This window comes from Amphiura filiformis, chromosome 4, assembly GCF_039555335.1.
Source record: "Amphiura filiformis chromosome 4, Afil_fr2py, whole genome shotgun sequence".
NCBI classification, from domain to species: Eukaryota; Metazoa; Echinodermata; class Ophiuroidea; order Amphilepidida; family Amphiuridae; genus Amphiura; species Amphiura filiformis.
In genome coordinates, this window is record NC_092631.1 from 70,280,361 (window position 1) to 70,424,539 (window position 144,179).

General features: G+C 36.3%; 4 protein-coding genes and 1 pseudogene across 9 annotated transcripts; 2 read left to right on the plus strand and 3 right to left on the minus strand.

Annotated features, from left to right (window-relative positions):
• The first annotated feature begins 4,694 nt into the window (after positions 1–4,694).
• On the plus strand, positions 4,695–17,153 carry LOC140151326 (uncharacterized). Of its 3 annotated transcripts, XR_011858927.1 has the most exons (8): positions 4,695–4,899; positions 6,047–6,411; positions 11,108–11,245; positions 11,979–12,125; positions 14,109–14,339; positions 15,595–15,657; positions 16,427–16,644; positions 16,762–17,153. XR_011858927.1 is itself a non-coding variant. In XM_072173630.1 (7 exons), exons 2-7 carry the CDS (start codon positions 6,285–6,287, stop codon positions 16,459–16,461), a joined length of 741 nt encoding a protein of 246 aa, XP_072029731.1. In that variant the 5' UTR covers positions 4,695–4,899; positions 6,047–6,284; the 3' UTR covers positions 16,462–16,748. The 3 variants fall into 3 exon arrangements, 2 of the variants coding, with proteins under 2 accessions (XP_072029731.1, XP_072029732.1); XM_072173630.1 differs by lacking the exon at positions 16,762–17,153 and having other exon boundaries at positions 16,427–16,748; XM_072173631.1 differs by lacking the exons at positions 4,695–4,899; positions 6,047–6,411; positions 16,762–17,153 and adding an exon at positions 8,294–8,724 and having other exon boundaries at positions 16,427–16,748.
• Positions 17,154–20,554: 3,401 nt separating this feature from the next.
• LOC140151328 (telomere length regulation protein TEL2 homolog) lies at positions 20,555–52,943 on the minus strand. 2 transcript variants are annotated; one of them, XM_072173632.1, is made up of 22 exons: positions 52,792–52,943; positions 42,625–43,172; positions 41,730–41,954; positions 41,156–41,241; positions 40,672–40,740; positions 39,074–39,221; positions 37,797–37,899; positions 37,065–37,133; positions 35,143–35,284; positions 34,048–34,264; positions 32,985–33,095; positions 32,366–32,454; positions 31,897–31,988; positions 30,801–30,917; positions 29,688–29,759; positions 28,433–28,609; positions 26,597–26,688; positions 25,779–25,878; positions 25,070–25,134; positions 24,256–24,371; positions 23,139–23,221; positions 20,555–21,420 (listed from the first exon to the last, which is right to left on the minus strand). In XM_072173632.1, exons 2-22 carry the CDS (start codon positions 43,158–43,160, stop codon positions 21,385–21,387), a joined length of 2,745 nt encoding a protein of 914 aa, XP_072029733.1. In that variant the 5' UTR covers positions 43,161–43,172; positions 52,792–52,943; the 3' UTR covers positions 20,555–21,384. The 2 variants fall into 2 exon arrangements, with proteins under 2 accessions (XP_072029733.1, XP_072029734.1); XM_072173633.1 differs by having other exon boundaries at positions 29,688–29,755; positions 30,797–30,917.
• A 395-nt stretch (positions 52,944–53,338) lies between these two features.
• LOC140151338 (toll-like receptor 3) lies at positions 53,339–69,082 on the plus strand. Its single transcript, XM_072173647.1, has 3 exons — positions 53,339–53,580; positions 62,230–64,548; positions 66,235–69,082. The coding sequence occupies exons 2-3, from the start codon at positions 62,435–62,437 to the stop codon at positions 66,485–66,487; spliced, it is 2,367 nt and encodes a 788-aa protein (XP_072029748.1). The 5' UTR covers positions 53,339–53,580; positions 62,230–62,434; the 3' UTR covers positions 66,488–69,082.
• Positions 69,083–83,492: 14,410 nt separating this feature from the next.
• Positions 83,493–104,344, minus strand: LOC140149584 (GTPase IMAP family member 9-like; annotated as a pseudogene).
• A 5,668-nt stretch (positions 104,345–110,012) lies between these two features.
• LOC140151329 (uncharacterized) lies at positions 110,013–139,267 on the minus strand. Of its 3 annotated transcripts, XM_072173634.1 has the most exons (4): positions 138,610–139,267; positions 130,024–130,134; positions 117,305–117,514; positions 110,015–111,262 (listed from the first exon to the last, which is right to left on the minus strand). In XM_072173634.1, the coding sequence occupies exons 1-4, from the start codon at positions 138,952–138,954 to the stop codon at positions 111,029–111,031; spliced, it is 900 nt and encodes a 299-aa protein (XP_072029735.1). In that variant the 5' UTR covers positions 138,955–139,267; the 3' UTR covers positions 110,015–111,028. The 3 variants fall into 3 exon arrangements, with proteins under 3 accessions (XP_072029738.1, XP_072029735.1, XP_072029737.1); XM_072173637.1 differs by lacking the exons at positions 130,024–130,134; positions 138,610–139,267 and adding an exon at positions 117,673–118,241 and having other exon boundaries at positions 110,013–111,262; XM_072173636.1 differs by lacking the exon at positions 130,024–130,134 and having other exon boundaries at positions 110,019–111,262; positions 138,610–139,230.
• Between the last annotated feature and the right edge of the window lie 4,912 nt (positions 139,268–144,179).

Consider the following 144,179-nt stretch of genomic DNA (forward strand, 5'->3'; position numbering starts at 1 on the left):
TCATTCTGGGACACCCTGTATCTTGAAATGCCACGAAGGTATAACCACCGAGTGGTGTCAAATGAAAGAGGAAGAAGTAAATATAATAAAAATAATTTCCCAACCGGGGTAGTCCGACGAGTAGGACCCTTTTTTCTAAGTTACCAGACTATACACATTTCACACTATGATCACTATCTCACATGGCGCAAGAAAGACGAATCGCGAAAGTCCAGTGGCCGCCCCGCCCAGAGGAGCGGTTGGTGGATTTTTGTGGTTAATCTTTCTTGAGCGATCAGAGTTTGAGTATAGTTGGTAAACTATGAAGAAAAAAAACAGGTCCTACTCGTCGGACTAAACCGGGGTGGCATCGTCCACGCCAGGTAAATAATTATTTTGTACAAGCATCAAAGCACGTATAAACTGCCCGCCGGCTGCTGAGAGCCCGGGGGCACTCCAACTTTGGAGGTGATGCGTATGTATAGGGCTGTTAAGACCCCCCTTTTCAGCATCACTGTCACCCAAAGACCCCATATTTTTTTTACGAACACATGCTCTGTCACCCGAAGACCCCCTATTTTTCCATTTGATCTGTCACCCAAAGTCCCTTGCAAGTTCAATTTGAACAGCAAATTTCATTTATCACTGATTTTGTTACTTTTATTTTGAAAAAAAAAACACAAAGAAATTTGAAGCCATTCAGAACTAGAAATTCGATTTTCGAGGTTTCTGTGGCGCTGTTTCTGTTCTCACCCAAAGATTCCATTAAAAAAGGTCATGTTCTCACCCAATGACCTCATATTTTTTACATTTTGCTCTCACCGAATGCCAAAACTCATGCTCTCACCCAATGACCCCATAATTTTTACATTTTGCTCTCACCGAATGCCCCTTAGTGCGGGGGGGGGGGGTGAGAGTAGCTTCTATTATAAAATAAACTATACTTTAGCCGCGCTTAAAACCCAATCATTGGCTAAAAACGAATCGCTAATAGCTCAGCGATGTAATTAATTTAGCAGAGTATTCTGTCAAAATCGCCAGGCTAATAATTATTGTCGATGTTTACGGTATTTATCGTTTTCAGCAATGTGATAAAAATCATCATAATTATGATGTCACAAATCACGACTATTAATATTCTAATTATTAGTAACCCCCAAAACATGACAAATGACGTTGGCGCCAAAGTACACCCCCAACACACACAAACCCCTACTATTATACTATAAAATGGGCTATTTTTCAAGGATATTTTTTGTGCATGTACTGCGAATGAGGCGTATTAGCAGGCACTCAAGTTTGTGAACTCAGTAAGTTTTCCACTTCCCGGATTACCGTGTACGGTTAAAAAAAATCAGGGTATGTCCAACTGTCGGAGAGGGGGTGGGGTGCGTGAACTGATACTCGACTCAAGCCTTGAAAAGTCAACACGTTTAGCCCTTCACCTCCCACCCGAGGGCTACTAGCTGCTACTATCGTCCAGTCTCCTTTGTGAATTATTTACCATAGATCAGATAAGTATAGTGCCCTCTTTTGAACATGATGCAGTGCTGTTATATTTATATCTTGAAGGCGCTTCCAATCCCTCTGCTCCATAATATCATGCGCGTTTTTTGGGGGGGGCCTTTGGGGGCGCCAGCCCCCCGGGGTAAAAGCAGGGGACGACCAAAATGAAGGGGCGGCGGAAGAAGAAGGGGCGGCAAAAACAGGGGCAGCAAAAACGAAGGGGCGGCAAAAAGAATTAGTATATAAAAAAGGGCGGAAAAATTTGATAAAGCATAAAAAATTTGGGAAAAAAGGTACTATACATCAAAATATGCTGCTTTACTTAGTGCGCTTGCGCCTGAAACCTTTTTTTTTCACTTTTTTCACTTTTTCAAACGACCGAGAAAAAAATTGGGTCAACCTTTTCGGGCTGTTGAGGAAGGGCGGCAAAATTGAATTTTCTTCAGCCCCGGGGGTTGGGGCGGCCATTAGCCCGGGCCATTAGCTCGAGATACTCTAGCTAAAATACAGGTTTACATTTACTATCTTACATTATCTTGCTATATACGTCTAGCCCTCTTCTTTTGTTCCATTATCTATTGTATTTCTTTTGTTCAAAGTCTGGTCAACTGTCGATTATATCAAGTAATGTGGACAGGTCAAGATAATCTGGACAGGTCAAGATAATCTTGGTCAGGTCAAGATAATCTTGGTCAGGTCAAGATAATCTTGGTCAGGTCAAGATAATCTTGGTCAGGTCAAGATAATCTTGGTCAGGTCAAGATAATCTTGGTCAGGTCAAGATAATCTTGGTCAGGTCAATAAATTTTGAACAAGAGAAGTACATGTTCATATTTAGAAACACTGGCCACATTATTTGACTTTTCAACAAACTTAAAATGCATCAAAGTTTAATATATTTTACACGATCAGCATAAATTATTATGCAAGTTTATGCATATTAGATTTAAATGAAGATGGTAAACAATACTTGTGTGTATTGAATGACACCAAGAACACCTTTATTGAATAATGCAAATTAGTTTGTATTATGTCTTAAAGCCTGTATAATTAGGACGAGGATGTCAATCTACCTTTGTCCCCTCTCCCAACTAACGCAGATTCCGACAAAGTAGGTAACAAAACAAGAGCCATGAGGTCTTACAAATTAAGTTCAACCAAGGATATTTTGCACCTAAAATGCAGTACATTACAGGCAACAAGACTAGATGTAGAACAACTACAACAATCTGCGGCCTAACCCCAACCAATAAAGGTCGAGGAAGGTACCCAGGAATATGCGTTGATTTGGTTCAGGACATTTGTTCTATAAGTATATTAAAGATAAATATAAATTCTATGGTGTTAAATGAGTTACCGATATGTCTAGGTAAAATACATGACCTTTGAACTATTTACATATTCATTATTAATATTACGAATATGTATAATCGAGTGGGACATGACCACAAGTGAATTGAATAGAATCTCCGGTTAAAATCAATGCTGTATTGATTTGATTAAATCACTTTCAATTGACACTAGATAAGACTCGTAGACTCAAACGCACACGGGAAGAATATTACACTGTCTCGGTGTGTTTTTATTTTTGGAAAACCCTAAACTTACACAAGATAATCATATCAGCTTTTCCAGTTTGTCTTTTGGAAAATGAATAAACCATAACAATAAATTCGTTTATTTTGGCTCACCGTATATGTAAGATAAACGGTTCAAAACAGACCATTACCATAGATAATCGGTGTCTTGTTGAGGTATGGTTCGCATGTTAGTCGCTCGGAACATGGAAGAAAGAGATAAGAAGGAACCACAACGAACGCATTCACTTTGTCCACTCCCTTTACCGACATTTAATTGACATTGTTATTCATGAGGATTTACTTTGATCAATACCCCGCGTTAAATAGGTGATTGGTATTGTACTCCATGTATTTGCATGTCTTCTGGAGCGTGTCTGAAGGATGATTTGAACTAATGACCTTCCGTGCAAGCACTCTATAGGATTTTCTCTGGTGACGTGATCATCGGTCACTGATGGCTTACATTTTTTTCTTCAATTTCGCCCAATTTTCCCGAACTTTGATGACTTTTTTTCTCAGAGTTGGCAGTCTTTGGCACTGAAACGAGTTAGCTAGTTACGATTATGCACATATAAACTATTAAATTAAACAGGTTTCATGTACCGGACTCAACCGGAACATTGTGCATTATTTAAGAACATTTTGCATCTATTTTTCATCGAAAAAGTCACCAAAATTTTACCTTATTTGCTAAAGATGAAACTCAGCAAAAAAAACGGCCGATTTTGATGACCTTTTCGATGTGTTAAAGGACATTTTCTACACAACACGATCAAGAAAACAGTTTGACTGTAGATCCCAAAACAAAGCTACTATACATGTTCAGAGCATCAGTGAAATTCCATAATCTTACTTCTGGGTAGCGTTTGTTTGTTCTTGGATGGGTTTGTTATAGTTTTTTCCAGTAATGATTTCGCCAAGCATCGATCGCGGTAAATGGATCATACATGAAAGTAAGTACCATTGATAGCTTTTCTTTTCATGCGTCAATGGATAAGCGGATTAAAACTTGGCCGATCGAAGTCGTTGTGGTTCCTTCTCATCTCTTTCTTCCATGCTCGGAAGGCTCGACACCCCTTCGGGGTCTCGCCTTCCGAGCGACTAACATGCTCACCATACCTCAACAAGACACCGATTATCTATGGTAATGGTCTGTTTCTCACCCTTTATCTACTACGTATCTTGCCATGGTATATATATTGCATGAACATAGAGATACTATTTCCACGATTATTGCCCTTTTGTAAGTCTTGACTAAGAGAGTGGCACCGTATTTGCCGGAATCCTTAGGATGTGGTCCTTTCATATATATAGGATTATACCATGGTAGGTAATATATACCTACCATGATTATACCATAATATGTTGTGTGGCTTAGGCCTTGTATCCCCGAGGTTTCATAAAAAGAATCAAAATCAAGCCAGCTTTTGCCCTTCTGCTCTATTTGTTTATAAAAAGTTGTAAAAAGGTGAACTAACACCTGAGACTATACCTGAATACTAGTCTCAGACTAAAACAAATCTTCAACAAAATTTTTTTTTTTTTAAATCCACCGGGTATTTTACTCTCCGTAGCTCGGCCTGTCCAAAAAGTACCGGGCCAGTCAATTCATTGGGTTGATTGGGCGTTGCTATGGTAGCACTCAAACAATGGTGGAGGACACTCACAGGTCGGTTTGTTATTGTGTTCCATGATCACCCATGATCACTTCATCGATCCATCGTAATGATGTGCACGTGTGAGATTGACAACCAGCTGATTGATAATGTATAATGTCTACTTTTATGGATAAATATAATATACTCCTGAACATATTACATGAACTGAATAAAAGGTAAGTTCATCTTCTCTGGTTTTTCGAAATTCGTAAAATGGAGTATATTTCATCTAGCGCAATAAAATGTGAGCCGCAAACCTGGGAGGTAGTTTATGCATACATGCACGAACCATAAATATTGACTTACGAGGTACGATACGGTCTTTATTGCCATACAGTTGTGTAGGTTATTCAAAACTTACAAGTATACTCAATATACAAAAAACCAATTACCTACTAATTTTACTTCATCTGCGACCCAGTTAATCACGTGAATCATAATAATAACATGATAATGATGACCTGCCTCAAAATTATTATACAATCCGTGTTATATTATCCCATAAATATAAATTTATATAGGTTTAAGCATCGAGATAAATGGTTCAAGGTTTAGTTTACCATTCATTATTTAAAGGAGTATTTCGTGATCCTAGCATCCTCTTTTTATGACATTTTTCAGTACATATCCACGAAAAAAGCATATTCCCAAAATTTCAGTTGATTCCGATATTGCGTTTGCGAGTTATGCATGATTTACAGCTCCATAGACAATACGTTGTAATTTCGTTCTGGTGCACCAGAACGAAATTCAAATTACACGATATCTTGGCTAAACGAATTAATCTGCAAGAAATATTTTGTACATAAACATTATGTAGCCAGAGGTTTCCAGTGATATAAAAATCTCAACTTTTTTTGAGAAAAGTGGGGGGATGAGGCTGGGGATCACGAAATGCCCCTTTAAGAAAATATTTTGACATACTTTTTTTCTTATAAACTTATGTTTCAAGCAAGGAATGTCTTTTGGTGTTTTTGGTCATCTATCAATACTAAAAATATAATTTTTATATGTTATTCATCATATTTAACCAAGTTTGGTGAAATATCTCAATGATCATCATTTAATATAAACATCTTGTGCTTTCGTAATACATTGTAAAACAATAGGCCTATATCAGGGAGTATACACTTTACAGGGACCGATTACAGGACTAAGTCAAACTGTATTTATCATGCCAATGTCGTTACGTCCGGGTTAACTAAAATCGCTCCATCATTTCCAGAAATGATTTATAAGTCATACAACTACTATGATGTGTTGAATACATAAAAGTGATCAACCACGCTGTCACTAACATTATCATCTTGTATCATTTTGCAGATAATTCGCAGATAACATGATGGACAAATACTCATCACCACGACCACCTTTCCTGTTGACTGATCAACTTTATTTTGATTGATAATAATTCTTGACAACGAAAATGTTGGCAAAACCTAGCACATAAATAAATCACGTTATACATGCATTTTTTGAGCTCAGAAGTTGTGAAAATAGCCGGGAGAATATAGTCATAGTTAGTGATACGTAAAAAGCAAGAACAATCAAGCTAAAAACAATGCCAAAAGGCAAAAAGAAGAATAAGATCCAGCCGGCACCGCTGCCCAAAATATTTACGCCGCCTCCACCAGTGGACGCAAATGACAAGCCAGAGACGACTGGGATTCAACTGATGGAAAGAAAAAGTAAGTCCATGTTCTTAAAATTGCCGTCATCAAAAATACGGTTGAGTCATGAAGATGTTGTAAGGATTTAAAGCCGAGTTCAGCGAGCTACCGAGTCAAAAACTTGAAATCAAGCTATCATGTATTAGAATAACAAACAACGTTTTTAAACATGTTAAAACGTTATACAAACGTGTTTTGATTTTGGTCAAAACGTTTAAATAACATTTTATAAATAAGGGGATTATAGAAAGGTAGGGCCTAATGAACACGTTTTTAAACATGTGAAAAAAACACCACAACCACGTTTAAAACGTGTTTAGTAGTGTTTAGTCGAACATACCCTATACAAACAACGTTCTTCTTTTTTTTTTATCACCGTGCACGGGGACCCGGGAAGTGGAAAACTTACTGTTTAGTTGACGAATCATAGTGCCGGCGATACATTCGCAGTACGCACAAAAAGTATCTTCTGGATATTCTTGGGTATTATTTCCTCCTTAAAAGTGGACTTAAAATTTTTGAATGTTATTAAAACGTTTATATTCCGATGTAACCCGACATTTAAACGATTTCTGTAACGTTTTGTCCTGTGCTGATAATTCTATTCTGCAGATAAACGTATCGCATGGTATTTGAAAGAGCTGTGATAGCAGTTATAGAACGCCAACAGAGTGAAAGAATCCCTATTTTTATCCTGTTACTTGACGACCCCATGTTACCTCTTCCCACCAAAAGAACCTATTTGCCAGCCCCTTTTCCTGATATATCATATATAATGTATAATAGAACTTATCATCTATGACCCCCATGGTCCCATGGACATTTTGACACTTGAAACCTTCACTGAGAGACCACGTTTTACCCGGGGGGGGGGGGCACCCCAACTTTGGGGGTGACGCGTATGTAGGGCTGTTAAGACCCCCCTTTTCAGCATCGCTGTCACCCAAAGACCCCATATTTTTTACGAACACATGCTCTGTCACCCGAAGACCCCTATTTTTCCATTTGATCTGTCATCCAAAGGCCTATACAAGTTCAATTTGAACAGCATGCAACTTTCATTTATTGTTACTTATTTTGAAAAAAAAAGAAGAAATTTGAAGCCATTTAGAACTAGAAATTCGATTTTCGAGGTTTCTGTGACGCTGTCTTGGTTCTCACCCAAAGATTCCATTTAAAAAAAGGTCATGTTCTCACCCAATGACCCCCATATTTTTTACATTTTGATCTCACCATGGAAATAGTAGATAAGACTATAGTACTATTTCCATGATCTCACCGAATGCCAAAAATCATGCTCTCACCCAATGACCGGCATGACCCCATATTTTTTACATTTTGCTCTCACCGAAATGCCATCTAAACACGTAATCATATGAAATGTGTTCAGGATCTAAACATTAAAGTGTTTAAATGCTAGAGATGTAACTCTCTAAAACGGTTTCTAAACACCAATCTGTCCTCGATTTCTAAACACTGTTTTTGCAGTGGTATACGTGTCAAGAACAATACCCAGCAAACATGAAACGTTTTTAAAACATTTTAAATGGTTGTATTTTAGGGTTTTGGTTTAGATAAAACGTATACATTGTCAGGTCATACATAATGGTTATGAAAAACGTTTAGTAAGAAAACATAATCACAATGTTATTGTAAAATATTTTTACACTTTTGCCAAATATTCTGTCAACACTTTTAAGTGCTAAATATTCAAAATGTTATTTCAAAATCATTTTAGAAATGTTCAAAATGTTTTTGAATGTTATGAAAACGTTTGATGCCATAGTCTCAGAGCTTAGCCATTTCCAGTTAGTTAAGTGATGCAAATCATAAACAAACTTACGTCCTTGGGGTATACTACTATAATATTTCTCATCGATTACCAATAGTTTCCTCGTCTGTATCAATATTGAAAATAATTGAGTGAATATTTGAATACCCATTACCAATACAAAAACTGGTTGGTTGCTTAGTTGCTTCATCACCCCCGCGGCGGGTTTGTGCTATTAAGGCAAAACGGGCATAGGGATAGCCCTCATGGAGACGACGACCGGTAGGCCTACATGGAAATATTCTGCAAAAAAAACCTCGTCTAGGGCCTACACCAAAATTTTACTGCAACACTAAATGTCATCATTGGTTGGAGGATGGTTTTGTATAAATGATAAGTGTGTCGAGAAAGACATAGCTACAGGCTGTTTTTAAGGATCGATACATATATTACAATGCCAGAGATAAAAGTTAATGATCTGGCCAATTCTCTACCAGATGAAGGGACGCCGGAGCCGGCAAACAGCCCACCGCCGCAACAAAACGATCCTCAGCAAAAAGGTAGGCATGAGCTGAGCATCAATTAAAATATAATGCCGAAACACATCTGAAATACCGGAAATACATCTGAAAAAATTATTTTCATCCATTAACTTCTTCATAATAAACACTATAGTGTTTATGTTGAATCACAAATAAAGGTACACTAAAGGCGAAAAGGTACTGAGATGTTTAGTGTTTATTGATGAACACAATCTTCTAATCTAAACGTCTATAGTTAACACTGATAAATGTCTAAATGCTGGATTTCAAGTTATATCATAGACCATTTAAAACAAATGGTCTATGGTTATATACACACAGTCTTCAGCATAGGATTCTGATTCCGTCGAATTACTTAAAATTACAACGGAACAGAACAGAACAGAACTATCAAATCCAATGCACTATAAAAACATCGTATTACGCTGTTGATAGCAATGTGTTTGTGTTATCTACCCGTTTGCATGTTTTGAAATAATTACTTCCGATTCACATCACAACCATTATCAAGCTATTCTGTTACAATCTTGGTTTAACATTCGGAAATTTAAGACGTTGTAGTGTTAATTAAAATTCGACCTATAGCCCAGTCAGTAGGCCTATCGTCCAAACTTTTATGCACAGCAGCATTAATAATATGCGTCACTGAAAACTATGACAACGTTACACATCACGGGTGTAGCCGGCTCTGGTAAAATTGTTTGCTAACGTTGCGCCAATTTTAAACAACTAAATCGTTGGGCATATTTTAGAAGAAAAAAGTCTTTAGACACGGCCCACGGGTCTCATGGGTCCGTATTTTTTTAAATAAAATCCTATGGGTCCCTATCTTCGGCAAAATTACCGCTATATGGGTAAGGATTCGGCAGATCGAGCCGCACATTCCCATAAATTCAAGTCTCAGTTCACTCTCAGAACAAAGGAGTTCTTGTCTGTCCTGCACGTAGAACTCTCAATAAAAATTCTTGAAAATTGAAAGAATCCCATATGGAAGAACTGAGGAATTCTTAAATGTCCCTCTGAATATGGCCCACAAAAGCAAATGGGTTCTTTCCAGGTGTAAAATGGCCCTTTTCAGTTTTTCGTAGAACCATGCAAGCTAAGTTGGCCACGTGTTTTGAACTCGCCACCCTTAGCGTTACATCACAAATATTATGAATTTTTTACACCAATCAAGTTTCAAATTAGAATATCTCCACAACTATCAACCCTAAACTAGCAAAAGTATACATTTTTGGAAAGCTGAAGGCAAAAGCAATTTAAATATACACATTTCAACTCACTGTACAGGGTGACCTTGAAGTTATACAGGGTGGAATAAAAAAATCCAAATAAAAATGGGTCATTTAATGCATTGCTTATTACTAACTTGCAGTTATAAACTGAAAGTAAACAACATTGATTTGGTTAGAGGTTAGGGGGAGCCTACTGACTCTGGAAGAAAAAAAATCACAGCTGTTTGGTAATCTCGGAATACAGGGTGTCCCAAAATATGTTCAAATTTTTTTACAATTCGACATATTTTGAACTGAAACATTTTACCCCTAACCCATACAAAAAAAGTAAGTCCATATTTAGATTCCTCATCAAATTTCCTCTCAGAAAATGTAAACTTTGACTATGATAGGATAAGTAATTAAAATTTACAGCAACTTTTAGATTTTGAAGACATCCGCATTGCTTACTACAGTGTTTAATATGAAAACGGGTAGTTTTGTACATAAAAGTTTGCATTTTATAGACTAAACCAATCATAAAGAGTTAAAAATGATTAAAACAATTAGCAGAATTAATAATCTTTCAAAAGAGCTCTTAACCATGTCTGTAGCCCATATGGATGCAAAGATATGATCAGTTGATTCAACGCACACACACAAAATCTTTATTTCCCAGACTTTGCACATACCGCCACCGCCTCATCCGCCACCGCCTCATCCACCACCTCGGTCATTCTGAACTCAAACAACTCTAACTCCACTATCTTAGCTGATAAACAATTCTCCTTTGGAGGTCTGTTAGGGCACTTATATAGCTACAAAATGACACCAAACACACTTCAATACCTTTTGTTTAAGCAGAGATATAACAATTTGAACGAGTCTCGATTTGGAAAAGCGTAACAACACCACCATTTTTGGGTGGCGAGTTCAAAACGCGTGGCCAGTTCTAAATACAGGAGAGATCAAAAACTTATTTAAGTTCTACTTGGCACTTTTTTTCTAAGTGTTATACTACTTCGAACTTCTATGACTGTTTCTGGTCATGCGCTTGTTTTGGGTGCCCCGTCTGTACACATGTCTTCTGAAATAAATACATACAGAAAACTGGTATCAACCTCTGACTGCAAAAGTTTGTCAACCTGTGCAAATAAATAATCAATTTTTCTTGTTTTTTGTTTCAGCTGTGGAAGAATGTCGTCAGATGTTAGATAATTTCCGTGTACCTTTGTGCAATAATGTAGTAGCTATTGAAATGTTAAAACATCTTCAACTTAATATGGTGTTTGACGCTGAAAGAGCAAAACAAATTAGGAGAACAGGTAAGGATGCTATAGTAATAGTAGTATTGAATGAAATGGATTTGGTAATTCGCTAGTATATATACTAATTTTCCATCCACAAAACAACATAACATAACAATAACATACAGTAAGATAATATAACATATATAACATACGGTAAGATAACATAACATACTGTAACATAACATACGGTAAGATAACATAACATACGGTAAGATAACATAACATACGGTACAATAACATAACATACCATACGGTAAGATAACATAACATACAGTAACATAACATTAAATACGGTACAATAACATAACATACAGTAACATAACATACGGTAAGATAACATAACATAACATACGGTAAGATAACATAACATACCGTAACATAACATAACATACATAACATAACATAACATAACATAACATAACATAACATAACATAACATATTAAACATAACAACTTTAAAGGTATGATTTTTCATCAAAGGGTTTAGTGCAATTTTGAATTAATAGGCAAATTTCTCACCCACCATATACATAAGTAAAACATACATATTATAACATAACATAACATAACATAACATAACATAACATTAAGGGTATTTTTAATGTTGTGTTATGTTATTTTTAATGTTGTGTTAATAGGCAAATTTCTCATCCACCATAGTCGACATCACCAATAATTCTGACACGTATTAATAAATACTGTATAAGTTACTTATTGATCCGAGTTGCTTTACTTTCTAATTCCACAGGTAAAGGCTCCAATATTGAAACAAATCAGGCGTTATTAAATGAACTCTTAACACGTGGAATGCGTGAATTTGATGTATATCAGCATGGACTACGCAAATTTAACCTACCCTTACTGGCTGATCTACTAGAACAAAAACACTTCTCAAGTAAGTACAATCATATACCTTCAATGATTCTGTGAAGAACCTACTCCCTATTCCAGAAAAATACAGAACTAATTTTTTGGGATTAAAAAAATATAATCAAGTTCTGCTAAATGAAACATAGCTCAGTCCTAATCATTTATTTAGTCCTAACTGGAGATAAAAGAAAAAGTTCACTATTTTAGCCTACTAATTTCTTGAAAAAGAGCCAAAAACATGCATTTTCGGCACGCCGCACGTTTACTGACAATCGAGTCACAAAAATCACAGACTTGGAGAAAGTCTAAGCATTCAAAATCTTGAGTATATGCCATAATTTTGCTCTAATTTTCAATTTTTGGTGTTACTTTAATTAGATGGTTGGTTATAAGAATGACACGTGTCTTTTCCAAAATTTAGAATGCATAAACTGAAATTAGTCTTAGTACAAGTCTTTAGGCTTGATTGTCACTATATAGGAAAAACACCCTAAAAATGCATGTTTCTGGCCCTTATTTCCAAAAATTGGCTAGATATTAAAATTTGACCTTTATTGCTAGTTAGGATTAACTAAAGGATTAGGATTTAGCTATGTTTCATTTGGCAAAACAGGATAATATTTTTTTTATTCACAAAAATTAGTTCTGTATTTTTCTGGAATTAGGAGTTCTATAAAGAGTAAAGAAAGACCAACACTGTTCTGTAAAGAGTTAAATCTTTAAAAACCCAGATTAACCAACCTCCTGTATACTCGCATTCTTTCACATCTGGCTTCTGCAGAAGTAAAAATTGAAGTCAAAGTCTCTTGAGAATTCCATGACCACATACGTACGTGACAAAAAAGGATTTGTTAAGGGCTGGGGTATGAACGTTTGGACAGTATTTATTTTGGGACATTAGAGCACATCAGACATATCGAATTGCATTCTGAATACGAAGAATGTCATTCTGATATCAAATAATTTTGATTTTTTGAAATTCGCAATTTAATACACATTTTATGGCAAATCATTAAAATTGATATTTTTGATATTTAACAGTACTTGAAGTAAACTTTATAAATCTGATGATTTATACTTAAGGTGTATGTAGGTGGGATGAAAAGCCGACGATCAATTGAAAATTTCGACCTTTCGTATTGAAGATATGGATTTTTTTCCCAAAAAAAACAAAAAAAAATTAGGTCTTTTTGGGAAAAAAATCCATATCTTCAATATGAAATGTCAAAATTTTCAATTGACCGTCGGCTTTTCCTCTCTGCTACATACACTTTAAGAATATATCATTAGATTTATATAATTTACTTCGAGGACTGTTATATATCAAAAATTTGAAAAATATCAAATTTTTATAATTTGTCATAAAATTTGTATTATATTGTGATTTAAAAAAATGAAAATTATTTGATATCAGAAAGACATGCTTCGTATTCAGAATGAAATTCGATAGGTCTGAGGTGCTCTCATGTCCCACAAAAAATACTGTCGAAACGCAATAAACGCTCATTTTGGATCCCTTAAGACATTTTAGAACCTTCATTTCTGAGAGTGCAGAGTTTGTGCAAAGTGTTGGCATGTTTAGCCAATAGGTTCTCCAAAGTTTCAGATCGTAATGTAAAATGGGAAACTTTGGCATTAATGAGTAAATTTGATAGTCACTTTTTACAAGTTCAAATCTATATAACTCGATCAAAAATTAATTTCTTTCAATAAAAATTTCTTCTTTTCAAAGAAACTCAATATTCTGATAATAGAGTTGAACTTGTAAAACGTGACCTGTCAAAGGTACCCTGCATTGAAAATTATATATTTAGTTCTCTGGGTTGATTGAACAAATTTTACTCTTTACCCAGAGCAGCCAGCGCACATAAACATTGAAAAAAAAAACCCAGTGCATCTGGCCGGATTCGAACCGGCGACCTTCGTATTGTACCACCGTATAGCAGTTACCATAATTGTATAATAAAATCTTCATTTTTGTAATCTTTTTTTCTTTATTTCCATGCAGAATTAATGCCAATTTTAGAACCAATATCTCAAAAGCTGGGACATCACTGGAAGAGACTCGCCCTGGAAATGGGCATGGGCGGTGAAGTACCTAAAGTTGAATCTAAATATGTACGATTAAGAGAGCAGGCGTTATATTTCTTATTATTATGGGAAGATACGTCGGGTGTGGCAGCAACAGAGAAAAGACTAATGGATGCACTAGACGCTTGTGGCATGAAAAAAACAATAGGTTAGTATATAGATTTGGCTCTTACTATGAAATCTTAAATGGAATGAGAGGCAAACCAACATTTTTTTCTTGCCTTTGTTTTCAAAATTTTAAAATTCTTGATCAGTCGTACACCTTTGTTTCCAATGGACATTTTATTGTGAAATGTCATTGTACAAGGAATACATTTAAAAAAATTTCACATAGCCCCCGAATGAAAAGTATTTAATTCTCTTTGTAATCACTTAAAAAGCATTTTGTGTGAATTTTACATCCGAACTAAGTGCTATTAAATTGTTATGAGCCTTTCTATTTTACATGTAAAGTCTATGGGGTGACGATTAGAAATGGATATTGAAAAACCCTCAATTTGGGCCATTTTAGACACTAAAATGCCCATAAAAAAGAATAGCACTTAGTTCGGATGTAAAATTCACACACAATGCTACTTGAGTGAGTACAAACATAATTAAATACATTTCATGCGGGGGCTATAGCAAAAACAAAAAATGTCCTATACCTTAATGGTTATGGAACAAAGGTGCGTAGTGCATAGAAAGACACATTTATTGAAATTCTGATATCAACTCCTATCTAAAGGACTTTGAAACCATACAGAAGGAATAACTAAGGGCCAACTACTGATCTTGTGGAAACCCAGGATATCTTATTCCATTAATATAAGTTGTTGAAACAAAATGATTCTGATATATTACTCAATGACAGCGGAATTAATTGTTGTATGTGTGCTGGTACCTGACCAGGGTGAAGTGTACTTTGTTTAAATCACAAACATTTATACAAAAATGAATTGGTAAATCTTTTCAAAGTAAGAAAATTGAAGGTGGTATATCTTGATGACTATTTTGTCATGTAAGATTGGATAAACTCAGTAACCCATAACTCTTTGAAAATATAGTGTGTCTTGAGTTCAGAGTAATGCCATGTTGGATTTCTCAGTGTGATTATGTCATTGCATCGCCAGCGTATGGACAAACCGCCCTACTCCGCATGTTTACACACCCTACGGGATTAGGTTATAGTAGCACCTGAGATTTGAATCTGCCACTGCAAAATCCAACATGTTACTCATGTTACTCTCAACTAACTTAAAACAAGACGGACTACAGTATCCCAATGCACAGAAAGTAAGTTTTCACTTGCTTTCAAGTCAAGAAATTTATAATTTAATACTTGCTTGCTTGACTGATGTTTGTTTGATAATTGATTGATTAGAGACTTACCATAAAAATCCATTATTCAACATTAATTACAGCATACATGAAAAAGTTATCTGGAAAGAAGGGAAAGAAGAAAAAAGGAGGAAAGAAAAAGAAAGGTATGTGTATCTTGGTTACTATGTAGGCTTCTAAATTGCATCACAATATCACTTGTCTATTATCTTAACCTTTAACATCATTATGGGTTGCTGAGCAAGTTTTTAGTCTAGAGCATGTCACAGATATTCACCATCAAGCTAGATTTTTTCATATTTGCATTTTACTGAACATCTTCATCTGGACTGGTATAGAAGGTTATTAAACACAATTTCACAATATATTCTAGTCCAAAAAACAAAAACAAAAACAAAACAAAAAAACAGTACTCACTGTGTGCATTTCAGCATGTCTGATGCCTTTTTCTAAATGATTAATGTTGTGACGATCTTCTATTTACCACAAAGCTGGTTGCTGGTTGCTCAGCGACATAATTGCCTGTTGTTTTCTCAGGAGACTGTCAAAAATGTGACTTAAATTATATTACCCCTCATCTCTGTTCACTGCAGTACCCTGATCCTGATTTCAATTCCCAATTACATAAACTACTTAATTTTATAAATTAACAAAAAAAGAACAAGAACTAAAAGATAAAAGAACTATCCATAATTTCACCTCATAAGAATTCCACTTGTAAATAAGGTGACTTAATTTCCACTCCCAGGTGTATAAACTACATGACAGACATTGGCGCCAATCCGGCTTGAAATGTGGTGGGGGACAATCGGCTTGGATTGTCAAAAGGTGGCTGAAAAGAACAATAAATGGGTCATTTTTCCCCCGGGATTGACCCCCATGATGACAGATATTGTTTTTGTTTTGATTATACAGGTTCTGGCAAACCAGGGACAGCAAGGAAGAAATGAATGTAATACAATGCCTGATTTTTATCTGGTGCTGAGAGGATCTAGGAGTAAGAACAATTTCTTACACCAAAGACTCACACAAACTACCTATGAGATCTTGATGATCTGTTGTACTGTATTCATACAATCTTAGATAGCGAGAACCAATCGGAGGCACTCTTAGATAGCGAGAACCAATCAGAGGCACTCTTAGATAGCGAGAACCAATCGGAGGCACTCTTAGATAGCGAGAACCAATCGGAGGCACTCTTAGATAGGGAGAACCAATCGGAGGCACTCTTTAGCGAGAACCAATCAGAGCAATATAATGTTAGAAAAATAATCAAGCATTAATTGTGTATAATGCACAGGGTCACACTCCACGTACTACACAGAGTGCTATCGGATGTGTTCATTTGTCTTGTGGGTCGATGCACTTCTATTTGCTTGTATTTCCAACATTTTAGTGACAATCTTGTTATAAAAATAGCAACAATCATGGAATTTTTTCTTGTTTTTGAAATAGGTCAATAAATGTGTATCACTTGTTGCTCAAGAAATAGTACAAAATAATGCACTTGTACTGAGATATTGATGCATCTAATGCACTTCCCCTGCAGTGCTTGTGTATTAGACGCATCAACAACTCAGGATGTGTGTATTATTTTGTATAATTTCACTCCCAACAAGTGACACACATATATTAACCTATAAGCATGATAAGTGTGTGATAAGTGTGTGAAATGAAGGTTTTTATTTTTTGCAGTTCGTTTCAAAACTACAAATTTAAAAGCCAGTAAAAATATTTTTTAGGTGTTTGAAAATGCAAATACAAGAAACTATAATACTGATCAAAACAGTTTAAAATCGCCCAAAATAAGTAACCACTACAAAATCCTGTTATATACGCCTACATGTAGTACCAAGTTTCAGCTAGGTTGTTCCCTTTGATAACACACTGGGCAGATTCCATTCACTGGCAGGGGAGGTTAGTGAATATGAATACAATGAAGCAATAACTTTCAACTCAATACAGCTTAGATTTGCCAAGAATTAAACTGGCCACCTGTCTCATTATCCTGACTGAAACAGATAATACGTTGGCAAAGTGACGTAATAATCGGACTAACTACCATAGCAATAGGTGAAAACAATTTTTGAATATGCCGCACTGTACTGGTACGTTCATGCAGTACCTCTGCATTGAACCATATCATGCTGATCACTCGCACCTGTAAGATTAGTACTTTGTACAGACCGGTATAGTATCAATCTATATGATTACAGACATACACAGGTGATGAGTGCAACCTGCTTGTAGTGCAGTGCGATGTATTCAAAAATTGTTTTCACCTATTGCTATTGTAGTTAATCCGATTATTACATCACTTTGCCAGTGTATAAATGTGTATATCATATTATCTTTGGCAAATGGCTCTTTTCCAGCTGTAATGAACTCCAGGACAGCTTAAAATATACAGAGTATAATATTTGTACATGTAGCTTCAAAGCTCATATGTGATGCGATCAAGCAAAATCAATCGGAACTCAAAAATATTGATTTTGAGATATAGCCAAACAAAGGCAATATTTCCTTTTGTTTCCTGTTGTTTTGGAAACTCTTTAATTGCTCATATCTTTGAAACTGGTTGTTCAAATTCAATGGGTTTTTTTGCAAATGATTTTTACAATCCTAAAAAAAATTCAATATTTCCGAGTTCCGACTGATTTTGCTTGATCGCGTCACATATTATGATTGTCTGTAGGCAAAAAGTATGTTAAGATTGTCTGCAGACAAAAGTGTGTTTCATGAAAAGAACATAAAATGCATGAACATAAAGAGAAATACTATCGAATACCATGAAAGAGGAGGTTTGGTACAATTTCTGATAAGGGAACTGATTAACCTTGCCACATTCTGAAAAGTATCGAGTAGAAGAAGATTGCTTTAAAATGTAAGCATTTAAAACATTTATAAAGACCATGTACTATTATGTTAGCATGGAAGTTGGTATGTTACCCAAAGTGCTTGCAGTTTTAAATTCAAAGCCCTGTTGAACTTCATCAATCAGCCAGACGACCTTATCTGATGTTCAGTGTATAACTTGACTTGCTTTGATTATGCACGCATAAAAGTTTAATCCATTTACTCATTCACAAGAATGCCAGAATTTTAAATTCCTGACCCGCTTTGGGCAATAACTTGTTTAATTTAATGGAAACGTTTTTTGGCTGCTTGCTTGTGATCATCCTTTCCAATGATTGTGGCTGTTGATGTGTGCGTTTATTTTGCTAGTTGAAACAAACCAAGTTTGTACATACAAAGTGTGCTGTATCAAGTTATAATCATTTTTGTCGCATACATTTTGATTGATTTTCACAAATGAAAATTGTTCAGTGTCTTGGTTTTTTAGTTTTGTGCCATCTGGGCACACAAATTTGTCTAAAATTCCTGAAGTATCTGTTTTTATTTTTATCCATTGTTTTACTCAGATATGGCAATTAGAGCAAGTTGCATGAACTGTTTTATATGCACACATAAAAGTAAAATAGACCTCTCAAACTGATGTTGATATTAACAGTAAGGTTGCTAAAAAATCCCAAATAATTAATTTTTATGGAGTATCTTTTTAAGTAGTGGAACCAGGACATAAGTCCTAAGCTTCACCACGCATGCCACCTACATTCAGCCATTCCATTTAAAATCCACACTACCCCTGTGGAAGATTTTGGAAATATCTTCCACGGGGGGAGTGTGAATTTTAAATGAAATGAACACATTAGACAACTCCATTTGAATTTCATACACTCTCTGAGAAAGATTCAACCCGAATCTTCCACTGAGGGAGGGCAACTTTCAAATGGAACTGCTAATGTGTTCATTCCCTTTGAAATTCATACTCCCCCCCGTGGAAGATATTTCCACAATCTTCCACAGGGGAAGTGTGGATTTTAAATGAAATAACCCATTATGATTGTCACATATCAGTTTTTGAAAGACTACCCTTTCCAAAAGCAACATTTGATCCATTATTGATGAGATTCATCAGGATCGTTCAAAGTCAGATCTGGTAACAGATCCAAGAAAATGAAGTACTCACTCACTATATTTCAGTTCCGATCAGGAACCTTGTTCACTCTGCAATGACTGTAAAAAGTGTTTCTAGATGTCAGCAGACCCAAGTGGCTGTGATGACGTCGCCACTTTTGTTGGTTGCTGTTGTGAGATGATCTGGTCATAGATACTTGGGTCACTTGGGTCTGCTGACATCTAGAAACACTTTTACAGTCATTGCAGAGTGAACAAGGTTCCTGATTGGAACTGAAATATATATCGAGTGAGTACTTCATTTTCTTGGATCTGTTACCAGAATCTCAATAATTTAAATTTTGTTCCACTTGCAGTAGCCATTATTTACTGGTTAAGACTTTCATTTTTTAAGCTTCAAAATATGCCAAAAAAAGTAGACATAATGTTGCACTTGGAAGGGGTAGTCTATATAACTGGAAACTGACAGGCACTAAACTAAACCACAACATTCCTTTTCACACCTTTGCGTACTACTAAGCGTCCAGCACATATTCTTTTAAACAAGTTCAGATGGCACATTTTTTGATGCTATGAGCACACTAGAGGACTATGCCCAAAAGGAATATTGTGTTTTAGTCTAGTTTTGTTACAAGTTGTATGAAACTACTCCATTATATAAACCTCATGAAATTGTAGACTCAAGAATGAATAATCAATTTTGTGATACACTTGTTTAATTCATTTTAATTATGTAATTTTATTGTTATTTTGTACCAATAAAACATTTTATACTAGAATGCTACAGCCATGTTTTTCTGTGCTTTCATGAAGGAGTCTGGTAAAATTGATGTTTGCTTAAGTTTTTTTAAATTGTAAAAAAAAATGGATTCATGCTAAGAATATCTCTAAAATCTGTCGAAAAGGTGTTTCTTAAAAGTGTGCAGGAAACAGCAGTGCTGAAAAAATATGGTGCCCCATGAAACACAATAAACAGTGTGTTGTATGCTGTATTGGGCTATTCCATTTAAAATCCACACTACCCCTGTGGATGATTTTGGAAATATCTACCACGGGGGGGGGGGGGGTATGAATTTCAAACAGAATGAGCACATTAGGCAGCTCCATTTGAAACTCACTCTCCCTCTGTGGAAGATTCAGGTTGAAACTTTCTTAGAGGGTGTATGAAATTCAAATGGAACAACGGCCTAATGTGTTCATTCTATTTGAAATTCATGCTCCCCCTGTGGAAGATATTTCCAAAATCTTCCACAGGGGTAGTGTGGATTTTAAATGGAATAGCCCATTGTGTGCCTGTATGGACAAACACCCAACATTTACAACATGTATTGGAATGTCAAATTTTATTATTATAATGTTACTTGTGGTAAAGCAATTCCTTGAATTTAATGTGTTTTTTAGCTTTCTCCTTTTTAGTGTAAGAGGGACCACATAAACTCCTTCCTTTCTGTCCATGTTTGTTTCAAGACAATTTCTTGATGATTGTTTTCTTTTTTCTGAACATGAAGAAAACATTGAAAACAGTAAGTCTAAGAACAAATTTTATGAACAAAGTCATTTCTTCATGCATTATTTGTTGTGTGTCAGCCAAAGTCAGCTGAACAACAAATGCCTTTTCTGCCCAATTGGGTGAATCATGGTATCTTTCTGCTGAAATACACCCACATTATGGGTACAAAGTGTATTAAGTGCATCATTTTGGGCTACCTGAGAGTTCTTGCTGCTGCAAATCACAGCACATTAGCACCAACCACTTTTGCAGCACTGGTGGCAATCACTAAATGTACCTCAGTGGGAATAGATGCATCCAGTAGGTCAGTCCTTATTATGACAACATGTCCTGAATGGCAGATCTCAGGGTGATCATTTCATCTGATTTCATCGTCTTACCAAGCTCAAGTTGTGTTATCTGTTGATGCCATATTCAGCTCCTGTATAGAATGACTGCAATGAAAAAATTACACATCATATTTATCATTACAACAGCATATGTGACACAATCTGGTCCATGGAGGCTAAAGGCGGCAAATTTGAAACTGAGATAAAGGCAAAAATATGGAGTAAAAAAACAATCAAATACATAAGAAAATAGGCATCAAAAAACTTCATAACTTTGAGCCAAGTATGCTAGACCTTTGACTTTTTAGTAAATGATAGCCTATTGTATGTATAATGTAATAATTACAGTAACTTAATTTTCAAAAATGGACCATGGACCAGATGTGTCACATATAAAGTGTGAATAGAGGCCGTCAGTGTGACGTCATATGCCGCCATCTTGTGGGTACACGCTGTGATGGTTGTTCAATCTCCATGCGTGAACAGCAAAATCACTGCGTTGATGCGTGATAACAGCTGCGTGGCAAGCTGCGCCCTGCGCGTAGTGTCCAACGCATGAACACGCAGATCAATTGTTCCCACAAGATGGCGAAAGGCTGACGGCCTCTATTGCTTGAATTGTCATAAGTTTTGTATGTATTATGTTGAACAAGCATATTAATCTTGAGACAAAATCAATTATTGAGTTATTTAAAATATCTTGACACCATGATTAGATGTGTACAAATTCCATACTCTTAATAATAATAGGAATCCTGATTGTCACAATACACATATCACTTTCACAGCATGTGTGTATTATTTATAAAATACAAATATTTGAAATTGTTAGTATTGACTGCCTTTGTGTGACTTGCCCCTGAGAAACTTGATGTAAGACACATAAAAAGGTTTAAAATATAATGCGATTTGGACAATTACAAACTCGAATGGAAGTGCATACCTGCTGGTAACAAGCTTTCTTGAAAGTTGAATGAACAATTACATAGAGAGTGCTACATGCCACAATCTACCCAATACTGGCTATAATTTGTTTTGGCCAAAGCTGAAAGCAAAAGACATTTAGGTCCTATGTGGGTCAATCCAATATGGCAGATTTCGGTGTTTACTTCATGTAAGACACACAGAGTTAGACTAGGGTAAAGACTCAATTGAGGAATTATACGGAATAAAGCTTACAATCCCTCAATGAAGTTTTCACACTAGACTATGTGATTTCTTACATGAAGGAGTACCTTAGATTTCCCATAGGCTTCCCATGATGATATAATGTAATGCAATTATTAAATGTCTTCGTTAGTGTCATAAAGGGTCCACAACTTATAAGTTCCCCCTAAATACTTTTTCAAATAAATCAAAAAATATTTGATGAAATGTACACATGCAAAAAGGAATGGGTAGCCTTATTTGATTTACACAAATGGACCAAATCATTGTGTTCAGTCACAATGGTTCATTATGTAAAGAAAGAGACCATTTAAACAGTGTTAAAAAGTTGCATCTGACCTAGGAGTAAACTATCAAACAATACAGCAGGCCAGGTCTATTGATGTGTTTGTTAAAGAAAACCTGACTGCTATGGACTCAGGTGCAACTTTTAAAACAGCCTCTTTTCTTACACAATTAACCGTGAATTGTGACTGAATGCAATGATGTGTGACGCTATCAATTGGTCCACATGTGTAAAACCAATAGGGCTATATTTACCATTTTACATTTCGTAAAATATTTTTTGACTTATTCTAAAAAGTATTTGGGGGGGGGCTTTATAAGTTGTGGACACTATATAATATTTCATCGTATTCTATACCTTCTTGACACTGCTTTGCATTAAGACCAGGGTCTGTGCTGCTAGTCTCTTGCATTCATTGTCAGGATCGCTCTCAACAATATCTGTAAAATAGTAATAACACATCTAGTATAATCATTGCAAGAATTATAAATCTATAAGTCATAAGAACTTTGAACTCTGATTGACCTTCATCAGGGCCTACAGAGAGAAGTCTTTAAATGTATATATACATGACATGTTACTGCTAAATGCTATTATATGGTCTATACCTCACTTTTATCACCAACCAATCATGTTCGATACTATGACATCTACTTTCAAAGCTTATGAGTGATCCACAAGGAAGTTTATTTGTCAAGATTTAGTTCAGATTCTGACATTTATTAGGATTTTTAAACTAACAAGTCAACATGTGTCAATGTCCTTTCTTGCACACCAGAGTATAATAAAGCTCATTATCAATTGCTAGAGTTAGCAAAAATCATTGCATGTAAGCAAGTAGTGAATCCTATTCAGATAGTGAACCTTCCAAATTAGGAACCTTGTTATAATCAATGATAACAAAACTTCGGATTAGCAGACCATTTATTCATAAGCAAACCCTTTTCCGTATCAGAGTTGGCAAATATTGTAGCCTCATAGAATTTCATGTTAGGTTCAGGAAACCCAAGAGTTAAGATCATATAGAGGAATACCCATGTGATTGCACCCTCCTGGTCTACATTATTTATAACATAGGCTAGGAACATAATGCAGATATGCTATATTTGCTTTCCTAGAAATACATCCTCATTTAATCTGTCAAAATAGTAATAATTTTTCCATTGTGACAAGCGTTGCATTTACAGTACATGGTTGTGATATTAGATTCTCTGCTGCCATTTTCACTCAAATGATTGTCTTTGTTTGCTTCTTCATTTTCGGCAGCTAAATTTAGTGTGGCAAAATTGCTGCTGCATTTTGTTGCAACAGAAAAATAAAAGCAAAATGTCAATTATATTGTTGCCTTTTAAGCCCTGCCCAGTTTGTAAAGGTTGATTCTAAATATACAACAAAGAAAGCAATGGGGTTTTTTTTATCAAAAAGCCCATTTTACTTTATATATTTTTTGAGTATAAACCACATTATATCCTACCTTCAATCCACAGTTTGCATTCCAGCAATTCATCTTGAAGATCAGATACCAACATGTGAGAGGGCACACTTAATATCACCATGGAAACAGCAAACAGTAATGCCTGTCTTACAAATCTGGAAAAACAAGCATTTCAAGTCTTACTTATTATAATTAGATTTTATTATTTCATTTTGGCCTTCGCTTGCTTGTATAAAGTAGGCCTATCTAACTTGGTTTTCAGCTGCAGTAGCAATTCAAGGAAAAAGGTAGATGGTCCTATTAAATTGCATGATATTGAGCATTCACCTTGAGTGAATGGGGCCTTGACCTTTCTCCCTACCTGAGACGCTGTTGCTGATTGTAATGACTTATGGAAATGTGCTTTAAGTAATAAATGAGTAAGGAAGTCATGCATTTAGATGAATATGATAATTAGTTCTAACATTTTACATGGTTATCAGAAAGTACAGTTCCCACTGTGCTCATGAAAGGGGCTGTCCATTGGAACAATTTTCCTCTAAGTTGATTTCAGTTAAAAAAATTGTGACACGATCAAGTGAAATGAGTCGCATGTCGCTAATATTGATTTTCAGATATTGGCAAAGAAAGTGTTCAAATTCTTTTGCTTTACATTGTTTTCAGCGATTGATAAATTGATGTAACTTCGCAAAGGAAAGTTGTATCAACATGGGGTTTTCAGTTTCTGAAAGCTCTAAATGTCCTCTTTAGGAACCTATGTAAAACCTATTTTTGACCACGGTCGACATGTGACTCATTCCCCTTGATCATGTCACAATTATGGCTTTTCAATGTGAAGAAACAGTATGCTTACGGTTCAGTATGGTATCTCAACACCCAAATGAATTCTAGTAAACTGCTGGCCATTTGACGACATGCCTGGTATAAAAAATAACACCAAAAGTACGTATGAAGACTATCACTTAAGAGAAATACATATATGCTTATGTCAATTTGCATTTGAAATCTAACTTTACAATGTTGGATTTTCAAACATTCACTTCACTCATCTAACTGTAAATCAGATTTCCTGATTTAAAAACAAATATTTACACTGAAATGCAGCACATACACATAGCAGATTTACTTTCCGTAATTTTTCAAGAATGCATGAGTAACGCCAAACTACCATTTATGAGTGCATTCTACTAGCTACTGCCCTCGTTACGAAGAGACTGGAACGACTTGCCTCATGGCATATTGGATTCAACTAAACTCACAAGCTTCAAGACAGAACTTGTCAAACTCCTGGACTCAAATTTCATAGCCCTCGACAAACCCAGTCACTCCAACAATTAGGTCATTCATAGGTCAAACCCTCTGATGTGATGTAGGCTTGTCCTGCTTAATCGGAGTACAGCATCCAGATCCAGAGACTGGTCATTCAGATCTGTATCTTTTATATACAAACTTTGAATGAAACATTTTGGAGTGTGGCTTTAGGAGGTAAAACAAAATCTTTCAAATTCAACTCAAGCAACATCAGTTTTGTATACACTGAAGTTTGAGAGATTTTAACTTACTGTAGTGTTTTGTGCAGCATGTATGACTACTCCCAGTGTATAGAGCATCCTTCCCAAGAGCAGAAAGTCTTCTCCTAACATGTCCATTGTATTCAATTTACTGCAATAAATAGAACAGAATCCACCTTTAGAGAGTTCATTATGAATTAATCTCTCAGGCAGAGATTTCTATTTATTTATAACATTTGGCCGAAGCCAGACAAAGCCCTATAGTGCTCAGAGAATACTAAATTCAAGGGATGCCAACCAAATATGAAAGGACAGGGATATGGGAAAGGGTTCGAGGAAAAGTGGAGCCCCCGGAGAAAAATGTGCCAGGAGAAGCATGGACTGGTAACCAAACTCACATGTGGCAACAGGGGGAATTGAACCGGGCTGGAGTGTTGAGAAATGAGTGAGAAGACCAATACCCAGTCCAAAATTTGCATGATCATGTATCCCCCCAAAATAATTATGTCTTAAAGCTGTCGAGCGCATTCATTTTTTTTGCTTAGTGCGTCCATGTCAGCTGAAACAACAAATTCAATTTTTATTTTCATTTTTTTAAAGTTTTTTTGCCGTAAAATCATGAAATTCTGAGACAAATTGGAAAGAAAAGTTACTTGATTCGATACTCGCATAGTTTATAGGTATAAAACAATTGATATTTGTACTTCAATTGTGTAAATCAACCACAATTTTATGCTGTGTACTTTTGAACACTCAAAATTTTTTATAAAATGCATTTCGCATTTGTTTGTGAAACTGCCATGGGTTTTGAGACATAAGATTTTTTTGTTTAGCCTAAACACTGACTTATCATGACAAAATGTACTCACCTATCATATCGATTCATGAGAGGGAAAAAGAAGTAACCTGCTACTGAGGCAAATCTATTAGCAACTGGCTTGGGTAGAGGTTTACTGGAGCCCTGTATTGTATAAACAAAGTAGAAGAAAGAAAACATACTAAATAAACACATCACAAGAAATAAGTCCCCCTCTGAAAATTTCGTCATAACATCGTAAAGTAAAACTTTGTACCAATAAAACTAACTTAGAAATAATTATATGATTCTTTACTAAGTGTTGTGTGAAAATAAAAGATGTCCATGACTTCATGGCTGAATGAACCCAAATTTAAGACAAAAACTGCCCTTTCCAAAAGTCACAAAGGCATATGTGACACGATCAAGGGGAATGAGTCTGATGTCGCAACTATTGATTTTGAGATATTGGCAAAGAAAGTGTTAAAATTCTTTTGTTTTATATTGTTTTCAGCGATTGATAAATTGATGTAACTTCGCAATGAAAAGTTGTATCAACATGGGGTTTTCAGTTTCTGAAAGTTTTAAATGTCCCCTTTAGAAACGTATGTAAAACTCATTTTTGACCAGGGTCGACATGTGACTCATTCCCCTTGATCATGTCACATATTGGGACAAGGAATGGAACTGGCCATCTTACAACTCACTGTGCTGAACTCTGCACCAAGGGGATTTGCATGGCTGAATGATCAAGAATCGATACACATTACAGTAAATGTTCACTTGGTGAAGGTTTTAAACTGCACTCAACCACATGGTTTTTCCATTAGTATCAGACATATCGAATTGCATTCTGAATACGAAGAATGTCCTTCTGATATCAAATAATTTTTGATTTTTTGAAATTTGCAATGTAATACACATTTTATGGCAAATGATTAAAAATTGATATTTTTGATATTTAACAGTACTCGAAGTAAACTTTGTAAATCTAATGATTTATACTTAAAGTGTATGTAGGTGGGATGAAAAGCCGATGATCAGTTGAGAAATTTGACCTTTCGTATTGAAGATATGAATTTTTTCCCCAAAACACCAACAAAAATTTGGTCTTTTTGGGAAAAATATCTATATCTTCAATATGAAAGGTCAAAATTTTCAATTGATCGTCGGCTTTTCCTCCCAGCTACATACACTTTAAGAATATATCATTAGATTTATAAAATTTACTTCGAGGACTGTTATATATCAAAAATGTGAAAAATATCAAATTTTAATTATATCGTGAATTTCAAAAAATTAAAATTATTTGATATCAGAAAGACATTCTTCGGATTCAGAATGCAATTCGATATGTCTGATGTGCTCTCATGTCCCACAAAAAATCCCTTAAGTCATGGAAATCTCTCATTTTCACACAACACTTAGTAAACAATCATATAATTATTTCAAGGTTAGTTTTATTGGTACAAAACAAAACCTTACAATGTTATGACAAAATGTTGAGAGGGGGACTTATTTCTTGTGCTGTGTTTATTTTGTGTGGTATGTATCTCTTAAAGACCTTCATCTCAAATTAGGTCTGCTGATATATTCTGAGATATTGTGGAAGCTGGTCTAAATGTTGATAGATGCTGCAATGCAACAAGTGATAGCAGCAAATATACTGTAAGATGACAAAAAAAACCCCATTTCTACATGTCCGATCAACCCAGATTTGCATTTTTTTTGGAGATATACATATATTATTTTGTTTGGCTGCATGCATGGAAAATGTATTGATTTTTATTTTAAATCAAGGTGAACAAAAGCAAGATTTAAATAATTGCAAAAATAAAAACCTTTAAAAAGTCTGCCCACCTGTAGATCCGGGTTTCTGTCTTTTCTTCGCCTAATGTCATATGCTCACCTTTGCAAATCTCCTTGTCTTACTCTCAATCCTCTTCTGTACAATATCCCTCCATGTCTCACTACCAGGTAGATCTACTGGTAGTGGTGATAATTCCTTAGGTCGTCTACTTGTGGCACTTGATGATGAAGAGTTGTCAGTTGGTTGCGAAAGCTCTTGGGCTGCAGATGCTAAAACCTGGTAATCAAACAAAAGAGAAATATGGAATTAAATAAGAGAACACACACACTGCAATGTTTGCATCTCTCATTGAGGCAGTGCACCCTAAATTGTTTTGCAATGTATTTCACAACATGCACCTGAAACTTCAGACCAACCTGGTAGATTTATAATGTTTCCAACCATGTACAATAACATTTCTTAATCACACAACTATGTACAATAGCATTTCTTAATCACATTTTGGTGCAATTGGAATTTGGAAATTTTGGTGTAATTGCACTTTGGAAATCACAAAGTTTTTTTAGTAGGGTGTGATTTATAATATCAATATTTTCAAATAGATTTAATGAAGTAAGTCATATGGTGTAAGCCATGTTGGCAAATGAAATATTAGTATATGTATATTGTATCTTGCCTCAATCTATGTTAGATTTTGTTGTGGCAGATTTGAATCAGTGCATTTATGCGGTTGCGTCACCAGTATATGGACAAATCACCATTCTATGTGTGTGTATACAACCCGCGGGATTGGGCAAGTGCATTCGATTCAAATACGCCATTGCAAAATCCCATATGGCATTACTCTCAACTTGAGACAAGACACACTATAGTTCCTAATGCAACTAAGGAAGAAATGGTGATTATTATAGACTTCTCAAATCTCATACTTAATATTATGATTGCAAATTATTCTTTACCTTAAAGTATGGCCAAGGAAATAATCAGCTTCATGTCCTGGTCAAAGATTATGACTTTCTTTGACCAAACTCAAGGTAAAGGATAATATTTATATAATATGCATGAAACACAAATTGGACTATTCCAGTTGATATCCATACAACCCCTATGGAAGACAGAACCTTAATCTTCCACACAGGGAGTTTGAAGTTTAAATGGAGTCAGTCAATCAGTTAACCTGAATTTGAAATTCACACTCCCTGTGTGGAAGATTAAGGCTGTGTCTTCCATTTGAAGTGTATGGATTTCAATTGGAATAACCCATTAAGAAATTCCTCAATACATTTGTTATATAATTCTACAACTTCTTTGGTTACTAGCAGCTTAGAAAGGATCACAAGCAATGATGCCATACCTCTAAAACGTCCAGCCTATGCCTGATGCTGTAGTTTCTATCATAAAACTCTGTTGTTAGATATTGGGCTACCTGCAAGAAATAACACAGATGATAGTGGTATGAAATTATCAATTTCTAGCACAGATTATAATTGATCCCATATTACATTGGAGTGTGGACCTCGACCATTGTCCAAAATATGGAATGGAAGTATTGTTGATATCTTCCTAACTGCATATAGTGTAGAGTCATCAGTGAGCCCATCAATTGAAATAATAATAACTGCACAAAAATAAAGGTTACTCCAAACGAATATGGAACGTATTATAGCAATGATCTGTAATTATATCTGATAGTGGACTGACTAATTATTGAGCGATAATCGAACATGAACAAAATTTTAGGGTAAAACCAGAACGCAAGTACCAATGTGTTTCTATTGTTCAAACAAACATCAAAACTAAAATCACTTCCTCTTTTGCACCTAAAATATTTCCATGCCAATGGTGCGGAAATAAACTGGATTAACAATGTTGCTTATATTGCAGATGTGGTCTAAAATGTTTGGCTGAATATATTAGTTTTCCATTTTGGGGAGTGAGAGAACAATCAGAAGACCACAGACTGAATGTATTGGAGGAACTTTAGAGTGCACACCAGTAAATAGGAATCTCCTATATCCTTTTTGAAAAGTCACAGTGTTTCAAACGAGGAAACATGCAATACGACTGAATATAATACATTAGGAAAGGCTTAAAAACAAACAATTAGGCCCTGATTCATATTTAATCCTCATTTAGGCATGGGAAATACATTGTCTGTGAAAAATGAGCAGGATCCGACTTTTTATGAAGATTTGGCTAAGCTTTCAAAATGTCTTCAGCTGACCTTCAACTTGCAGAAAGTGTTAGTTTTTAAGAGCTGAGTCGCTCTGAAGTCAAGAAAATGATGTTTTCCCGGACCCTGTTTGTACAGAAAGTCAATGGAGGCTATTTACTGGTGTGCATCCATAAACTGTTTTCTCAGTATCTCAGTAACATTGAGCAATGTCAAGTCATGATACCCTTGAAAACCAAAACACTAAAACATTGTCTTCACTGAGTTTATTTCACAATGAATGTACACACATACCTGTACTGGGCATAACACAGCCAGAGAAATCATAGCGTTGTGTCTGAGTGCAGTAAAGTTGTCAGTGTCATAGTTGTTATCAAGGTGTAGTAGAATCTTGGTCACTTCAACACAAACCTGAAATGAAAGAAAACCACTGTATATCTGCTTAACTCCCAGGGGGTATTCAAGTTTGGTTTGAGAGCAGTGCCACTGAGATTTTGAAAGGGGAACCATCAATATACCAATTTTTCAAGAAATTTGGACCCATCAATATACCAAAATTCAAAATTTTTGGCCAAATTTAACACAAATTGTCTTAATTTTTACCAATTGTCCTCCATATTTTGGATAAATTTCAAAACTGTTGGCTACAGTGAGGTAAAATTGGGCTATTTTCCAAAAGAATTGAAAAATATTGAAAAAAGAACCCATCTATATGCTAAAATTGGCCTAGAAAAGGGGTCGTTGATATACCAAAAGGCTGAAAATGCTACCCATGTTTGCAGCACGTCCCCATATGGTCATTTGTACTGGGTACCCCTGGGGTTTAACTGTGGAGTTCTATGGAATTGGTGAATAAAACTGGTATTCCCAGTTTTAATTAAGAAATTTTACTACATAATTAAAGCACTACAGGTTTATAGTCTTTCACAGGAAATTCAAAAAAATTGAGGGCATCTTTATGAGTAAATCAGGGTATGGCTCCAGGGTTCGATTTACTTTGAAAATTTGCATAACAAGTTTTGGCGAAATTATTATTTAGGTGATGTTTGTATGATATTAACATATACCGTATGTTTACATTGTAAAAAATTGCTATACAAGCTGAAATGTGTGTAGCAGGTTATCCAAAAGGGAAGTATTTTGCTCTGCTACACCAGGTAAATCAAACGCTGTATGGCACAATGGATGACCTAGAAGAAACCGAGACCCTAAATGGCAGACTACATCCAAGTGCCAGACTACATCCAAGGTGAATCTTACTACTACTCATATTACTAGCCCTCCATTTCCATGGGAAATGAAATTTTTTACTGTCTATGGTACACATTGTTTTTGGTGCAGTTGACTATTTTGGTTGAATACATTTAATATCCTACAAAGATATACTCACATCTTGCAAATCATCTGGCTCAGCTCGTATCAGTTGTTCACACACTTTAAGGCTAGACTCAAACAGGTCTGGATTATCTCTGCTCAGCAAACCTGAAAATGTTCAGAAAAGAACAACAAAATTTTACTGCCACCATGAAAATTCAGAGGATGCAATTTTGAACTGACTAATTTCAGTAGAGGACACCCTTGTGTGGTTATCTTCACATGCAGAAACCCGAATTCCAACAGGTATGACTACAAAATTAATCAGTTTTACAGAATAGTTCAGTACATGGTTTATGCATACAGCAGTAATGAAAAATGATAGTATTTTGCAAAAACAGCAGAAATAGCAGAAACGATGAACATTCAAAATGTGGAGCCACATTAAACAAACAAAGAAACATTATTATGAGTTTCAAATGACACCGTAAGGGTTATTTATATGAAGTAATATACTATGACAAAAATATGAGAAGTTTGCTTACCTTCCATGCAATCTCTGATATACATAGGAGTTTTGACCTGTGTCACTTTGGGGTCATAGGTCATGTCATATGGTTCAAGATCATCATCACTACACAAGTAAAAATACATGTAGGAAATTATAAGAACAAAATCTAAACTCTATCTACATATTTTGCTTAATGCTTATATAATACTCTAGCAAATCATATACATCTAGCAGTAGACTTGGAAAAGTTGAGTAGAATTATTCAATCCATATCTTTCAAAGTGTCATCTTCAGGGCTAACTACATTGTAAAAAGCCAAAATATTATGTCTTATCATAAAGGCTGTATCAATATGATTGGTACCATCAGCTTTCAGTGATTATGGACAAAGCTGCCACATCAAAATGCACCATATTACATATAGTCATAAAACTATATCCTGGGCATTTCAAGAAGATCTAACATTGCATATTGAAGAAACAGGTTTGACAAAAAACACCAAAAACTGATGGGTATAAATCATTTGATACAGCTTGTACAACCAATTAGTATGTCAAACTGCCAAATTAGTATGTCAAGTAAGAAAACTTGTAATTATTTATGATACTGTCTGAATACAATGACCTATGAACAAAATGGCAGTCACTACACACCTGTCCAATTCTTCACCTTGCTGGCTACATTTCCCATTATCACTTGTATTTGATGTATCCATGGTAACAGACCCAGTGTCTGCCATATCCACTGAAATTTCTTCCATATTTCTGTCAAAGATTAAAATGTTAATTAAGTTAAAGAATTCTTATTGTTATTAATTACCTATCACTTTTAAAATGCATATGCACAAAGACTGAAACAAAACAAACAATAAATACAATGGCAATTAAACATATATTAAAACAAAAACTTCAATATCATTTTCATTAAGGGATGCAACTCTATACAAGTGCAGTATGCAGTAAACACTAATCAGCCAATTAACCATCACAGACAGGATCAACTCCCCCAAGTTTTACATGGTTACACTTTGACAGTAAGCAGTCAATTCCTTGTCCAAGAGAATTTCAAGCTATAGCTTATTTTGTCATAATAACATATTAATGACACTCGAGTCTAGCGCCTTACCAAATGAGCTAAATTGACTGCTGATTAAACTTAAATGCATCATTCCTTTTCAATAATGTTCATACTACAGTTTTTGGCAGAGAAAAACGACATTGTTTATGCTGTCAAAATGTTGGTCTGCGCAGATTGGCGCCCTTGAAGGAAATGCAAAGCTCCATGTATGTTGATCATTAACAGGGTGCTCACATCAATCTGAGCAAGGAACTGCCATTCTTCTCTGAAACCTAGTATAGTAAGTGTCCAGTCAGTACTACTAGTTTGTGTGAGGTCAGATGGCACACTCTTGACATCATAAGCATACTACATAAGGATTACACCTTTTAAAAGAAATCTTGCTATTTAAGTTTTGACACAATAATTCTAAAGGAAATTATTTGTAGTTGTTCCTTGTTCTTTGCTACAGTTACAGTTTGTCCGCTCTGAAGTACAAAGTGACAACGCGCGCGTACACAGCGCATAAACAGTTCACAGTGCTGCGTCTCTGCTGCAGGTTTGCGTGCCTTCAAAGTCGGCACAATGTGTGCCTCCGCGTCGGTACTTTGTACTTCAGACTAGACAGACTGTATTATTTACTGACAATAAGATGCATACTTAGTTAGGCTTTGTATCCCAGGATCTTCTGCAGGTACAAGCAAGCCCATCAGCTTCTCACTCTCTGCATCCTTCTCATATTCAAAGGCTAGTTTAGGTCCATCTGCTTGAACAGTCTTGGTTAGAGCCTCTGCTACTATCATTCCAAGCCTACGTACCTTGATGATAGGACTGTTAATATGGCTTTGTACTCCAGGCATTAGTTTCAACATGAGATCTGTTTGGTAGTTATTATAAAAGACAGAGTATAACAGTACTTTTGGTATAGGAGGAAATCATTGTTTTTGGTCACTCTTAAAAAATATCCCAGTGCCAGTGCTCTAGGTCTCCGGTTTTAAGAAATATTGGCTATTTAGTGCCAAAACCTCTGGCTTGACTATTTAATACCCAATAACGTATTTTTATTTGTTCATATATCAGTTCTCCATTTAACCAAGCCTTATTGTACGCGCAATTATTGTTTGTATTTTCCTAATGTTTTTACATGTATTATGACTAATGTTTATATGAGTGTCTTTTAATATGTTTAATATTGTTTTAAGTTTGTATTTTGCAGGGCCCCGGTTAGAACAGCTTTAAGCTGATTCGGGCATACCCTGGGTAAAGATAATTAATAATATAATTATTATAAACCTGATGTAACAAAATATATCTTCTAAGATCTTCATTAGGCTTCCTGTCTCATTCCAAGGCAGTTCTGAACAGGCCTTAAAATAAACTTTCAAACTTGCATGAGGTACAATAAAATGCTTATCGTTTAAAATGTTGTATCACAATTTGCATCCCACTTTGAAAGTTGCAAGCTCAGCAAAATGGCATAAAATAAATTGAGAGAGTGAAAACATCAGAATCGGTCACGATGAAACACTCAGGATTATCCAATGCACCACAAGGAACTGTATGATTAGTCTTAACTAGTCACAATTATTTTCTATCTAATGCGTCTCAGTGGCCAAATCCGATCTACATTAAATTAACGGCCTAAACGCTTCACCCTGTTAGTTCTTATGCCTTGCTTTTGGCAAGTCTTCTTAACATATGTGTAAGAATTTTCAGTATTAATGTTGATCTTTCAAATATGATGTATAAGCTTACCATTTTTATTGTCTTTCCTTTCCCTGTCTGTAAGATGTCCAATAGATATAAGTATCACCTTAGTGAGGTAGAGTTGTTGATCATAGGAAGTATGCTTTACTGCACTGCCATCTCCCCACACCTCTAACACTGTTTTCAGAGTCTGGAACATAAACGTAGCAATGAAAATCACACATGACAAAGTGAGGCTTACATTGTTCCTAAATAAACTCAAGTAGTATGTATGTGGTACACCCCCTCCCAGACATACATACACATGGTCTGTTGTGAAGAACAGGAACAACTATGTGTGGTTTGAAGAATTCAGGTTCACCGAGGATGGCAATGTTTGACAGTGGCATAAGTTTGCATTACCATAACCTAGAGTCCGAAGTTTACAGTTTTCTAAAATCCATTTTCCATGTTGTAATCTGTGTTGTAAAATTTGTAAATCTGTGTCATGAATAAAGCTTAAAATGTATAAACAATGATATTAATGTCACAATAAAGTGTTCAATATCACGATCAATATGTTCTGATTGGAATATTCTTACGATAATAGGCCGACTATTACGATGTTTGGAGGGATATACAAAATGTAGGGGGTTCATGCCTTGGTAATATACCTTTATTTTGGTATTTATATTAAACAGTATTTTTATCATAAAAATTGACATACACAACTCATGAATCATGATTGTTTTTAACATTTATTTCTCTTATCTTTTAACAATTTTTGTCACATCATACAAAACTGTCATTTTCAGTGTTGTACCTCCGATTCCGTGATTTTCTTCCATTTTCCGTAAAACGGAAAACTTCGGACTCTACCATAACCAAGCCAATCTTTCCATCTTTTAAATATCCCAGACCACTCAGTAAAGTACAAAATGCTTAAATCTATTTGAAAAAAAAAACCCAACAACATTGGATCACATGATGTATAATTTGAGCAGTTATCCAAGTTATTTTGCAGGTTACTATATAGCAAAAAGTGTAAAAATGTAACAATCATTTCATACAATTTGCCTTTGGTGCTGCTATATTACATTTGTCACAAAATAGGAGTCAACTTGTTGACCATGGAAGTCATCATAATATGGAAGTATTTTGTCTGTATTGCCTCAAGTGCAACATTCCAGGAAATCCATTATGGACTGGATTGTCATGCATGAGTACAAAAATATCATATTTCCTGCTTCGGTTTCAGGACAGCGTGAAATTTAGCACTGTGGCATTTGAACAAAATGCTTGTTTTTAGAAACAATAACTGTCACAAAGAAATATATTATTGTCAAACTACATGTGATTCACAAATCATATGATTTTCAAGTTTAATTTTTTTTTATTACTGCGTTACCATATTGTAGTTTTACATATTTTGCCTCAACACCATTTATGTTTGTTACCGGCAAAATTACACCATTAGATTGATTTAGAAGTCAGTTTTGTAAAGGTGATGTTGCTTTTTGAGTTGAACAAACATCAACTCTCATGACAATTAAATCATCTACAATTAAAGCAATCAATCCATTCCACATAGGACTAGTAAAAATTATTATATGATTTCATGTTTTACCCTAGCAATTTCAATTGTTGCAAAAGTCACACTATTATAGAGTAATGAAATAAACATGGGATGCTGTTTTAACCCCATGGGCACTACCTGCCAATCTAACATTGCCTCTGATTGGTCAATTACATGATATCTTCATTTTAATCACCAATCAGAATGGAGCTTTGCAAATAATTCGCCCCAATTAGATTGTGTGGGGAAATTATTCTAACAATGTTGCTGATTGGTCCAATTGATAATGAAAACTTCTTTTTGACCAATAGGCAGGTAGTTCTCATGGGGTTCAGTTGTAGATTGTGGACAGAAGGCAGTACATCAACCTCAAGTTATAGGCACAAAAATGAAAATGTCACTGAACCTTTCTTACCTTAACAAGTAAGTGATGTCTGTTTGGAGAATCTGCTAAGTAACCTATGATATTCTGCGGTACTATGTCCTGTAAAATATTAGAAAAAAACAATCAATAATTATTGAAAAGATAAACCAAGAAGAAGACATTATCGGACCAATTATATTACATTCCCTGTCGGGGAAAACCCGCAAGGGTCAGTATCCAGAATCTTATATTGGTGAGACAGAAAGATCATTGAAAATCTGGTTCTTAAAACACTGTTGTCTGAGTACAACCTCCCAGTCTCCCAGCACATCCACACATTCAAAATCCTTGACTGGGACACTAGATACTTTGAAAAGAGTGTGAAGGAGTCAATTTATATCAGAGTCAACCAACCATCACTCAACAGTGACGGGGGTCGATACAAGTTACCAAGATTGTATGATCAAGTTTTGGGGTCAAGTGTCCGAAGGTCACTGATCCCGAACTTGGGTTGCCAGTCTCCAGTTGAAGGTCAAAGTTGTGACCGAAAATGTGAGGTACATCTTAATTTTGTGTCAAGATCATAGGTTTAAACAATTATGAAGTCTACTAGCTTCTACTCACACAGATGAACTTTCATGCTCCTCATAATAATTGAAATTTTATTTTTTGAGGGACTGCAGGATTTATGTTTTATACATAATTTTTTACAAGAATTTATATTCACTACAAAATAATCGTTGTTAAACACCCCACACACATACACATTTTATGCATACTTACTTGTTGATAATACCTATGTAACAGGAATTTATTAGTCAGCAGATAGTCAAGCTGTCTATTGGCAAGCACAGCATCACCTAATAGTCTAGACATAACCCCATACCTGGAACACAGAAAAGGGTGACTCATGAAAAGATGATCGCATATGCATTTTATAGTAATACTAATTTATTTGAATTTATAATTGCCAAAAATACAAACAAAGTTAAGATAAGTAATTTCGGAAAGCACAGAACCTTTTAAATTTCTTTTAAATTTCTGTTAGACATTTCATATAAAGAGTTTCTATAGCAACATTTCATTGCAATGTAATAAACAAAATACAGTCAGTCTGGATTCTCAACTAAAATCAAGATAAGAAAATCTCAAAAATTAAAGATTTGATGACGGAGTGGACTATTAAATAGTAACTGGTTTTACCGAATGACCTCTATATCAGTTCGGGGGCACTGCAAGTTCACAGACTCCTCTGAAATCAGAGACACGGTTTGTGAAATCACATACCCGGTTCTGTGATTTCACATACTTTTCACTTGTTTCAATTTTGGCAGCAAATAAAACACTTAATAGGCAGCCTGTTTGGTACATTAGATAGTTAATGAGCTTTTTTTGCTTCAAATTCATCTGTGCAAATTAAAATTCTATCTGTGCAATTTTTTTAAGGGGAGCAAAATGACACAATAAGGCAGGAATATCCAGAAAACTTACAATATAACTTTGTTCACTGTTTTCTTAAAGATATTATGTTGTTGAAGGATGTAGGAAATGTTTAAACCACAACAATATAAGCAACATCATGTAAGCACCTTGAAACAAAACTAGCTAAAACTGAAGTAAAAGGTTAGCAAGAGTATTTGAATTCACAGAAGGTCTGTGAATTCAGAGGAGTCTTTGAATTCTCAGCGCCCCCAAACTGATATGATTGGTATTTGAAACTTCCAAAAAATGTAATCTCTCTGCACAGAATAATTAAAGTGCTATTAGTGATCGCAGTAAAAGCATCAAAATAATTGAAATTTGCACAAATAAAGGGAACAATAAGTTCATAAAATTCTATATTAAAAATAAAGGGATTTTGACAAAAAGGAAGAAAACAGCAGTGCTAAACATGTGAAGTCCTATTCAATATGTATAATTTTGCAAAAACTGTGATTTTTGATGATATATTAGATTTTCTGATTCTGAGAATCACTATGCTTAAAAATATCAACTGTCATTTATGTATGTGGAGACTTGTGTTAAAAATCTTACTTATATCAAATTGTCAAAGTTCTTACCATGGTATTTGTTGAACCATACAATGCATAACACTCTCTAAGCTTCTTTCAGGGGTTCCTGCTATCAGACGAGTGCAAATACGACTCCATATAAAGTCATCTTTGGTCAACTTGGCAAAATGGGGAAGAAGGACTGCAAATAATATATCTGCAACATCAAATATATACATTATTTGATTGGAGACTCTGTTGAATTCAATATCATTATTCCGACTACCATGGTAAAATAGCTACATGCATCACATTGTAATTAGTACAAGTTAACATTGTTATTTAAGTAGTAGGCGGAAGTCATATAGATGTACATGTATACATTTTATTCCATTATTTTGAACACTGTATCCCTAAGCATCTAATTTGATATAAAGCATAATACGGGTAACACATAGTCATACTCATGGGCATGGTTACATGCTCAATTTTACTAATATACTGTGGATATGAGTGTGCAATCTACCTTGAGGTAAACAATTTCAGATATGTGGGCAAAAATGTTGGTCAGTTTTAAAGAAAGTAATAGATATAAATGGTTCATAGTAACCTTTATGAGTGAATAATGCATCCCCCTTACATATATAGATGTACTCAAGCAGGACACTGGACTGGAAGAACCTGACCTGGGAATGGTGATGCAGGACAGGAGGATATGGAAAGCTGTTGTGGTTCAGGAAAACCACCCGAAGTAAGCAATGTATACTTGAACACAGATATATTTAAAATATGGGACCTCTAACACTCTGCTCATTATCATATTTGTCCAGCAGGGACAAATTATATCATCTAAAAGAACACTCTATCAACCTGTATGTAAAATATATCAAAATGTTCCCCCGAATTTATGTACCCTGATTGCGTATGGAACATCATAGAGTGTGCACAATCTACGCAGAGCAAGATGCGATATTACACATACAATTTTGCCATGATACATGCTGTCACTTGCCCTGTGGATACACATATGCATTACCTTGATGTAAACAACTTATTTGGACAAAATAATATTTGGGCAAAAAAGTGACATTACCTTTTAAATTGCAATATAATTGTGGTAAAATAATGGAAATAAGGTTGCTGCCTTATCTTTTACACCCAAATAATGTGTCATCGGCAGCAGAAACATCTAAATAATGGGTTAACATGTTTACTCATTGATTTTTCACATTATTTGGGTGTAATTTCTTAAATGCACACTATACTGTGACATGGTGACAGTGTTGATGTTCTACCAATGAAAGAACTATTTATTCCTCAATGACACTTTTCATAGCTCTACACTAGTCCTGCCTGCTACCTTACATCACCCTGGGTCGACCGTTGCAACGGTGTGGCACTTGCTAGTGTAACTTAAGCCCTGTTATTCATAGTATAAGCTGAATTTGTTTGTTTGTAAGTAAGCAAAGATAAGAAACACAGTTCAAGGAACTATTCCCAAGCCACCTTCACAAGAGGAAACTACAATGGAGTGCTCATCATAAAAAGGGTGAAATAAGGCTCCGAAGGTGACAGTGCTGGTGTTCTACCAATGAATAATTCTCTGTACTATAGCTTAGTTGAATGTGGTATGCTGTAACAGTTCTTTAATACTTTACAAAACTAACCTGCATGACCGGATACACAGATACGTCCAATTAGCTGACTCGCAAACACCAGCGAACAATCTTTGGTAGCTGGAAAAAGATGATGAGACTTTAACTTCTGTTACATGGATAAATATACAAATGAACAACCACGGAAACAAACTTAAAGCCATAATAACTCTCAGGCCAAAAGCTGTAAAAGAGCACTTTTAATTGGTTAAAAAGACTGGTTCAACTCATGAGTTTCTGATTGAACATGTATACAAAAAATAATAAGTATAGTTTACAAAGAGAGAGAAAAAGTGCCAATATCAAATATTAGAATAATGTCAAAAACAATGCAGATGAATGTTTTGATAGCATTTACAGCATTTTGTCTTCAATCAATTCAAGAATGTTTAATGGAAAAACAAATCATAATTAATTTTGGGTCAGAAACAATGTGCTACATTGCATCACACAATTTGAACATCACATCAACAAACTTGCATCTTTATTTCCTTACCTTTCAACTGAAGGTGGACTTTGTACAGCACATGTAGTATTTCTTTACCTAGCACTGTGAAATATTGCTTTGGGTAGAAGATGTCTCTGTAAAGGAAGAAAACAAAACAGAAAGAAATCATAATTACCTAAATCTTGACTTTGCTATCAAAATCAAATATAACTATGTAACATTTTTCTGTAAAATGTTCACATAAGCTTTATTGATCAGATACAAAACTGGAATTCCATTCTAATGAATTGATAATAATAGTCAGAAGAACAGGTATCCACTCCAGAGAACATTTTTGAGGTGGCTACTGAAATATTTGGCGTGTATAAACGTAACTTTCTGTTGGGTTTAACCATTCATTTTTGTTTACTGATTCTGAATAATCTGAACATACATTTTAAAATTGGTATATTTCTCACTCAATCTGAAATGAAAAAGTAACTGAAAACCAGAGGTACTGAAGCTCAAATTCTGACTATAATCCGATTGATTGGTTATCAACATACTTAAGGTTCTAGTTTTTTACATGTGATCATTATCATGTCCACGTATGAAAAACTAATCTTGTCTACTATCAACATACCTGCATTTGTCCTTCATCTTACTGGCTATCCTATCTGGTAATGTCACCATCATATTGATAAGCTGATTCCATTCCATCTTCTGCCTAGCAACAGAGGAGGAGGAGCAGGCACCCTTCTCATCTGATGAGGTGATGCAGCACTGACTCCATACCATAGAAACCATGCAATGAGTAAGAAGAAAGTCTTCTAGCAGAGATACACATTTGTTCTGCTTAAAACTTGGGCTGCATGTGAAGGTGATCAAATAACAAAAGACAATGATAACAATTATATGTGAATATCTGTCCAGAAGCAAATGGTAAACCCTTTGTATTTGCAATATATCCATATCAGAAAGAGTGTCTGACACGATTGTCCTATTTTTAAACAAAAGACATTAAAAAAAGTCTTTTGGTTCTTGTTTCACAATTTAAAATGTGTAATTCTTGGTTAATACATACTAAACTCTTTGATAACTCTTTATATTAAAAAAAAAAGAAAACTTGTACTACTACTAGGCTTCTACTTTATTAATTTCCAGAAACATATAAATACATCAAAACACATCCAAAGCAAACAAAAAAGTTATGGAGGAGATTGCCGGAAGGCCACTAAGGCTAGATATGGCCATCCCCTAAATTATGCATGGTATACAGCAATGTCCCCGTTTTTTCTGTTTATTTTATCAACTTTTTGTAAATTTAATCAAAATTAGGTTAAGATTATAAGTATTCACATTATTATTTTGTTTCTTTTTATGTTTTGTATTCTTTTCATTGGGGACTACTCTTCCTAAATTGTAGTCACTATATTCTCATCAACAACAAAAAACCTATTGAAAAACAACATTAGTGTCTCATCTTATATTCTCATTCTAGATGTTACTTAAAAAGCATTACATTGACTAATACTTACCTGCTTTGTATGACTGCTGATAAGAGGACCAAGAATGCATCTTGGGGTACACCCCTGAGGAAAAACACATCTAGATAATCCCTTCTCTGGATTACATCAAATCTTCCACACCACTCCAGATTCATTAAATCTACCAAACATTCCAAGAAACGAATGTAGTGATGGTTACAGAATTCTTCCTGAGCTTTTGAAAGCTCACTTTCTGAGAAGTCATTGGAAGATGGTGGCAATCCAGTTCTATCTGGTTTTAACTTGGTTACATCAAATAACTTGGCTGTGTCTGATGTTAATCCTGGTAGATCTTCATTTGAATTTGATTGGTTACTGTCATTTTCAGTACTTAGTACTATCTTGGTATTAAGATCTGTTCCTTTCACAGACCTTTCATCGGGTGTTTGTTGTGCACTGGGAAGGAGGCATTTTAGTCTTTGTAGTTGTTGGCATAATTCATGAGGATCTTTGGAAGTTGATAGTCTGTTCTTTACCTCATTAACCACTTGTCTGACACGGAGTTTGAAATCGCTATCAGACATCATGTTTTCATGTACCTGTAATTAATAAATATATCCCAAAATAGATATTGGCAAATTAAACATGCACACATAAAAAATCATAACAAGTGTCTTAGATTTTTTTCTTCTTTCCAAATTTTAACATCCGGAAGTTTCTTTGTAAAAATATGATGAAGTAATACAGTAAAGATATATCACAATTCACATCCTTTTTATAACAGCTAATTTCATGTCTCTATTATGTTTTGGCCAGGGATGGCATTAACTCAAGTTTGGGGGTGAATCACTCACCACAATTACATTTTCAAGCTTTTTCACTCATAAATTTTGTAACTTCAGTAGTTCGGGAGTGAAAATTCACTCCCGAAATATGAGCAACATTGTGGGTGAATGATTGATTGGGAAAATCTGTTCATTCGCATAGTAGCAGAACTAAAAAATGATTAAATATTTTTCACCTCCAAAATTTCATTTTCACCCACCATATTTGGTTTTCATGCGAGTTCCGGAGTGAAAAATTACCCCCAACTTTCAATCCTTAATGCTAACCCTGGTTTTGGCTATGTGTTGGGACAAGCTGACCGGCAAGCCAGCTAGGCAAGCCAGGGGAGGGGTTCTTATTGGAAACGAGGGTACGGGATATGCGGAAGATTCGGGCGCAATTTCAGCCATTTATTTTTGACTTAGGGTACATTTTCCAGTCATTCTGGTTTATTGATGGCCCTCAATTTCATGAAAATTTGCTTTAAGAATGGGTATTATTCAAAAGTTTCTGGAAAAATGTAAATTTCCGTTATTTTTTAGCAAAATTTACAAAAAATTTCATTAATTTATTCATGCAGGTGTAAAATTGTGTGTTTTCCTTATCGGAATATAATAACAACAAAAGATCATTTATTAGCATAATGCTTGTGCTGATGGCATGAGACCTCTACAGTTTGTCCACTCTGCTTGTACAAAATGACAACGAGCGCGTATAAAGCGCGTAAACAGTGCGCTGTGCTGCGTCTCTGCTGCAGGTATGCGTGCCTTCAAAGTCGGCACAATGTGTACGTCCGCGTTGGTACTTTGTACTTCAGAGTGGACTGTCTGTATCCATTTTGGGTTTGACCGATATAGAGAAAACACAGAGTAGTGTTTAGTTTTGAACTTCGATATGCCGATCTCCTTTATTCACACGAGCTACAAGAATGGTCGTAGACCAATTCCAGTCTTAATTCTAAGATCGAATCTCCATCTACCCCTTCTTTGTCCCACTGCAACCATTTCCTATATATATATATACTGCTAGTAAGGAAAAGAGAAACCAGTCTATCTTGCTTGCTAGTCAACGACCCACTCACTGACCATGAAACTAGTCTTGTCTCTAACTCTCTACTAACTTCATAGCACTCTGACTGGCTAGATTGGGCAGCGCACTCTAGAAGTTCTGGTGGAGACACATGGTTTCTCATATTTCAATCCAAGGTAGCCCTGAAGCTACACATGGTTTGAAATAAAGCAACCGTAAGGTATTTTTACAATGCATTTTAAATACATATCTAGTAGCCAATCCAGAATGCTTACACAGGCTATCAAGTATCACAAACTATAATATTTTGCAGAATTCCTTTACAAATTGAAGCCATATTGTAACATTTCCATAAAAAATAGATTAGTGTTTCTTTTCCATAAAATGTTAGCTTTCCCTTTTAATGTTGAGCCCAACAACTGAGGTAAAGCAAAGAAAATTGGAATTTACTACCAGCGCCAATGTTGCCAACACGTGTCACTCCATCGGTCATGCTATGGCACGGTCCTTTGATGTGTGTATGACCATCCCGCACACCATGTACGTAGTGTATTATGAACATCACGTATGTGTTTGACTTATATTTTCATCATAATAATTAAGCATACTGATAACCATCTCAGCGCATATTATTTTCCACAAGGATTTGCACACGCTTGACATCCCACGCATATACATGATGGTTAAACAAATTTTTAATCTTTCCCCAGAGTAGGGCAGTGCACATACATGTAAACGTTAAAAAAAAAAATTTTAAAAAAAACCCAGTGCATCCGGCCGGATTCGAACTGGCGACCTTCGTATTACTAGCACGACGCTCTAACCAACTGAGCTATAGAGGCACTTTGGAGAATAGCGGAAGATATAAATCTATAGGTATTATATATATTTTTTTTTTCAACGTTTATGTGCACTGGCCTACTCTGGGGAAAGATTAAAAATTTGTTTATCCTATTAACTCAGAGAACTAAGTATAATAATTTTCATACATGATGGTTAACACATAAGGCCCTTCGCACTTGATTACTAGTTTCCTGTTTACCGCCCGCGTCCAAAATTGAAAATCTCAAAATAATTAATTATTTTATTTTTATTTCTAATTTTCTCCTTTAAAATAACTTTCAACTACTTCTAGTTTGCCATTTTCTGACTTTAATAATATCAACAATAATGATGAATGAACAAAGAGTACAACTCCACCTTCACTTATTTATAATATCAAATATATTGTTGTGAAATAATTAAATGCCCATTCTAGTCAAAACGAGTCAATACATGTAGTTGCTTGTAATAGTTCAACTAAATACAGAAAATAAAAGATAATTAATAATTAATAATTAAAAGTCACTTCGTCCCTTTTTTAAAAATCTTTAACAGGAAACTAAATCAAGTGCGAAGGGCCTAAAAGGAACCTTGCAACAGATTATCAGCCACTACTTTATAAAATAGTAGTATTTTATGATCCTAGTATCCTCATTTTATGACATTTTTCAGCAAATATCCACGAAAAAGGCTTAATCCCGAAATTTCAGTTGATTCCGATTTTGCGTTTGCGAGTATGCATGATTTATATATTAGGCCCTTCGCACTTGATTATTAGTTTCCTGTTTACCGCCCGCGTCCAAAATTGAAAATCTCAAAACAATTAATTATTTTAATTTTATTTCTAATTTTCTCCTTTAAAATAACTTTCAACTACTTCTACTTGCCATTTTCTGACTTTAATAATATCAACAATAATGATGAATGAACAAAGAGTACGTACAACTCCACCTTCACTTATTTATAAAATCAAATATTGTTGTGAAATAATTAAATGCCCGCTATAGTCAAAACGAGTCAATAGTTGCTTGTAATAGTTCAAACTAAATAAAGAAAATAAAAGATAATTAATATGTCACCTCGTCCCTTTTTCAAAATCTTTAAAGGTGAACCTCATTGAAAATAAAGTTATTTATCAATGGAAAGCTTATGATGTCAGGATACTAAAAACTATTTTTTCCGATTTTTTTGATGGCCAATAAAGCTGAAAAATTAAAAAAACGAATGATTTTTTGGTCTTTTTTAAGGCGCCCAAAAAGCACCCAAATCAATCGTCTATGACCTTGGGAATGCTCGTGACGTAAGCTCAGGGTTCGCAGTCACATGATCCTGCTCGGAAACATGTAAACAAGACTTGCTTCCTGTACTTTGCAAGCTGCCCGGCAAGTCTGATTTTCACAATAAAGCTTGAAATTAGAGGAATCTTCAAGTTGCTGGTTCCTTCTATATTAGAAATAATAGAATTATTGTCAACACGTAAATTTTCCGTAAATTTTTGACAAAATCAGTCATAACTAGCTGGGTATAATTGGGTAATTGAGTTTGAATTTCGCGCTGGGATCAACTCCATGCGCAAATGCTTGCTGCTGCCGGTGCCGTTCATGTCATGGACTGAATAAACATGATCGAACAACAAATTAAATACTTTCATGAAAGTTCATCTGTGTTGGTATAAATCATGATTTTGATTTAAACTTTTGATCCAAACACAAAGAATTAATTCCTACTCGAATTTTCAGATGGTACTCATCTTTCATCAGCGCAGTGTCACTCGCTGATGAAAGATGGAGTACCATCTGAAAATTCGAGGTAGGAATTAATTCCTTGTGTTTGGATCAAAAGTTTAAATCAAAATCAAAATTAAATACTTGTTTGTGACATTCCCTATTCTTGATTCATTTTAAAAATATCTGATTAAAAAAAATATCGTTTTGCAGTAATCAAAAATTAATAAAAAAAAAGCCGCGGTTTCATCAAATCCAGCCCATATAAACTTGGTTTTCATATTTAGCGCATTGCGGTAATACATTCTTTCCACACAATCACGATTGAAAGAAACAGATATTTTATTATAAAATAAATACAATTTGGGCTTGATACAATGTAGACCATTATTTGATGGAATTCTGAAATCTGAATAAAATTAAAATATTGTCACTTGTGTCACGAATTCTTTAATGATAGTACAATCAGTATACGGTACTGAAAAGTGAAACATTCATGTTTTATGGATTACCGCACATGATGCGTAAATTGCTGCTGAAGAAAGGACCCGACAGGTGGTTCCAGGGTTTATGCACAAACACAGCGACTCGCCGTCCTGCTGCGTGTGTTTCAGCAGATTCGATCAATCGTTCTCTTATATTTGGAACATTTACAGGAATAAATTTTGCTGATGAAGTAGCAATAAGTTGGAAATATCAGAATGTGAATATAAAATCGGTCATTTTGTCTGCAAGTACAGTACAGTCGCGGATACTGAACACTCGGCGCCGGACTCGGCGACTGAGTCTCGGTCAGTCACGCACTGAGTTCATCCCGTATGTATCTCACGAGTTCGCCTATCATACATGACCGGTTGTAAAGCTAAGAAATAATTAAAAATCCTGTACATGTACCTTATTCTATTCCTTCATTTTCTCATTGTGATAAGTTCATCTCAACTTGGTGTGACGATCTGAACTGGTAGCACTAGCAGTTATTTTTGCAATCTGTTTTCATTCCGGTTCTTGGCCGAATCTTTGCTCTTAGGTGCTTTACTGTAATATTCCCTATGCATATCAGTGATATCGTGGATGGCTTGGCCTATCCCAAATCACCCCGGACAGCACTTTACCCATTTTTAAATCCACACACTTTATTCAGGAACTTCATTCTTGATTTGATCATGATGTTTCATTCATGTTATTCTTATTTCATTGAAGATATTTTTCATGTAAAGTAAGTTGACAATGACTGAATTCGTGCATTGGCCCGATGCATGCCACAGTAATGCATGGACATTGTGTTTACAATCAAACTCGGAAGTAACTGTGTGTCCCCGGGCTGACGTCATCAACGAAAGCGCCCAATTTGAACGATTTCGTTTTGTAATTTAGGGGGGGTGCCAATATCCAAACTTTGCATGGAGATTATGTCTAGCCTGGTACGTTAGGCAAATAAAAAATATTCTTTTCTGCTTCCTGACATCATAAGCTTTCCATTGATATATAACTTTATTTTCAATGAGGTTCACCTTTAACAGGAAACTAATAATCAAGTGCGAAGGACCTTAGCAAGGCTATAGAAAGCATCTCAACTTCCTAGACATATTTTTTGTAAAGTTATAACCAAATTTCAAAAAATGAATTAACCTCAAAAAAAGGAAGCGGGAGGTTTTCTATTTGGCGTTATGTATACACTGCTCATACAAATGTAGGCCATTGATGTAAGTTCATTTTGGTACACCAGAACATAATTCAAATTTTGCATGTTTGACGATCTTTTTGTTAAAAAATTAATCCGAAAGAAATTTTTGGACATGAACATTACCAAAGATTTCCAGTGGTATACATGTAAAATATCTCAACTTTTTTTGAGAAATGTGGGGGGAAGAGGCACAGTGTCGACAACCTGTATTATAAAATACTTTATTCCATGCAATGAATCATGTCTGGTATTTCACCGAATGCAAGAAAAGGAGTCCTATCTGATTGGCTAGAAATCTATCGCTAGATCGCTCAGTGCTGAAGTTCAAATTGAAAATGTAGAGATGTACTGATGTATTCAGTTCTAAAAATCAATATTCTGATGCATTCTATAAAGAAAGTTGCATAGCGTCTCGATATGGTGCATTGTATTATAGACTTGTGATTTAATATTCTATACAGCACATGGATCTTAGCTGAATGGGCTATGCTTGTTCCTTTCATATGATTATAATTCTCAAACTGTTGAATATATCACATTATTATTGTACAATTTAAAAACGTTTCAGTGACATGCAGTTAAATATATCTGTTGAAAGAACACGATAATCTTATCTTAGTTAAATTCCAGTGAGTTAATTAACAAAACCTGGGTTTTACCTGACAACAAATCGAATTTTCTTGTAATGGCAACATCATACTGAGCATGCGCAGATCGTAAAATGTGTATGAATGGAAACTCTGTGGTATCTCATATCGTGTAAATGATATGCTTAGCCCGAGTCGCTCGGCCTATCTCGAACGAAATTGCCATGCGTAGCTGTTGAAAAACGAGTGGATTCGCCGTACATGTACTAGGCCTACTAGTAGTATGTAGGTAACCCAGGCAAACCTTAGTTAACACATTTGCTAGTCAGTCAAATTCGCCGACAATGTCAATGCATTTTTACATAGAAATTTAAAACAAGTGCCCGAAGAAAGAAACCTACATAAATATGTTTTCTATACTTCACTTGACCCAAATATATGATTTTTTATGGTGATAAGTCACCCGCATGGAATTTTAGAGGATTTGGATAGCATTTCCATTAAAAAAAAGCTGCTATCATAATGAGACTAAGATCTAGAAATACCCCGAAATGCCGTTTTGGGGAATTTTGCTAGCTGAAACTTTTGATGAAAGTCAATCTTTGACAAGATGTAACTTTGCTATGGAAAGTGCTATGAAAAAATGGTTTTCAGTTTTGGCTTTGTTTACGCAAGGGCTTTAATTTGATATATAAAATGATGCAGTTTGATGGCAAATTTAAATTCACCTAGCATACCTATACCCTGTGTAAAGATAGTCACTTGTGCTGAGCATGAAATTGGTCACTTACCCTTACCAAAGGTCGAGGCCTTATCTAAGCCTCAACTTAACCTCAGAAAATAAGCCTCGTGATAGCCTTAATATCCTTAGCCTCGTCTTAGCCTTATCTTAGCCTCACCTTAGCCTGAAAATTAGCCTAATTATTTAAATTAGATAAGCCTCAAATAATTAGCATAATTAGCCTCAAATAATTAGCCTCGTATCATTAGCCTCACATTATTAGCCTCAAAATATTAGCCTCGGAATATTAGCCTCATAATAATTAGCCTTGTCTTAGCCTCATCTTAGCCTCGCCTTAGCCTGAAAATTAGCCTAATTATTTAAATTAGTTAAGCCTCGCAATATTTAGAGGCTAAGCTAAGACAAGGCTAATCATGTGAGGCTATTTTACGAGGCTAAACATTACATGCATGCAGGGACGGTTGGGCTATTTATTGATCCAGCTAGGTGATAAGTGTTGCTGATATTTTTTGGGTGTTATGAAGTGGGGGTAGGGTTATTTGGTGAGTTGCATTTGGAGAGTTCCAATATGGTGAGTTGTCAATTGGAAAATCCAACTATGGTGAGTTGTCATTTGGTAAGAGTTCCAATATGGTGCAAGTTGTCACCTTGAGCATACTAGTATTGGAAAGTTTTGTTTGTAAAGTTGGGATATGGTGTGCTGTCAATGTTATGGGACAGTTGTATTTTGAAGTGGGGAGGGGGTAATTTGGAGAGTTCAAATATGTAGAGTTGTCACCTTTAGCGTATTGGAATTAGAGTTTATCTTTATGACACACCATATCCCAATGTCACCAAACAACTCTTTTAATATGCTGAAGGTGACAACTCACCATAAGAACTCTCAAAATGACCATCCCCCACTTAAAAGTACAAACATCCCCATGCCACATGTCCACATCTCAACTTTTACCAAATAGAACTCCCGCATATAACTCTTTCAAATCGGGTGTAGGTGAAAACTCACCACACTTGAACTCTCCAGATGACCCCCCCCACTTCAAAGTAGAAACATCTCCAATACATTGACATATATTGCATGCACACCACTTCATCCCAACTTAACCAAACATAACACTTAATTCCAATATGACAACCTATCATATTTCATTATTTGAACTTTCCCAACAACATTAACTCACCATATTTGAACTCTCTAAATAACCCACCCCCAATTTAAAGTACAAACATCCCCAAACATCAATTAACATATAACACCCTAACAACATCAGTGCAGTTACACGTTTTCACCAGGGTCAGCCAGCATCAAACTGCAGTATACATGTCTGCAGACTATAATACATGCATGTCTGCTGAATTCAACAACCTCAAAAAGGCCATATTTCCTGATGAAAAAGAAGCAATAAAATACAGACTTTGAAACTTACGAAAAGCTGATTTTTCTTCCAGAGACATGGTTGCTATGCTCCCCATGAACTAGGCACCAGTAAAAAAGCCTAAAATACCCTTTAAACTGTTAATTTTTCAAAATTATTGGCAATTCTGAGCAGCATACAGTAGTCTGCTCCCTGACAGTTGGTGACCTCTGACCTATCATGTGACCATATTTTTGAGGCTAATAATAGCCTCAAAAAAGTCGAGGTTAATTTTAGCCTCAAAATTAAAGCAGGCCAAGACGAGGTTAATTTTTTAGCCTCAAAAACATTTCAGGCTAAGACGAGGTTAATTTCTTAGCCTTGTCACCGATAAGGTTAATTTCTTAGCCTCGATGGCTAAGTTGAGGTTAATTTTTAGCCTCAAAAGATATCGAGGCCAAGTTGAGGCTAAGGTAAGGCTTATTTAGCCTCGACTTATGGTAAGGGTATCGCTCACTGTTCAAAATGTGACATCTACACCAATTACAGTCCCCGAAACTGTCTACTTTTTAGCCGACCTCAATTCCGAAACATTTAGTGGTAGTTAAAAATGCGATCCCCAACCCTTTGGTTACCTTTGGACGAATTTTTCGAAATCTCCGCGGAGTCTCCGTGTCTGAAATTCCCCGGTACAAACATCGAAAATGTCGCAATTCTCAGTTCTCGGTGATGATACTATATCCGCATCGCTGTTTTCATACATGAATATGCATATCTCTGACCCCTGTAAGGTCAAAAACGTGGCGTTGATTTCAACCAATCCGATCCACCGTTTAATAAGCAGCTTGATACTGACGTCATATCTGAGGTGACCAGGAGGCAGGAGCTACCATTTTGGTAAACTGAACTCGACTCGTATGCGTTCTTTTGGTTCACATAAATCGAACAAAATTTTCAATAACGGGTAATAGTATGATTTCAATTTTTTATTAATGAAGTTACTTGTAGTTTTGAGGAATGACAAAGTTGTTTTTGGAAACTTAGATGTTTGTTTCAACTGATGATGTAGGATCGCAAGGTGAGTGAATTCGTGAAGAGATTTGCTTGTTTGAGTGATAGTAGGATACGGGATGTAGGCTAGTCCTCTGTGTTTGACCGGCTCCGACGTCTCAACTCACACCGTCTCAATTCGTACCTGCTTACCAGACAGCAATACTGCGTATTGCTGTATGGAACCAGATATAGCATACCTATAGTATGACTGCAATTTTTGACACGACGAAGATATATTATAGGGATGATGACACTGTGCAAGGCTGTGGATCACGAAATGCCCTTCATGATTTATACCCATTGTGGGCACGTCATATGTCGGTATGACGATTCATAACCATCATGCCATAAAAGTTAATATTATAAATATAAATAATTTACCGGTAAGCTTACTTACTCCACTGCAACTGTCACTGAGCAACTCTTGAAGACTTAGACTGAAGTTGAAGACTTGAAGTGTTTCATAACACCTGATATCTAGCTCTGCATGGCTACATGTTTTGTAATTGGACACTGAAGTTCACACGCCTCTTATGAACTAAATTTATACACAGGGCGCTGACATTGAATACATTTCCTTTTTAGTGTGGTGCACCACCACTACGGCTGCTTTGGCGAGCTAAAAATAAACAGGGGCTTTCCCTGAGCTCGCAATATTTAGTTCGTCTCACTTTCCAATAGGGGTGATCCGAAAATAAAAATAAACAGTCCGGGATGATTCAACCTTACAAGAGTTAAGCAAATCTAGAATACATAAATATAATAAAGCCCATTAGTGAATAGAGGCGATGTCAAATAGATTGTTTCAGGAGGCTAGCTTTCATTTTTCTTTAAAACGTTCACATCCCCCACTCATACAGTGAAACAACTATTAAACGTGAACTTGACCTTTTACAGCCATTTTATGATCTATACGCGATAACCAGCCATGCAGCACTAAATATGACACCACTGTACATGCTGCAAGAGCGTGTGAAATCCATGTAAATTCCGATTTGATATCATTTTGGTAGACATTTTTGTATAATTTTTACTATAAATATGAATTTCTACTCTGGCCTACATGCATGCACAACTTAGCTAAGCCTAACTCATGCTCATGTGCTATCACAGCATTCTCACATGATCAGTAGTCAGTAGCTGAACAACTGAACCTTCTCCACTCCCGCTTGAACTACATAATCAGGTAAGCAACAACTTGACTAAAGCATTCACAGTAGGCCTATCATGATAGTTTTAATAGTCAGCTACAGTAGGTAGTAGGCCTATTAAGCTTAAGGCTGGAGGACTGTCCGCAATATGAGCCCGGCAGGGTAATTGGAGGGCCGGGTTGGGGGGGGGGGTACATTTATTTAGCAAGCCAAGGAGATATAAAAAGGGGTGGGGAACAATGATATTTGGCACGCCCGCCCCAGAATTGCCCCCCCCCCCATTGCAGATAGGCGACGTCTGCTTGTTTTCTGTAGACAAGGGGCCCAGTCTTCAGTGAACAGCTCTTTTCAGAGCCACCAAACCTTTAAATTAGCAGATAGGCGAGATCTACTTATTCTCTGTTGACAAGGGGCAGTCTTCAGGGAGTGAACGGCTCTTTTCAGAGCCATCAGTATACATGTCTCATTCTTTGTCCTGAAGAAGTCAGAGCTACTCCTAACGAAAGCTTGTCAGTTCCAAACTTGTCCGACGGCAAACCCGATAAAAACTCACTAATTGTTATGAATTCCCGTTGTAAAAGCCTATCCCACAAAAAATGTATATCTGCAATACTAAAGGTCAAAATATCTAAATGATCGTCGGCTTTTCCTCCCAGCTACATACACTTTAAGTTCATATCATTAGGTTTATAAAGTTTAGTTCGAGGACTGCAAAAATATCAATTTTTAATAATTTACCATAAAATTTGCATTAGGCCTATATCATGAATAAAAATCAAAATTATTTGATATCAGAAGGACACCCCTCGTATTCAAAATGCAATTCGATATGTCTGGTGTGCTCTCATGTCCCAGAAAATATATTGTGCAAACGTTGCTATCCGAGCCATTAAGGATTTGATGAGCATGATGAGACAAAAAAAAGTGTTAAACATGTTAAATAATATGTGTGTTTACTGTTAATTTTATGAGCTTTCTTTTTAACATTTGACTGACTACCCAGCAAAACAAAACGTTTTATAGAAAACATTGTCGGGTTATAAAATCTGGCATTTAGGTGTTATTAAAACGTTTTGAATAAAACCAAAATGTGGTTATAACACGTTTATAAAGTTTTAAGAACATTTTGTGTTTTCTGGGTATATGTACGAGGGGGTATCAAAAAGTTTTAGAAATCGCCAAGAAGTGAAAGAGCTATATCAATGAAATTTTGTCAGTGCAATCACTGGTCCTTATGTACATTATGGTCCAAAAATGGTCTCATAGGTATGTTTACTTTTTTTACAGGTGGCGCTAGATGCCAATAACCTGCTGCCCCAGTTACTGCGCATAAACTGCAAGATTGAGAAAATTGAGGCAAGCAGCATTATTAAGATCCTGCTTTTGAAGGGTTGCAGTTCCTAGAAAATTGATGATGAAATGAAAGTTATCTTCGGTGGTGATTGTGATATGTCACTGTCGCTTTTTGGAAAAGAAATTTTTATTTCATCACAGATTTTCTGGGCACTGTAACCCTTAAAATGGAACTTAATCATGCTGCATGCCTCAATGTTCTCCATTTTGCTGGTTATGCGGTTACATAGGCAGGTAGTGACATCTAGCTCCTGTAAAAAAGTAAACATACTTATGAGACCATTTTGCACCATAGTGTACATAAGGACCAGTGATTGCACTGACAAAATTTCATTGATATAGCTCTTTCACTTCTGGGCGATTTCTAAAACTTTTTGATACCCCCTCGTATTTGCCATTTTGCCTTTTTAAACCAGGCAAGAACTGGCATTGAACAAGTTAAACTGTTGCCACTTTGCCGCTTAAACAGTACCCTGGTTATAATACAAAGCACACTATTAGACAAACATGCATACAAGTACAATATTATTATAATATACATGATAATAATAAATATAATACCGTAAACGTTCGCTTAATGGCGCTGATTGGGCTCCCTTGACAAAACTGGAATTTTAGACACAAACTAAAAGTGCCCTCCCATAAAATTCCCACCAGCAAATAAGGGCACATGTACCCTTAATTCTTGTTGGGATTTTTAGAGGAGGGAGCTCTCTATTGGTACATGAAATTTACTCCACGGCAAAGGAGCCCAGGTGCGCCATTAGGCGAACGTTTACGGTATACCAAACTAAAGTAACTTAAAGTATAGTATTCAGGTTTAACAATAGAGCATCGCCATGAAATGGCTGCTCAGTATAATAATAGATCTCTCATCAAGTCATGATAGCACATCAACATTTCCCGAGCTGAGAATGGTGGAGAGACAGCAGGAGATAATGGAAATCTTTTCAGTCTCCAGACGATGACCCTCGCCTCAGTTACAACATAGCTAGCTATGAGTAGTTACACCTACATCTATAGCTATGAAAACTGCATATGCGGATTTGCACAAAGCCAAGATGCAGCAAATCCAGGAAAGCTGCATATTTGCACAAAACCAAGATGACAAGTTAATGTCCTAATGTTGGCAATTGCGAAAATCAGACTGCTCCACATAATTATATCATCTTCAGTGAAAGATATAGGCCTACCACACACATGCTGAAAACTGCAAGTCATCACAGATGTTCCAGGAGGCACTTCAAACTGAAAAAATGTTGTGTTCTGGCCAAAGACCCGGCCAAAGAAGGTGAAGCTGGATATCAACAAGCATTGTGGTCATGGTATATCCCAGCCATATAGAAATGGTTTAGGCATCGCAGACAATTAGTGGACTGGATAAAGGCTTATTTCTTGGATCAATTCTTGAAAGTTATCCTCAATGAGAAGGCATCCAACAAACGTGAAGCGAATAACTCCAGGTGTTCCAGAGGGATCCATCCTTGGTCCTCTCCTGTTCATCATCTTTATAGATGACATTATACTCAGACGTAGGAACCCACCCTTCCTTTATATGCTGGCGATATAACGTTATTATGTCTTTATTAAATCCAATGAAGTAAACAGCTGTATAATCTCCAGGAGATCAATCATCTCATGGAACCGTGCTATTTGGTGCTGCAATTATGCAAGACAACCACAACCGGAAATCGTCAAATCGAAGAGATTACTCTGCTCTCCCTTTTAACAATGATAGAAGACCTAATTACAATAATTCAAATCACCAACTTGAAACACTGGACTGTCCAAAATGGTGACAAAAAGCAAGTCAGCGTGTTAGATTCCAAGGTTAGATTGCTTCGCCGAGCTTCCCCTATCTCGAACCAACTCAAAGTGCAATGATGTGCAAGTTCATAGTACGCTCCAATATCATGGGAATATCATGGAGAGCGTGGCCTAGCGGTTAAGGTGTTGGACTGTGAATCCAAGGGTCAAGGGTTCGAATCCCGGGTCCGTTGTGTCCTTGAGCAAGGCAGTTCACTCTACTTGCTTAGTGCTTTGGAGGACACTTTAAGCTGTCGGTCCCGTGTACATGTATATTTTCTCACATTAATGTAGTGTGCAAGTTAAAGAACGTCACAGGCTATTCGAAAAGAGCAGGGGATCATCCCGGTACTGTTGACTGTACTTCAAAAATACACTCATAAACTCTAGGTTCCAGAGTAAAAAATAAGTACAGCTTGTCTGTACGCAGTGTATACTCATACATATGAGGGAGGCACTTATAAGGAAGAAGAAGAAGAATATGCCAGCTCTGTATGGAGAGGCTTTACATGGAGAGGCTTATTATACGCATAGAGAGGCTCTGCATGGTGAGGCTTACGGCAGGGCTGCGTATCCCCAAACCTATGTATGTACCCTGAAGATATCATGAGAACTGTATGGAGGGGTTTGAAGGTGGGGTGAAGTTTGGGCGGTACATCACTAACCTGAGGTACGCGGATGATACCATTCTTATTTGTATAGCAGCAGAGTAGAGCTAGAGCTGATGGATTTTGTGAAGCACATCAAAGATGCCAGTGAAGAACGGATGCAAGTCTTAGGCTATGGCCAAGAATTCCAGGATCGAAAATTATTATAGTTAGTTATCTGGGTTGATAGGATGAACAAATTTTAATCTTTCCCCAAAGAAGACCAGTGCACAAAAACCCAGTGCATCTGGCCGGATTCGAACCGACGACCTTTGTAATACTAGCACGACGTTCTAACCAACTGAGCTAAAGAGGCACGCTGGGGAAGAGCGGAAGATATAAATCTATAGGTATTAGGTTCGAATGATGTTCGTCGCATTCCTACCGGAAGGCATCAGAGCTGCATATTTATAATAAACTAGTGCACCTGCAGCTGTGAGAGCCCTGATGCTGTGAGAGCACTGGCATGATAGCGATACTGTTTGACCCCAGATGACCTTTGACCTCGGTGTAATCTTTTTCATGCTCCCCTCATACGTCGGATTCCACCTATCAAGTTTAAGCCCAATAGGGCAAAGTTTAAATTTAGCCCCTACATGACCTTTGACCTCGTTTGACCTCAATTTTGTTTTGCCCATATATTCCCCTCGTATCAAGGATTCCACCCACCAAGTTTGAGCCTGATAGGACAAAGTTTGAAATCCATGACCTTTGACCTTTGACCTCAGATGACCTCCATATAATGTTTTTCATGCTCCCCTCATACGAAGGTTTCGACCCACCAAGTTTGAGCCCGATCGGGCAAAGTTTGAAATTTGACCCCTCCGTAATGACCTTTGACCTCAGTTGACCTCGATTTTATTTCGCGCCTTATATTCCCCTCCTATCAAGGATTCCACCCACCAAGTTTGGGCCCGATCGGACAAAGTTTGAAATTTTGACCTTTGACCTTGACCTCCGATGACCTTCAAAACCACATGGCCAACATGCTTTTCCCAAGACCTATCTATATCCCAAATTTCAGCACGATGCGTCGAAGCGCGGCGAAACGCATAGCCGGACAGACAGATAGATAGATAGATAGATAGATACACAGATAGACAGACAGATAGACAGAGACCGCTTATTATTTTATTAGTACTAGTGCACCTGCGGCTGTGAGAGCCCTGATGCTGTGAGAGCACTTATTGGGGTATGGGCGCTTATTGGGGTATGGGCGCTTATTGGGGTGTGGGCACTTATTGGGGTGTGGGCACTTATTGGCGTATGGGCGCTTATAGAATTCATTGGCAGCAAGTTTGGGCCCGATCGGACAAAGTTTGAAATGTACATATCATTTGCAGCAATGCATTCTGGGTAGACATTACAGTGCATTTCAAATTGGGCGATAGCCAAAAGCTGAATGAAACCCGCTTGGGTAGCTTGAAACTTGTTGTAGATTGTCTACTGGATTCTTTTTATCCACTTGCTGCTTTGTATCCACGTGGGGTATTTTCCCCCATTTGACCTTTGACCTTGACCTCCGATGACCTTGAAAACCACATGGCCAACATGCTTTTCCCGATACCTATCTATATGTGAAATTTCAGCGCGATGCGTTGAAGCACGGCGAAACGCATAGCCGGACAGACAGATAGATAGACAGATAGACAGACAGATACAGCCCGCACAGATAGACAGACAGATAGACAGAGACCGCTTATTATTTTATTAGTACTAGTGCACCTGCGGCTGTGAGAGCCCTGATGCTGTGAGAGCACTTATTGGGGTATGGGCGCTTATTGGGGTATGGGCGCTTCTTGGGGTATGGGCACTTATGGGCGTGTGGGCACTTATTGGCGTATGGGCGCTTATAGAATTCATTGGCAGCAAGTTTGGGCCCGATCGGACAAAGTTTGAAATGTACATATCATTTGCAGCAATGCATTCTGGGTAGACATTACAGTGCATTTCAAATTGGGCCGATAGCCAAAAGCTGAATGAAACCCGCTTGGGTAGCTTGAAACTTGTTGTAGATTGTCTACTGGATTCTTTTTATCCACTTGCTGCTTTGTATCCACGTGGGGTATTTTCCCCCATTTGACCTTTGACCTTGACCTCCGATGACCTTGAAAACCACATGGCCAACATGCTTTTCCCGATACCTATCTATATGTGAAATTTCAGCGCGATGCGTTGAAGCACGGCGAAACGCATAGCCGGACAGACAGATAGATAGACAGATAGACAGACAGATACAGCCCGCTTATTATTTTATTAGTATAGATAGATATTATAGATACTAGTGCACCTGCGGCTGTGAGAGCACAGATGCTGTGAGAGCACTGGCATGATAGCGATACTGTTTGACTGCAGATGACCTTTCAACTCGGATGACCTTGGTGCAATTTTTTTCATGCTCCCCTCAGTCATACGAAGGATTCCACCTATCAAGTTTAAGCCCAATAGGGTAAAGTTTAAATTTAGCCCCTACATGACCTTTGACCTTGGTTGACCTCAATTTTATTTTGCGCATATATTCCCCTCGTATCAAGGATTGCACCCACCAAGTTTGAACCCGATAGGACAAAGTTTGAAATCCATGACCTTTGACCTTTGACCTCGGATGACCTCCATATAATGTTTTTCATGCTCCCCTCATACGAAGGTTTCGACCCACCAAGTTTGAGCCCGATCGGATAAAGTTTGAAATCCATGACCTTTGACCTTTGACCTCGGATGACCTCCATATAATGTTTTTCATGCTCTCCTCATACGAAGGATTCCACCCACCAAGTTTGAGCCTGATCGGACAAAGTTTGAAATTTGACCCTCCGTAATGACCTTTGACCTCGGTTGACCTCGATTTAATTTCGGGCGTATAATCCCCTCGTATCAAGGATTCCAGCCACCAAGTTTGGGCCCGATCGGCCAAAGTTCGGCCATCGGTCAAAATTTTGACCTTTGACCTTGACCTCCAATGACCTCCGATGACCTTCAAAACCACACGGTCAACATGCTTTTCCTGGCACCTACCCATGTCCCAAATATCGCATTGATGCGGCGAAGCGCGACGAAACGCATAGCCGGACACACAGACAGAGCTCATGATTATTATAGTATAGATACAAAGTCACACTTTGGGGGAAGATTAAAATTTGTTCAAATTCCTGGATCCTAGATAAGATATGCACAAGTTTAACAGAGTAGAGCTAGAGCTGATGGATTTTGTGAAACGCATCAAAGAGGCCAGTGAAGAACGGATGTAAGTCTTAGGCTCATGACCAAGAATTACAGGAAAAGAGTTGATGCTTTTGAGATGTGATGTTTAATAATACAGGAGACTGCAGCAAGTGACATGGAAAGACAGGAAAACAAATTCCTGGATCCTAGATAAGATAAGTACAAGTTTAAACATCAGAAATGGGGGATAATTGAGGGAAAGCCGAAGTACTTTGGCCATATTGTCAGGAAACATGAAGGTGTAGAAAAACAACTTTTGCAAGGGGCTATGGAAGGCCAACAAGGAGGTGAATGTTCACCAACATCTAGGACTAATGACGCGAAGCTGGTTTCTAACACAGCGAAAGAGACCGTGGATTGGTATGGTGCAACGCACATTTCACTTTCACAACTTGATGTAATTCAGAGGAATAGGTATCCATAAGGATGACCTCAGTTCTAACCACATTAACCCTGGGCCACCATGGCCATTGCAGAGCAGTAAGAGCATCTCCATCGGATGTTCTAGAGAGAAGTACCGGTAGGTGTTATCCCAGCTTCTGTACTGCCACGGCTTTTTATACAGGTTCTGTTTATGCATGCCATTGGCGTTCTGTTTAGACCACATAACCTTGCTGTGAAGTTCCCAGATCCAATTTGGTCATCCACAAGAGTTCGTTTCTTGCAGTCTCTGCCTTTCCTGAACATCTTGTTTCCACCAGGCTTTGTAAAGCTTCAAGGGTATAGAAATCCCGTTATCTTGGCGCCAAACAACCTTATAGATTGCGTTTGCATGTAGTCAATTTAAACAAAATATTAAGAAAAAATATCTGGATGAGTAGGCCCATGAACATGAGGGTAAGTGGCAGTGGTGTAGCCAGAACTTCCCCGGGTGGGCTACCTGCCTCCCCGGAACAAGACAACTGATGAGAAAACCTGAGGATAGCAGGAAGAAAATATGGCGGAGGAAAATGGAAAAGAGAAGCGGGGGAAAAAGATCATAAAAATTAGGTAAAATGGAAAAAGAATCGGGAGGAAAATATCAACAGGAAAAGGGGAAGAAAATAGGGAAAAGAGGGTGACGAAGAAAAAAATCTGCTTTGAGGACATTGACATGATCTGGCTGGCTACGTCCATGTAAAGCGGTTTCTTTATCTATACAACAGTAGCGGATACGCGATTTATTTATGTTCAATGAACTTGTTCTTTCTAAAAGCACAAGACACGATCCATCTTGTAGCCTTTGTTGGCCATGTCTCCAATGCTCATTGGTAGCGACTCCGTGTTGAAACATGAACTTCTTTTGTGTTATGGTGATTGCAGTTAAACGTTTATAATAGGTCTAGGAATTTAGCATAATAAATGGTAAAAACAGTTGCCTATCAATAGAGTAGGGCGTGGTTCACCAGTGAAGACCCTTTCGCAATGATACTCCGAGCGCTCTATGCTCTAGTAATGTAGAATGTAGAATTAATATCAAGTGGTGTCCACGGAGGCAATTCAGATTTTGTCTTCTTTGACACAATATTCACCTTCTCTGTCTTTGCCTCACACAGAACCAATACTCGTGACACTGGAATATTAACCATGCCCATCTACACACAATCTGAATGAACAAATAATTGTATGTTATATTACTCATTATATAATTATGTTCTCATTATTATATTCATGCAGGCACAATGGATTTACCAGTTAGTCTTATCTTGTGGTCAGTTATTCTGATGATACCATTTGTCACCGGGACAACTCAACACTTCCCATGTCATATTAACAACACAGTAGTAGATTGTAGTTATCTGATGCTTGAATCAGTACCATCAGGGATACCAGTGACTACAACGCTCCTCATACTCTCCCATAACAGGTTAATTAGCAAAAGATGACAGCGGATTCCTTCAAGGGTCTTGTGAATTTAGACACTCTCGATTTGACTTATAATTCAATCTCCAAAGTCAATCCTGATGTGTTTGTTGATCAAGGGAATCTCAAGACCCTTCTTCTGCATCACAATCAGATTAATAAACTTGAAACAACTTCGTTTGATCATACAAAAGAATTAAAGAAGCTTGATTTGTCTTATCAAAACAACGGTATGGGTAACACAAACTGGTATGCACTGAATGTGCTAACTAAGCTGGAAGAACTCTATCTGGAACAAGTTAAACTGACGTCGGTTGACTTTGCACAAGGAGAACCTATCGTACTAAAATCCCTCAAAGTTTTGAATCTTACATTCAATTTGATTTCGACCATCAGTGATGGAGATTTTGCGATTCTGCAAGGTACCAATTTGCAATTCTTGACATTTTCAAACAACCCGTTGACCAGCATCGGTGACAACATTTTTGGAGGCATATCATCCATTCAAACCTTGGACGCGTCGTCAGCAATTACACCGGAAATGTTGCCAAGTTTAAGTCAGGCACTTTCAAACATGGACGTCAACAAACTGGTGTTGCAAAATATTGGGTTGGATGATTTGAAATCTAACTATTTTCAAGGCTTAGGAAACTCATCCCTGCAAGAACTTGATTGTGCATTTAATAACATTACAAAATTGGACAGTGGTTCTTTCGGTCTTGAACTCAAGAACGTCACTCAACTCAATTTCTATATGAATACTATCGCTCAAATAGACATGGCAACGTTTAAAAATTTGACATCTCTTAGAGTTCTTGATCTAAGTAACAACTCTTTGACTGAAGTCACCCCTGCGATGTTCAACAGCCTCAATGGATCACATATTGAAGAGCTTTATCTCCACAATAACCTTATCCATACAATTTCTCCGCAGTACCCCTTCCGAGGCCTGAAAAACCTCAAGTATTTGAAGTTATCAAAAAACAAAATTAAACACACCTTCACTGGGTCTGAATTCGAAGGTCTAAAGAGCCTGCAAGTTCTTGATCTTGGACTTAATTCTGAAGTAACTCTATACCCAAATACTTTCTCGAATCTTACTACCTTGAAGATATTGTATATTAACGCAGCGCATCTAAGGAAGGCCGATGCTGTGCCATCGCCATTTTCTAAACTGATATCTTTGGTGACCCTTGACCTGAGCAACAACAGTTTACCCAGTATTGATACCAGTTCGTTCGACAACCTTAATTCGCTAGAGACACTTTACTTGCAGCATAATAACCTCTACTCTACGTGGGATCCTAGTAAAGGAGACCCAAGACTCTTTCTTAGGAATCTAACCAAATTGAAGCTTCTTGATCTTTCCTGGAATGGATTCAAGGTCATTCCTGACAAGGTATTCTTTAATCTCACAAATCTCATTGATCTTAGACTCGGTCGTAACAAGATCTCTCATATCGCTGAATCGGTTTTTGTGAACGTGAAGAGACTCAGTTATCTGGAGCTGAACAATAATGAAATCAATGTTGTCAACAAAACGATACTGAAGCCAATTTTAGACTCTCTTGTGTCGCTGACTGTGGGATATAATCCCTTTTCGTGTAGTTGTGCCCTTTTGTGGTTTCGTCAATGGATTGACACGACCAGTGTAAGAATTGAGGATCTAGATGATTGCCTGTGTTCGTCTCCCCCTGATATGGCTGGTATGAAAGTCGAACAATATCACCCAGATGCCAGAGAGTGCGAAGACAAACTATCAGTGTATGCCATCATTGCAATGGGCGTTGGTTCTGTCGTAGTTCTTGGTTTCATAACGATTGTATTTATGTTTCGCTCGTATTGCATATATGGTTATTATTACGTTCGGGCGCGACGTCGTGGATATGAACACTTACACGGCGATAACAATGAGTATGACTATGACGCCTTCGTGTCTTTTAGCGGTGAAGACACAACTTGGGTAAGAGAGTATCTTGAAACGGAACTGGAGCAGAAAGATGATTTTCGCTTATGTCTTCATTACCGTGATTTCAGGGCTGGAGGACAGATTGTGGATAACATTACAGAAAGTGTGGAAAAAAGTCGCCGAACACTGTGTGTGATTTCACAGAACTATCTGGAATCTCAATGGTATGTTATCTATTTCATTATTCATTATACATCTTGGTCATGTTAGTGTAAATCAACCAATTGTGTAGCGTGAGTTATCCGATGGAGGGAAGGGACACGGGACTGATTGAGGGCATTGGGTCTGATCGATTGAGGGGGCATCGGTCGTTGTTGTTATTTTTTTTTGGGGGGGGGGTAATTTTTCTTTGTAATTTCAGTGTCAAATGTTGACTCTGGTTGGGGAGAAATGTGTCCCGTGTGTTTTAAGCAAAAGTAAATTGCATACGAGCAATATCAAACATCATCACCACGGTCTCTTTACATATTAAAATGAACCTCGTGTTTAAAAATCAGGTTTTCATGATAGCTTTATTAGGGTAGACTACAATGTAGGTATTATTGGTCGAAGCGGCCAAGTGTGGAAAAAAGTCGCCGAACACTGTGTGTGATTTCACAGAACTACCTGGAATCTCAATGGTATGTTATCTATTTCATTATTTATTATACATCTTGGTCATGTTAGTGTAAATCAACCAATTGTGTAGCGTGAGTTATCCGATGGAGGGAAGGGACACGGGACTGATTGAGGGCATTGGGTCTGATCGATTGAGGGGACATCGGTCGTTGTTTTTTTTTGGGGGGGGGGGTAATTTTTCTTTGTAATTTCAGTGTCAAATGTTGACTCTGGTTGGGGAGAAATGTGTCCCGTGTGTTTTAAAGTAAATTGCATACGGGTAATATCCAAACATCATCACCACGGTCTCTTTACATATTAAAATGAACATTGTGTTTAAAGATCAGGTTTTCATGATAGCTTTATTAGGGTAGACTACAATGTAGGTATTATTGGTCGAAGCGGCCAAAAATATAACACTTTGATGTTTTGCAAAAGTTCATTTTACAAAGCATATATACTTTGAAATCTTGCGTGATTTATTATTGTTAATGAGTTTAATATGTACGTTTAACGTTTTACAAAAGTGTTGTTGTTTCAGCCCTCTTTACAAAACATCTGTGCTATTTGAATTCTTCTACACGCTCGCTATGAAATGATCAATGCAATTTTTGCCAAAGTTCACTACCATTCGCAAGATGCTTTGAACTACCAAATCGCAACAGTTTAGAATAGTTGCTAACCTTAACTATACAACAACCTACTTCTTATCACATACAGGGCAGGCAAATAGGTCAGAGAAATTTCTTTGATGTGACTGGTTGTTATAATTTATGCAATGTATGTATAGCAACATAAATGATATTGTTTGATCACTTCTTGCAAACGCCTACGATGCGTTATCTATCACGCCCGTTAGCTCAATCGTTGAGGAATTAGACTGTGGTTGGTGACAGTGCAAGTTCGAGGCTCCGCAGTGCCAATGAAAAAATTAAGTCAGCTTGAACAAGTCTTGGACAAAGAACTTACTCGGGGAGCTGATCCTGGCTGCGAATGTTTATATAGGTCAATAATGGCTTGCGCTAATATCTCTACATCCCTGTACGGTCTTACGGGTTTGGCAGCGCACTATTAGAATGAGGCTGGGTCACTATAAATAAATCATTGTATTTATTATCTTCACGCCTTTCTCGATGCCAGTAAAAAATGAACTTAATGTACTCGTAAAACACCTTTAAAATAAAGTAGTCTACTACGATGAATGTATATTTTTCAGTTGATACTGAAATTCACTTTCTAATTGCCCATTGCAGGTGTAAATTTGAACGTAAATTGGTTGTCTACAAGCTGTTCGCTGAGTTCAAGGATTCGTTGATTATAATTCTTCTAGAAGACATTCCAGATGAAAAACTCTCAAAATATGACAAGATACATCGCACTCTGAAGAAGCAAACCTACCTTCAGTGGCCACCAAAGGCCGGGATAGACAGACATAACTTTTGGTTTCGTTTGAAGGCAGCACTTAGAGGCAACAGAAGACAAGAGGATAATACTATTAATGTTTGAAATCAATATCACCTGAATAGGGCATGAATGACGTGTGTCACATGCAGAGACTGCAAGACTTTTGGTAGGGTCGCCACATATTGCCTACCAGTACCAACTGACCATGGATTTGAATTTGATGTTAAGATTAAGTTTAGGTTTATGATTGGAATTATGAAATATGCAAAAATGGTAAGGGTTTAAGTTAGGGGCTTAGGTTTTGGCACATAGTGTCCCTGCTCAAAGATGTACCCAAACGGAGTGTGTAGAGGTAACTAATTGAATACATGAATTCAAAACCCACCAAGTCCATGGGAAGTGATTTTGAGAGAAAAAACCTGTGTATCATATTTATTCCTTCAGTTAGATTTACGTGGTAAGTGTTACGTGCAAATGAGTAGGTAAAACTGAATAATGACGATTAGCATTTCAGGGACTTCGTAGGGGTTCATTTTAAATGCAGGACTTGGGTGGTTTTTTAATCATATACAAAGACAACAATGTTGGAATGAGATTACCACTAGTAAGATAATACAAAATAAAGCACACAGGTATGTATAATGTTGATAAGCATACTGCCATGTAATATAAACCACACACTTTTGTTCCTTGATTAAACCCATTTTTTTTCCAAAAGTCACTCTCTAGCAATGAATGTGTTACAAGTGGACTTTTACATACTGGATTTCAATCAATGTGTTACAAGGCTCAAATTCTGGATTTGCGTGGTTCTTTCGTACATGCTATTTTCACATGCCCAATAGACACAGAGGATGAATTTGAGTTGTTCTTTCATACATATGACAGGCCTATGTATAGCAACAATTTCCCATGCTTAACTAAATTTGGCTTATGTATGGACTTGGGTGGGTTTTGTATTCATATATTCAATTGTACGTTGAAGTAAAGGTAGGCCTATTGTGTACAACGTCTGAGACTAAATTAGATGGGAATTACCATTATGCAATTGTAAATATGTATTTCTATTGAGTTCAAGTTTGTATTATATTTGTTAGGTAACGGTGATATCATTAATGACTGTAAGTACTAGAGAAATTGCCAAGAAGTTAATATGCATGTACACTCACTCTTATCGTTGCATTGTCCAGATTGATGAGATAGCTTGAGATGGTATGGTCGAAAAAGGTATTCCTCAACCAGACTTGCCATCTTACCACAAATGAACCGCCCTTATACTGGCTTTTAGCCAAAATGTAATTATTGCTTCACTGCCATTTCATCCGAAGTCATGAGAGAGATATCAGTTGTAATGTTGGTTGACTCAGGTGGGCCAGTTGTGTATAATTCAGCATCTGGTCTAATCAGAAAGTTGAATAAAAAGTTTAGGAGAGCCCTGATACACAAGTGTTTGTCCATTTGGTACTAGAGAGCTAGTGTCGTATGCAGCTGTATGTATTGAGACTGATGCGAAGTTAAACATATTTTGCTATTAGGGGTTATGTATAAATGTACATAATTATACAAAAACACTATTTTTTAAGAGTATCTATACCTGATGCACAATCTTATTTTACTGCCCGTTTATGAAGATTTACCAGCTACGTGTGTAATTCATTTATACTAGCCTAATTAGTTTGCTGCCATATCCAATCATTACTGCCAAATAATTATTTTACAAGATATAAAAACTACTCCAGGTAAGTTGAAATATTGGTTGACCAATTGTGAAAGCTTGTGAACTTCAGCAAGTGGTCTGATTGGCGCGGCAAGTTGACTAAAAACTACTTAAGTTTGAGCCTTCATGAACACTATACAAACCATGTTTAGATTCGGGATGGAAAAAGTTAACATCCCTTAAAGCCATATTATAACATTTCTGTAGAAATAGATTAGTATTTATTTTCCATAAAATGTTAGCTTTTACTGTTAGATATGTCCCTTTTTGAGCCGAACAAGTGAGGTAAAGCATAGAAGATTGGAATTTACTTCTAGCGCCCATGCATGTTACTCCCGCGGTTGTAATACGGTACGATCCTGGGGTGAGTGTGACTGTGTATCCCGCACGCCGTGTACTGTGCATACGTGTTCGACTAATATTTACATCGTGATAATAAACGCCGGTTCCATCGTTTTATTCAAAATCTCGGATTTTGACAAAACTACAGCACCTTAAGTCTTGATTTTTGCAGAGTATCTTTATTGACTAAAGTACATTACAATCGTGTAAAAACCAGAATTTAAAATTTTTTTGAGGGCGTTCTCTTCAGCAAATGTTATAATATGGCTTTAATGTTATATTTTCAGCTTCTTCTGTCAATATTATACTAAGATTCACACTGTGTAAAGATTATTCCGTAACTGTATTGAAGAAGGTCATTACCATATATAGCTGTATATATTGGGATAAAAACTTATAATTATATTTTGTTAGATACCCAGTCTAGCAAACACTATGATGGGGCTATGATGATGTTATTTGAGGATGCTACAGGATTGTTTTTTCAAATGAGGTTTTGTTACAAAAACGCTTGTTGTGCCACGTATACCAACTGGCCATGGATTTGAATTTGATGTTAACATTAAAGGTGGGTAACCTGATTGAAAATCTCATCCCCCACTTTACCTCATCAAAATGCTGATTATGGTATCAGACGAAAGCTCAAATTTTTTCTCATAAACATATTGAAATTTGGCGTTCAAATCGGTGTATTTCGAAGAAATCATCAAAAACTGCCGAATTAGTCAAAACTATGGTATACAATAGTTTTGGCTAATTCGGCAGTTTTTTGTTGATATCTTGGGAAATACACTGAGTTGGAACTTCTAATTTCAATATGTTTATGAGAAAATAGGGCCTTTCACTTGAAATCAATATATTACATGATCATGATGATTATCATTAATAAAAACACTGTAGACTACCAATATCACACTGTATAAATGTCGGTAATTCCATTAGGAATTAGTCACATTTACAAAAAAACATTTACATTTTCTTTTTGCATGAGTGCTTGAAAGGGATGACATTTTATGTTATACTTAAATTTTAAAGAATGTTATTTTCCAAATATATCAGGTCACCTTCCTTTAAGTTTATTATTTGAATTATGGAATAAGCAAAATGGCAAGGTATTGGCATAGATTACCAGATTGGGGATGGCGTCTCTGTTTAAAGGATGTACCTTACTAACGGTACGTGTAGAAGTAGAGAATAATAATTATGTGGACGTAAATTTATTCTATTATGTACAACGTTTGAGATTAGATGGGAATTACCATTAATATGATATTGTATTTCTATTGTGTTTAAGTTTGTATCATATTTGATAGGTACATTAATGAGTGCAAGTACTACAAATATTATCAAGAAGTTAAAATACAATTATTACACTCTTGATTCACATCAATTAATGAGATACTACAGTAGAAATAGGTATTCCTCAACCAGACTTGTCATCTTACCACAATGTACCGTCCTTATACGGGCTTTTAACCAACATGTAATAATTGCTTCACTGCCGATGTCATGAAAGAGATTACTGCCATTTATCTCACAAAATGTTAAAGTATATCCGAGTAGTTGTGGACCCAGGGTGGACCATGTGTATGACATTCAGCATCTGGTCTAATCAGAAATAATAAAAAATAGTTCAGATTTCACACCACCAAATAGAATTATATCGTTGTGCGCCCTTAATTTCACTTCTTAGAAAAACCCATGCATTCTCAATTTAAGCATTAAAATGAGCAGAAATTTGCATAATTTTAGCCAAATTTGGATTGGTCTCATGATTAGTAATATTATTTCCTGCAAGTGTACCACAGATGGGCGAGATCAAATAACTTTTAATAATTTTAAGCAGCCTTTTCTTTACAGAAACACTGGCATGGTTTTGCCTGTAAAATAGGCAATTCCCAGACATCGTAGACTTCGAGGGCCAGTCGTAAAAAATAATGACGGTCAACCTATATTTTTTCCCAGCCAGAGGGATCAGGCAAGGGCTGATTTCAACCATCATAGCTGTCGCTTAAAACTGAGTCGCTCCTGTGAAGAAAACATGACGTTTTCTTAAGGCAAATTTAGCACATATCTCTATGGGACTCTGATTTGGTGGTGTGAGATCTGAAGCGAGAGGTCTAATCGGCGCGGCAAGTTGTTAAGTTTGAACCCTCATACACATAAACCATGAATAAAATGTTTAGATTCGGAATGAAATAACATCCCTAATATATTGCCATCTTGTTAAGATCAGGTTCTGTACCAAGTTTCACACCCTGTCAAGATTATTCTGTTACTGTATATATTATTAAGAGAGTTATTACCATATGCAACTGTAAAATTGAGATACTTTGCTAGATACTGGGGCTAGATAGCACTATGATGCGGGCTATGATGATGTTATTTATGTATGCTATAGCATTGTTTTCTAAAATACGGTAATAACACATATCGTCAGCCTGCTCAGATAATTTCCTGTGTCATTTTTCCTAATTTTGAGAACAAAGTACAAAATATGGTTCACCCATGCATTTAAACATATTTATTCACCAATCTTTGCACAAGAACAAATGATAATGAGATAAGTTAAAGGGAATAATCAGAAATAATTCGGGTGAATACGTAACTGATGCATGTGCATGCTTGAACCATATTTGTTTACAAAAAATGACTTATCGTAGCAGAGTGACTATATCATATGGGTGAGCTTCCTGTTGCATAGTTACATTTATATATACTGTGACTGAGATGCATCATTATTCCTCACCGACACTATCCTCAATGTACTACCCATTAATTACGAACATCTTATGATCTAGCAAGGTATAGGATCTAAACTTGTTGTTAATGAAACCGAGATAAATGCTACTTACAATGAAAGAATTATCCCCATTTTCACCCGGTGTCATACTGATAAAACTATTCTTTTGCCCAGGTTTTGCAATAGCTGTGAGAAACTGAGAACGAAGGACTTCCAAGTTTGACAAAGCAACCTATTTTGAAAATCTGTAAAATTACTAACCGTTCAGCACAAAGTAATGTTATGCAGTATATTGCTGTGTCCTGTTCTTACTTCTACTAAATAGTCGATATCTATCGTTTATTTACGATGTTACGAAGCAATCATTGTATGGAATAAAGGATTTGCTACGCTTGAGTGACCTTAAACTATTCTTTCTTTGGCGGCAGTTTTGAAGACAATTATTGAGGCGTGTGAGTTTCATCACTTGAAATGCCGGCAGAGATGGATTTTCATAAAAGTATAGAGAAGGTTCGTCCTTAGTGTCACAGCATGCATTTATGTCCACAGTATATGGGCAAACCCACAGCTACGTAACGAAGAGGATCCTTGAGGAAGTTATATCCTCGGTAATAATGACATTTTTGGGGGAAAAGTTTGGTAAAAATCATATAAAAAGTATGTTTTTCAACCAAAATATCTGATGTCATATTGAAATGTTTCACTTAATCCCATACCAAGAATTATTTAGCATTGTAAGCTCTACATCTGTGCCAAATTTGGTATATTTCCTATCAAATAATGTAGGATTTCTCCAATGGTGACGATGGTGATAAAGGATCCATGTGTTATGATGCCTTTGCACTGTAAATTACACACATGCAGTTTTCGTCCATTTTCAGTAATAGCAATGTCACGCCAAAACGAATCAAGCTATTTCCATGAAAGTCACAGAATAAGTAGGAGACATGTGTGGCATTGTATTGCACTTATTAGAATTAGATACACTGTTGACTATATATTTTTGATATTTTGTTCCAACACGGTATAAATCATTCTGGGACACCCTATATTGGGATAAAACTTATAATTATATTTTGCAAGATACCCAGACTAGTAAACACTATGATGGGGGCTATGATGATGTTATTTGAGTATCTATAGCATTGTTTTTCAAATGAGGGTTTGTTACAAAAACGCTTGTTGTGCCACGTAGGGCTTACCAACTGGCCATGGATTTGAATTTGATGTTAACATTAAGTTTAGGTTTATTATTTGAATTATGGAATAAGCAAAATGGCAAGGGTTTAAGTTAGGGGAATATGTATTGGCATAGATTACCAGATTGGGGATGGTGTCCCTGTTTAAGGACATTCCTAAGCGAAGATATTGAGTTCGTAAGTTATGGTATTATAAAATTTAAAATTGGCCTTTAAAAATATTATTGACAATGTTGAGAGTAGGAATTACCTAGAAAAATGTCTCAAAAATTACAAGATGCCAGTTATATTCCGGTCTGAAACTATCAGACAATATTTTAAACGTTAATAACATCACAAATTCGCAACAAACCCAATGTGAAAAAATCTCCCCCGGCAGATTTTTGGCTATTTCCTCCTTTTGTCTCCTTTTGACATGACACGTCACATATTATCAAGAAATTGAAATACAATTACATTCTTGAAAGGGATGACATTTTATGTTATACTTAAATTTTAAAGAATGTTATTTTCCAAATATATCAGGTCACCTTCCTTTAAGTTTATTATTTGAATTATGGAATAAGCAAAATGGCAAGGTATTGGCATAGATTACCAGATTGGGGATGGCGTCTCTGTTTAAAGGATGTACCTTACTAACGGTACGTGTAGAAGTAGAGAATAATAATTATGTGGACGTAAATTTATTCTATTATGTACAACGTTTGAGATTAGATGGGAATTACCATTAATATGATATTGTATTTCTATTGTGTTTAAGTTTGTATCATATTTGATAGGTACATTAATGAGTGCAAGTACTACAAATATTATCAAGAAATTGAAATACAATTACATTCTTGATTCACATCAATTAATGAGATACTACAGTAGAAATAGGTATTCCTCAATCAGACTTGTCATCTTACCACAATGTACCGCCCTTATACGGGCTTTTAACCAAACTAATTGCTTCACTGCCGATGTCATGAAAGAGATTACTGCCATTTATCTCACAAAATGTTAAAATATATCCGGGTAGTTGTAGTGTTGGTGGACCCAGGGTGGACCATATGTATGACATTCAACATCTGGTCTAATCAGAAAGTTGATAAAAAATAGTTAAGCAAGAGCCCAGATACACACGTGCTTGTCCATTTGGTACTAGAGAACTAGTGCCATATGCAGCTGCATGTATTGAGACTGAGACGAAACTGTTAAACATATTTTGCTATGAAGGGGTTTGTTCCTGTAGAAATGTACATAATATGCAAAAATACCTTCCTGATGCACAATATTAATTTACTGGCCGTTGATGAAGATTTACCTAGCTACGTGTATATTTCATTTATACTGTCTTTTAACCAAATAATTACTTTGCTGCCATCCGATCTTTACTGCCAAATATTATTATTATATATATATTATTGTTTTACAAGATTTAAAAAATATGCAGGGCAAATTGAAATATGGGTGGACCAATTAGAAACTTTGCGAGCTTCAGCAACTGGTCTAATCGGCGCGGCAAGTTGTTAAGTTTGAACCCTCATACACATAAACCATGAATAAAATGTATAGATTCGGAATGAAATAACATAACTAATATATTGCTAGCTTGCTAAGATCAGGTTCTGTACCAAGTTTCACACCCTGTAAAGATTATTCTGTTACTGTATATTACCATATGCAACTGTAAAATTGAGATACTTTGCTAGATACTGGGGCTAGATAGCACTATGATGCGGGCTATGATGATGTTATTTATGTATGCTATAGCATTGTTTTTCTAAAATGCGGTCCTGTTACAATAACACATCGTCAGCCTGCTAAGATAATTTCCTGTATAATTTTTTCTAATAAAGTACAAAATATAGTTCACCCATGCATTTAAACATATTTATTCACCAATCTTTGCACAAGAACAAATGATAATGAGATAAGTTAAAGGGAATAATCAGGTTTGAGGTGATATTTCTTAAACTTCATCAGCAATTGGCATTCATCACTGCTGAAATACACTTGTAATGTACCAATTTTTTGAACATGGGAGGAGCTTAATAATAGGGCTCTTAAAAGTTGTACGTACTCAGAAATTTAAATGGCCCCCTGGGGTCACATGAAATTTAACTTACGGTACAAAAGCAACTGGGCGGATTCCTGGTTGTCCAATGAGCTCTCACGCTGTTTCCCTTTTTGTATAATAAGTTTATAGCATTTGGCCCCAGGGGACCATTCAAACTTCTGAGTGCGTACCACTTTGAAGAGCCATATTTTAAAAAATCTCCTCCCATTCTCAAAACGGCTGGAAGTGCAATTTATGAGTCGAATTGTGGAATAAGCAAATTGGTAAGGGGTTAAGTCCGAGGTTTAAGTAAGAGGATTTAGGTATTGGCATATATTACCAGCTGGGGATAGTGTCTCTGGTCAAAGATGTACCCCCCAACGCCAACGGTATTTGCAGAGGTAAAGAATATTAAGTTGAAGTAAAGGTAGCCTATGTACAACGTCTGAGATTAGATGGGAATTATTATTATGCAATTGTAAATATGTATTTCTATTGAGTTCAAGTTTGTATTATATGTGATAGGTAACGGTGATGTCATTAATGACTGTATAGTACTAGACAAATTGCCAAGAAGTTAATGCATGCACGCCCTTATTGTTGCAGTGCCCACATCTATCAATGAGGCGCTACAAAAAAGGTATTCCTCAACAAAATTTGCCATCTTGCTACAATGAAATGCCCCTTAAGAAGTTTAGTGAGATATTTTCTTAACCGAATGTAATGTTGCTCAGGATCAGTTGTGTGAAATTCAGCATGTGGTCTATTCAGAAGTTGATATTATAAGAGAGTTGCCAGCCCTAATCAGTCAGAATTAATAGGTAAATTTTCACGGGAAAATTTTCTGGACACGTGACACCCATGGGCGCAGACATATTAGCATTATGGAATGTGACCCCGAGCACAGCGGGTATTCTTCCAATGTATTTGAATAGGAAGAATTCCTCCTTTGGTGCAAAATAAGTTACTTGTCGCAAGTTAATAATATTATGGTAAGAGTTTCCGTAGATAAATATTTTTTTCCGTAGATAGATATTTTTGAAATTACGCTTTGATGATATTGTGAAGAAATTAAGATAACATAATATTTAATAAATTTGCAATGCACAAATTTCTATCAAAATTGCGGTCAAAAATACTATTCCAATTCAAAATTACTAAGACTTGAATAGCGAGGTCACCGCCGGGGGTCAGAGATCAGGCTCGAGGTTACACTCACATTGATCCGCATTGGTCACGTGTGCAGAAAACTGTTTTACATATTTTGCTATTAAGTTATTTTGCTGTCTAGGAAACTTAGTGATATAAAAACATTTTGGATTTTTGTTTGACGATGTGTAGGACGAAATATTGGAGTGAGTAAAATATTCACTTGGTTTTGTCAAACAAAAGTCCAAAATGTTTATTTACTGAACAAACCTGATGAATCTATTCAACGAATTATTGATATACACATTCTACTGCCCGTTATGACGATTTACCTACATTCCATTTATCAATGTTCATACTGCCTATTAACCAAACTGTTACTTTGCTGCCATCTGGCCATGCTATGATTACAGCCAATAATTATTTCACAAAATGTTTAACAAAATATTCTGGGCAAGTTGAAATATTGTGAAAACTTGTGAACTTCAGCAACTGGTCTATTCGGTGCGGAAAGTTGATGAACATAGTTTTAACTTAAATGTGCGACCCTCATAAATTACATAATTATGTATAATCGATGTGTAAGATGTTTAGATTCGGGATGGAATAACATCCCTTATATATTCTAAGCTTGCAACACTATGTAAGAATTATTCTGTAACTGTAGATATCAAAGAGGGTTCTAATATGCAGCTATATTGAGAATACCAGGTTTTGCAATATCTGTTAGAATCATTGTAGTAAAGTTGTAATTAAAGTTAGATATTTGTGCAGCTAAAGTTTGTTCAGCTTATAATTTGCTAAAATGAGACATAGTATATTGATATAGAATGACGTGCACGCAGTTGGGCGCAGCACTAGCACTTGACGCTAGTTGCGGGTTGTGTAATTCGTGGTTAACTGGGCGCGTTTATGTGAATTTACGCGAGCATAAGTTGGGACTTTATTGACTCGCGAAGTAACAAAATTTTCGCCAATTATAAACCGAACAAAATACCTAGGAAATGACAGTCATTCAGCCGACCTATACTTGATACAAATTGCAAAACTTCACTTTTATTACTATATAATTTGGTCGTAATAAATAATGAAGGTGGATTTTGGCCCTAAATTGGCTCTCGTGAAGAATACTCAAAAACTGCCCGAAGCTCGCTTTTTTTTAAAAATCAATAAGCCCTTCCGCAATTTCGAAAATCTTGAACTGCGCATCAACATCCGGGTCTTTTTGAGAGATGACTATCGAGCTTCCTCAAAATCTGTTAGGGTTGGAGACCATTGCCCACTTTGGCACTCCAACTCGTCTACGTCAGCTTTGTATCATTTTGGTGACCCCGGGTTTAGCTCGGCAATACACGGCAAAGGATAACGGGGAGCGAATCTTTGGTTTTGGAACCTTTTCCTTTGTTTTGACAAGAGATTCGCTGCTGATTTGTATTTTGACGAGTGAAACCATGGGTTGGAGGCTAAACCCCTGTTTTGGTACCAAAACTACGGTTACTGGTCCCATAATCCGGTCGTAGTGGGCGCCAACATTGATAATTGTGCTATAGTTCCTTTCCATTTCGCTTTGTTCTCCACCATGTCCACTGCCCGGAGAGGCATCAAACTTTAAGCATGTTCATTCCTTGATATTGTCTTTGCATCTTCTCTTTGCGTCTTCTAGCCTATCCAGTAGGCTTCCCAGCAAACACAAAAACGTTTTAAAAACGTTTTAAATAAGTTATATTTTGGCTTCTGGTTTAGGTAAAAACGTTTTAATAACATTAAAATGTCGGGTTATATAAAGGTCATGATAACGTTTTAAAACGTTTTGTACGAAAACACACTACAACAATATTTTTTAAATGTTTTCAAAAAATGTTATTGTAAACTATTTTTGCAAACATTTTTTGCCAAACATTATGTTAAAATGTTTGAACCCAGCAAACACAGAAATGTTTTTAAAATATTTTTTTCAAAACATTTAAATAACATTTAAATGTCGGGTTATATAAAGGTCATGAAAACGTTTTTAAAACGTTATTGAAAATATTTTGGGCAAACATTTTCGCAAAATATTTTTCAACCCCAAAATAACATTCTGTTTAGAATGTTTTGTATCAAGTTTTCAAGAATGTTTTTGGAATGTTATTAAAACGTTTTTATACCCTTTATATAACCCGATATTTAAACGTTTTCTGTAAAACATTTTCGTTTGCTGAGCAGTAGATTATCAAAAAATGTTTTGTAAGGTTATGAAAACGTTTTATACTCTTAATATACCCTTTATATATACATTTAAACGTTTTCTGACAACCTTTTATAACCTTTTGCGAATGATGTCGAAAACGTTTTGTGTTTGCTGGGTTGTCTTTAATTGAACGAAATACGTGGCCATGCCACCTCGGCTTGCTTTTCTTTACGTGGTGAGAAGTTCTTGATCTTGAACTCTTTGAAATTTATCTTTTCAAATTGGTTTCAACCGTTTAAGTGCAGCTATTGTTTGTGCAATCTGGTTTCGAACCTTCATCTGAGATGAATTTGTTATTGCCTCTGGTTACCTCAATCTCCTCCTTGTCATTTTCACACTGATCTCCGTGTCATATCTTTGAGATGCTTCATCGAAGCAACCCACCAAGTTTTTCAGTTCTTGCTTCATCTCCTGCTAGTCCGTAAATATCATCAGCAAAACTAAGGTTGAGAATGAGGTCCAAACCCTGGGATTCACTCTCCGATTTGTACCCCCTTTCTGTTTTCACATTGCCCTGGCGGCTTTCCCTTTTATAATTGTTTGATTTTTGCTTGCAAAATTGTACATTACATTCACTTGGTATTATGCTGAGTAGTTTTATTTGGTATTATATAATGGCTGGTAAATGAGTGAAAGCATCTGATAGAATTGCGCACTACATGGATGACTTTTTTACCACGGACGAAGCAAGCTATTCATCATGTTCGCGGTAAGTTTCATGTTTTCGGAAGTTCTGCGTTCCGTTCAGTGTCAATTATGTAGGTCATGCACCAAAGCCTTCTCAAAAGTAACGCACCGTAATAAATACGACTGTAGCTTCAGAACTAATAATCATATCAATGTTATCAACACAGACGTAGTGTTTTTAAAGAAACATATCCCAATTTAAAGTTGCATTAAATGGCGGGTTTTACATGCCACAATGCTTGCGTAAGAACCATTGATCGCTGAAGCAACTTTTGAATTTTTGTATTTTTCTTTCAAACACTACCGTGTTGCTAATATTGAACGATAATGAGGTATCAAAATGCACATAAGATTTGCACATATTTAAAGACAATGTCCATGTTATCACCCACTCAGGTATTTTTAACATTCAGCATCGTACTGTCGATTCGCCAAGTTTTGAGTTTGATTGTACGCAATATTCAGATGTTGTTTGCTTCAGTTTAGGCAATCCTTATCATATGCTTTAGTTTTCTTTAACGTCAATCCCAGATATGCTAGAGCCTTTCTACCTGGCGACATGAGGAAAAATGTTATTGTCGTCGCGTTTCTTTATTTCTGTCTGGCCAATATAATTTTGCGGATTTTTTTGAAGTCTGTGTTTCTATGTACAAGTAAATACAAAATCTATTGACTTAGCGGGAAGCGTGTATGTGGCAAATGCTTATTGTCATCCTTCAAAAGTCCAGCAGCACAACCAATAAAACATTGAAATCCATATCCTTATTCCGAATACATGATCTTAATATCCTATACAGAGGTGTGAATTTCTGAGGAGGTTTCCTGAATGGGTGACTCCATTTGAAATCTGCACCCCCTGTGTGGGAGATTAACATCATGTCTTCGTTTGGAAGCGTATGGATTTCAACTAGAACAGCTCTTTAGTTTCCCTGTCATGCTCCTTTTAGGTGGACTATGAAGTTTAGGTCTATAGAGTCTTTCTTCCTTTATACTGACTTTGGATTCTCTCAAACTTGCATTCGTAACGATGACTTCATTGATCAATAATGTTATGAATTACCCTTGTATTTACAGCGCTTTGTCCTTTAGTAAAGGCGCTTTATAAATGTCGTTTAATAAAATAATAATTTGCATAAAATATTATACACCATCCCAACATGCATTACTGAATATCGGTATGCCGCGATACTGTCGAAACACCATAGTCCAGCCATGGTGCGGAAATCGCTCTATAGTTTTGCGATTGCCTAGTTTGTTCTTCCAACTTTTCTGTTCCACTTTCTGTTGTTTCTGTATATTTGTTTCCTCTTCTCGCTTTCTTCAATAAGTTCGTCGATTGTATTCTGATCATCAGCTTCTTGTTGTTCCATTTCCTTTATCTTTCTTAAATAGGGGGCAATATTCTCAATCCGTTCTTTCTCGATTGCCTCGTGTTTCCTTTTCTCCTCGTTCTTTATATCTTCTTCTATCTTTGCGTACACGTCTGAAGAGTAGTGTGTACCACTATTTGATTCAATAAGGTTATATACCATACCAAGAAGCTCCCGAACCTGTACTTCGTTGTTCTTGCCAACCAGTCTATTGTTGAAAGCTATATATCGCCTTCTACATGCTTCTAGAAGTTCTTGCATGCAGACAGGAGCGTCTTCCGCAAACTTATTGATGCTGATCTCATCACTGTCAAGGTCATCTTTACGAGTAAAAACAATTATTGTGTACCTGTAAATGAAATGAAATAAACCACATTGACACCATTTATTGTTTTCTGGGTATATGTGCCCGTACGCCACAAATGAGCCGTAAAGTCGGCAAATTGTATTCTGAGTTACCATGGTTTCAGTGTAAAATATGAATAAAGGTCGTATTCATAGGTACCTCAAGTTGGTGCTACATGTATCTCATTTTCTAGTGCCAGTCAAACACCTTTTAAACCAATCAATAATCCTATTGTTGAAGAGGATAATAAGCTTCTACCTTCTCTAAGCGTCTATCAGAATCCGTCGGATAACGCTTTTTCAATGGGAAATTAACTTTGCTGCTTGGATGATGTCACGATGAGGTTAGCATTTATTCCGTATTGAAAAGCGTGTTCCGACGGACATGCACTCGACCGGCTTCCTATAGAATTCTTAAATAGCTCTAGTCTTTGTTTGCTTTGGCTATATCCTGTTCAAGTGGTGGGTTACAAAGCATTGTATTTTGTCTAGGTATGTATAACCAACAATTAACAATGAGAGGACATTCCTGAACCTCGTTGACTTGGGGATGGTTTGAAATGACCGCCAATTATGACTGTTTGATATTTATTACCAGCAATGTGAAAAAGACACATGTAGAACCGAAATAAGGTACCAGTTTTGTTGAAGGAGCAAAGTTCAACAAACCATAACCCCGCTTCTGGATATCGTTTCAAGTCAAATGATATACCATTTTAAAGCTTATTATATATATTTTCTAAACACGAAATAAACAAAAGTGACCGGTGCCGACTTTACGGCTGGTTTGTGGTGGACGGTCACATGTTAAGTGTTGTCTTTTTATAAACCATGTAAATGTAAACCTTTACCACGCGCGGTCCTGAAGATATTGAGAATTGCTAATAAAATGGAAAAAAAGTGCAAATAAAAGTATAATTAAAGCAATAATGTATAATATTTCTGATATTCTTATGTTGTTTTATAAACATTGTAATATAACGTATAGTTCTAAATCTAAACTGTCATCATTACATAAAAAGTCCAGCAACAATGAACATAAGCAGCTGTGCTTCCAATAATGACGCCTACACCGGCCCCATCATATTTGTAACGCATGTGGTAAAATCAGTTGATTTGTTTCAGATTTTTGCCCAGTAAATTTTCCAGTATATTCCGTGTTAAAAACGAGAAAATAATCAAAATTTACCAAAAAAATGATGTACGAAAAGAAACACCCCACCTCCTCGGCGACCGGCCCCACTGGATATCCAATGGTACCAACATGCGGCACCAGTAACATAAACAGCTCCAGCAACAGTGCCATCTAAACTATAATAACATGAAATGCACACGTCTCTTGTATTTTCCCGAATTTCTTCCCATGGTCATGGTGGTAGATTGTTTTTTCACGGCAGTGAAATGATGCCACTTGCCCCCACATCTCATATGCACAGTTTATCCCTTACATATCCTGTGTCTTGAATAGCTATATAGCCTATCAACCCTGTGGTTAAGAGACTAGGAAATAATTCCTAATATCTCATACCCTAGTTTGTATGCCTTTATCGAATCTTGCCCCACATAACAACTTGCTATTTAGCCCTTAAACCTGACAAAGAGTCTGTTTAGTGTAGGATTTTTTTTTATAAGCACGTTTGCAATTGGCTTATAGCTATCACATGCTGACAATACACATAACTGATTGGTTAATCAAAACTAGCAGGTCATGGCCAGGCCTAATCACAAAGTAAACATATCATCTGTATTAGAAAACTATGCAGCAGGCGATTTACTTCAGAAAAAGTTCAATATAACTACATTGCACAAAATTAAGTCCATTATCTATAATAGTTAATTGAATGTTTATTGACTCTTGTAATAACCCATGTGTATAAACCTGTATAATATTGGTGTTCATAAATATCCCTGACCCTGACAAAAGCTAGCAAGAGCAATGGCTGTGTAATTTGTTTACTTTAGTGATAAGGCATCTTGAATACAATTTTCTTCGTAGTTATAGCCAAATTTGTTTTTGTAGGTGGCTTAATAAAAATTCGTTTAAAAAAGGAATGAGGCGCCCAATGTGAGCTTGGTCGTGATGTGGTGAATTTCATGGTGTTTAGATTTGGTATTATTATCTCTTGCAAACCCGGTGACACCTCATTATAGAAATCAGACCTGCCGATATGTTGTAAGAGGGGATAGCCTTTTCCAGGCACGAATTGGGCCATATATAAAGAAAGTTTTGCTACTTTGCAACGCAATAAAAACATAAATGCAAAATGAGATCCTGTATAGGTGGCTCCCGAGGTGACTTAAAAATGCAAAATAAGGTTTTAAAAAAATATTGTTTTCCAGAGTCAAGACGCAGGTATCATTATTAAGCCTCATATCACTTATTTATTGTCGAATAAGTGCAGAGTAGGTTAGATGTGAATATTAAATGTTAGACCAAAGTAGCTCAAAGTACATGTACTATACTGTATACACCTGATCCGTGAACTTGTGTTTTTTAAAGACAAATTCTTGTTCCTTCTGCGATTGCCTATTTTGCTCTTCTAAGCCCTCTGTTCTTTTACCTTTTCTATAGCTTATTGTTTACATGCTTTCAGTATAGTTCTTGCAGATATAGTAAAAGCCCGAAATAAAGTTACTAGTTCACGCCTGAGGATCCTATCAAGCTCACCACGGCCTGTTTGGTTAGTAGCGAGTAAAAGGGCGGTTGGTTCATCTGAGAAAAGGAATCGCAGATAATGACGGACGGTGTCGTTACTTTAACAAAACAAAAAGCAACTTTTCCAGGCATTGTTAAGTTGACTATGGTGCCTTCATCATCAGGAGTGTCCTGTCACTGAAACTAACTTTTATGACGGTTTGCATGTTTTGAAGGTGCAAAACTAATCATAAGGCACGCTGTTTTTCCGCTGCGTCCAGTTATTTCAATCATCGCGGCAACTTGCTAACACTTGAATCGATTCTGAGTTTGATTGACAGGGGACTTCAGACGCGAACTAGTATCTTTATTAATTCCGAAATTTATCATATGCAGGGACGTCCTCAACAAACCTATTGATGCTGATCTTGTCAACTTATAAGGGGACAATTTGAAGAAAATTGTCAAAATGGGCTAAGAAGTACAAAAGGGCATACAAACATTAAATATCCCGGTGTCCAGAATCCCATGAGGGGGAGTTGCCCTATTTGCCCCCGGGTATTTGCCTCCATGACTACGCTACTGCTTACGAGTAAAAACAATTATGGTGTTACGTGTAAATGAAATTAGATACGCCACAATGACATCGTTGGCTGTTTCACGTTTATCTGATTATATTAGTATTTTGCGTTTAATTTCATCAGCGGTCCTGAAACATTGTCGATTGATGGGCATTGTACAATCCAGTAATCGGTAATTAGAGATAAGACCATCTTGATTTCATAGTTCGTCTCAAAGCCCCCGCAAGCATTAGTAAAATCGCCCTCTTTTTTGCGTGTTATTCAGGGTTTTTTTCCGCTGTTTTATTTTTTTGTCCAAATCCACCACACAAAAATCTCGCGTCTGATATCGCCAGTAATCAAAATAGTCTATATCGTAAATCTCAATAAAATTCTTCATCTTGGCCACAGTGTAACCTCCTTGAGAGATGAAAAGGTGGTATATTCTCGCTAAAAAGCTCGTCCCACAGATAAAAAAAAGTAAAAAAAAAAACCAAAACATCGCATTCCGTATTAGGTTTTAACTTGGGAAGGGCTTTGAGACGAACTATTAAATTAAGATGACCTATTAGTTAATTCGTCTTTTTAAGCAGACATTGAGTAAATTGCCAATAAAATGAAAAGAATATGTACAAACAACATTAGAATCATATTAATGTATAACATGTTTCGATTGTTTTGTCACACACAAAAAAATACGTTCCACTAAATTTTAAATGTATATTTACACAAATCGTATTACCGTTATCACTAACTAAAAAGTCCAGCAACATAACCGGCTGCGCTTCCAATAATTAAGCCTATCCCAGCCCCACTAGCGACTCCAATGGTGCCAAATGCGGCACCAGCAACAGCTCCCGTGAAAGCTCCAACCGTACCAGCTGTAGTTATGCATGAAGCACCACAACCTATTGTTTGTGACCGAATATTTTCCCTAGTATTCTGTTTTTCCCACTGCGATTGCCTATTTTGCTCTTCCATCTTCCTCCTTTCTTCTTCCTTCTGTTTCTCTAGTTTTTCGTGCTCTTCCTTATATTTCATCTTCTCGTTTTCGTCATTAAGTGCGTCGATTTTTTTCTGATTCTCAGCTTGTTTTTGTTCCATCTCCTTTATCTTTTTTCATATAGGGGGCAATTTTCTCAAGCCGTTCTTTCTCGATTGCCTCCTGCATCCGTTTCTCTTCGTTCCTTATATCTTCTTCTATCTTTGCGTACACGTCTGACGAGTAGTGTGTGCCGTTATTGGATTCAATGAGGTTATATACCATACCAAGAAGCTCTCGGACCTGTACTTCATTATCATGGTCAACCAGTCTGTTGTTGAAGGCCACATATCGCCTTCCACATGCTTCCAAAAGCTCTCGCATGTACCCAGGAACTTCCTCCAGAAACCTATTGATGCTGATGTTGTCATGATCAAGGTCATCTTTACGAGTAAAAACAATTATTGCGTACCTGTAAATGAATAAATAAACCACATTGACACCATTTGTATTTTTTCTACTGTGATCTGAATATTTTGTGTCATTGTCATCAGCGGTACAGAGACTTTGCAATGAATAAATTGTTTATTGTACACTAATTGGAAACAATATAGACATTAAGAGCTGAAATTAAGCGCAATTACTATAATACCTAGAAGAACTATACCAGGAAAGCTGACCAAAATTACAGGGTGTGTAATTGTTAGCGGTGAAGGGGAACGAACAATATGTGGCACACTGTGTTTGGTCATCCCGAGATGAGTACGAGCAACTTTTGCCCCACCAGGTACTTTTAATGATACATGGCCCGCGGAAAAAAAGCCTTCCGCGGGCCCTGTGATAAAACTTTTCTTACCTAAACATATCCTCTTTGAATACATTTTTAAGCAGTTTAACGGTGGTCATAATTTCTTCCGTAAAACGTTGAGTTGAGATGACGAAAATAAACGCATGAGGTCCCGGTGATGACAAAATCAAACTCTTGGTAACTTCAAGAAGCGTATCATTGTTTCGTTCCTCGGTGTCAAAAATGCCGGGGTATCGACAATCATTAGTGTCTTCCCTTGAACTATCTCTCGAACATAGTCGCTTTGTTTGGTGACTGATTTTGCTGTTGTTTTTGCTTTAAAATGATTCCTGCCCAGGATGCTGTTTGCAGTTGACGATTTACCTTCACCGGTGCGCCCCACGAGAATTAAACGTATTTCTGCGGTAATGAAACAAAGTATGACAAAATGATTGCTTAAACTTAAGACTCAAACATGAATAATACTAGGGGCACTCGCATAAACTCTCAAAAAAAGTAATTACCCTCCCCCCTTAAATAATGGCCATTATTAAAAAACGGGCTATTGTATTACAAATCTGTAAAATGCGTTGGAAGCAGAATATATTTCTGAGCATTTTTACACCTCATTTGTAGCAATTGTCTAAATATTAACGTCACAGCGTACATTTAAGGTAAATAAATTTGTGACTATTTTTGCATTTTTCTAAAAAATAATATCACACAGGTAACAAAAGTTATGTATATTATAGGGGCAAGGAATCCAGTTACTGCATTGGAATTTCAGTGACTCAAGACAAGCGGTACGTTATTTATGATAAGAAAAGAGGTACCGCTAGAATGTACCCCATTTCTTATGAACCACCTGTCTTGAATCACTGAAATATCAGTAAAGTGATTGGATTCATTGCCCCTATAATATTCATAACTTTTGTTACCCAGTGTGTAGTTATTTTTTTAGAAAAATGCAAAATTAGTCACAAAATTTATCAGGGGGTGTAGTATATGTACCACCTTAAATCAATGTAACCCAAGATTTGAAAGTTGCAGTAAAATCTATTGATTTGTATTCAGTATAAATATATTCATAAGTATATTATATCTGTGTAATGATATCTGAGTGTTTTTTGTATTGTTGTAAGTGCAACTTTCAAATCTAGACCTCACTACATTAAATTGACCGGTGTTTTATTGTTTTCTAGGCTATCGTATCAAATGAGGTGTCAAAATGCGCAGAAATAAATTTTATTTCCAACGCACTTTACAGATTTCGGATACAATAGCCCGTTGTGTTTTTTTAATAATGACCATTATCTAAGGGGGTAATTACTTTTTTTTTAAAATATGTTTAGAATTATGAAGAGCTTTCACGGTTGCAAAACCCCTTACATCCACTTTTGACTTTTTGAGAAAAACACCTTTTTTTAATTGTGCAAGTATCACTTGTTCGATTTGATTCATTTTGGTTTTGGATAGAGTGTTGATGAACAGAAACTAAAAGAATAGGTTTGTACAATTTTCAAGCCTTCCTATTTATTTTTATTATTTCTTTAATATCGCACCTTTTGTGGATGTAAGGACCTTTGCTACAAAATAAATTTACCCCTTTTCTAGCAACCTTTGCAATCAAATTTGAGCCCGTTTGTTTGCACTACTTTATGTAACTTGACTAATGCTTTCAAAATGAAAAAGAAAACTTGAAATATCTCATTTACTTTTTTAATTATGAATTTTTAATTCATTCATGAATTAAGAAAGATACGACCAATCAGAAAAATGGAATTAATCCATGATAGGAGTTGGAATAAAACTCCGCGAGATATTATGCAAACATTATATTTAATACAGATTTATTCTAAGCTGTTGAACTAAACTATAAAACTATTGTTTAACCAAATATAATAGAGATTATCCACGTTACTCATGTGTGACTTCTAACAAAATGCGCTGGTTCCCGTAGTATTCCTCATTCAAATCAATTCAATGCGCGACCTCGGAGTTACTTGCATGAGTCATGGTTGCACAAGCAGGTACGTCTTTTAAAAATCCTAAACAAGGTATAGACGAATCCAAATCCACGCATTCCTACACCTGACTAGCAGCCTTTAGTTAGGTAGCCGTCGGCTACAATGCACCCAAAATGTGAAATGATTCGGCCTTGGCGGAAATTTTAAACTGCATTCCATCACCCGTTTTACACCTTCCGCGAAAACACAGGTAAACAAAAGAATGATTAAAGTTTACAACACAATAGGCCCTATAGTTCCCTTAGGCAAAACACACAGCTTCTACATGGTCTATTCGCTGTTGAAGTGACATAATCATGATAATAATCGGATTAACTACACCATATCCAACACTACAAATTGATGTACTTGCGAACAAAAGGACTTTGTATGAATAGATGCGACGGGATTACCTGCGGAATTATCTCTATTGTATATATTATTCTATTAACCCTCCTCGCCCTGGCATCTTCTTTAGGTGTTAGGCGGCTTTTATTTGCACAATGGGGCGCTCAAAACACCAGGTTGGTGCTAGCGGCTACCCAAAGATGGCCGACCAAATCCTGACCATGACTTGGCTCGTTGGTTTCGTCTATAGCAGTTGCTGATAGAATATGCAGCTTATAGAACACGGATAACCTTTATAAGCAGAAAACGAAATAACATTTCGCCTGTTTTATTCGTGTTAAAAAAAATCCATAATACATCGCTCGGAAACATGTTGCAGAAGGTAATTATCGCCATGAAAACATATTTGCTAATGCTTAGAGACGTTATAATTATAAACTGAACCTCAATATGTTTCAAAATTCTGGTTTTTGCACGATTGTAATGTACTCTATTAAACTACCATACCCTGCAAAATCCGAGATTTTGAATAAAGCGCAGGAATCCTCGTTTATTATTACGATGGAAATATTAGTCGAACACGTACACGATGTTCGCAACACAGTACGTACATGACGTGCGGGACGATCATACACACATCAAAGGACCGTGCCGTAGTACGACCGACGGAGTGATACGCATTGGCGCTGGTAATAAATTCCAATTTCCTTTGCTTTACCTCAGTTATTCGGCTCAATATTAAAAAGACATATCTGACAGTAAAAGCTAATATTTTATGGAAAAGAAAGACTAATCTATTTTTATGGAAATGTTACAATATGGCTTTAATCCCAGGATTTAATGCCAGAGAATCGCCATTCGGAGCACAGCAGTGTACTTTCTATAAAGTGTTTTAGAATGAAATAGAATTACGCTAATTTAATGCACGGACTTGGAAAGCCTAATTACCTTTCAGAAATATCCGAGTATGAGGGTTTTAATTGAAATATTTTTTGTGTATAAACTGAAGCATCCTATGTATGGACTATAAATATTAACTGTACATCACAATGATTCGTGGTACCCAATCGCGGTACAATTGATCTGATTTAGAAGGCAGAGTATTTATTTTGATTTTATATACGCCAATTCTTTATTTAGATTGAGTGAAAATGAAGATTGAAAAGATGGCGAAACATCTATGTAAAAATTACATACAATCCCGCAAAAGATTACTATTTCATTTTTATGGTAATCTAATCTTTTATTTCCTGAAATTAACTTGGGGTTAGAGTAATGAGATAATGTATCCCTAGCTATTACGTAAAAAGAAAGGCACGTGTGGCAGCCGACAAAAGCCTCAGTCTGATAAGTTGTACACAACTGTACATTATGTAAACGAAGAGTAAAAAAGACACTTGTGACAGGATGCATATAGACGAATCCAATTTCACGCATTCCTACACCTCAATGGCAACCATATTTGGGTCCCCGCATACTGCAGTTACTGTCCGTTTTCCTATACACAATACACAGTGCTCTCACCATTGACGCGTGACCTGTACAAATGATGTATGTTGGGAGAATGGACACTTGCCTAGTTAACATCACTGTGTGAAAAATAACCAGCCAATATTTTATTTATTCTCCAAAACTTCTAGCAAATATATTTCTCTAACATGACCTAAAATTACAGCTAGGTTAGATGTTCAGAAATGGTCGTACTTTTGTAAAATATGAGTGAGGGCAAGGCATAGCTAGCCAACTCCCCGTGTTAATTGAATGGAGATTTGACCGAAAATATTGGTATCGGACCGCTCACTTCTGAAGGATGCCACAAAAAACGGTAAAAGCTACATTTAAATTATTCTAAATAGGTTCTAGAAAATAAAGTTTTGTAACATGTCCTAAATTTTTAGCTAATTTAGGTGTTTGGAGAGGGTCGTACTTTTGTGTTTTAGGAAGGACATGTAAACGACAGATAACACCAAAAATATGAAGAAATTATTTCCAAACCGTGTTAAGTCAAAAATCATTATGTTGCTCATTTTCAAGAATGCTGGTTTACAAAAAGCACGACATTGTCTGATTTCGTGAACAAAGCCACACATAACATTGTTTCCTTTCGTTTCCTTTATAATCGGTTACCCAACTGAAGCTATGAATACCAGCTTTATTGCGATATCGCACATGAAAACAGTCACTTGTGCACAACCAGAGAAGATCCGATTTAATCAGTTGAGCTGTTTCAATGAGTGTTATCTTGGTTTAATAACTTTTAATGGGGTTAAGTCCTGCAAAGGTCGAGATGAATTCTACTGTAGACATGACTGCATCATGGTCGGCTCCATCTCGCCTAAAATGTGAAATGATGCAGACTTGGAGGGTATTTTAAACTGCATTATATCACCCGTGTTACACGTAGACAAATGAATGATGACAGTTTACAACACAAATGAATCTAACATCGAATTTTAAGCGGCTTTAATCCACCCAATTGGGCAGTCACAACACCAGTTTGGTGCGGCGGGGACCCAGTCAATGGCCGACCAAATCCTGACCATGACTTGGCTCGTTGGATTCGTCTATACCATACAGGCCAGTAATATATTGTTCCTTCATAGGAAAACTCTAGTCTATCTAGAAAACCCTAGGAGTGCGTTAGCATGACCATTAACCATCCACGTTGTTGTGCTATTTAGTGAGTCCTTTTTAGATGGACTAGGGTAATGCCGTCGAAGTTATGTAATAATTGGAATAACTACCATAGCGATAGATGTCTGCAATCATAGATTGAATACAATAGAGGTTGTGCATGAAATTATTGATTGGTTCCAAACAACAGATTTGAACTGGTGTCCTTCACAGTGCAGTCCATTCAAAAATGTTGTCATCAACCTATTTGATCGTAGTGCATTTGTTATATGTGTGAGACGAACTGCCGCGGCGCGGTAGATTGCAATCATGCTTTTGTTGAATGCATTTGAGAGTAGTCCGCCAAATTTACGGTATGATACCTCATATGCACAACCTCTATACCGCTCTTTTGAAATATACTATTCTTACAGGTGCTAGTGAATAGCATTTCTTTGAGGGTTCAATGCAAGGAGGTTAGGTATAGAAAGGAGAAGAAATAGATTACGTAACGCATATTGTTCCTTTGTGCCAATTAGAGTTTCCGCCAAGCTATTCATCGAGAGGTACCTTTTGTTCGAGACAAAGGGCTTCCGCCATTAAATCGTAACTGACCTGACAGCGTATTAACGCTATATAGGGAGGCCACTGTCAATAAGTGATCAAACAAAAGTCACGTGAAAGCGCCTACACTATCGAGAGGTACCGTTTGTTATAATACCACCCACGTGTGTGCTCGAGTTGTCGCATACATACAAAAGCACCATTTACCGTCGATATTCAGTATCGAAGTTACGTAATGTTACTATGTCAACGGGATCACGCGCTTGAGTTATGAACCACGATCGAAACAATCACCACACAAAGTATATGGCACTTGAAGGCATATCAAAATAGCGTGATCCGGTAACCAAGAGAATTACGTAACCACTTCGATGCTGAATATAATTATTTACCACCCATCTTAATTTAGGCGCCTCATTTAAATAAATTCAATAGAGTTGCTGATCGATTACCCGTAACAACGTGTCATTGCTGCCAGGTACATGTATAGGTCTATCTGTGTCACTTTCTATAATTAACTACTTCGCAGCTATTATGTTGTTATCATGGTTATAGAGGGTATGCAATACTACGTCACTCATGACAGAGTCATCCTCATTTAAATAAAGTTCTATCCTCCGTAAGGTACCACAGGGCAATTCGCATGATAATACAATAAAAAAGAGAATAGGTATGAATGGTTGTGGAATCGATCTAGAGACCTGTCCCTCTGTCATCTTAAGCTATCTTAGAACTGTCCTCCAACATGTCTGCCATTTCAATTGTTATATCGTTCCGGTTGGTTTATTGCATAGGGTCTATAGGCCTGTTCAATAAAATCAAATGGATTTCTTAATATCACGAATATCCATTTTAAAAGCCAGGTCCAATTGAGGGAGTGAAGGAGGTCGAGAGGAGAAGCGGGTGGGTGATCGAGATTGTAGAGGAGGGGAGGAAGACAAAAAAAAAAAAAGGAAGAGGGGGAGAAGGAGAGAGAGGGAGAAGGAGAGTGATGGAGTCACAGGGCTCTAAATTACATAGGCGTAGATCGGAGGTAGGGGGGATAAATCCCCCCAATATTTTGCCAGGGGGTGGTCGATATAATCATCCCCCCTCCCCAATATTGACGCCTGTGTGTTGGTTTCTGTCGAAATTAACCTCATATTTGGCCATTTTAGCCACAAAATGCCATTTTTGCCCAAATTTTCCCGCGCATTTGTACCATAAGATTCACTGTACCGGGTACTTTAAAAAAATCCACCCCCTCCCCTCCATGTCAAAAAGAAATCTACGCCACTGCTTAAGTGTGAGCATAAGAAAGAATAAGTGCAGAGAAAGGAAAAGAAAGGAATGAATAAAGAAAATAATTATTATTATAGAATCTAAGCATATAACAGCACTAGGCAGCTATTTAATGATGTCAAAAGCTTAATACATTATGAAATTAAAACACCCAGTCAGATATATTTCACACCTGCCAAACACAAGTCACCCAATTTCGATAACTGGACGTTGAATGTACACTCTCATGAATATTGATTGGCAACATTTTCCAATATGTCAGCGCTCAAATCGAACACAATAGAATAATAGACCCTTCAATGCGTTGGTTCAATGCATAAGTACCGCGTGAACGTTGTAGTGCCGGGCGATTGTATTCATCTATTGCTATGGCAATTAATCCTGTTACATCATCACTTCGACGGCGAATTAGGCTAGCCTAAGTTCTTGATCAGAGTTCCTGTTTCTAAGATAAGAAAATTGTACAATGTGACAAAAATGTATAACTTAGGGAGTGTTCATTAATACTTTGGTAGGGGGGGCTGGTCTAACTCAAATTTTTCACTCGAAAACTTTTTTGACCCCCCCCTCGATGGACCGCTAAACTTTTTGACCCCCTCTTTTGACAGACAAAACTTTTTGACCCCCCCCTTATCAAAAAAACAAACATACTTAATAGTGTTGTTTCCAGTGGTGTGGTATCTGGGTCACATGTCATTGAGGGAGGCAAATGTTTGAAACATTCCCAGTGGGAAAATTGCGCATGAAATACAAGTTTTCATTTTATACTTAATTTAGATTTGTCCCAAATCATGGTGTTTATCTGATTTTACATGGATAAATGAAATAGAGGATTTATTTGGAGGTTCATAGGCACATCAGCATAATTTGGATCCGTGGCTATTATGATAGTACAAATGCACGCGAACCGCGCAAAAAAATTGGCCATATTGAAGCTTGAATGGTCAAATATTGTTAAAATTGGAACTAATTTATGCAAAAAGCTAAAATGGTCAAATATGAGATTAATTTGGTCATGCAAAAAGAAATCCAATTTATTTGCAATATTTTCTTGATTTAGTTGTATTTTGGTCAGATTGGTACATAATCATATCTTTGTCTACTTTGAAGAGATATAAAATTCTATGATAAAAAGTGCCAGTATTTCTTAGACCAACCCAGATGTTGCATGTTGCTGATCATCTTTAATGTTATATTAATTAATAGATATGTGTACACTAAGCAGGATTTGAAGGTTTGGGTGTGTATATTCAAAAAACTGGGTGTGTAAGATTTGTGTACAAAGTATAGGCCATGTGAGCAAAAACTGGGTGTGTATTTACAAATTTTGGTGTGTTAAACACTCCCTACACAGCTGGCTGCCTAAGCCCTTGACCCTAAGTGCCATTATTTTTTCAAACAAAAGCACTGAAAACCAAAACTTGCCCATGTTAAAAGTGATATAGAGAGTCTCAATGCGCGCGAAGCTCGCAAAAATTTTGGGTTTTGAAGAGGAAAACTTTTTTGGCCCCCCCCTTTCCTACCACCTAAAACTTTTTGGTCCCCCCTCTTTTAAGGTCCAAAACTTTTTTGGCCCCCCCTCCCTTTTTACCAGCCCCCCCCCACCAAAGTATTTCTGAACACTCCCTTACCTGTGCCTGTTGTTGGGTGTGCATGTTGTATATTCTGCAAAAGAAAAAAAACACGTTTTTTATAAATACCATTAAAGAAAAACTAAATTATCTTCCTTGTTTTGAGAGCTGCATGTACATTGTACATTGTACAATAGCTATTGCTATAGCCTTGATTTTTTAGTCTCATTTTGTTTTGCGTTCACAGAACGTTTTAGAATTTAGCACATGTTACACACAGGCATTAATTTTGTCTATCCCAGGAGCAAACTGCCTGTCAAAATAACGGGTAGCAAGCTAACACCCTGCCGCCTGCCACCGAATTTTGACGGCCCGCGAGACTCTCTGAGATATAATCCTACGATATTTTAAATTGAGTGTGGTCATTTTTTTTTCAAACCTTACTTTTTAGCATATTTGTAATATTTACACATGACCCAAATTACACCAAATTCACACCTCCATTAGAACATCACAGTTAAGTGACTGAGATACATGTAGTAAGTAAGTTTTGCCTCATTAGTTTGGCATAAAATGACCAGAAAACATTTGGGCAAATAATGGTATAGAATTATTAAGGCTTTAATAAGGAGCATTACTATTGAAACAAAAAAGTGCGTGGTACAAATTAATCGGACTATGACCCAGAACAGGCAAATATCTGAATTTCATGGCATTGGCAAATAATATGTCAAAATGTTGACAGAGAATGATTCATACACCCGGGATTTATGTATATATTAGTTTTTCAAAAGGTTTCAATGGGTACTTGATTCATGAGAAGAAACTTGAATAATTTCCTTTGTATTTTAGCAATGATCCGTGAATTCTGTATAGCCAAAAATTAAGTTCATTAGATGTAGACTTAGCTCCATTAAATTTAGTTTCGATGATAAAAATATATATTGAGCGACTTCCTCTTCCAATTTTTTTTGCAGTCATCAAAGTTTCAAAATTCATAACTATAGATTTGGGCCAAGGATTAAAGACAAGCAAACATGCAAACATATAATTAATTTACATAATTCACAAAATTAATGTCTGTAAATGCTTTTAATAGTGCACTTTGAAAATAAAAATGTGCAGCCCGTGCAGTTTTTTATTGTTTTATATTGATGAGAATGACACTCTCATCATCAATGACAGATGAATAAATACGTTCACATCATTCCCGGTCAAATAAAAAAATGCAAACAAACAAACAAAAAGCAAAAAAACAAAACAAACAAAAACAACAAAACAAAGATTCAAAATATTTGCTTGTTTCCTGTGTGTTAATTACTTAAAGTATGGTGTGACTGGTTGTAAAATGTTTACCTATTTCACAGCGGTCTTAAAATTCATGCATAATTATTAAATAAAATAACGAAAAGTAAGTCGCAAATCTCATTCGACCCTCAACATGTTACCGGATACTGATCTTTGGAATTATATGCATATCACTGTAAATCTGAGTAGTAGAAAGTTGCTTTTACTCAACATAGGTTGAGTAAATAGTTTGCTCTGCTTTTTAGTAATAACAATAATAATCAAACAATACCGGAGTAAATGTGTTACTCAATTAAGTTGAGTAAACTTTACTCAGCTAGAGGGGTTGTTCCCTTTTAACTATATCCAAAAGAGAACGATTTTACCCAGTAGCGAAAATTTCTTTTTTACATAGGGGGTGGTGTTGAAAATTTATCTTGAAGTATAATGAATCCAGCAGCTTTTGGCGACATAAGAAATTTATGGTACAAATAAGCGCGAAGCGCGAGAAAATTTTGATATATTGACGCTAAACTGATGAAATATGGTATAAGAGTGGAATAAATGCGCACGAAACGAACAAAAACATGTCTTTTAGGTTAAAATGACCAAATATGAAGTTAATGTGGTCAGAAACCCACACACTGAGGGGATGGACCTGTATGTGTGTAGACTATGCCATAGTCGAATTTTATTAAAAATATGTTATTATTAGTCATGATGAACCCATTTCGTTGAACTCTATACTGATGTTTATTAAAATTAAAGTATTCAATAGTAAAATGGTCATAAAGAGTTAAAAATATCAGATGATTAGTGACAATAAAAGTAATTGAATGCAACATTATCTTGCATAATTATAATGGCTCACTTTAATACAGAACAATTCTGATTTTGGAATCTACCAGTTTATTGATAGCGAACCCCGAAAACATGGGAAGCTAACAAACAGAGGGAGTGGCATTTTTCTCAAAAACTAATAACATACTGATAACAAAAGTTACGTATAATATAGGGGCAAGGAATCCAATTACTACACTGGAATTTCAGTGACCCAAGACAAGCGGTTCGTTATTTATGATAAGAAATAAGGTACCGCTAGGATGTACCTCATTCCTATCATATAATACTGAACCGCTTGTATTGAGTCACTGAAATTTCAGAGTAGTAATTGGATCCCTTGCCCCAATAATATACATAACTTTTGTTTTCAGTGTGTTATTATTTTTTGAGAAAAATGCAAAAATATGCACAAATTTACCACAGGGGTGTAGTACCCCCTTAAATGTAATGGCCAGAGTATGCAAAATGGGCAAGTGGACTACGGAGAAGTCTAGTATGTGTGTAGCACAATGTAATGTGTAACAGACAAAAAATAAACAGCATAGTCAACAAGTTCTGGCAAGACAATAAACATGATAAAGCAATGTAAATATCTCCCGAAATATCTCCAATTATTGCGCATGAAAGGGGAATATCGAAGGTGTATAAATAATAATTTATTTGGACAATAACAAATTATCTGATAACACACCAGATGGCTATCTGTATATTTCTGCAAATAGTATTGATTTCCCCCATTCATGTACTAACTGGAAATAACGTTGTCGCTTAAGGTAATGTCAATGATTCGCTAAATCATTAAAATCTAATAGATTTTTGCACCTTTATAAAGAGAATGGCACAAATACTGGTAAAACGACAGCATATTAAATGGATAAATGTCATATTTTGGTTTGGGGAGCTTTTAAGGGATCTAAAATGAGCGTTTATTGCGTTTCGATAGTATTTTTTGTGGCACATGAGAGCACCTCAGACCTATCGAATTGTATTCTGAATACGAAGCATGTCTTTCTGATATCAAATAATTTTCATTTTTGAAAATCACAATATAATACAAATTTTATGACAAATTATAAAATTTGATATTTTTGATTATAACAGTCCTCGAAGTAAATTATATAAATCTAATGATATATTCTTAAAGTGTATGTAGCAGGGAGGAAAAGCCGACGGTCAATTGAAAATTTTGACCTTTCCTATTGAAGATATGGATTTTTTTTCCAAAAAGACCTATTTTTTTTGGTGTTTTGGGAAAAAAAATCCATATCTTCAATACGAAAGGTCAAAATTTTCAATTGATCGTCGGCTTTTCAACCCACCTACATACACTTTAAGTATAAATCATCAGATTTATAAAGTTTACTTCAAGTACTGTTAAATATCAAAATATCAATTTTAATGATTTGCCATAAAATGTGTATTAAATTGCGAATTTCAAAATTCAAAATTATTTGATATCAGAATGACATTCTTCGTATTCAGAATGCAATTCGATATGTCTGATGTGCTCTAATGTCCCAAAATAAATACTGTCCAAACGTTCATACCCCAGCCCTTAAATTCAAACAAATTTCATGATACGCGTCATCTGCCTGTCAATAGCTTTTTTTGGTCAACATTCGAGATTTTGAATAAAACGCAGGAACCGTCGTTTTATTATTACGATGGAAATATTAGTCGAACGCGTAAACGATGTGCAGAACACAGTACGTACATGGCGTGCGGGCATGCCGGCAGTCGTGACATATCACAAGAACCGACACGGCTCACATTCGAATGAATGGCTCACATTGGCGACATATGCACTGTCTGTTTAGGCCCAAATTAAAAAAGGACATATCTGACATGTATGACAGTGAAAACTAATATCTTATACCAAAAAAATACAACTCTATTTCTTATGGAAATATTATAATATGGCTTTAAAGTAAGCTAATGCGTTTTCATAAACTGATATGACAAACACCGTGTTCCCTATAAAAATGGAAATCTACACGACGTATCAACTTGACGACACGATTCCTTACCTTTTACGGGTCATTGGTAATACTTATTATAACAATGATTGCACCAAGAATGGCTTCCACAGCGACAAACTTGTTCTCCATGTTCGAAAATTATTCACTGTTCTAAACACAAAATAAGCATGGTATATTGGTTAATATAAAATATTATCGAATAAATTTACTTTATAATGTATAAAGCATCAAAATTAATTTTGACTTTAACAACACATTTTAATTTATATCAATCTACGTACCTTCTAAACTGTGCATGTATGGAAAACTAGCAACCAATCGTCTTACAATAACTATCAACTGGGTTATTAAAGCTTAATACGGTTGCATGAGAGACAGATCAAGTTGCATGAATGGTAATGGAATGCCCTATACAATGTACGTGTATATTATTACATGAAATAATATAATGTACAGGGACTTTCCACTTTGTTATGTACACGTACGTTTTGGGGAACAAACCTAAACATCGATGAAGCTCCAGGCAATAAACATAACGGAAATCATAGGCGTGGTATACATGTCATTTTATGATTTTCACATCATGCAGTTATTGTTAACTACATGTATGCACACAACACAGGGGCACTCACAATAGGCAATTGAACCCTACTGGTAGCGCTGTGTTGTAGCTATTGGGGATGAACTAGTTAGTATCATATATCAAAAAGTATAAAAGCTATGATTTTAGTACTTTCTCTATGTTTCAATTACTTATTCTTTTCCAAATATCTGAATCTTCAACCCGGTACAAGCTTTAATAACGGGGGAACATACATTTTTATTAAAAAGAAATCCTACCATCTATCCAAAATCACCGGGTTATTCCAATGCACATTTTACTTCACCGGGCAGCCATTTTTTGATCGTATTTTGAAGATTGGTGTCAAATTTAGTACTTTCTGTCAATCAATTATGGCTTATTCTCTACATGTCAATCTTTAAATAATTGGCATAGTCCTTATAATAACGGTGGTCCGCCTTGATGAGTAAATGACAGCAAACAGCTGCAAACCAGTGAAAAATATCCCAAAACTCGGTCAGTGGAGCTCCGCTCGTACATGTCAATAGAGTCATTATCGATTGGATTAGTCGTCCGTAGCGGACAATTCGGTCGCTCATTGGATCAATATTATCAGGTGGTAATAAATTTGCATTGGACAATAGATTTAAGAAATAAAGGGTAATGCATTATACTTTACACCCAAATAATGTGTCCGAGGCAGTAAAAACGTAAATAATGGGTGAGGCGCAGCCGAACCCATTATTTAAACGTTTTACTGCCGAGGACACATTATTTGCGTGTAAAGGATAATGCTGCACCCTTTATTTCTATTCTATTACCAGAAAATATTGCGATTTAAAGAGAAAATATCATTTTTTGGCACAAATATTAAGTTGTTTACTTCAAGGTGGCGCACGTACGCGTAAGTGACAGCGCGTATCGCGGAAATATTGCACGCGTAAGCAAGCGTAATGCTGTGCGTAGAATGTGTTATGGCGCTTGACCCATTATTGCAGAATAATGAGTTCTCACGTGACGCGTTTTAACAAATCACAGTGCGCGATTTTGAATAATGGGTCGTAAGAGTAATAGAATACTATATAATGGTTTAGTACTGCATATATCGGTTTAATCTTCAATAAGCGGGTTTATGGCTGGAAAGGTCACGGTGAATTCGCCGTGGACGTAAGTGCACTATGAGAGCCATTTAACAACCATACCATATAAGGTCCGGAATTACATTAGGCCTATAAACATAAAGCCTGTGAGACAAAACTCATTTATTGAGGTACATATAATATTGCGAGCGCAGCGAGCAGGAAAATCTGCATATTTATTACCTAAGCCTTTTTAGAGCATTTTATCTAATGGGCGCACCATGAATGTGTGCCAAAAATCGCTTCCCCCACCCTCTAGGGTTGCCAAAATTGTTTTCCCCCTCTTGAGTGGCCAAAAATGTATTTCCCCCAACTTAACCCTCCCCAGGGCTCATAATAATATTGCACAGCTCCTTATCAAATCACAATGTTCAAGCATGCATTTCTGTGTGCGGCCCATACACGATCACCTTTATTGAGCAATATCTATTACTGTGCATATTACTGATAATGTGTTAGGCGATATTATTGCATTGCGCAATATATTGAAGAGATCTAATGCGGCCCATACACGATCAAAATATTAGGGGTGGTGCAATAATTATGTGTACCCCCGGGGTGGTGAATTCTCAAAATGGTCTGCCAAAATCGAATGCCCCCCTTTGGCCGTGCCAAAAATCTTTGCCCCCCCCTTTCGACGTGCCAAAAAATGCCCCCCCTTTGACGTGCCAAAAAATCTTTGCCCCTCCCCCCCCCCTTACACATGCAAGATTTGGGGAACCCGAATTTAAAACCTTAAATTGTCTTATCATATAATGCGAGCGCAGCGAGCAGGAAATTTTGCATATTTGAACGTGTTCCTAACGTTTTCCTATACGCCTTTTTAGGGCGTAATATAGAAACGGTACCCAAAATATCTGTGCCAAAAATTGCATGCCCCCCCTTTCGACCTGCCAAAAATCGCTTGACCCCCCCTTTGACCTGCCAAAAATGCTTGCCCCCCCCTTTTGGCCTGTCAAAAATCTTTGCCCCTATAATTCACCACCCCAGGGGTACACATAATTATTGCACCACCCCTTAGTTAAGTCAAAAACTCAATTTGGTGACCACTCTCTGGCTAGTAAGGTTTGACGATTGATTCGACTTCTATGGACCATTTAGAAACAAAATAGCCTCCATGAACCTCGCAAAAATCCCGGCATTTTTCGCTAGAGGCCAAAATCCAAAATGGCCGCCGCCACCATTTTGAAAATGTAAGTTTTGAACCAGAGAACCTATAATCATGCACAAGAACACTTTTTCGGATATGTCTAGTACAAGGATTCCGATTCTGACATTAGTTTGACATTACGACATCATTTTCACCCAGAAATCCAAATTGGTGGCCGGCACCATCTTGAAAAATTTAGTTTTGAACCAGAGGACCTAAAATCGTGTACAAAGACACTTTTTTGCATTAGTCGACTACAAGGATTTTGAATCTGACATTTTTAACATACTTTAACTTTAACATTACGACCTCATTTTTACCCAGAAATCCAAGATGGCGGCCGCGGACGCCATCTTGAAAAAAATAAGTTTTGAACCACAGTACCAAAAATCGGCTAAGCCGACCGTAAGAAATCCGAATCTGACATTAATTTGACGTTATAACATAATTTTTCGCCCAGAAATCCAAGATGGCCCCCATTTGGTAGAGCATAAATGTGATTTTTGAATGAGAGCAGAAGCATAAGTGTGTCATTTCCGCCTTATCTGGGGTTCATGTCCCTTATATGGGGTTTAAACTGCCTTAACTTGGCTTTACATCCCGATGACGATGACTGCAACATATTTGGCAGCAGAGGTATCAGCTTGTTAGGCATAATTGCTTTTGTACCAGATTACCCACACAGGTTCTTCCTGGTTGCGCTGAATTTGCTCGTTTGGAAACAGAAGCAGAGACCACACAGATAAGACAGTTGCTGGTATAACCACACAGATAAAGCAAAAACACAAAATGAACACATTGAGCAACGACCAAGGAGGAGAATGTTGCTGTCCTCACACATATCATCAACCATTTCAGAAAGTTTGTTTGCAGATGAATGTGACAAAGTGATCAAAGTAATTATGCCTGACGAAATCCAATAAGATGTCAAAAGAACCACGGAGATCGTCTAAAATGAAACATTTGCCCAATTTCTTCAAGACAGAATCACAACAGGAAATGTGAATTTGTAGGCTCCAATGAAATGCTGCAGCTCTATGTGGTCATCAGCTGGGATGAAAGTGAAAGTCAATGTTAGCGATCAGCTGGTATAACTCAGGGAGACTTGGGTACTCTTTGATCGCTTATTGATTGTCTCGAGAGCACGAGATATTGACTTCAGAGAGGCGGTTTACACCAATGAGTGTTCAGTTGTACCAAGATCTTTGTTTGCAGGTGTTGGTTTCTTTCTTCATGCTACATTCAAGACTAGCTTAAGGTAATTAATCCTTGGTACCGAAGATAATACATACACTGCCTATAATGGATGGTGAGACTGCTGCACAATCTGATACATCTGCTGAAAAATGTGTTACATTCATAGCATTGATGGTATGGCAGAGGTTTTGGCAGGCGTTGAAAGAATGGTACTGGCAAAAAGTACACTGTATGATGAAGTGCATTTCGTGTTCGATCGCATTGACATCGGTGAGTCTTTGAAAACATCAACAATTAGAACGACTAGCCAATACCAGTTTAACAATACATCATTTGCCAAGACGTGCATGCTGATATGCTTGCGCATGTGAAGACTAAAGATGAACTACATATAATATAGGTAACAAAATCCTTTCTAAAGGCAAATGGCAAGTGTCTTGTTATTACTTGGCGAGACCCAGCAAAAGCCACACATAGAGAAGTTGAAGGTACTAGGTCTCTCTAGCTCCCAAGAAAAAGCAGACACAACGCCAATTTTACATTGTATTAATACAACAGCAAATGGTGCCATGTCTCTCAGGGTTTATTCGACAGATATCCTCGTCCTAGCCATATAGACTCTACCCAAAAGTCTGTAAAGATACGTCTTTGGTGACAGGAGTTGCAGAAAACGTAGTATATTCCGCTTGCGCCCATCTACAATATGCATTGGTGCTGAGAAGGGAGCATCTCTTTCTGGATTCCACGCACTATCGGAGGCATTGGATATGCTCGCAAGGCAAAACTACCAGCAGCTTAGTTTTGGCAGGCGCTGAAAGAACTTGACTCATAATAGTGTATGCATTTTCACAACTTGGTGTAGCAGAAAGACCATCTGATGCAATCATGTCTGCTATTGAAGCATTTAGTTTACAAGTTGTATTTGCTTCACACAAATGTAGCAGATGTTAGGCAAAGGCTCTTGAAGAAGAGATAGGCGCACTCAGAGGGTCGGCCGCCATCTAAATACCAGCTATCATGAGAACGCACTACCAGACGATGATATGGTACACTAATGTCGTTCGAAATCCAGAGTTGACCTGCAGCATTATGGCTGGGATGATTTCGGGAAATTCTGCAGTAATGACCACATGACAAAATTGACAACTATCGCTGCAAGTGTCAAAGAAATGGACTGAACTATGGCTGTTCTATTGAGTCAGATGAATATGAGAATAAGAAAATGTGTACCTATAAGATGATAAAGATGATAGTTGTAATGAACTATAATGTGTATAACACTGTTTTAACAGACTTACTTAAAAAACAAGTTCAGTATTAAGGAAGTGTTCAAGCGAAGTAACTTGCACAAATGACTTAAAAGACATGCCTTTTCAGTTGAGTAGTAATTTACAATTATTTGAGCAATTCTCATGAAAGGTAAAGAACTATATACGACATTTAGAGCCAGAGTCATTGTTGAAAATAGACCATAAATGGCCGCCATTTTGAAATTCCAGATGCCTGTTAATCTCATTGTACCCCTAGCAATCTGGCACCATGTTTTGTGAACTTGCTGGTATTGACAATGTGGGTATTACCGCTAAAATGAGACTCATAAGATATTCGCAACTCAAGTTATAGTAAAAAATGTTAAAATGGCAGCCATTTTGAAAATCAAGATGGCTGCCAGTCTTATTGTTCCCCTAGCAAGCTGGCACCACGTTTATTGGACTCCTAGGTATTGGAAATGTGGGTATTGCCACCAAATAGGATATTCGCAACTCAGGTTATAGTAAAAATAAATATCAAAACGGCGGCCATTTTGAAAATCAAGATGGCCGCCCTCTGCCACACCTCAGATTTTTCCATCAAGACTTTTCTTGCTCTTTGGGACCTATGTAAGGTATCTAGGTGGGATGTTTTAATCATTCAAATCCCACGGCTGACCACAGTCTCCCTGTAATGTATTCACAGGTGAACAGCCCAACAGTTAGTTGGCCCAGGTTGGTTAATAATATAACCACAGTAAACATTACGGTAACCAACCAGTTGGGCAAAGCATGTTGGGCAAAATACAACCAATAGTTGGTTAAACACTATGAATGGGAAGTTCATTTCACTGTTTACATTTTAACCAATATGTTGGTTAGTTCAGACTCAGGTTAAATGAGTACACAATTAACTACAGTTGGAGACGTATGAAGGTAGGAATTTATATTATAAAGTATATCAGCTTATATCATTTTATCGGGTATAACACTTAGTTTAAGTGTGTGTGAGGCCGAGATTTCGATCAAGACTTACGATGATTTATCGGCGACAACTCTACCACCACAACCGGTAATCTTACAGTCCGTGCCGCTAATTGTGCTTGTGGCCAGCAAGCGGAAAATTCCCTGTGTGCGTGATCATGCATGTATTGTATATGATACACAATACATGCACAAGTTAAGCTTACCGGTTGTGGTGGTAGCTGTCGCCGATAAATCATGATCGTAAGCCTTGATCGCAGTCTCGGCCTCGCACACACTAAACTAAGTATTATACCCGATAAAATGAAATACTTTATAATATAATTTCCTACCTTCAATTCAAACGTCTCCAATAGATCTTGAAGACTCCAATTTGCAGTAAGCCACTCATCGGCCATCTTGATGTCTGCAATGCATTTCTGCCCAACACAAATGACCAATCACAGTTCGCAAAGGAACACCATGTGACCATGGTTGGGCAAAACCATACTTTGCCCAACTTTATTGGCGGGAAAAGAATGCTCTTTACCAAGGTTGGTAAACTTTTAACCAACATTGGTAATTTTTAACTCTGAATTCACCCAACCTGTGTGAATGCCATATTGACAGGTTTGACCATTCATGTATTGTATTTTGCCCAACTTCAAGAATCTTAACCATTGTTGGGCGTTTTTTAACCAACGGTTTTCTGCCCATTCATTTTTTTTCTGAGAGTGAATGGAAGATTTTGTATCCATTCTTGTATCTAGGGTCTTGGATATTGATCAATAAGATTGAACGTGTATGGGCCGCATAATGCGGCCTATACACAATCAATTTGATTGATCAATATCAAAGACCCTATAGACGAATCCAAGTAGCCAAGTCATGGTCAGGATTTGGTCGGACATCTTTGGGTAGCCGCTAGCACCAACCTGGTGCTTTGAGCGTCCAATTGTGCAAATAAAAGCCGCCTAACACCTAGAGAAGATGCAAGGACGAGGAGGGTTAATAGAATAATAGCTAATAATATATATAATGGAGATAATTCCGCGTAATCCCGTCGCATCTATTCATACATATAGTCCTTTTGTTCGCAAGTACATCAATGCATAGATACCGCGTGTAGTTAATCCGATTATTATGTCACTTCAACAGCGAATAGACCATGCTGTGTGTTTTGTCGAAGGAACTGTATTGTGTTATTCTTTTGTCTGCCTGTGTTTTCGCGGAAGGTGTAAAACGGGTGATGGAATGCAGTTTAAAATTTCCGCCAAGGCCGAATCATTTCATATTTTGAGTGCATTGTAGCCGACGGCTACCCAACTAAAGGCTGCTAGTCAGGTGTAGGAATGCGTGTATTTGGATTCGTCTATAGATGTACAGTGGATACAAAATCTACCATTGTGCACTGTACACACGAACATCAATAGTAATTTTATTGTCCAACCGTCAATAAAATCAAACTAGGTTAGATCTCTTCAATAATAATTATTATGTATCCAATCCTGCATCTAGGGTCCCCAATATTGATCAATCAAATTGATCGTGTATGGGCCGCATAATCTAGTTTGATTTTATTGACGGTTGGACAATATAAATATTGTCCCGTGTATTGTTACGGGCAATAATATTGTACAGTAACCTCTCTGCATTGTGTCATCATACTGTCATGGTAACCATCAAAATAGCTTCTTAACAAAAATTTATCTTGGGTGGAACCAATTATACCAATTATATCATGAACTAATATGATAGAGGTCATTTCAAGGTCACCATAGGTCAAAGAAAGGTCAAATTTTGTTATTACATGGACTGTTATGAATGATAGGGCGTGTATTCTTCACGAAAATACAATTTTGTCCAAGGTCATCAGAGGTCATTTAAAGGTCATTCGCGGTCTTTATATATAAATTGCTCTAGCACGTACGACTTATTTTACAAGTTTGGTCATAATCGGTCAAATAATGTAGACGCTGTGGGCAACAGTTCACATTGCATTTGACATTGCCCAATTATTGGCAAATATTCTTCGGGTTCGCTTCTTTTAGTCCGGTGGCAGACCAAGGTGGGTTGGTTTTGTCAGTTAAAGTGTTTTTGTTTGTTGATTATTGTTCCATGGCTGGTACAATATCAGATTCCGAGGTGTGTAAAATTGATACCACTGGGCAATTCGAGATATCCAAGGTCAAAGTTTATACAGGGGTCAAAATTAAAAACTTGTCTAATTTTGTTCGAACCTGCGTTAAATTATAACTTTCGTCATAAGGATTCAGAAAATATATAGTTTTACATATCTACGACTTTCATTGTGGAGTTACAAGCAAAAAGGTTAAATAAAGAACTACACAGGGGTTTAGTGTAGAAAAATGCTCCAATTTTGATGAAAATTGTCTCAAATTGTTGGTACTATTACCTCAACCTAAGAACAGTTTGAACCACCTGGAATGTCTTGTTGTCTAGGTAACACAGCAAAATATGTCATTGCCAATTGAGTCCTATTGATGTTGACCTACTGGTACTTCTCTGAATGGTTACCTAGGTAACGAGTCGTTACAGTTGGTTATAAGTGTTGTCAAGTGTGATGTCTTTTTTTTTGGTGTTTTGACACGATTTTGCCCTCTAGGATTTCCTTCACTTTGAAACTTTCTCTGAAACTGGACCACAGTTCTTCTATATCAGTGTCTTCAAGATATAGAAGAGGTTTAAAGACTTTTCCAATCTTGGCGCTGAATTCTTCCACTATGGCAGGACTATTAATCTGCTTACATCATAATGACAGCACAGAACTCGTCACTGACAGTTTGACTGTGAGCTGACATAGGCAACGTTCCATCATCATCAGTCAGCGGCTGCGGATCAGGCGACTACAAGCTTTCTCCAACTATTGCGATTTTGGTCAAGCGAAACAATTTTGTTTGGCTGCAGCATCCCTTCAGTATCTCACAGGAGGTGCTGGACATACTGTAAGTACAGTGTGCACGGCCATTCCCGGTTTCCTCTTCCCATGTGGTGGAATATAAAGGGCATATTCTGTCACAGGCTCGTTGTCTACAAGACGCAGTATATGGCCGAGAAATTTGAGTTGATGAATCTTGACTCTGCTAACCAGTGGAGTGGTGTTGGTCAGATTGTAGATGGTTTTATTTGGAATCCTATCCACACGCTTGATGTTTAACATGACTCTGTAGCAAGATGTTGCAAAGGCATTGATCTTGTTTTCCATGTCCTTGGTGATTACCCATGTCTCGCACCCGTACAGAAAGACAGTAACACAAGTTGTCTCAAACAGCTTGATATTTGTTTCGATTGGCAACGATGGGCTTCTCCAAAGTTGTTCCAGTTTCCAGAAAGCTGTCACGCTAGTGCTTTTCTTCTTTTTAATCTCCAACACTTGAGCCCATCTTGGAACCCAAGTACTTGAAGTCTGTGACATGGTTGATAGTACTACCATAGACTTCAAGTGCTGGCTGGGCGTTACAGTTTGCAGTCCAGTTATATATTCTGTCTTAGGTGCGCTGATGACAAGGCCTAGATTTGCTGCTGCAGTTGCAGTCGTAGTAAGCTGTGACTGGGCCCGGGCTATGGACGATTCCAACAGGGCATTATCATCAGCAAAATCCAGGTCATTCAGCATCCTAGCAGGATACCTGCTTGACCGACATGGGTAGGTAACAATTCCAGCGTCAATTCCAGAAGTTGATTTCTTCAGAAGGTAGTCTACCAGGATAATGAACAGGAATGGTGCCAACACATCACCCTGAAGCACTCCAGTTGGGCTCTGAGATACTTACATCTACCATAACGGCACTATTGGAGTCCTTGTAGAGCACCTGGATAGCATTGACCATAATATTTGGTATTCCATAATGCCGCAGCACTGAAAACATGACGGACCCGTTGATGGAGTCGAATGCTTTTTTGAAGTCCACAAAAGTGACTGTCAAGGGAAGTTGGTACTCCTTGAAGCCTTCTACGATCCTCCTCAAAATGTGTAATTGCTGAGCACAGCTGCGACGTGATCTAAAGCCAGCCTGGTTTCTTCTCAGTAAAGGATCAATGTGAGATCTTGTTGTACACTTTTGCGGCAATGGACAGAAGCGAGATAACACGGTAGTTTGTCATGAGAGAGAGGTCGCCTTTCTTTGGTAGAGGAATGATTACATTTGTGACCCACTAACGTGGCGGTGTCAGCGTTGAGAATACTTCCATACAGAATTCGAGAATCATATCAATCATGATATCCCCTCCTCCCTGAAGTGCTTCAGCAGTTATAGCACAGTCCAATGCTACTGCCTTGTCGGTCTTCATGGCAGCTATTGCTTCGACTACTTCTTCGTGAGTTGGGGGCTCAGTGATAACAGGAAGATCTTTAAAAGCTGGTGCAGGAAGTTCTGAAGCTGCTGTGCCGCTATCGTTGTTAAGGAGTGAGCAAAAATATTCCTTCCATTCCTCAAACATTTCATGGTCACTGGTTGGGCTGATCCATTCCTCATTTTAAGGCAAAGTTTACGTTTAAGTTTCAATTTGTACTTGTATATTTTTTCATTCACAGGGGTGACACTAAAATAAGCACAATCATTTTCCATATGATCATATGATATAAACCACATTGCCCTTTGCAAATGGAATCAAAACACACTTCTGAACATGCATGAATAAGGTTGCAAATACACTGTTTACATTATGTACAATTCCATGTATTTATTTCGTCCAGGTTGTGTTACGTGATATGGTTATCGTTGCTTTGAGCAATTTTAAATATTTTGGACATCACCATTTTGACATTATAAAAATAAGTTTGGCTGATTTTCATGAAGTGGATTTGCATAATGAGCGTGCAAAACGGGACTCGAACCAGCTGTCTAACCATTGTAAGAGTCCCACCAAGAATGCTACATTACGCAAGCAACTATATCTGGTAAACCTATATTTTGTGTCTCAAGAATTAACTGAAATCACTCAATAAATTGAAATAACTATACAAAACCAATAATGAAGTTGTAAAAGACGAAAGAGACAGAGAGATCATATTGCTCGAGTTTACATTAATACTTCAGAAGCTGGGAAAGTTTTGGTAAATTGAATTTACGCAATTACCTTTTCAAATGCTTAATACTTTTATATATGCACGTCCAAATGTACATAGCATTGTATTACACTGTATACATTCTATCTATTTATACTAACTTCATGCAATTCTGTTGAAAGTGAAAAAACACATTTTTTGTACAAATATATACACAAATTGCTATACATAATTAACATTTGGTGGAAGATAATTGATCGACATAAACAAAATAGAGGTAATGTAATTAGTCCCGAGGCACTTCGAGCATAACCTGAAATTGATAAGCGTAACCATAACATTGTTGTAAAATAAATATCAAAATTTCCATTTTTGTTTTAATATTATGACAGAATTTTACGTTTATTGCTTAAAATGTTAACATAAAATATTTTGATCCAAAGGCAATTTGTTCAAGATTAGTGCACAAAGAATGCAGATATTACCCAGAAGCCCTTGTAAGCAGTATGTTTGTTACCAGCCGCATAAGGTGTCCCTGAAAGAACTGTGCCGTCAGCAACTTTCATTTTTAGGTATTCTAATGCCCGAACCAAACCGAACTCAATAGTTCGGTTTTAGGAATTCTGATAATAAGAACAACATTATCAATTTTCAAAATTCAAAAAGTATAGGAATGATGCGTCACTATGCACAAATTACAAATTACTCGATCATGTTTGATTCGGTCATTATAATATCCAAGAATTTCCGACGGTACAGTTCTTTCGGATGTGCAGGCGGTATAGTTCTTTCCGATATACCCTGTACGACGTTTTACGTTGTACCTGTCTCCCAAATAAGTAAATGCTTGATTATTTACTAATGTAGATATTTCACCTTTATTTCAGGGAGCAGACCGATTAAAAAAAAAGGAAAAAAACAACGTAAAATGGCAGTATCTGCTGCGTTAGTTATTTTATACAGTCCAGTTGAAATCCATACACCATTATGGAAGAAATGATCTTAATCTCCCATACAGGGGGTGTAGATTTCAAATGGAATTACCCATTAGGTAACTGAAATTGAAATACATACTCCCTGTGTGGAAGATTAAGATCATGTCTTCCATAGGTGTATGGATTTCAACTGGAATAGCCCATTTGACGTAGAAACTAAGTAAGCGTATAAAATATAAATTCACTTAAAAGTACAAAAAAATAGTGTGAGTACATGTACAAAATATAAAAATGTGTTCGATATACTATTATGATCGTTAGTGTATAAAAGTAAGTTTCCTGCCGAGAGCAGTGCCAATTCTGTCAATCAGATTTACTTAAAATGTGTTTTTAAGGTAGATGTTAATACATTTTCCACAGTTTTACAGTTAAAAAACACATAATCCAAATAATTATACCATTATACATAGGTCTATCTTACAATATTTACATATAATATTGCACAACTCTTATTCAGCAAATATTATTATACAAAGTTTTATTTTATAAAGAATCCTTGTTTCATTTCAGATATCGCATTGAGGGTTTGCGTCATTTCTGCCAATGCCGAATGAATTTCCCAAATGTCAACGATCCAAGTTTATGTTACGTTGGGCTGTAAGAATATCACCAAACTCCATGAAAATGTAAATTGTTACGAAAACATTTCATTGAATCAACACATGTTAACCAACCCGTGATGTATCTGATTACATATAATTGAACACGTTCTGCAAACCATTTTTTCCTCAAAACGATTCCAATAGCACTATGGTACAATATTTCCAAAGTTATATCCAGGGTTCTTAATATCTCTGAGTAGATGAAGTAGTATAATCGACCACAATGGTCTGTTCCTTGTATGTATAGTTCCTGTAGTTCACGATAAGTGCAACTGAAAGTCATTATGACCTTCATTTATTCCAAATGTTCTGAATATAAAGAAGATCAACGTTGCACATGGGCTATATATAATGTTGCAATAAGACCAATACAGTTATGTTATCATTGTGCTTTGTTTAAGGTTGAGATCTTTAGACCATGTCGATTATACCTCTTTTTATACAAATTGTTCATAAATGTCAATATTGAAGCACTCTTTACTGTACTTCAGGTGCTGCTGCTTCTACTGCCTGTTCTTCCTGGTCACTTACTTGACCCGCGAATGCAATGATGAACATGTTCACAACATTAAGAACCATTAGTAACACTGCTGCAAAAAATAGAAGGACCTTCGGACTACACCAGCATGACGCATCCAATCTTTCGAAACAACCTCCTTTTTTGCTTGCCTGGCCTGTTGAACCTTCTTCCATGTCCAGTGTGGAACGGAACTGAGAAATAAAAAAATAAAAAAAGTAAGGGTAAGTTTCAAAATTTATATAATCCATTTGCAATCAGCAGAGAAATACCTCCTTACTGGGGTAGCATCATGATCAATCCATGGTGTCAGGTTACAATATAGAAACTATTGAAATTGCATTACATGCAGTTGTGGTTGACATGATTGAGGTTTTAACATGGATAGGATAAGGGTTTGGATCTTAGAGTAGAGCAAGGGTAATGAGAGTTAGTGTTAACAACTTAGTAAACCATCAGAAAGTTAGGGCTACTACTTCACAACACAAGCCAAAATACCAGACTGATTTACACACAGCGAAATTGATAATCTCAGAGTTTTTGTCATTTACCATGTTTACACTTCATAGATAGTATTTGCGAGAACCGGCGGGTGTGGTTCGAATCATTCCCTATAAGTTGTTGAGTGATTCACTCAACCGTGATTGGAAAGCGATGTAAACCCCAATCTCATAAGTATGAATATTGTTTTTTCTTCTAAAACAAAATGCATGATACTTTTAAGTTATTTAAAAAGTTATTTAAAACAAGGCAGGCAAAGCTAGGCACGATAAGAAGCAAATTCACATATTCACAATGCCATTCGATTGAAATACAAGGGAATAAACCACAAGATCGGCGAAGCCCTGTATAAACTTCGCAAAGCTTACCCTTCCTCTCTGTGAAATCATTAAGTGGGTCAAAATAGCATCGACCAATTTTTTTAAAAGAATGATCCCTCCCCAAAAAAACTGTATGTAGCTTAGTTATAGTACTCAACGATGGAGCTGTTCTTTATTTTGCCATTTTTAATTTAATTAAGCTAAAAAGGAAATTTCAAAGTAAAAATGCACACAAGATGATTTTAAGTTTTTGTTCACCTCACGACATGGTTTCATGACAGGTAAAAACATTGCAGTCCAAATTTCCTCCAGCTTTAATTAGATTATAATTTATAAATTTAGTGGGGCTTATGGTACCATGCAATATATATAGCTAATGGTAATACTACCATTATCTATCAAACAATCTGTGCTAAAGGTGTCCACGTACCAAAATAGAATATCGGTAATGACTTTGATACATGCCATTCTTCAAATATATTTACAGGTTTAAAGGAGTAGTAATTTGCTGAAAATATATTCACATTCTGAAAACGTTTTGTATTTTTTTTTATATCTTTGTTAATTTCTGATATATAACACGAGGTTTAAAGTTGCTCCAAAAACATGAATTAAGGGGATAATAATATGTTATGTACACGGTGAACATAAATATTAATGTAGGATAAAACCGCCTCACTGGCAGCTCATCCCTGGTTGCTCTATTGGTGACTCGCTTGTCAGTTGTGAGTTGTCACGCAGAGATCCCGAGTTGCGCCCTTGAAAAAATCTTGTATACTGAGCCAAAAATGTACCCGAACACTTGGAAAAAACTCCTGGATTTAAAACTAAACCATATTAGGGTAAACTGAAATTGAATCCAATGTGATAAGAAGTAAAGTTACAAACATTTGATAGACAAAGATCCAGTTTTAAAAGTATACGATGCATTTTAAACAACGTTCAAATCAAACGAGCAAAGAACTATTGTTTTAAGTGCTTGACATTCATAGTTTCATAGTTCTGGAAGTTAGCATAGGAAACCTAGGAAATCAGACAATGTTGATTGAAATTTAAACTCAGGAAATCTACGCAATTTTGACAATAAAAAAATTGTGGGTGCCTTTAGAGGAAAGTCACGTTGTGTATGTAAAAACATCACGATTGGAACAGAAGATTTACAGTGCAACTTCCTTTCGTTAAAAACTAACTCTGTCACAACTTGCATTTAGGAATAACATTTAAAGTGCTGAAAACGGCAGGGCGAAATCTCCAGAGAATGATCTTTTATAAAAAGCTTTCAGATTGAATGAAGAAAGTTTGTGATCTAGGTTTCATGATCTATTACGCAGAATAATGATGTTAATAGGGGATCTCAGGCTGTAAACATTTATCAGTTATATCTATAAATGCGCTTTTATAAATACGCACGTGACCCATGGGCACGACATACCATGACCAACAAGCGTGACCAAATCTTCATGCATTGACCACTATACAGAAAGGGATAGGAACTCTGTAGATAAATATCATCAAATAGAATGGCAAAAGTATTACACATTTTGCAATTCCGAATTTGTAATATGTTATCAAAAACAACATTTTAAAAGTATTTGACGACGGAAACGTTTACAACTTAATCACGAAGTTGAACAAAATAGACCATTTTGCTGCACAGCAGTCTCATGTTGTTCCGCCTTTACATTCAAATGTATAGAAAGACCACTCGCTATGTAGAAGGTCACTTCGAGACTTACTGTCTATAAGCTGTTATGGCAGCGCGGAGGTGGTCACGTGCGTATTTATAAAAGCGCATTTATATAACCTAAGTACACTGTTTATGTACCGTAATTCAATATAGGCGGTTGTTGTTGTTTCAAGCTTGACACTCGTTATGACACTTTATGCCTCTTGTCTGTCAAACATGGCCTCATGTGGTTGTATTTAAATGAGCCATAAGCATGATAAGAGGGAAAATTACTGTCACATTACTTGAAACAATGCCTCTGTCTTCAGACATGAACTTTCACATCTGAAAGTACTAATCTTTTAATGGCCGATTGCATTTGTCATTCATTTTTGCGCGAAAGAAATTTTCCTCTGTTTCCTGTTATTTTTCTTCACCATTCGTTTTCAAAGTCTTTCAAACTTTCGTTTTTTGAATGGTTTTGATAAACATAACTTCACAATATTGTCGTCAGTAATAGTAAATCGTTTTATTTAGCTACATGTTAGAAAAATATTACAACAATACAAAAGATCATCGTTATAGACTTTGACTTTTCGTCACCCACGTGTCCCAGATGCAAATAATTGCAAATCTTGGTAGTCATCCATGAATGCAGATATAAGACATTTCTTTCATCGGATATAATAATAATAGGTCATCGTACTGTACAAGTGTTTATCTTTTCCGCCTTACTTTAACGTTTTAGACCTCTTTATAAAATTACTTGTAGCCTACATGGACCACATTGCCTAATGCTGCAAACTTCACAGCTTTTATATATACAAGGTGTCCCATAAAAAGGTTACATGTAGAAAATGAATTTTGTGATGGTACAGCAAAGAGTGCCAATTAGCCTTTAGCTTATGAAACTCTTTTACCATAAGATCTTAGAGAAAAATAAAACTGTTAACTTCTCGAACCTGCAACGGGCGGGGTTTCTTCTTATAGTTATCGTGTGTGCAAATCGCGAACATAATACATGGAACAGTCTATCTTGCGTGTCACACCTGTTTGGACGTAATTTAATTCACCAAAGTCACACAAACGGCCAATTCTTACGGCTTTATCAAACTGTTAATCTTAAAACCTAATAACAGTATTTTCCTACTGAGTCATTGTGTACAACTTTTTTATGTGATAATTTCCGAATCACTTCAAAAATGTCAAATTGTTTCTTATTTCAAATTTTAAAAGGCGGAAAACAAAACAACTTATTGAAGGTTTGGTCTGGTTTTATTGCACTGAGGAAGTAAGGAGGGCCCAACCTGCCAAAAGCCTCTAAAGGAATTGAGATCTACACAGCTAGTGAACTACAATATATTTGAGAATGGTTCTCAGCCAATTTCGGGGTGCCAATCCTGAATCTACATTTCACGGATAAGAACCAAATGAGCAAGAATCAACCTTTCGTCATGTTCGTATAAACGAAATTACCCATAGGTTCTAAATTCAATATTCAATATTGAACCTGTGTAATGATGTTTTGGAATTTATTGACGGTTTGAAGGTTTACGTTACATAGGATCAGTGCTAAAGTCCAGTTCAAGTCCAGTGCTAACCATTAACGTATAATGAATGAACTTTCCACCTTTGGGAATTGGCAGATCTTAGTCATGGCTTGTGAATCCATATCGTGCAAGCATCTTTTCTAATTAGCCAATATATTCTTGTAAGAACTCCACAAAATAAAATGATAGAAGTGAAAGCACAGTACTATATAGTTGAAGCCAGTGCATAAACATGAGAATAAATGTCTTTGACTTTTCGTCGCCCACGTGTCCCAGATGCAAATAATTGCAAATCTTGCTAGTCATCCACGAATGCAGATATAAGACATTTCTTTCATCGAAAACATAAATTTCTCCCGGTTAATATAAACTGTAAGAATTAATGTTCTTGTGAATGGACAGCTCAAAGGGAAAGCTTATCGCGGGTAAAGGTGACATAGTTTCCTTTTAAAGTTATTGGGAAGACTCGTCAACTTTTAATCTAAAAAAGGTTACTGTAACCAGAGTCTTGGTTCTTGTGGTAAATGGCTTCCTTCTTGTTGACCTTGACAAATGTTCAGCTTCATCCTAATGCAAGTATCTAATTAACTACCTCTAGATATTTGATCATGTGGTGAAAGGGTTGTAGAGTGAAAATTTGGATTTGGATATAAGATACCACTAAGTTTCTACGATAAACACCAAATTCACTTTACTGTGCTTGGGCTCAAAGTGGAAGCCACATTTCCATTAAAGCCACAGGTGCAACTGCTACTGGTGGTAAATGGGTTCGTAGATTCAATATTCAGGACAAACTTACAAGACAGCATGCGTAATTGAACCTTTGTAATGATGTTTGGAAACCGACTATTCAACTTATTTTTTATCTTGATAAAGTTGCTGTAGTCAGGGTGTTAGTTTCCTGCAGTAAATGACCTCCTTCTTGTTGACCTTGACAAACGTTTAGTTTCATCCTAATGCAAGTAGCTAATTAATTACAACCACCTCTAGATATTTGATCATGTGGTGAAAACTTTGTAGCGTGAAAAATTGAAATAGTGATTACTTTAAAAAGTGATAAATTTACAAGGTGTTGGTTCTGAGTGAAGAAGTTGGATTTGGATTTAAGATACCACCAAGTTGTTTATTTATATTTATCAAGTTACTACGATAAACACCCAATTCACTTTACTGTGCTTGGGCCTCAAAATGGAGGCCTTGTAGGTACCAGCAGTAGCCACATTTCCATTAAACACAGGTGCAACTATACCTCTAGTGGAAAACAGGTTCGTAAATTCAATATTCAGGAAAAACTTGCAGGATTACACGCACGATTTAACCTGTGTAATGATGTTTTTGGAATTTGTTGATAATTTGAAGGCTTACGCAGGTTCACCGTTTTTCAAGTCCAGTGCTAAACAATAGCGTATAGTGAATGAACTTTCGACCCTTTGGAACTGGCAGAAAAATATCCTAGTCATGGCTTAGTGAATACTTGTCGTGTAAGCATCTTTTCTAATTAGCCAATACATTCTTATGATAAAGTGAAATCACAGTGTCTGTTGAAAATGGTGTACTTTGACTTTTCGTCGCCCACGTGTCCCAGATGCAAATAATTGCAAATCTTAGTAGTCATCCATGAATGCAGATATAAGACATTTCTTTCATCGAATATAATAAATTTCTTCAGGTTAATATAAGTTGTAAGAATTAATGTTCTTGTGAATAGGCAGCTCAAAGGTTTAAATTATTATCGTCAAAGTGAAGAAGACGTAGTTTCTTTCAAAGTTATTGGGAAAATTCGTCAACTTTTTTTTATCTAGATAACGTTGCTGTAGCCAAGGTCTTAGTTTCCTGTGGTAAATATCTTCCTTCTTGTTGACCTTGACAAACGTTCAGCTTCATCCTAATGCCAGTAGCTAATTAACTACCTCTAGATATTTGATCACGTGGTGAAAGGGTTGTAGAGTGAAAATTAATTTTAAAAGCGTATGTTGAACAAAGAATTCGGATTTGAATAGAAAGTACCAGTAAATGGCTACAATGAACACCTAATTTACTTTACTGTGAATGGAGGCCTCGGCCGGCTGCCTAGTAAGCACCAGCCGAGGGTACATTTCCGGTACATTTCCGTTGAAGCCTGTACACACAGGTGCAACCTATTCTAGTGAAAATAAGTAAACAGTACTTTGAATTTAATTTATGTAAAATTTTACTCACCCTAAATGCTAAAATTACACCAATGGCGACTTGCAAACAAACAGCTACGACGACTAGCGCCACCACCGTCCAAAAGAAGCCATCATTTGTAGCTTGTTTAAGAAGAAGTGCCAAGAGTGCTGCGTTTGATTCCAGGGCTGCTGTGTCCAGGAAACCTCCCGTCAGCATCTCAAGCTTAGCCAGGTCATAAGCTTCCTTCTTCTGCTTTTCCTGCATGGGTTAAAAAGAAGAATATTAAAATGACTTCAGGCATAATTAATCCTCATAAAAAGAGGCTACAGTATTCCTGTGTATATCAAATGTCGTGGGTTATCTGCATTATTGCTGCCAGCCCTTTACGAGGCCCCTTGGAATCGTAAGACACTGACCTGGAGGCGAATTTTGGCGTACAGCCCAGACTCTGCTACATTATCATCTGTTGTCTCTGGCGGTGTGTTGAATGATGTATCACCATTTGAGGAAGAGACGGTAGACATGGTGGAGCATAGAGAGTCGGTGTCGGATGAAGCGGAAAGAGAAGTGGTGGAACAGAACGAGAAGGATGAGCTCGAAGAATCGGAATCAGGATACAAGAAGCAGATAGAATAGAAACTGGATGGTGAAGAAGCAAAAGAACAAGACGAACAATGTGATGCGACGGAGTGAAATGACGTAGGTCTTGGTTGGTCTTCTGAAGGAGGTTCAGAATCATCTGCCATAACTCAGAGAAGAATTATGAATACTGATGAAACACCGGTTTTTCCTGATTGTCGCCTGCATATTCAAAGTGATGACGGAACCTATAGTTAATGTAGTCTGTCGAACGTCTTCGATGAGCTGGCTAAGACATTTGCAAGTAGTCTAGTCAGACTGTATTGGGAAAAGTATAGCCAAGACGATGTGAGAGTAGCTGAGATAGCACTAAGCGAGCGAGCTAACATAGAGGCCCCTTGACTGACTCGCGTGTAGTTTCTTAACTTTTTCTAGTACCGTGATCGGGTATAGAGTCAGCATGGTACATCTGGTTGTAGAATCAGATAGGAAGTAACCAATTAACCTCCATAGAGTGACTGGGAAACTGTCACAAAGTCCACGCGGGAGCTTTTCCAATGTCTGTAGAATGTCTGAATATACAGTAACCTTGGTAACGGAAAGATATTAACAGCTAGGTTTAACACTTTATTAACACTTGTTAATCTTGTGTTTTTATCAACGTAAACTATAAAGTACGCACCTTTCTACTAATCTTTCTGTCTTTCCTTTTCTTCCCTTTTCCTTTTTTTCTTCATCAGTCTATAATATCGAATTGATTAATTCGAATTAAACAATTCATCGAGTGGCCATGGGCAGCGCCATTAGACATGTTACAAGACTACCAAGTGACAGGTGATGGCCCGTACCCACAGAATTGAATAGGCACTTTTTTGATAATTTTCATGAAGGTTACTCAAAACTTACCTAGCTAATTTATTATACATCAGGGGTCTCTGCCTTTTTAATATGTTGTGAAAAACTTAATTGTAAAAATATCTACTGACGGAAATAAAAATCCATCGACGGATAGTCTTGTTATGCTCTCACAAACTTAGAAAAAAATCTGAAAAATCCAAAATGTTGGTCTAAAACATGCCCAAGGTTACTGCTGTCTCATTCAAAAGTACAGGAAGACCACCTACAGAGTTGAGGTCAACTTGCTAGACTTCCTGTCTACTGGCAGTAATGGCTACTACCCAGTGCTAACATCAATGAATTGTTTAATTCGAATTAATCAATTCGATATTATAGACTGTTCATAGGAATGATAAAAAAAATCAAGGGTGTCCTTCCAGGGAAAACCACTTCCATTTCTGTTGTTTTAAAGTCTTTTACGTAGATCGGTGGATTTCACATCTAAGGAACGGCTTTTTCTGCTCCCTACAAACATTTTTCCTTGGCAAAATCGGCCATTAAAGATATTTTATGCCTGTGAAAGATTTTTTCACATCCGTTTTGCGCGGTATAATTATGTGTGAGATATTTACAGAGAATATTGCCTTTCAGAAATAATTGCATCTTTCATTCTTTTATCAAAACTGATTAAGTACGTCGTTAAAATTAATCTTTATTAATTGTTAAATCTTTAATAGCTTCTTCATTTGAGGCAATTGCGCAAGTATTCAAGAAAAAGTTTAAAAGGCGTGGCCACTGATAGGTTGCAACAGAAAGCAATCGGAAATTTCAATAATGTCACATTTTAACCACATTCATCATTTTATGGGTGACTGAGCGAGTGATCATTTTGAAAGATTTGACTCACATTTATACTGACAGGCAAAATGTTAATATGCTCATGGGCTGCAATAAAGGTGGAATGACCTTAGTGTAAGTGACATTATCCAGCTCAAAAGACTTTGCGCACATTTATCTCTGGTTAGTTTTTGAGGTGAACAGCGAAATGTCCTTTAATTTCCCTTCACCTAAACGAGTACAAGTTACCATCATTCATGACATTGAAACTGTTATAGATTGCTTTCAAAACCATCCGTTTGAGAAATTTTTAATAATTTGTCATAAAATATGTATTATATCACCAATTAAAAAAAATCAAACTATTTGATATCAGAAGGGTATTCCTCGTATTCAGAATGCAATTCGATAATCTGATGTGCTCTCATGTCCCACAAAAATACTGTGCAAACATTGCTATCCGTTCCCTTAGCTTGGTACCTTTAGGAAAGAATGTTTCCTATTACCTATTACCTCAGACCTAAGTTTTGAGATGGTTTGTATATTTGAAGGTGCAAAATCAACCATATGGCACGCTGTTTTACCTCCGCGTTCAGAAATTCAATCATCACGTAAACCCGTAAAAAACCCGTGTCCGAGTTTGATTGACAGATAACGTCAGACGCAAACGTGTCTTTTTAAATCTGTCTTTGATTATATATAAATAATAAGTTTAATGTTTCCTGGGTTGATTTACCTCAAACCTGCTGATCATTTCAGCCCCACGTGTTAAAGACCCTTTCAATGATGTTTTTCATTGCCCTAAACAAATAAGAAATATCGGTATGACAAATTCCTATTGTACATTGTGGGACGGCTTTAGTACAGCCGAACTCTAATTGAGAAAATTGCCTTTAGAGAGCCAAAGAATTTTTTTTCATATTTATGCCAATAGTACATTAACATCAAAATAGTCTTCCTTAATATGAATGTATTCAGAAGCAGATGATGATTGATAACGACGTGTCAATTATAAGTTCCATATGTTAGTCCCATGTAAATAAAGTCTGCACAAAGAGTAATGCAGCTGTTATAAATACGCCTATAGCTTCAGAAGAAATAATTGTTTCTACGATATTTCTACATAGAAAGAAGGATGATTTATTTACGCTCATTTTGATACCCAATTTGTCAAATGTCGTTCAATATTCGCAACACAGTAGTGATTTTAAAGAAAAAGACCCGAATTTAAAAGTGGCAGTTGACAGCCATTAATGGGTATTACGCAAGCAGTGTGACACGTAAAACCCTCCATTATTTTCGCGCTGACTTCAAGGAGTATTTCGTGATCCTAGCATCCTCTTTTTAAGACATTTTTCAGTACATATCCACGAAAAAGCATGTTCCCAAAATTTCAGTTGATTCCGATTTTGCGTTTGCAAGTTATGCATGATTATGTGTATTACACTGTTCCATAGACAATACGTTGTAATTTCGTTCTGGTGCACCAGAACGAAATTCAAATTTCACGATATCTTAGCTAAACGAATTAATCTGCAAGAAATATTTTGTACATAAACATTATGTAGCCAGAGGTTTCCAGTGATACAAAAATCTCAACTTTTTTTGAGAAAAGTGGGGGGAGGAGGCTGTGGATCACGAAATGCCCTTTTCAAATCAATACAAATAGCTGCAACTTTTTAATTGTGGCATTTTTCTTTAAAACACTGCTGTGTTGTTAATATTGAACGAAATTGGACAAATATGGCATCAAAATGCTCGTAAATAAACCATCCTTCTTTCTATGTTGAAATATTGTAAACAAAATTATTAGTTCGGATGCTATAGGCGTACTTATAACAGCTGCGTTACTTTTTGTGCAGTCTTTAGGATAACTCTTACAGGATACATCCATTGCTTTATGCTTATTGTGTTTTATGGATTGAAATACTTTGTCATGGTCTTTTGTTCCATTTTAAAACTAAAATTCAAATTTGGTTAAAGGCCTGAGCTTTCGATCTTAGCAGGATCTTTATCAAAGGTAACGTGGCAATTCAACACTCAAACACACAATTAGATAAAGACAATATGGGGCAGGGAATGAGATATGACATATATAACGCAGGGTGTTTTGCTCGGGTTTACTATCAAGAAACTAAAACACAGAAACAACTTTACTAAGAAAAAACAAATACATTGGAAAATCACTTACTGGAAAATCACTTATTGGATATTTTTGTCGACATAAATGTGTGTAAAATTGAACAAGCAAATATCTTGTTGTGACGCATTGTGATACGCGTGTCAAGAGATACAATATTATCATTATATTGCCCATGTCTGTTCCATGCCATCTTAGTTCCTTCCCTCCCTCGGTACCTCCCCAGCAAATTATGTCTCGCTTATCGCTATGTCTGGGTAATGTAATGCCGACACTATCTGCTGCAGATTAAGCTAGGTATAATATTTTCGTAAGAAATTTCTGATCTTGTTCTTTTAAATATATAACGCTCTTTTCTAGAAAAAAAAATTAAAACAATTGAGAACGGTAATATCTTTAGCATAAAGAAAGAAAATATTAATTGATATTTTTGAAAGTCGTTCACTCTATGATTAATGAAGTTAATTGATGATAAAACATTTTTGAGAGATAATTACAAACAACCAGCAAACGGAAAATGACTTCTTTAAGCTATGACGAAGAAGAATTTAAAATGATAACATTTTATCGCTAAGTACATGAAGTATTAAAGAGAAGATTACAATTTTCTTGAACTTGATCCAGCTAATAAAATCAAGTTGTCATCGACTAGCTGAAGAATGCCCGTAAAGATTTACACGATTAATTGAAAACACTTGAAGTGAAGTGATGCGGGCATTATTTTGAATAAGTTTGATAAAGTGGGTATTAAGATTTTCATAGTGGATATACTAAGCCTTATTTGATTAATTTATAAACTTCTGAATAAATGCATAATGACATAATAGGGAGATTGCGATTTACAAACGTACGTATCGAACGTACGTGGAATCTATTCAAAATCACTCTCCTGTGACGGGATTTTGAATAGATTCCACGTACGTTCGATGCTATGTTTGGAAATCGCATTCTCTCTAATATCACTATTATTATTACATTGTTTATAGTCATACTTTATTACTTTGAAATCCCTGCACTGAATCCTGGCTGTAACCTAAATCATGCCAATGCACCTGTTAGGCTGATCAGATTATCTCCATTACCATACAAATAGTTAGACAGCTTTTGAACATGTTGAATCATGAAACCATAGAAGCCCTTCGTTTGCTCGACAGTCCACTTGCTCGACACCGCAAACCATAACGGGTATCTGTAAATCTGGTAACGTATCGAAACCTATGGAAACGGGTGGAAATGGATGAAAAAGGATGGAAATGGGTAGGAACGGATGGAAATGGGTAAGAATGGATGGAAACGGGTCAAAATATTCCAACATGGATCGAAATTGATGCAAAGGTACTCGCAAAAACGTACAAAATAAACGAAGAAATGTTCAAATCACCGGCGCATAGGGAGAGCACGTCACCCAAGCAGTACAGAGCATTGAGCCCTAATATGCATCGAGTAATTGTAGCTAATTGCATGGAGGAGAGTGTGTTGATTGTGACCGGGGGATTTTCATTATGCAAAAGTTTGTTTTGGTTAGTGGGTCAAGGTCACCGAGGTCATCATTTTATGATTTTAGACTTGGGCGGTAAAAGAATGCGTGGAGTTTATTAAAGGGGCATTTCGTGATCCACAGCCTCATCCCCCCACTTTTCTCAAAAAAAGGTGAGATTTTTATATCACTGGAAACCTCTGGCTACATAATGTTTATGTACAAAATATTTCTTGCAGATTAATTCGTTTTGTAAAGATATCGTGAAATTTGAATTTCGTTCTGGTGCACCAGAACGAAATTACAACGCATTGTCTATGGAGCAGTGTATAATCATGCATAACTCACAAGCGCAAAATTGGAATCAACTGAAATTTTGGGAATAGGCTTTTTTTGTGGATATGTACTGAAAAATGTCATAAAAAGAGGATGCTAGGATCACGAAACACTCCTTTAAAAGGGCATTCGTGATCCACAGCCTCATCCCCCCACTTTTCTCAAAAAAAGTTGAGATTTTTATAGACTCCCTATCACTGGAAACCTCTGGCTACATAATGTTTATGTACAAAAAATTTCTTGCAGATTAATTAGTTTAGCAAAGATATCGTGAAATTTGAATTTCGTTCTGGTATACCAGAACGAAATTACAACACATGCAGGGGTGTGAGAGTTCAGATTAAAATCTGAATTCAGATTTTTTGATCTTGAATTTTATATCTTTTTCTGCACTTCCTCTGTACAAAAGTATAGGAGCTTTCCAAATTTCAGATTTTTTCAGATTTTTTGATCTGTGGTCACTCACACCCCTGCACATGGTAAAGAAAGAAAGAAAGAAAGAAAGAAAGAAAAAAAAGAAAGAAAGAAAGAAAGAAATAAAGAAAGAAAAAAAGAAAGAAAAAAAGAAAGAAAGAAAGAAAGAAAGTAATAAAGAAATAAAGAAATAAAGAAATAAAGAAGGGGAAACAGGGGGACAAGAGTTCTGACTGGGGACGCATTTTCCCCATTGCCCCCCCCTGGTGCCGCCACTGGGAAGAGAGTTTATTGATTGAGTAATTAAATGAAGTTGAAGACTCGGAAACTTGGTAGTGTTTTCCATGCCGCTTAAAGCATGCGAGAAGCTATTGGTATCACGTATCGCCTAGCACTAGCTAGTGGTGAAGTCTTCGGAGACGAGCTTTGTTTTTTGACCGATGGGTGAAACACATTTTGACGAATTTGAGCTCTTATTGTACTCATTTTGAGATGTTCGAGTCATATTTTGATTTATTCCGACCCATTTTCATCCTTTTCGATCCGTTCCTGTCCTATTTCCATCCATTTCCATCCTTTTTCATCCATTTCCATACGTTTCCATACGTTTCGATACGTTACTAGATTTACAACTACCCAAACCATAACCATAACCTAACCCAGGTGGTGGTCGCAGTGCATTCTCTAAATTCAGTAAATTTCCATCGTCAACCGTGTAATTGAATGGGATTATTTTGAAATTTTAAAACGCTTGAAATATCACAAACAAATAGGCCTATGTTAATAAATAATATAAATACAAGCTAAAACCGTTGGGGTTCGATAATGAACACCACAATATTAACCGAGTATATGGAAAATGCCATACGGCCTGGCGGTTTCACAAGTTGCCGGCTCTATCATGCCACTCGCCGCCTGACCTAACCAGGTAGCTTAGGTGATTAAAAATAGTACCCTAAAAATCATTGAACATTACCCACATGGGCGCTGACATTACAGCGTCTAGACAGGATGTATTGAAAGTGACCTTCAGCATAGTGGGTGGTCTTCCTGTACATTTGAATAGAAAGGCGGCAAGCATGACCCGATTTTGATTTTACAACATTTTGATTTTACAACAAAATGTTGACTCTTTTGCAACTTTGTAATATTATTCATTGTAAGGGTTTCCGTCGATATTTTTTTTCAGCGGGAAATACTTTGAAATTTAATAACATGTAAAAAATGTATTAATTTTTTGTCTGAAAAATTCCTCTTCATTTGTGTGTAATGATCCGTCACCTGAGTAATTATTACTTGGTGGTTTTGTTATAGCCGCCCCCATGGTCACATGCGATTATATATTTTAGTCGATTGTTTGTAGTCGTCTACTAGGCTAACTGCTAATCCTACTGCCCTAATCCTAACGCTATTGAAAACCTGGATTGAAAGTTATCAGTAATCCAGTTTTTGCTGATTGTGTGTCGAACAAGTAAATGTCGAACAAGTGGAGAAATGAGGAAAGAGGAAAGTACTTTCAATCAACTAATGTAAATAGTGATGATTTATCTTGCGGTAAACAGAATGATATCACTGTTGTTTTAATCATATCCGTAACAAAATATGCAAGAGAAACACTGGCAAATTACTTCTAGATAAAACAAGAACAATATCATTAATGTCCAATATGACTTCTGATAATTCTTTCAGAATGACACTTTATAAGACCAGAGTGAAAATCATTGAAAACTCCCAAGCGGGGTGTCCTATGATCAGCTCGATTATTACTGCTCGCGTTAATTAATGAGTCCTAACTTACGCTCGCGTAAATTCACAAAAGCGAGAATTAATCACGCAATACACAAAGCGCAATTTTCGTGGGTGCTGCGCCCAACATCATGCAGTTATTGTTAACTACATGTATGCACACAACACAGGGGCACTCACAATAGGCAATTGACCCGTACTGGTAGCGCTGTGTTGTAGATATAGGAGATGAACTAGTTAGCGTCATATATCAAAAAGTATAAAAGCTATGATTTTAGTACTTGCTCTATGTTTCAATTACTTATTCTTTTCAAAATATCTGAATTTTTAACCCGGTACAAGCTTTAATAACCGGGGACCATACATTTGTATGAGAAAGGAAATCTACATCTTATCCAAACTCCCTGTTAATCCAATGCACATTTCGCTTCACCGGGCCGCCCTGACTTGGTCGCATTTGCACGAGGGGTGTCACGAAACCGCAATAGGTACAAATTTAGTACTTTCTGTCAATCAAGTATGGTTTATTCTCTACATGTCAATCTTTAAATTATTAGCATAGTCCTTATAATAACGGAGGACCGCCTTAATAAGCAAACCAGTGAAAAATACCCCAAAACTCAGTCAGTGGAGCTCCGCTCGTACATGTCAATAGCGTCATTATCGATTGGATTAGTCGACCGTAGCGGACAATTCTATCGCTCATTGGATTAATATTATCACGTGGTAAGGAATTTGCATTGGACAATCGATTACTATAATGGTTTAGTACTGCATATTTCAATTTAATCTTCACTAAGCGGGTTTATGGCTGAAAAGGTCACGGTGAATTTGCCGTGGACAAAACTGCACTATGAAGTGCGTGAACGCCATTCTATATCACTGCACGACGTTAGTCCCGCCTATTACGAACTCAGAGTCTCTGATACGAACTGATCATAGTATAGTAGAAATGTATGAGGATTTTGTTTGGAAATTATGTTTTTGAAATAATGTATATTCTCTCGTTGTTTAAACAGATATGATGAAATGCTACCAAAATTCATTCCAACAGCTTCGGGTTTTAGTAATTATGCATCCATCAAAATGATCAGTAGTGTGAATTTTGCACGTTCCATGTCATCATACTGTTCAGTGCTTAAAAACTCGGTGGTAAGAAATATGAATATTCAAATAACAATCCTGCACAAAATATAAATTGTTCCTTTGAAATTGTCTAATAGGGAATTGGTGGTATGTAACCTATAGTAAATTTATCCCAATGTACACGATTCTAAATAATATTGTACATGTACATAATCAAATTGAGGATGTTATTTCAAGCATTAAGGAGATTTCCGTCTTACTTAGACCCTATTTTAAGCATAAAAGGTTAAAGGTTAAATAGAAATAAGCGTCAATTTAACCCTTGCCATGGACACATAGGAAGACCTGTTCAAAACATATTCACAGATTTAAGCGAAGTAATCTGTGTATCATTTGCAAAATTTAAGCTAAAATTTCCGCTCCAAATTAACAAGTGCAATAGATATTGACAATATTTTCCTATCTAGAATCACACTTCGTTAGTGTTATTTTACCAACAAGACCTTAAAGTCTAGTATTGTGCGTGTTGATATTGAATTTAGACAACAGCAGCTGCACGTGTGTCATGACGAAGCCTTTCTTCGTGTTCACTTATGATTATATACGACGTAATTATAGGAACTAGATAACTGTATAAAGCAGTTTATCTTATAAAAGTTTAGCTTATATGCCAAAATGGCCATCCATCCACAACATAACGACATGAAATTTCCTGTTACAACATATAAAAAAGGAACATTCAAAACATACCACATTAAGCGTGTCGACATTGTCTGGGTCCAAGATCTTTATGATAATCAAGGCCCGCAATGCAATCTACATCCATGTATCCGTTGGATGTTATGCCCTCAGTATCGCGAATAGTTCAAGGGAAGAAGGCAGACGTCAACAAGTTGTCTCTTTGTAATTATATGTACATGTAGGTACATGGCAGGGCTTACAAATAAAACATTTCCCGACTTTAACAATAACAAAAAAATAGATAAATATGCACATCTTTAAATTGGAAACAAAGAAGGCATAAGTTTGAAAACGAATGCTTATTGAGGGCAATTTTTTGACAATAGCGAAGAACTCTGTGTGTTTCCTTTTACTTTTACTTCAAACATACGAGGGTCATTCAAAAGGTTCTACCTCCATCATCACATCTCTGTTATCTTACGTGCCAGGATATTGACATTACTATTGGTTATACTCTAAATCTTGGCTACTAAATAAAAGTTATTTGGTGAAAATGTAATTTTTGGTTGTTACGATATGTTGGTTTAAGTGAATACAGATTTGGTATGTCGGAAACGGTCTGAAAAGAAAGGCTAAATTTTATTAAAAAGGTTGCCAACATCAATGTGGAAATCATAGCAAAACTGATACATGTTCAAAAAAGCCTTCATATTGACCCTTTTCCATAGGTAGTTGACTTCGATTGGGTGTGCACTTGTTGGTTCAAGTCATATTAATTGGTTAAAATTAAATAAGTCTTATGCACAGTTTTTGTATTTTCTAAGTATATACAACGTTATTAACAAACTGCTCATCTTATTTCGACGATAAGATGCATCCATTGCTTAAAATAGAACGTAATTGCAAATTACCCTTAAAGGTGGTCTAATCGAAATCTGGCAAATTTTACTATTTTGTTTGTCTGTTGAATCCCTCGGCATTTTCTTCTCAGATAAAACATGTTTCATTTTGTTTTGAAGTCCCAAGGCATGCCAGGGAGCATAAATACGACCAAAATATTTATCCTGAGTAAGCAGTTGGACAACCACATTTTTATGGAGATTATCCAAAGCTACAATAAACCATTTGGCTTCAGTTTCTAACCGTTTCCGATGTACCAAATCTGTAATCGCTTTAAGCAACATTTCTTAAAACCCGAACATCACATTTTCATCAAATAACTTTTGTAGCCTACATTTAAGAGTATAACCATGGGTAATTTCAATATCCTGGCGCGTAAGATAACAGAGATATGATGATGGAGGTAGAACTTTTTTTTTTGAATGACCCTTGTATATCTTGTCATACTTATCATACCCCAACATTACCCCTAATCTTAAAATACATGTCAGACAGGTCGGCTTATCGAGAATTATAAGCCTACGATACAAATTTTATTCTAAATTATGTGACCCGTTCCCACAAAATCCGGAACATATCAGCAGATTTGCTCTTGATTTAAAGGTCTTTAAATGGTATCCAAAAAAGTTAAATACCTAATTTTGTGTTTTTGGCTACAAAACCTAACAAATTGTACCTTATCTACTGAAATATACAATGATACAAAATAAATTTGGTGACATTATTTTCTAATATTTCTAACTTAATCATAATCTCAAAAAGTAAAATCTTGATATGTTCCGAGTTTTGGGAACGGGTAACACATATGAAAGCAAACATAATTATCATGATTCTAAATTGCTAAAGCATGCAAAGCAGATGGGAATAGCATAATCGATCTTTAAAGGCCCATTCAGTGATCTCAGCAAAAGTGTATAGAAAACAGCGATATTGACAAAGTTGAAGCCACGTTCAAATACATGCAGCTAATTTCTCTACTTAAGTAGAGAGATACAACAGTTTCATGTAAAATATCACATTTTGTATATAATGCATGGCTTTCGGCTTAGCCACTAGCAGGTTATGATAGCACATCGATGCTACTATCAAAGGTGCAAAGATCTGATTTTTGAAGATTTTGATGATTTTACGAATGCGCTAATCATTGAATAGGCCTTTAATAACGGTGTAGTGAGTTTGTATCTGGATTACAATTCGGTAATTTGCAGCGAAGTTATTTGAAGATACTTCTTCACGAGGAATTTTTTTAGGCTTGAACCACCAACTTTGATTTCAAAATGACGAATTGAATATTAATCTAGATTAAAATTAATTATAATAATAACAATGATGCTTTTCTGCAGGATGTTTTGCAATAAAAGTTGTGCCTGATAGCAATATCTTTATCCACATGTTTTAAAGAATTGCTGATACATTGAAATCAATACACCGTTAAATCGGGACTGTCTCAAAATAATCAAAATGTAGCTCAGATAAATAAAATATTTTGGCGGGAAATGAGTAATGGATATTTTGTGAATGAGTGCAGGATGGCATGGGAAAGCAACTAAATTATAATGGGTATCCAACAACGGAAATATGTCAGCAAACATTATTCTCGATCGCTTATTATATAAAGCAAATTTGAGAACAAAAATGGCGGTATGGCAAACAAATAACATGGAATGTAGCAAAATTTGTACTAAGTGGAATGATTTCTGAGCTACTTGGAAGGATTTTGAAACAATCCCTTACCAGTTGATCAAAACATAAATATGCTGATGACCGATTACTGAGGGCTACGGAAGACCGGAAAGCAATAGGTACTGACGTCAGATCCGTTTGACTGTTGACCCCTTTGATTTCCTGCGATTTGCATGCCGGGAAAAATAGAAAAACATTTTGAAATGTAAGTATGGCAACTTGGTGAGTATGGATGATTGTGTTTTTGTTTACCTTTAGATGATAACTTAGGATATAAAGGTTATGCGACGGTCAAGTAATATTTGTACTTTCTTTCCAGAAAATTCCAAATTCCTCTTGTCAACAGAAATAAGACCCTGGCTTCAAAAGTAATACTAATACCTTCTACAAATTTGCAAACTTGATAGCCTGTTTTGGTCATAGCAGGAAAGAAAATAGCTAAAGGAAATCCGAAATACTTTAACAAGTAAATTACATTAAAGAATATAATTCAGTCCCGTCTTAAAAGAAATTATTTTGAAATAAAACCGAAAAACAAGGTCAAATGCAAGGTACCCATGGTATATCCCCGTTCCTTTAAAAATTATCATTTTACATATCGGATGACATGCTGTGCGGATGTCGCTGTTTTCAATGTTTGATATCATTGACATAAACACCATGTGTCAGCAAATATTCTGCCCACATCTCTATTGTAAGTGTCATTGACACAATATTGACACATAAATTTGCTTTAAAAACATCTATAGAAAATTGTAGAAATGATTCGTCATATTTGCAGTTTGCAAATTATTATCACAAATGGTTATTGTAGTTACCAGGAAAGCAATGGCCGCAAAATGAAAAATGAAAATAAAATGGATCAAAAACAAAATATTAGGAAGAAAAAAAACAAAGTAGCACATTTTGCTTTTACGTAATGAAAAATAAACATTCTAAATTGCGAAACTCATACCCGGGGCTCATACCGTTCTAGCAAATGCTTAAACTTTAATTTTTTTAATGTCCAGTAATGAGTCATTGAACTTTGCACTAACACCCTCGTCCTAGGAGTTTACGGTTTATCCATATAACGGTTCGCCCCTGTTGCATTAAAACGCCAAACGCTTCTTTGTAATTGTAGGACTATCCTTTGAGTTGAATAGAACAGCACAAACTTGAAAACCCTACCTTACCATACGTACGGTATGCTATCCTAATGGTAAGGGGTGGTTGCCACCCAGAGATTTTACGAAGTGCTCTAATGAAAATTATGTTGATAGTCATGAAAGTATGGGCTTAAAACTCTGTGTATGTTAGAATAGTTATTTTTTCTACACCATTCTCCCTTCTCATCTCAAGAGTAAAATATTCCTGAGTATTTTGTACCAAAATATCATGAAGAGCTTCCTTTCAATATTACTGACCTTTGTCAAATTGTAGAGTAAAACATAGTGGCAATGACAGATATAAGACTAAGATATATGACTATACCCATAAAGGTAGGGGGGCCTCAAATTGATTTCTTGCCAATTTCTCCTTATCGTTGCTGATTTATTATCTACTTCTTCCATGTTTCTCGTCCGGCTCCCATGGGCTGATTCTTTTTGATTTCTTCAATTCCATCTTTAAGAAATCTTTTTTTTTTACATCACGTGATTTGAATCTGTTAAAATTGTGTTGCACGCTCAGTCAATCAAATACGCCCACATAGTACTCCATCGACATTTCTATGAAAATGTCATGTGTGAGGGTGGGGATGGGTGTGGATGCAGGGGTGGGTGTGGACATTTTTCCATGAGCTACAATGTAAAATACAATGGCAAATAAGAATTTCATTATTAAGTCATTATCATTCTGCCGCATACAGCCGTATAGTGTAATGATTGTTGAAACAATAACAACATTGGTGTGTCCGTACATTGATTTAATGTCAGAAACTTATCAATTTAAATTTACTGATGAAAAAGTAAAAACTTTTGAAGATTTAAATACAGTTGCATAGCAATATGCTTCGACTGTATTATATAAATTACCCATGAGAACGACATACCAAGACCAGCAAGCGTGACCAAATCCTCATACCATTGACCACTATACAGAAAAGGATACGAACACTTTAGATAAATATCATCAAATTTAAGTATTAATTGAATAGCAAAATTATTACACATGGGTGGGGGGATTCCGAATTTGTAATATGTTATCAAAAACAACATTTTGAAAGTATTTGCAGACGAAGAAAAAAATTTTCGACGGAAATGTTGACAATAATCACAAAGTCATGAAAGTTGAACAAAATAGACAATTTTGCTGCACAGTAGTCTCGTGTTGTATATCGCCTCGTACTGTTTACAAGCTGTTATGGCAGCGCGGAGGTGGTCACGTGCGTATTTATAAATACGTATTTATAAATATAGTCGAAGTTCGAACCATACCGATAACCGAAACATTTTTCCAGGTAAGCTTAGATCATATTACTAGTAAGGCCAACTTCAAACCTGTTCCTGATGATATGCAAAGACAACATCGAGTCCTTATTTACAATATTAGAAAATGAATAAAAAGTTGTTATCTGGTCCGTCAGCAATTAAAGGGTCTTTTTAAACTTTACCATCCCTGGAAGGGTCAATCTGAGGGGAACGTATACGTGGGTACAAAGTTAAACAACCATTTCAAACAAGTATCATTTTGGAGGACTTTGCCAGTGTAGAATGGTTGGTTTATTTCGGGCACAAAATCATAATAGCGCCCTCGATAATGTAGAACCGGATTGGTTGTTTTGGTACCCACGTACAGGGCCAGCTCTAGGCGGCCCTGCTTCTTACATTATCTTACCACATCGTGTACAATGCTATAACATATCATGAGCTAATAGGCAAGTCTAATTAATTGCGGAACAAAATTGAGTTAACCCAACACTTATTGCCACAGAATTCATTTCAAATGCACCCATCTCATAAAAGCTCACACAAAAACGAATGAAATGTCCAAGTATTGAAACAGTGCCTAATTCGAAATAATTCAAAATGGCCGCTTATGCATGGGTAAAATATCCAAATTGGTCAAATCTAGTTAAAATCCATAACAATGTATTCCTCTAATCGTACGAAAAAGGCAATGTTACATAACTTGGATTTTCCGGAACTGTTCATATGTGTCTGTGTGAGCTTTTGGAAGATGGATGCATGTGAAATGAATTATGGTACAATTAGTGGTGAGTCAACACATAACATGTCTTGCCTAAATCTAAAAACCACTTTTTAGTGTGAAGCATCATAAATTCCATTCACATCTGGGAAACATAATAGGCAAACTTCGAATCTGATGATTTCATATTCCAGTTGATAACTTAAATCCCTTAAGAAGTTGTGACAAAGTCATGGTCTTTACAGAGGTCTTAAGATAGCATACATGTGGTATTTTAGAAAAGAGCTTTAGTCATCAATTAATAATAACACATTTTCATATAAATATAATACAAGAAGTCAAGTTTTCTCAAATGTGGGAAACATGTACAATAACATGAATAACGCCGATTTCCAAACATTATTCTTTGGGTATTTATAATAATCATGCTCATTTATTGTAATGTAATATACGGATATTGGAGGTAGCAATATGACAGCCTAATCTATGTCAAATCTTTTGATAAACTAATATGTTTCTGTTGTTCTTTCATTAATATTAACGAGTAGTAAGGCTTATTCTAAACAATATGAATTCAATGGGTTGAATATAAAGGCCGCAGAATGTGTAGGAAAATAACTCTATTTCTTATGGAAATGCGTCGTATATTCAGTTGCATAATAAAGAGGTATTCCGCCCTCATCTTAAAACTACTGTAACAACAATTTAGCTTATGCAAATAAACAATATTGTGTCATGACAACAGAAACTAACGTGTCCGGGCTAACGTGACACAGTTTTAACGTGGACAATCGAAATGAGCAAGTTAGCGCAAACTCCAGATCAAAGCATCGGAGATTGCACAAAACCTTCATAGTATGCATGACAACAATAATGTTTTCTTATCATTTTGGGACAACCTATTGCACCAAACACTGCTGACTAGTTGATTTTATAGACTGAATTTGTTGATAAGAATTTTTATTTTTTATTTTGAATTGAACTTATGTTATACATGTACTTTTAGCATGTTTAGTTTTACATATAACTGATCCCAGTTGATAGATTCCTGGCTCAATTTTATTATTGTAAACACGAAAACTTCTCAAGCGATGGAAAAATGTAAGTGCACTGATCTTGACTATCTGTAGGACAAGGTAAGATTGTCGCCGGTTTGCATTAGACCATCACATGTCACACGAGGTTGCTAACTTCCTACGGTCACTTAATACGTAGACTACCCCGTAGTCCACTTGCCCATTGTGCATACTCTGGATATTGTATTTAAGCTTAAAACTCTGATTTAATTAATGTGTGTACAATTGATAGATTTTCACATCTGATCAGTCACCCTACTCCCTCTGTTTGTTAGCTTCCCAAGTGGACTACTGACATTGCCTTGCGGTTAAGATTTTTAACACGGGACTCTATGGAGAGTTAGGCCAATTTCTGGCCTAACTAAAATTGGCAATGATGTAATGCATCTTTAAATGGATCTGCCTTGTGATTGGTCGCCCATACCTCGCTATGGTTTAAATCGTCTGGGCCCGCGCCATTACCATTAACTACACCGTAAACAACTGTCTGTGGTATTTGCGGCGCTTTTGTGTTGACGCGAAAGTTAATCTCTCATCAAACATCTAGCGCGTACTTGTGGTTAATGGACTGATAAACAAGTATGCTTGACAGTGTGTTTTTAGAGAGCAAAGTCCAGGGGGTAAAGTTCTGCTTACAATTCAAAGTTCATAGTCGAAATTTCGGGGTTCGCTATCAATAAACTGGTAGATTCCAAAATCAGAATTGTTCAGTATTAAAGTGAGCCGTTATAATTATGCAAGATAATGTTGCATTCAATTACTTTTATTGTCACTAATCGTCTGATATTTTTAACTCTTTATGACCATTTTACTATTGAATACTTTAATTTTAATAAACATCAGTATAATTTTGAGTTCAACGAAATGGGTTAATAATAACATATTGTTAATAAAATTCGACTATGGCATAGTCTACTTAATACGCGAATTAATGAGTAAAAATCTGAAAAGATGCACGGAAGACAGATTTGGTTAAATTCAGAAGTGACAATGTGGCGTAGTTTTGATAAGCACAACAAATATACAGCCTGTCTAAAAAAAAAAACTTGTGCAAGTGAAAAGCGCCCTCTTTGGCAATTAGAAAATACCTTTGTGGCATAATGCTTACATCAACGTCAAGGGCGTAGTCTTAGCTCTCAAATGCCGTTTGTTCTGTTCAATTTGCTTGTTTTAATCTCGAGATATGCTTAACTTAACAACGAAAGGGTGAAATCACAATTGTGCCACTTTTACTAGGGAAGAGGGCTGTACATGTATAGCATCAAGTTTATCTTGAGTTCCTTCGTGAAATCAAAAGAATGCATCAACTACACATCAAATACACAATTGTTTTTACTGTTTTATCATGATACAGGTTTAATGATCCTCTTTTTCCACTTACGGCAAATTAGAAGATAAATATTTAACATTCTGCTGTAAAATTAAATACATGTGCATGTCATTGATTTTATTATGGTAAATACTGTTCTCTTTGTCATTCAAGACATGTTAAAAGACAAACAAATATTGCACACTTATAGGTTAATGAACTTAGACAAGTTCATGAAATTTGACAAATTAATGAAATTAGACAAAATAATGCACGCGCGCTGGTGTTGATGCATGCCCTCTTCGGGGCTCGTGCATTAGACGCATCAACATCAGCTATCATTGGTTACATTTACAGCCATATTCCCTAGTAAAAGTGGCACAATTGTGATTTTACCCTTTCGTTGTTAGGGACGCACCATTAGATTCTCAGGGTGGGCGTAGGAAGTTTTTGAAAAAAAAAACTTCACCCACTACATGAGCAAAAAAAAAACTTTCCCCACCAACACTAAAAAAAACAAAAAACCTTCCCCACCTAACTGTGTATAATGCATGAAATTAAAAAAAAAACTTCCGCCTTCGGCGGTGAAAAAAAAAACTTCCCCGCCTTCGGCGGCGAAAAAAACTTTTCTCCCCCCGCCCCCTAACTTCCCCCCCCCCCCCCCCCCTGAGTATCAAATGGTGCGTCCCTTAACTAAACATATCTCGAGATTAAAAAAAAGCAAATTGAACAGAACAAACGGTATTTGAGAGCTATAAAGACTGTGCCCTTGACGTTGATGTAAGCATCATGTTACAACGGTATTTTCTAATTGCCACAGAGGGCGCTTTTCACTTGCACAGTTTTTTTGGAGACGGGCTGTATATTTCTTTGTTTTATGTTCAGTAATAATTCTAATAGTGGCTTGGAAGTAATGCTAATTTAATCGAGAGTATCTCGAGATTTCTTTCATACTTCCGATTTTCCCATGATACATTCAGAATTAGGATAACGAGCCATGAGAGTAAGCCTACTTTGGAGGGGCAGTTAAGCAGCCGGTCCCGTGTACGTGTATTTAGTTCACCGAAACTAAACACGTATATGTATATAGTCAGGTGTTTTTATTTCACCGTTTTTTTAACTGTTTGGAAACAAATGAAAATTAAATTTATGGCAAACATTTCATGTGTGTCCAAATTTTTCACTGGTATAAATTAATATCCGATGATTTTGACTATGCTGACCTTTTACTTCTAGTTCTACAGTTCTAATAATTCCTTTAATCACAAACCAGTGTGGTGGAAGGCATTTTAGATATTGATATTACAAAAAAGGAACCATTCAATATTATTAACTAAAGCTAATTTCATAATAATTTCCGAATAACTATTAATCCAAAGAACACAAATTAAATATAAATAAATAAATAAATAAATAAATAAATAAATAAATAAATAAATAAATAAATAAATAAATAAAAAAAAAATATGTATAAATAATATAAATTAAATTAATTAATTTTTATAAATGTATAGGTGATAAGTTTTTAAAGTGAACTTAACCAGAGTTATGGCACCGTAAAAAGTTTCAAGTTTCTACATGCTCACATTTGCTGAGTAAAGGTGATTTTGTCCCTATTTTGTTACATTCCGTACCAAATTCAATGTCTATATCATCTGATCATTGCACGGACTAGGCCTAAGTTTTAAACTTCTCGCAAAATTATATTGCTTAAAAATATGCATTAAATTTGTTTAAATCAGTTATTTTCAGATGTTACAAAAAAAAAAGCCAAAAAACAAAACAAAAAAAGCTTAGTACATTACCGTGAAAAGTACTATAAAAATACACATTACACGGTCCATTCATTATGTATACGAAGAGCTTTGTTTCCAAACCCCTTACATCCACTTGCCCAATTTTGAGAACACATCAAAAATCAAGAAATCATCAAAAAAATCACTGATATGTAGGTTTTGCAACAAAAGCAGTTTTTGGCGGGATGCTTGGGTAGGATGAGCATCCCGCCAAAACCTGCTTTTGTTGAAAACCCCCATATATCAGTGATTTTTTTTGATGATATTTTGATGTGTTCTCAAAATTGGGCAAGTGGATGTAAGGGGTTTTGAAACAAGGCTCTTCATATATTTAACATATACTTTAAACTCTGGTTTACAATTACTTTACTTTCACTGCAAAAACAAAGTATTAATTTACTTAAAAAATAAAAAATTTGGGGATTGCTCCACATTTGTCTAAAATCATGGTCCGGAAAGATACATACAATAGAACAAGTTCATGTAAACGCTTATGCCTTGCGGACACAGACATATCAAAGGAAATGGGAACATTGGCTTATGTTCTCGAACCTTTTTTAGGTTACTTTCATTAAAGTAAAGTTCGAAAATTGAAATCGACAAAAACGCAGATAGAATGAGTATATTATTTCATGAAAAGAACGACAGAATTAAGTTCAGGCTATTAAATTAATATGATAGTCAACAAAACAACTAAGATACGCATCCAGAATATAACAAGACCAAAATTTGGTATCCTGCTAATAAATCATAATACATGGGTGTCCATTCCACTGGTTATATGTACTTGAGAACTATATCGTGTTCAATGTACTCCCACATCGGATTTGACCGCTGTATCTCGTTACGGTGAAAACGTGTGGACATTCTTAGTAAAAAAAACTGTACTAGTAATGTTATTGTGGAACATTGTTGACTAATGCATTCATAAAGTATTTCATTCCCATTTGTTTCACTGATTTATAACAAAAAGTGACATTTTGACACGCCTGCGTTTCCGCCATTTTGTCAAGCCACTGTGACCTTTGTTCCCAAAATGTCGTTTCTAAGACAACCGCGAGATCGACACGACAACCATTGCGTCAATCTTAAATGAAAGGATAAAACCAAAGATTATTCTAAGCTGCTAGGCATTTGCTTAGGATTATCACTCACTTGAACTAATAATAAAAAATTGTCTATGATTAAATGTCAAAAGTTCAGCGTACTTTTGAGAACAGGAAGCAGTTCACATATTCCGTCCACGTCCATCAATAATATTAACTTTTTAGCTAAATTACTCATTGTAAATAACAAACGAATCACAATTTTGTTTATTAAGACTTACTAAACGTTCCACTGGCGATAACTCCTCCTCCTCCATGACCGGGTCAGGGTCCGGCAACTTTTTCTTCTCTGTTTTTTCTTGGTTAGGTTGAGGGTTCTTCTCTGTTGGTGTTTCCTCCGTCATTTCCGTAGTTTTCTTCTTCTCTGATTTCTCTGATGACTTACTTGGTGATGGTTCCTTAATGGTCTTTGTCTTTGCCTTTTTGGGTTTTGATGCTATCTTCTCACCCTTTTTCTTCGTGTCAATTTTGGCTCGTGAAGGTCCGTCGCGATTAACACTATCAGATTTTAACGTAAGTAGCGACTTCACTCGGCCAAACAGCTCCGGTTGTTTCTGACTTGCCATTTGCCGCCAAAACTACAACCAAGCCTGCGTTTTGCAGCAGACTATAATTGACACATGCAAGCTAGACCTGGCCCCTTGAAGTTAACTTCTTGACTGGTTTCCGGCCCGGAATCCACAGTTTTCATCGGTAGGCTCCTAGATTTTGTTCTCCCGCCAAAACTGGAAATGATTGGTGACACATGTAACCATGATACAATACGGGCATAGTGTGTACGAATCTTCGTCTTACTGCTAGAGGCGCGGTGGAGTCACACAAGATTGACGATTTTTAACTCTGATAATGGTCATTCAAAGTTTGGTGTGTTCACATCCTGTAGTACACTATCATTTTGCAGCAAGATTATCCGGATTTTTTTATCTCAAATGTGTGGCAGATGTTTAATAAATGAATCACCTGCGCCAAAACTGAGCTTCAAAATGGCTGATGTACTAGGCTATAGTGTTTCGTTGTTCACTTTTCATTCAGGTTTAGAAGCAGCTGGTGGAATTGTAAACTTGCTGGTATACTTCTTGACATATTTCGTGTTCCTGTAATATGATTTTGTCCACCCAGTGGAACTTTAGTCATAATATACTTTACACATGGGTTCATTAGCTTTCATTAGCTTTCCGTAGTATAATGTAGTAGCCATTAAGCCGCCAATTTCGGAAATTGACCCACGTATATATATGTGAGTTTTGCATATTTGTGTTCCAGATTAAATGGTTCATCGTGGTCTTAGCCAGCAACAGGCAATTCTAGCATGTTAGTTAACCGTACCCATAAAACAACAACTTTGCTGGCAATGAACATTAAAAGAATTAAAATACAAGTACCATTGAATTATGAATTTATAAATAAGATACCGGCATTAAAGTTTACTCGGCTTCCCTTAGCAACCTTCACCATAATTATCATAGGAAACTACATGTAGATATTGAGTTATTGAATGTCATAATATAAATTGAATTGAAAAGGGCATGACAATAAAGTTTGCCAAAGAGTTTATCATTCTCATTCCATATAGAATACAACTAGTAAATAGTTATGTACATTCAGATATTTTAAAATATGAAGTTGGAGAAAGTTTGATCACCCAACACAGCTGTTTAAACATTAATTCACTGAAAAGTTGAAAGTCTGTAACGTTCTTAAGCTATTATGTGTGGCATTGCCAAGAAATTGACGCCTTTCTTGCAGAGCCATATATGTAAGAGCTGACATTTGGTTTGTCATGTGTATCATGTTTATGCTTCTGAGTTGCCCTTTTAAAGGTAGAGAAGGATACGTTGTGCGACCAATAAGAAGTAAATAACAATAATTATAATATATACTTTTAAATATTATAATTTAAAAATAACACAATTGATTACATTTCTGAAGCTTTACTTGATTGTCTTGTGAAATATTCGAACCAAATTTGAAAGAAAAGCCTTGTCATCAAGCTTTTATCTCAAAATAAATACATAACAAGCAAGTTAACAATTAACGCAAGTAATGAACTCAATACATATATAAATATTCATGAATGCGTGGTCATGGGTTTATAAATTGTCAAGTGCAGAATTTTCATCAAGTTATTGAACCAAGTGCTTTCAATTACTCCTTAATTGAAATCGGAAGGAACGGAGTTACTATAGAAAGTACACTCGGGTAGAGTAGTTAATGCGCCACTGCATTCAATGTACACAAATCAGCAAAAAACTTTGATTTTTGTTTATAACATAAAAAGGGTGTGACCAGATCGACATATTCCACCACTCTATCTATCCTATTAATAAAATGGAGATTTTGGCATTAGGAGAAAGCTCATAATTTTCTAATAATCCAAGTGAAATTTTACGTTTGTTCCGTTTAGACGTTATGAACGAAAAAGTGATAGCCTTATTCTAATATTAAAACCGTTAGTCCTCTATATCTCACTCTCAAGATTTGGGAATCAGATAATTTTGGTATCCTATAATAGGTTTAGAATAATGTATACTTATCCCAAATTGAAAGTAATTAAAATATTATATTATGACATTTAGTGTCTGAGCAGTTTGATATCTCTTTACATCCGGTTTAGTTATCGAGATCAAAGTAATAATCTGAATATATCCTCAGTAATTTTGAATAACCTAAACATACGTTATTTTCTTTCTGTAAGAAAAAATGATGACTAAGCACACGCACAAGTAGAAGAAGCGGAAAGATCCCTTCGTAATTTATCTTTTGTTTTCATTTAAAATTTACGTTTTTCCCGTTTAGAAAAATACTGCCATCGGCAAAGACTGAACGAATCTTCAACGTCACCATAAAATTAAAGCGGTTGAATTCAAAAATATCATGAATGTTACGAATATTTGAGAGCAGACTTTTCAAACTATAGCACAATAAATAAGGTATAGTTTATGAATCGTACCTTACAGCATAAATAAGGGTAGATGTGAAAACATCAAGGTGACCATAATGTGCGCAAGGATATTTTGTTTAGTTTGAGCTATCAGAAATGGTAAATAATACAGAAACCACGACGTTATGAAACTCAAAGCGATTGAAGGTACAGATTCAAAAGTTGCAAATTTCATTAGTCATTTGGCGTCCGACGGTCTATGTTAAATAATTTGGAGAGACATCTTCTAAATCTAACATGGAGATCGGTCAATTTGGCTACGTATTATGTGATATATCACTAAAAAATCGATAGCAGTAATTTGTGATTAATATTGATATTTGATAGTAAAGTTCCTGTATTTTAAATGATTCGCTACGATATTTGTAATTTTTTCAAGGTCAAAACATTGCAAAATATTGTTTAATATGAATTTGCTTTAATAATTAGTTTAAAATATAACTCACGCACAATGCCAATGTCAAAATGTGTAGCGATTGAACAGCCTGTGGTCAGATATGACTTATTAAATCTCTGTTTTTTCTTCATAAAATGTTCTTATATCAAAGAATGTTACTTAAGTAAAATATTATGTTATTGTCTCGTTTCAGTCATCAAAAACACGAAAATTATGATTGACAGCATGTTGACAACTTTTACTTTTTATTTTGTTATTGTTAGGGAGCTGACTCAACGAGTATGCGTTAAAGGATTGTCATAGTTCATCTACTGACTTTATTTTTCGCTTATTACCACAGTTCATGTCAGCTTTGAATTATTGAATTAAGATAATCAAGGTACTACTGATGTGTCAAATTGTTTTTTATTTATATTGTCGCAAGTGGTATATATCCAAACATCTTCGTAAATAAAAACATCTGAAATTTTCAATTATTTTGCAATTGCACTTTTGGTCCGTCTTTCGCGTTTAGCTATACTACATGTATGTCAGTATGCTTCGAGTATATTTATAAATCTGTATTTATAAATACGCATGTGACCCATGGGCACGACATACCAAGACCAGCAAGCGTGACCAAATCCTCATACCATTCAAAGGATAGGAACTGTTTAGATAAATATCATCAAATTTAAGTGTTAATTGAACAGCAAAATTAATACATATGTTATCAAAAACAACATTTTGAAAGTTTATGCCGGCGGCAAAAAAATATTTATAGATGGAAACGTTTACAATATAACCATAAAGTTTAACAAAATATACAATTTTGCAGCACAGTAGTCTCGTGTTGTTTACCGCCATTTATTCAAATGCACGCCCATCCGCTATGTAGAAGGTCACTTCGAGACTTACCATGCTTACTGCGGTCTACATGCTGTTATGGCAGCGCGGAGGTGGTCATGTGCGTATATATAAATACGTATTTATAAATATAGTCGAAGCAAACTGTATGTTACCAACACACGATATATTGTCTGATTTTTGTTTTAATTTCAATAAGTTTTGACAAGGAAAAATACTACTATCACAACTATGAAGCATGTAAACTATTTCAGGCTCATGACTCAATATTTTATAGCAAGTATTCATGTTATCATGGTCGGCCATATTGAAGGTTCTCTCAATGATCCGTAAGGAATGAAGATCATGCACAAGTAAATGTATATACTATTTTTGTACACTACAACATTAATGCCGCAATCCGTTCACATTATGATATCAGATTTAGATATAGATAATCTTTTCCCTCATTGTATGATACAAAGAATAATAAAGAATAAGCGATAACACTTATAATGATGAGTGATTAGATACCTCTAAGGTAATACCCTTAAAATATGTATCTGGCGTAAATATACCTGACAAGACAGCAGGTAGCAGAGCAAATATGCAACAAACCAATCGTCATATTCATCAATGACATACTATACATTATACAAATTAAATATCTTGGATGGATCATGTTGATGTATCAACATAGATATATTGTATCAAAATATCATACACTTTTACTGCACATACTCAATAATTGCCAAAATATGCTAGATCGATACTTCCTCATTGTTTATGTGTATATTTGCTGTTTGTAATTGTGTTTACCCTTGCCTGAGATCGGTATGGATCTCAGTTGATCTTGGGGTTATATGTTCTTCTTTTGTTAATAAAGATGATTAAATAAATAGCGAGAACCAATCAGAAAGATTAGAAATATGCCAAGAGTGCATTAATTGTGTAATTATAGCACGCACACTCCGCGTTCTACTCGCCATGCTCGCAGTGCTTTGGGACGCGTTCATTTTTCTTGTGGGTTGATGCATTAATATTTGCTTGCATTTCCAAAATTTCTAGTGACAATTTTGTTTTAAAAAATATATAGCAAAAACCAGAGATGTTTTCCCTTGAATGAAATAGGTTAATAAATGCGCACGTATTACTTGTTGGGGGTGAAATAATACACATGGTATTAAATAATTCACGGTATTAAGTATTTTATGGTGATAAATATTCTGCATATACTGAATGCAAAGTTGTATTTTTTTTTATAAATTAGAAATAGGCGTCTACAAAGTCATCAAAGCTTTCATTACATAATGCATGTAATCTAGTATCTGTGATATGAACAGGTTGATGAACTAACGATAACCACTATGCTAAGGGTCACGTCAGCTAGAAATTAACCTGAAATTACAACTTTCATCAAAGCAAATTGGGACACGTCCTGGTCTTGAAATAACATCCTGCTCCAGGTAATATGGACCACTTGTCACCAATGTAAAAGGTAAAAAGGTAATACCGGCGTTGTATAGGTATTAATTGGAATAACCCCTGAAGGACGACTTTCTTGGACACCCTATTTCAGTTATTTTCCTTTTTGTACACCCTGGGGTAATGTTCCGGCCGAATCACCC

Coding starts and splice junctions, on each gene's coding strand:
- LOC140151326 (XM_072173630.1), top strand. CDS start 6,285: ATGCCAAAAGGCAAAAAGAAGAATAAGATCCAGCCGGCACCGCTGCCC. Junction 14,340..15,594: donor TGGCATGAAAAAAACAATAG/GTTAGTATATAG, acceptor CATTAATTACAG/CATACATGAAAAAGTTATCT. Junction 15,658..16,426: donor AGGAGGAAAGAAAAAGAAAG/GTATGTGTATCT, acceptor TTGATTATACAG/GTTCTGGCAAACCAGGGACA.
- LOC140151328 (XM_072173632.1), bottom strand. CDS start 43,160: ATGATGTCTGATAGCGATTTCAAACTCCGTGTCAGACAAGTGGTTAAT. Junction 37,134..37,796: donor TACATAGGTATTATCAACAA/GTAAGTATGCAT, acceptor AATATTTTACAG/GACATAGTACCGCAGAATAT. Junction 34,265..35,142: donor AAGGAAAGACAATAAAAATG/GTAAGCTTATAC, acceptor ACTACCAAACAG/ATCTCATGTTGAAACTAATG.
- LOC140151338 (XM_072173647.1), top strand. CDS start 62,435: ATGACAGCGGATTCCTTCAAGGGTCTTGTGAATTTAGACACTCTCGAT. Junction 64,549..66,234: donor AACTATCTGGAATCTCAATG/GTATGTTATCTA, acceptor TGCCCATTGCAG/GTGTAAATTTGAACGTAAAT.
- LOC140151329 (XM_072173634.1), bottom strand. CDS start 138,954: ATGGCAAGTCAGAAACAACCGGAGCTGTTTGGCCGAGTGAAGTCGCTA. Junction 117,515..130,023: donor ATTTATGTTTTGATCAACTG/GTAAGGGATTGT, acceptor TAACCCATGCAG/GAAAAGCAGAAGAAGGAAGC. Junction 111,263..117,304: donor GTGTAATTTTAGCATTTAGG/GTGAGTAAAATT, acceptor TTTATTTCTCAG/TTCCGTTCCACACTGGACAT.